This window comes from Homarus americanus, unplaced genomic scaffold, assembly GCF_018991925.1.
Source record: "Homarus americanus isolate GMGI-L3 unplaced genomic scaffold, GMGI_Hamer_2.0 scaffold55395, whole genome shotgun sequence".
Lineage (NCBI taxonomy): Eukaryota > Metazoa > Arthropoda > Malacostraca > Decapoda > Nephropidae > Homarus > Homarus americanus.
In genome coordinates, this window is record NW_024725047.1 from 1 (window position 1) to 123,666 (window position 123,666).

The following is a 123,666-nucleotide window of genomic DNA, read 5'->3' on the forward strand; positions in this document are numbered from 1 at the left end:
CCAACCATTTTACATTTTATGATAAGTACATTAATCAGGTAGATAACACCTTTGGCATTGATATTGTTAAACTTGATAGCACTCAGATACCTCTAGTTAAGACCTGATAAAGGTATATCCCAGGTTACTGCCGAAACTTATCCTGGACAACCACCCATTTCATTCCTTTAGAAGTATACAGAAACTCCATCAAAGATCCATATGTGATTTTTGTCAAATAGTCGAGGCTACAGGCAGTGTAAATGAGCCAACACAACAGATAAGTGACTCCAGACAGGCTTGTTAGAAGCCTGCAAATGGCAGGAGGAGGTTCACGTACTATCAGATGCCACAGATTCACCCCAAATGCAGTTGTCAAAATACCAATTTTCATGGCTTTTGATACTTTTGGTTTAATGTCGAAAACAACACTTTTATTAGTGTGCCTCTCCAAAAAAGTTTACGAAGCCTGCGTGGCACATAACAGGTTTGGTAGTAACGGATCAAACCTAGTATATGGGTAAAATGAAACATCCAATACACTGTGCAAGTGACGCTTAGTACTACCATTAATGCCATATGATTTGTGGCCAGTATTAACATTTCTAGGAAGTGTCTAAGTTCCACCTCTTGTTCAATGCAGTACCAACCGTCACAGTGAGGGCATGTCTGGTGGTCTGTGGTGTTGGAGAATGTTTCACACTGTCCCGTACAGGCGCCACAATTCACGGTTTGCAAATCTGTGTGCTATCTTGCTTTTTAGTGTGATCTCATCAGGTAGAAATCTGTGGGGATTTATGTCAGGTAACTGTAGGTTTTATCAATAGTACAGTACTGTACAGTAATCATAATGTAAACCTTATTTTTACGATGTCCGAGGAATTTCAGAACGAATAATGAGACTTGTTGTCTTGATAGGGTGTCAAATTCGTCCATTGTTACAAAATCGAAGATAATTTTTTGGATGAGTGACCTGGAAACAGTAATGATTGTGGTGTTAATATTGTATGTGGTTGTCTGGAGCAGCCCTGATATAGCGAATAAGTTAGTTACATTGTTGATAGACTAAGTTAGGTTACATTGTTTAGGGTTGACTAAGTTAGTTACATTGGTAGTTAGACTTGGGTTAGGATACATTGGGTTGGTTAGACTTGTTGGTTACATTTGGGTTGGGGTTAGACTAAGGTTACATTGGGTTAGGTTGCTGTTACATTGGGTTAGGTTAGACTGTGTAAATTGAGGTTAATTGTGTTACATTGGTTTAGAGACTGTTGTGTCATTGGGTTAGGTTAATTGATGTTACATTGGGTTAGGTTAGACTGGGTTGTTACTAGTTGTGTTGTACTAGTTGGGTTGACATTGGTGTTAGACTAAGTTGTTACATTTTGTGTTAGACTGGTTAAGATTTGCTTTGGGTTGTAGAGACTAAGTAGTTGTACTTGTGTTGGGGTTGACTGTTGGTTCATTGTGTTAGTTAGACTGGTTGTTACATTGGGTTGTTGTAGGTTAGATTGAGGTTGGATTGCTTGGGTTGTTTGGTTAGACTAAGTTGTTACATTGGGAGGGTTAACTGTTGTTGGCATTGGGGTTGTGCTAAGGGAGTTACATTGGGTTGTGATTGTTGGCTAATGTGTAGTTTAGATTGGTGTTGGTTAGACTAAGGGTTTAGATGTTGTACATTGGGTTGGGTTGTACTAAGTTCGCATTTTGTTAGGTTAGGACTAAGTTGTTGCATTGGGTTAGGTTAGACTGTTAGGTTACTTGGTTGGGTTTGAACTGTTAGGTTACGTTGGTTTGGGTTAGACTTTAAGTTACATTGGGTAGTTGGATAGGGTTGGTTACATTGGTAGTTAGGCTGGTAGGGTTACATTGTGTTGGGTTTGAATAAGTTGGGTTACATTGGGTTGGGTTAGACTGGTGTTCATTGGTTAGGGGTTAGACTAAGTTGGGTTACGTTGTTAGGTTAGACTAAGTTAGGGATTTACTGGGTTGTTAGACTGAGGTTGGGTTAGTGAGTTAGGGTTGGTTGGTTGTGGGTTAGACTGTTAAGTTACATTGGGTTGTGTTAGACTAAGTTGTTACATTGTTAGGTTGTGACTGTTAGTCATTGTGTTAGGTTTAGACTGTTGTTGCTATTGTGTTAGGTTTAGACTAGTTAGGATCACATTGGGTTAGGTTAGACTAAGGTTTATGCATTGTCAGGGTTAGACTAGGGTGGTTACATTGTGTTAGGTTAGACTAAGTTGGTTTGTGGGTGAAGTTTTCATTTTGGGTTAGGTTGGAACTAGAGTTACATTGTGTTAGGTTGACTAAGTTCTGTTACTGTTGGGATAGATGTTGTTACATTGGATAGGTTAGACTGGTTTGGATTTGCTGTGTTAGATTTGACAGTTTTATTGTGTTAGGTTAGACTATGATAGTTGCATTGGGTTAGGTAGACTATGATGTTGCATTGTGTTAGGTTGTGACTAAGTTGGTTTGCATTGTGTTGTGTTTAGACTGGGTGCATTGGGTCAGGTTGTATTTGAGTTTTCATTGGGTTAGGGCTAGGTTATGTTACTGGGTTGGGTTACAAGTTGAGGTTACCTATGATTATGTGTGATTACATTTAAGTTGAAATGGGTTAGATGAGATTAAATTTGGTAAATCAAAGACGAATTAGTTAATATTGACCTTAGAATATGTCCAACACCCATTGTATAGTGGCTACAAAGTTCTTGACTATTTAGGTTAGACTACAATTACTGGAGACATTACTGCTAAATAATAACCTAACCTAACCAAACTAAAGTTAACCTTAACCTTACGTAACCCTCTCAGGTAACGAGAAACAAGCTAATCATCAGGGAATCAGAACCGCTCTGTTAATCAAGGGTTAAAACCATCGTACTCGGGTTGAGCATCGTACTAGGGGTTAAAGTCAACTCGTTAAAGTTCATCGGACTCAGAGTAGGTTACATCGTACTTTAAATGTTTAAAGCCACGTACTAAAGTGGTTTGTGTGTACTCAATGTTAAGGCTCAAAATTAGGCTAAAGTCATCGTGCTCAAGGACTCATATGAAGAATGAGGATTTTAATATTACACATCTCTGATTAAAGCCTTCAGCCAGTAAGGTTGGGAGGTTTGGTTGGTTAGGTTAGGTTAGGCTAGATTAGGTTTGAGGAGTTAGCTAGGCTAGAGATTAGGTTTGGTTGGGTTGGTTAGGTTAGGTTAGGTTAGGTTGTTTTGGTAGTTAGGTTAGGTTGGGTTGGGTTTGGTTAGAGTGTTGTGTTGTAAGGTTAGGGCTACAGGTTGGGTTAGTGACTACATAGGTTGGGTTGGATCTTGAACAGCCGAAGCTCCAAAGTTGTAAACCCACAGGTGTGAGAGATATTGCATCGTTATGTTGGGTCCTACAGTCCTGCCTTCCTCTCCTCTCCCCATCCTCCATATTCTGTCTCCACCTGGGTTCTTCGGCTCTGATAAATAAATAAATAAATAAATAAATAAATTAGCAGGTAGTTATCAGACTTTCACCACATTAAATTGTCTTGACCGAGATTAGTAAACATGCACCTTCTCTTAGTTGTGTTTATGACTTAATGGATCAACACACACACACACACACACACACACACTGCTAAATTAACAATGACCAAGGTTAGGTTTGGTTGGCTAATTAGCTAAGTTAGACTAGGGTTGGAGTGATCCTGTATGATGACCATGCAAACAGATATATTTACAGACCAGTTGTTTTCGTGTTTATGGGAGTGGAGGCTGGTCACAAAGATGTTCACAGATCCAGTGGTCAAGATACTGTGGCGTTGAGTGTTACTATATTTTCTGTACGTTGATTAGTTCAGTATATAGAAATGACTTAGTTACTAGATTAAAAAGTTCATATAATTTAGTATATCAGCTACCTTGCCGTCAGCGATGAAGTGCTGTAACATTACTCACACAGTGCTTGGATCTGTCCTTAAAGGGAGTTTTTTCCAGTCTAAGACGTAGTGTTCGTAGTGTGTATGCCACACATTACATTTAGTGTTGGAGTATGTGGCTGTATGTCTGGCCACATTTTACATTTAGTCTCGTTCCATTTGCTTGAGGAACATACTGCCAGAGGTACTTATATCTAACCTTGAGTCTAGTTACAACATCTTGTAATATAGTGATCTTGTTACTTGCTTCCATATACATGTTTCACTGATACAGCTCATCATGGTAAACAATCGACTGATAATTAGTGGCTGTTTGCACTTGTCTGCTTGCTCCAAATACACCAACAAGATATTTCCTGATTACAGTTCTTAAGGTTCTGGTTGAGTCCCAGATTGTATTCAACAATATAATTCTTGGACGCGAGTTTCTCTAGTATCAACTCTGCCGTGTTCCTGAGGCCTTAACACGTGAGAGGAGACCCGCAGGCTTTGATCCTGACACCCACGTCAACAAGACATATTCTTGTGTTTGGTTTCAGAGATAAGCATTTACGGTATATGTGTGTGTGTGTGTGTGTGTGTGTGTGTGTGTGTGTGTGTGTGTGTGTGCTCCACCACCATCTTCACCACTTGAGAATAATATTTTCTGTGATATTCTTAATTATCTTCTTCAATAATTATGATAATCTTCTCAAACAGTTTAAGTTATTATCTAATTTTGTGATCAATAATGCGTAATCCAGCCGTTAACACACACACAATGGTTGCCTCTATGTAACGAGGATGGCCGGCCTTACACCTAGGAGTGAATTTATCGAAGGTGTAGAAGCTGCCAACACAACGACCACACCCTGAGTTAACGAGCTGTATGACCCAGTGTTTAAGGTGTAGAAGTTGTCAACACAACAACCACACCCTGAGTTAATGAGCTGTATGACCCAGTGTTTAAGGTGTAGAAGTTGTCGCCAACACAACAACCACACCCTGAGTTAACGAGCTGTATGACCCAGTGTTTAAGGTGGAAGCTGTCGCCATCACAACAACCACACCCTGAGTACTTGAGCCGGGTGACCCAATTACTGCTGGGTAGACAGAGGCAAATGGCGTAAAGTCAATCTATGCTTCACCCTGCCCGATCGAACTCGGGTTCGCTTGTTTGCGAGGCGAGAATGCTGACCATAAACCACACAAACACACACTCTGTTACTACTACTACTACTATTAATAATTTGCTCTCACTCAGAGCATGACTATCATCCTGCCATGGTACTAATAATAGAGCTATTAGGGGATGTTACCTTCATCGGTGAGTTCTGGAGGATTAAAGGCCGATACAGGACCGACCTCCTCCTCCTCCCTCCACCACTATCCCCTCCCTCCCTCCCTCCTCTCCCTCCTCCCTCCTCCAACCACTCACTCCTCCTCCACCACTCACTCTCCCTCCTTCCACCACTACTCTCCCTCCCTCCACCCCTCCTCCTCCCTCCACCACTACTCCTCCTCCCTCCACCACTACTCCTCCTCCTCCCTCCACCACTTCACTCTCCCTCCCTCCACCCTCTACTCCCTCCTCCACCACTCACCCCCACCCCTCCTCCTCCTCCCTCCACCACTCTCTCCTCCTCCGCCACTACTTCCTTCACCACTCTCACTTTCTCTCCCTCCCTCCACCACTACTCTCCTCCCCACTCTACCCCCACTCCCTCCCTCCCTCCTCCACCACTACTTCCTCCTCCACCACTCACTCTCCTCCTCCACCACTACTCTCTCTCCCTCCTCCACCACTACTCTCCTCCCTTCACCACTACTTCCTCCTCCCTCCACCACTCCCCTCCCTCCTCCACCACTCTTCCTCCTCCACCACTCTCTCTCTCCTCCTCCACCACTTTCCTCCTTCACCACTCACTCTTCTCTCCTCTCCTCCACCACTACTTCTCTCCCTCCCTCCACCACTACTCCTCCTCCACCACTACTCTCTCCTCCCTCCACCACTTCCCCCTCCCCACCACTACTTCCTCCCTCCACCACTCACTTCTCCTCCCCCACTCCCTCCACCATATCACTTCCTCCCACCACCACTCCTCCTCCACCACCACTCTCCTCCACCACTCACTCTCCCTCTCCACCACTACTCTCCCTCCACCACTACTTCCCTTCCCTCCACCACCTCTCCCTCCTCCACCACCACTCTCCTCTTCCTCCACCACTACTTCCTCCTCCACCACTACTCTCCCTCTCCACCACTACTCTCTCTCCCCCACCACTACTTCCTCCACCACCACTTCTCCTCCACCCTCCTCTCCACCACTCTCCTCCTCTCCACCACTACTCTCCTCCCTCCACCACTACCTCCTTCCTCCACCATCACTCTCCCTCCTCCACCACTACCTCCCTTCCCTCCCACTCACTCTCCTCCTCCACCACTACTCTCCCTCCTCCACCACTCCTCTCCCTCCCTCCACCACTACTCTCCCTCTCCACCACTCTCCTCCCTCCACCACTACTCCTTCCTCTCCACCACTACTCTCCCTCACTCACTTCCTCTCCTCCACCACTACTTCCTTCCTCCACCACTCACTTCCTCCTCCTCTCCACCACTACTCCCTCCCTCCACCACTACTCTCCCTTCCTCCACCACTACTCTCCTCCTCCACCACTACTTCCTTCCTCCACCACTATCTCCCTCCTCCATCCTCCTTCCTCCACCACCACTCTTTCCTCCACCACTACCTCTCCCTCCACCACTCCATTTCTCCTCCCTCCACCACTACTCTCCCTCCCTCCACCACTCACTCTCCCCTCCACCACTACTCTCCCTTCCCTCACCACCTTCACTTCCCTCCCTCCACCACTCACTCCTCCTCCACCACTCCTCTCCTTCCTCCACCACTATCTCCTCCCTCCACCACTACTCTCCCTCCCACCACCACTTCCTCCCTCCACCACTACTCTCCTCTCCACCACTCTCACTTCCCTCCTCCACCACTACTCTCCCTTCCTCCACCACCACTTCCTCCCTCCACCACTACTCTCCCTCCCTCCACCACTACTTCCCTTTCCACCTACTCTCCCTTCCTCCACCACTACTCCCTCCTCCACCACTACCTCCCTCCACCATCACTCCTCCTCCTCCACCACTACTCCTCTCCACCACTACCTCCTCCACCACTTACCTCTCCTCCACCACCACCTCCTCCACCACTACTCTCCTCCCTCCACCACTACTCTCCTCTCTCCACCACTACTCTCTCCTCCACTCTACTCTCTCCCTCCACCACTACTCTTCCTTCCTCCACCACTACTCCCTCCTCTCCACACCACTACTTCCTTCCTCCACCACTACTCTCCCTCCTCCACCAGGGCCTGTTGGAATCAGCCGAGGTGTAAGCAAGAGGACCTCTGGTACCAGCCGTCTCCACTCTCTCCTGAGAATAGAAAGGAGGAAATCCCAAGCTCTTAAAGACGCCTCCTTCGTCAATATTTATGAGAACAAGGGAGACCGGTCAGACTGTAGCACTACCGTGGGATCTTGCCTGTCCGTAGCTGGCAAATTATCGCCTGAGTCCTCCACCAGACTACTTCCTGAGGCAGAAAACTTCCTCCCAGAATGTCACTGTGGCTTTAGACCATCACGTGGCACCACTCACATGATCTTTGCTGCCTTCTAGCGACCTCAGCTGGTTTGCCTGCCCACCAAAATTCATCGCCATTAGAGGCAACTCCATGATGGCATGACCGGCAGTGTCCTGCACAATGGCACCCAGTCTGAGTTTTTTCCCATCCAAACGAGGGTTAAATAAGGGTGTAAACTGTTCAACACTCTTTCCATTTTCTTCTTTAATACTGTGAAGCCAATTTAGCTGGCGGTGGACATGGGTACCGGATGTAGGGTCTCTTCAACACAAGAACGGCTCCAGGGGCAACAAAGGTGTCGGCAGCTTCCATCATTGAACGTACCTACAAGATATCCTGAATACCTACACAGATGCTTTTGCACACTTGGCCTTGAGGTGAATGTGTGTAAACCAGGTTATATTCCAGCCTATCCCTGGTTCAGCTACACCTCAACCATTCATTCAGCTTAACAGTACTACCTCTAATGTTTCCCACTTTCAGTGTCTCGGTACCCCTTGTCCACCACCGCCGACATCGATGAAGAGATTCAACATCGGATCAGATGTGCATCTCAAGCTTCTTGGCAGACTCTGTACCTGCACATTGTAGGAGTTGAAATTACCTGCAACGTTGATATGGGTCTGTGTTGAGCGCTTCTTGATATGTGGATTAGGAAGGGGAGAGAATAATCTTGCCCGCCCTCTTTTGCACTTTTCTAGGTGTTTACGTTGTGTGGCATTTAGGGAGGAAGACCAGGTAAGGGAGGCATAGGTGAGCTTGGGAAGTATGAATGTTGAATAAACACTGAGGAGCTCGGGCGCAGGAACTCCGAGGGACTTGAATCGGCGGAGGAGGTGGAGACGGAAACTGGAGGATTTGACAACTTCACTGACGTGTAGTTTCCAATTTAGTTTGTTGTCTATGGTGACCTCGAAGAGCTTATTGGAGTCCACAACCTGGAGTGTGTTGGGACCAAAGTAATGGAAGGGGTGGGACATCGTCGGAGGAGAGGTTGATGTGCATAACCATGGTCTTGGTATGGTTGATGGTGACATGGTTGTTGGTGGCCCAGTTTTGGAGACTGTTCAATAAATCCTGAAGGGCGGTATAGTCGGGAGCAGAATTGTTGACGCTGATCCCAATGGTGGAGTCGTCGACATATTTCCAGCGAGCAGAGGTTTCTCTTAGGGCATCATTGATAAGCATAAGGAAGTATAGTGGTCCCATCTTGGTGACTTGGGGGACGCCACAGGTGAGTGACTGAAAGGTGGAGACAGCCCCTCCGAAGTGTACAGCTTGGCGTCGGTCACTGAGGAAATCTGTAAGCCATGGTATAAGACTTGGAAACCCGAGGTCTATAGCTTTGTTGAGTGGTGTGTGTGTGTGTGTGTGTGGGTGTGTGTCCTTGAGCAGTTCAGTGTTGTGTGGTGAGGCGTTGATGAAGGTGTGAGGGAGGGAGTGAGGGAAGGTGTGAGGGGGGAGGAGGGAAGGTGAGGGAGGAGCAGGGAAGGTGGAGGGAGGGAGTGAGGGAAGGTGTGGAGGGGGGGAGGAGGGAAGGTGTGTGAGGGAGGGAGTGAGGAAGGTGAGGGAGGGGACGGCAGTGTTCTTGCCATTTCTGGAGTCATCAGCACTTCACTGTTATGTCTCACACCAGAACTTCTGAGTCACACACACACACACACACACACACACACACACACACACACACACACACACACACACACACACCCACACACACACACACACACTACTTGCTCTTGATACCCTAAACTCAGATTGTCACCCACTTGTCTCTGAAACCAAACACAAGAATATGTCTTGTTGACGTGGGTGTCAGGATCAAGCTGCTGCGGGTCTCCTCTCACGTGTTAAGGCCTCAGGGAACACGGCAGAGTTGATACCTTAGAGAAACTCGCGTCCAAGAATTATATTGTTGAATACAATCTAGGACTGTCAACCAGAACCTTAAGAACTGTAATCAGGAAATATCTTGTTGGTGTATTTGGAGCAAGCAGACAAGTGCAAACAGCCACTAATTATCAGTCGATTGTTTACCATGATGAGCTGTATCAAGTGAAACATGTATATGGAGCAAGTAACAAGATCACTATATTACAAGATGTTGTAACTGCTAGACTAAGGTTAGGATATAAGTACCTCTGGCAGTATGTTCCTCAAGCAGATGTGAACGACACTAAATGTAAAGTGTGTGGCCAGACATACGGCCACATACTCCAACACTAAATGTAATGTGTGTGGCCAGACATACGGCCACATACTCCAACACTAAATGTAATGTGTGTGGCCAGACACACGGCCACACACTCCAACACTACGTCTTAGACTGTGAAAAAATAGAACCTTCTAGAGATAGATCCTAGCCACACTGTGTGCGCAATGGTACAGCACTTTATCTGTAAGAGAAGGTAGCTGATATATAGTACTAAAGCTGTATCCACACTTCACGTTTGGTAGGCGAGTAAACTTCTCTGTACTGAACTAAACAAACAATGTACTGGGAGTAACTCTCAGGGCCACAATATCCTGATCACCTTCTGTGACCTCTACAGAAATACTTTTGCTTTCCCTCTCACAGAAAGAGTATGAGGCGCCCAATAAACTAGCTACTGTACGTGGCAAATTTCAAATCACACACACACACACACACACACACACACACAACACACACACACACACACACACACACACACACACACACTAATAATAATAATAATAATAATAATAATAATAATAATAATAATAATAATAATATATGTATATATGTATGTGGGGAACAGAAAAAGCAGTTACGGTAACATCAAGAAAATTCACAAGGGTTATTGTATTTTCTCGTGATGGGTGGCAGGGCAGCAGGATGGGGCGGGTGGCAGGGCAGCAGGATGGGGCGAGGTGGCAGGGCGGCAGGATGGGGCAGGTGGCAGGGCAGCAAGGTTGGGGCGAGTGGCAGGGCAGCAAGGATGGGGCGGGTGGCAGGGCAGCAAGGATGGGAGGGCAGGTGGCAGGGCAGCAGGATGGGGGCAGTGGCAGGGCAGCAAGGATGGGGCCGGGTGGCAGGGCAGCAGGATGGGAGCAGGTGTGTGGGGCCAGCAGCAAGGATGGGAGCAGGTGGCAGGGCAGCAGGATGGGGCAGGTGGCAGGGCAGCAAGGATGGGGCAGGTGGCAGGGCGGCAGGATGGGGTGGGTGGCAGGGCAGCAAGATGGGTGGGTAGCAGTGGTGGAGGACTAATTTCAAGGTTACCTCCACCACCTGCTAAGCTCACCCTCCCCTCACCACACACACCTCCCTCCCCTCACCACACACCTCCTCCCCACACACCTCCCTCCCTCACCTACACCTCCCTCACACACACCTCCCTCCCCTCACCCACACACCTCCCTCCGTCGCCACACCTCCCCTCCCTCACCACCACACACCTCCCTCCGTCGCCACACCTCCCTCCCCTCACCACCCTCCCTCCCTCACCACACACACCTCCTCCCTCACCACACACCACCCTCCCCTCACCCACCTCCCTCCCCTCACCACACCTCCTCCCCTCACCCACCCCCACCTCCCTCCCTCACACACACACCTCCCTCCCCCCCTCCCTCACCCACACACCTCCCTCACCCACACACCCTCCCTCACCCACACACCTCCCTCCCCGTCGCCACACACCTCCCTCCCCTCACCCACCCCACCTCCCTCCCCTCACCCACACACCTCCCTCCCCTCCCACTACACACCTCCCCTCCCTCCCCACCTCCCTCCCTCACCCACACACCTCCCTCCCTCCACCCCCACCTCCCTCCCCTCACCACACACCTCCCCTCCGTCGCCCACCTCCCCTCCCTCACCCACCTCCCTCCCCTCACCCCACCTCCCTCCCCTCTCCCACCCTCCCTCCCCTCTCCCCACCTCTCCCTCCCCTCACCCCACACCTCCCCTCCCCACACACCTCCCTCCTCACCCCTCCCTCCAAATACCACACACCTCCCTACCCACCTCCTCCCTCCACCACCTCCCTCCTTTAACCACACACCTCCCTCCCTCACCCACACACCTCCCTCCCCTCACCACCTCCTCCCCTCACCACACCTCCCTCCCTCACCCACACCTCCCTCCCCTCACCCACCCCCACCTCCCTCCCCTCACCCACACCCCTCCCTCCCCCACCACACCTCCCTCCCTCCCCACCCCCATCCCTCCCCTCACCCACACACACCTCCCCTCCCCTCCCTCCGTCACCCCACCTCCCTCCCGTCCTCCCCCCTCCCTCCCTCACCACCCCACCTCCCTCCCCTCACCCACCTCCCTCCCTCACCCCACACACCTCCCTCCCTCCCCACACCTCCATCCCCTCACCCACACACTCCCTCCCCTCACCCCACACCTCCCTCCGTCTACACCTCCCCTCCCCTCCCCCACCTCCCCTCACCCACACCTCCCCTCCCCTCCCCACCCCCTCCCTCCGTCCTCCCCTCCCTCCCCTCACCACACACCTCCCTCCGTCGCCACCTCCACTCGTCGCCACCACACCTCCCTCCTCACCATACCTCCCTCCCTCACCCACACACCTCCCTCCCTCCACCACACAGACATAAGTAGCAGCATTGTCTTATCTACGGAATATACTGTGTGTGTGTGTGTGTGTCAATGTGTGTGTGTGTGTGTGTGTGTGTGTGTGTGTGTGCTCAACGAAACCAATTCTTAAGTAGGTGGATCACGAGAGTTGGTTGACCTGCTGGTAGTAGTACTTGTGGAATGCCACTAAAACATTTTATGGGCCAACCACTCATGGCGCAGCTCCCTCCGCTGATCCGATGGTAACTCCCTAATTAAAGACGATGAAGGCCTCCTTCAGCACTGGACAGAGCACTATCATTCACTGCTCAACCGAAACCTGATGTGGATGTCCTAACTACAGAGCAGGTTCCTCAGCATGCAGAGCTGACCCACCTCAACTATCCTCCATCCCTGGATGAGGTAGCTACTGTCATCAGGGCCTGGTGGAATCTCAACCGAGGTGTATAAAGCAGGAGGACCTCTGTTTACCAGCCGTCTCTACTCCTGGAGAATATATGGGAAAAGGAAGACATCCCCCAATTTCTTAAAGACGCCTCCACCGTCAATATTTATAAGAACAAGGGAGACCGGTCAGACTGTGGCAACTACTGCAAGATCTCTCTGCTGTCCATATCTGGCAATATTATCGCCCTAGTCCTCCAAAACAGACTTCTTCCTGAGGCGGAAAACTTCCTCCCAGAATCTCACTGTGGCTTTATACCATCACGTGGCACCACTGACTTGATCTTTACTGCCCACCAGATACGGGAAAAGTGCAGAGAACAACGTCGTTACCTGTACATGACCTTCATCGACATAACCAAGGCCTTCGACTCGGTTAACAGGAAACCCTCTGGTGGACCCTCAGCCGTTTTCGCTGCCCACAAAAATTCATCGTCATTGTGAGGCAACTCCACGATGGCATGAACGGCAGTGTCCTGCACAACGGCATCCAGTCTAACTTCTTCCCCATCCAAGGGGGGGGAGGGTTAAACAAGGATGTGTACTGGCACCAACTCTTTTCCATTTTCTTGGCTACTTTCTTTACTCATGTCAGTGCCAATTTAGCCAGCGGGGTGGACATCCAGTACAGGGTAAAGGGTCTTTTCAACATAAGACGACTCCAGGCAGGAACAATGGTGTCCGCAGCTTCCATTAATGAACTTCAGTATGCAGACCACCTCACCCTTGTCGCTCACACTGAACGTGACCTACGGGAGATCTTGTACATATGCACACTTCGGCCTTGAGATGAGTTTATTTAAAACTCAGATTCTGTTTCAACCTGCCCCTGGCTCAGCCACACCTCTACCATCCATCGAGCTTATTGGTACTACCCTCTAGGTCTGGACTCTTATGTTACCCACCGCCGCGGTCATCTGTGGAGAGATTCAACCTCGGATCAGATGTGTATCGAACAATAGAACAAATGCCAGTATTCTCGCTGACACCAACTGTAGGGGCATCGAGGCTACCATTATCCATGAACAACTACGTTGGGCTGGCCATGTTACTCGCATAGACGACAGAAGACTGCCAAAGTAGCTACTTTCCAATCACCTAACGAATAGTAAACGTAACGCTGGCGGGTAACTGAACAGACAAACCTGAAAAAGTGCCAAATCGACCCCCATCACCTCTTGGAGGAGCACCACATGCGAAGGTATAAATACTTTTGAGATATCCCGACTGCAAACCAAGGCAGACAAGCGCCAACGCCGGAAAGACGCTGCCGCCGCCCCTCCCACACTAGATGTAGCCCTCCACATGTGCAACATCTGTGAACGACCATCCCGGTCCCGTATCGGCCTCTTTGGTCACCTCAGAACTCACCAACCTAGGTGACATCCTTAATAACTCATATCATTGTATCACAGCTGGATGATCGTCATACTCGATTCCGAGTGACAGAAAAGTAGTAGTAGTAGTAGTAGTAGTATGTGGTGTGTGTGTGTGTGTGTGTGTGTGTGTGTGTGTGTGTGTGTGTGGAGGTCCTCTACACTAATGGCACCTTTCGGCAGGTGACTCCCTAATCTTTCTCTTGTTCACCTTTCCGCCTATTGATTCCTTCGCTCAATGCTGACATTACCAAGATAGTGTGGCGGTGTGACTGTAGTGGTGGTGTATGTGGCGGTATGACTGTAGTGGAGATGCATGTGGTGTGTGTGTAGTGGTGGTATGTGTGTGTGTAGTGGTGGTATGTGTGTGTGTAGTGTTGTGTGTGTGTAGTGTTGTGTGTGTGTAGTGGTGGTGTGTGTGTGTGTGTGTGTGTGTGTGGCGGTTAGGTTAGCTTGGGTTAGGTTAGCTTGGGTTAGGTTAGCTTGGGTTAGGTTAATCTTAAGGTCAAATAAACTGGAAGGATTAATGGTCAGGTGTTCATGTGTATGTTGTCAGTCAATATTTATTAAATGTTTTGTTTCTTTCAGGTTCTGTGGTGGTTGACGGAGAGAGAGGGAGCTGAGGCAAGGTTGAAACAAGGGAGCTGAGGCAAGGTTGAAACAAGGGGAGCTGAGGCAAGGTTGAAACAAGGTGTGCTGAGGCAAGGTTGAAACAAGGGAGCTGAGGCAAGGTTGAAACAAGGGGAGCTGAGGCAAGGTTGAAACAAGGGGAGCTGAGGCAAGGTTGAAACAAGGGAGCTGAGGCAGAAGCCTGAGTGTTGAATAAGATGAGAAGGTAACCAAGGATGGGTCTCTTCAGCAACATCACCGCCTTCCATGGTCAGAGCTACTCCAAGCTGAAGAAGTCGTGTCTCAACAGAGGTGAGGGAGGAGGCTCTTGAACTAACATGCACACTGTTCAAAATATATTATCAGGAGACAAAATATTCTTGATGCTTTATGTGAAAAAATACTGTACGACCTTGATGTTGAAACAATTTATTTAGTCAGAAATATACAGTACAGAGTGGATAATAATGACAGTGTTGGCATGGCTGAACCTGAGCTCTCTTGTAGGCACCTGATATATACTGTACATTTATCTCAAGGAAGTATTATGTAACATTTAGTATCATATGGAATAGAACAATAGCATGGTGGTAATAAGAACATGTTACCACGGTTATCACTTTTTATTTATTTACTTTTTCTTATTTTTTACATTTGAGTTGATATACATTAATCTGATAGGCGAGGAACAATACAGCAGGATAAATGTCTTGACAACATATATATATATAATTATTACAATAGTAATTTCTATCTATCCTCGTGACAAACGGTTTTGGTGGTACAATAAAAGCAGGTATGTAAAGTAGTGTTACAAAATATTAATACTTAGACAATAGATATTTTTTAAGAGATGATTTAAAGGAAGGGAGCGTAGTCTTTGCTGGGGTGGGTGGGGGTAAGTTGTTCCACACCTTCACACTGTGATATTTTATGGAGGTCTGGGACTGAGAGGAGCGCACAGGTAGCATAAGTATGAAACCTAACCTAACCTAACCTAACATAACCTAACTCACCATAGCCTAACCTTAATCCGGCCCAACCTAACTTAGCCTGAATTTAACATAAACGCAACCAAACGTAACTTATGGTAACTCATCCTAACCTAACCTATCCTGACCCATCCTAACCTAACCTATCCTGACCCATCCTAACCTAACCTATCCTGACCCATCCTAACCTAACCTATCCTGACCCATCCTAACCTAACCTATCCTGACCCATCCCAACCCAACCTATCCTGACCCATCCTAACCCAACCCCATCCTAATCTATCCCAACCAACCCCACCCCGAATCCATCCCAACCCAACCCATCCCCAACCCATCCTAACCTAACCTATCCTGACCCATCCTAACCTAACCTATCCTGACCCATCCTAACCTAACCTATCCTGACCCATCCTAACCTAACCTATCCTGACCCATCCTAACCTAACCTATCCTGACCCATCCTAACCTAACCTCTCCTGACCCATCCTAACCTAACCTATCCTGACCCATCCTAACCTAACCTATCCTGACCCATCCTAACCTAGCCTAACATAACGAGCCTATCCCAACTTAACCTAACCTAAGCATTCTCCCCTTCCGTGCAGACATTTTTGGCCATGTGGTAGGGTAGGTCATGTGGTAGGGTAGGTCATGTGGTATGGTAGGTCATGTGGTAGTGTAGGACATGTGGTAGTGTAGGTCATGTGGTAGGGTAGGTCATGTGGTAGGGTAGGTCATGTGGTAGGGTAGGTCATGTGGTAGGGTAGGTCATGTGGTAGGGTAGGTCATGTGGTAGGGTAGGCCATGTGGTAGGGTAGGTTAGGTGTCAAATGTAAATGAATAAATGAATATTGTATTTTTGTCCACAAGGAAAGACGAAAGTTTTAGTCACTTGTTCCCTTATAAATATTGGCCCCTGATAGCTGAGTTCATAAAATAATATGGATGATTTATTTTTACCATAGTGGAAACAGTAAGATGTGGCAGGTGTGAATTGATCTCCGCTTTACCAATAACAATGTTGGTTATAATTTTACTTTTTTTACTTATTAGTGCATAAGAATACCGTTTATTTGAACTGCTATTCTGTTAATATGTTACTTTGGTGTTTATGAAAATATTGCTACATATTTATACATAAGTTTTATCTGTCAACACACACACACACACATACACGTATTATTATTATTATTATAAATTTTTACTTTACTTTTATCCTCTTCACCACTGATCGGCTCGTTAGCCACTTGGGCGATCGGTCACTTATCTGTCACGCTCTGTTGGCAAGTACTAGTCATGTACTGGCTCTCTGTCACGCACTGTTGGCAAGTACTGAGCATGCACCGGCTCCTGAATGTACCTGAATCTGCTCCAGTGTTGGTTAAGTTCTGGTCTTGAAAGAGCTCACACTCGGTGCCGTCACAACACTCTCTGGTAAATTGTTCCAAGAGTTCACAACTCTCCGAAAAAGTTTGCCCTCACAGTTTTCTGGACCTGCAGCTTCTTCAATCTTGAGCTGTGACCCTTGTGGAGCGAGCGTCCGCCAGCTCCAAATAAGGACACTCGACTGAGTAGTGCCCCTTGAGATGTTTATACACCTCAATTAGGTCACCCCTTGCCTGTCTGTAGTATAAGCTAGGCAAGTTCAGATGCTCCAATCTCTCAGGGTAGCTGAGGTGCCGTAGGGCAGGCACCAGTCTGGTGGCCCTCCTTTGAACATTTTCAACCAACTGACAGTCCCTAGCATATCTCGTGGACCAGACGGGGTGACAGTACTCCAGATGGGGAAGCACTTCACTCTTGATGATCGTTCCGAGGGACGGGCCGTCTAGATATCTGAACGACCTTCTTATAAGACCCAATAATTTATTTGTCTGATTTACCTTTTTCTCGCAATGGCCCGAGAACTTCAGCTCATTGTCAACATACACACCTAGGTCCTTCTCACATTCAGTCTCTAATATAGTGCAGTTTCTTCATATGATACGCCTCCTTACCATTGGTACGCCCCAGGTGCATCCTCTTGCACTTCGTGACATTGAATCTCAGCAGCCATTTCTTCGACCATTTTTGGAGCTCACAGAGATCCTTCTGCAGCTCTTTACACTCCGCTTGGTTCTTGATTTCCCGAAATAACTTGGCGTCATCCGCAAACATTTGTATGGAGGAGTGTACAGCGTCAGGCATGTCATTTAAGAAACAAACAAACAACAGCGGGCCCAATACACTGCCCTGTGGTACCCCACTTGTAACAGGTACAGATGACGATTTCGTGCCATTAATCACCACACTCCGCTTGCGGTCATGTAGAAAGTCTTCTATCCACGCTAGGACATTTCCCCGAATTCCGTACCCTTCCAGTTTGATTTTCAGCCTTTTGTGGGCTACACTGCCGAAAGCCTTTGCAAAATATAGGTATATGTTATCAATATTACCACCCCGTTCCAGAATATGGGTCCAGATATCCAATACCTCGAGCAATTGTGTTAAGCAGGAGCGCCCCGGCATAAAACCGTGTTGGCAATCTTTTACAAGGTTGTTTCGTAGTAGATGTTCCATCGCGGATTCTCTGATAATACTCACAAGTACTTTACATATTATGTTGGTCAGGCTCACCGGTCTATAATTGTTCATGGAGTGACGATCGCCCTTCTTGAAGATGGGACTCACATAAGCCACTTTCCATTCACTGGGGACCTTTTGTTCATCCAGACATTTACAACCAAGATCTTCAGGGGCTCGGCTAGCTCGTTGCACAACTCTTAATAGTAGTATTACAGTAGTAGTATTACCATATTATTATCATTATTATTACTGAATACCAACTATTAATTTGTTTTCTCTATTGTGATAAATTTATTTGCCACTCATAGATATAAATGTTAATTACAATACTTTACATTATCAATGTTATAGTTAGCCTTAGAGACTCAAGAATGAAATGAGTAAGAGAGAGAGAGAGAGGTTCAGTAAAATTGTCATACAACTTTACATTGATATAACACGTTTATAAAATATATAGTTATACATGTACAATACACAATAATATAAATGAATAACAGTACCATGAGGAGATATTGTTGATGTATAATTGTTTTCCAGTTTTGTTTATAATATTAATTTTCTTCACAGGAGAGAAGTTCAGTGACCCAAAGTTCCCACCGCATGACTCATCGCTCTTCTTCTCCAAGCAGCCACCTGGTGTTATCACCTGGAAACGACCCCATGTAAGTCTAGGTTTTGATGATGGTGGTACAGTACTGTGTCACAGGTGGTACAGTACTGTGTCACAGGTGGGACAGTACTGTGTCACAGGTGGTACAGTACTGTGTCACAGGTTCATGTTCTTGGCTCAGATGTCAGACCTTATCAAACATGGAAGGTTCTCTCCAAGTACTGTACAGTACTGTACTACAGTTTCCTACTGTTCAAGGGTAGGTGTACAAGGACTATTGTTCAAGGACTATTGTGCAAAGAGTAGTGTACAAGTACTGGTGTACATGGGCTAGTGTACGAAGACTAGTGTACAGTGAAAGAAAAGTCGTGTCGTGAAATTTGGTGAAAACATTTGCCGATGGGCTAAACTTCTGGTGAGCTCTGCCATGTGGTAGGGGGCTCTCATAATGTTTCACGAGTTATGTTTAATCTTCGGACAAAACCACGACACGACTTTTGTCTTTGATTGTACATGGGCTGGTGTACAAGGAAGGAACTGAAGCCTCCACATGAGTCAGGAATCAAACCTGTGATCATGACAACACTTATTGGACCATACTGTACTTTATACATTATCCTCTTCACCACTGATTGGATTGTTAGCCACTTGGGAGGTCAGTTACATCTCTGTTATGCACTATTAGTAAGTACAGGACATGTACAGTACTGACTCTGTTATGCACTGGTGGTAAGTACTGGGCATGTTCTGGTTGGTCAAGTCTGGTCTTAAATGAGCCCACACTCGGTGCCATCACAACACTCTCTGGCAGATAGTTCCAAGAGTTCATAACTCTCACTCCACAAAAGTTTGCCCTCACAATTTTCTGGACTTGTGGCTTCTTCAACCTTGAGCTGTGACCTCTTGTGGGGCGGGCGTCCGCCAGCTCCAAGAATGAACACATGACTGAGTAATGTTCTCTGAGGTGTTTATGGAATTCTATTAGATGCCCCCTTGTCCACCTATAGAATAAGCTGGGCAGTTGCAGGTGTTCTAATCTCTTTGGGTAGCTGAAGTGCCGCAGTGCAGGCACCAGTCTGGTGGCCCTCCTTTGAACATTTTCAACCAACCGACAGTCTCTAGCATATCTCAGGGACCAGACGGGGTGACAGTACTCCAGATGGGGAAGCACTTCACTCTTGAAGATCATTACAAGGGATGAACCATCTAGATATCTGAACGACCTTATAAGACCCAATAGTTTAGTTCATTGGTTCTTAACCTTTTCATCATCATGCCCTCTTTAGTAGTGGGTCCTCATCTCCACGCCCCTCCTTCCTCCAACCAAAAAATTTAAAAAATACTTCTGAAGGACCTTTATTAAAAAGGAGAATTGAGAAAGGTGCGAGCGTTTTTTTAATCATTCTATTATGCGAGGAAATCTGTAGAGTATACTGTAATGAATTCACAAATACACAACACATTTAGTGAGATACTTGGCACTGCTTCTTAGCTACCTCATCCTGAATGCATGTCCACATGCCAGAGAGAGCACATTGCAGGTCCCTTCAACATTCAGCTTGTTTCTGTATTTGGTCTTGACAGTGATGAGCGTGGAAAATGAAGCCTCACAAAGGTACGTGGATCCGACCATAGTCAGACTCTGAACAGCTGACGTGAGATCAGGGGGTAAACAGGAAGGTACTTGACACAGAAGGTCTCTTGATCCAGATTTTCGAAGTCGTCCTCAGCTGAAGAGTTAAAACTTCAGTTCAAGAAACTCTTCATGGACTTCATCCAAAACATCAGCTACGTCACAGTAGAATGGGTTCCTGATGAATTTCCAGGACCTTGCACTTTTCATCTGTATCCAGAAAGTAGCAGATGAATTCTGATTTCAACTCGGTCAGATGAGCGACTACTTTTTTTAATTCGGAATCGAGCTGACTCTGTAGGAGAGCGGAATATAAGTTTGCAAAACAGGTTGTGTTTCTATCCTCAATTTGATATTTCCAGAGGTCGAGTTTGGCCATGAAGGCTTGAATGGTGTTGTACTGCATTATGATGTTGATGTTCTTCCCTTGCTGTGTTAGGTTGATAGCATTCAGTGCTTCAAAGGTGTAGACTCGGTGTTATGAGAGTCTCTCCGATGTTGTGGCTCTTCTTGTCTTTTGCTATCAACAGAGCAATCTTGTAGTAAGCCTCAACAATCTTTGAAGTCTTTTGCCAAAAAGCTCCACTGCCATCCATCTTAGCTCGCTTCAAGGACTACTTTCTTGCCTCAAAGAATGGCTTAGGCTTGTCGGCCAGTTCAGGATGGGTTGTTGTCAGGTGGCGTTCCAAGCGTGTGGGCCACATGCCGTCATTGCTCAGAGTCTTGTGGCATACCACACACTGGGGGACCTCTGTGTCACCCTTTTGGAGGGGCACGAATCTAAACTAATTTATTCGTCAAGATACAGTAGACCCTTGCCATTCGCAAGGGATGAGTTCCAAGAAATGGCATGTATTGGCAAAACTGCGAATAGCCACTTATACTACCTTAGTGCACTAATATACAGGTATATCTATACTGTACTGTGTATGAGAAACTTAAATCACAATACTGTACATACATTCATATGTGGAAGTTTGGAGCTTGAAGTGTACTGTACATAGGGAGACATCTGGTTACTGAAGCACAGGGGGAACAACAGGCTCACTGTTGGAAGAGGGTGATGCAGTGGTGGGTGGCAGGGAGAGGCGGGTGGTTGAGTGGCGCGTGGCCGGGAGGCGGGTGGTAAGGTGGCGGGTAGCTGGGAGGAGGCGGGTGACTGGCGGAGGATGAGGGTGAAGCGGTAGCAGTAGTGGCCAGTTCTTTCTTGAAAAACCTCTTGATTGGTAGTTGTTTCCTCTTGGCTTTGAGGTCTTTAAACATTTCCTGGTAGGGAAACAATACTTGGTTGATTCCTTGGACCATCTTAAGGCTGAGTTCCATGAAAGGGTTTGTTGAGTGGTAAAGCAAGCCAGGCTTGATCATGTGGCCAGCTGTACTGCCACAGAAGATGAGCATCACCCTGTTCTTGGCTGCCTTGAGCCCAGAGGCATGCCTCTCCTGCTTGTTTATGTATGATCTACCAGGCATTTTCTTCCAATATAGACCAGATTCATCAGCATTAAACACTTACTCTGTGGGAAATGCACCTGCGGTTGTATGGTCAGCTGATGCGGCCTCCCCAGTCACTGGCACTAAAAGTTGGTTCAGTCACTACACCAGCCCCTTCACCACCTGACCATAAAGACTTTTAGTTTTCTCATGAATCAAGTTGCTGTTGATCAGAACAGTTTTGTGGTGCTGGTCCTCAACCCAAATGTTCAGTGCTTCTTCTGTTTTTACTATGTTCTTGTCATGAACAACCTGCACCACTTTAGCACTCGCTTGAACAGAATCAGAATTGCTGGTTCATTCTTCCTCATGTACCTCACTGTGGACTCGTTCACACCAAACAACTGACCAGCCGTGGCAGCACTCATCCCCTCCTTTAACTTGTCTAATAATTCAACTTTTTTGTCAGGGTCATCACTGACTTTTGCCTTTTATGTTTCACTCCACCAGCATCACTAGCACTGGCACTAGGCAGTTTTTTAGGGGCACTTACCTTTAATGTGGTCAGCTTAATGCACATGGGGCCTCAATAATTTTTTAATTAAACATGTAGACTACATTAATTGGATGAAGCAGAGGAGGAGACAGGGCTGGGTGGGTCATCACTGTCGCTTTCTTCAGACAGGTTAACATACAGGGGAAACTTGCTGGTTGAAGGTATTGGATCATTTTTAGGGTTTGATGTTCCAGCTTGGCCACCGTACCCTCTTCGTTAGTTATGATGAGGTCCAGCAGTTTGGGTGTTTGTCCGCCAGCAACCCTCACAACACTGTGGCAGACCTTAGCATGAACCAGAAGTTGTTACAAATATCAATGATTTTTAACTCTGTAGTGAATACCAGATGTACTGATGATTACTTGTTCAAATTCTTCATTTCTTTATTTATGTCACAATTATCATCATTCTCAATCAATTCCGCTAACATTACAGATTATAAGTATTATTAATGTAGAGTACAACTATAGTTTCTTATGTTTTTTATATGTAGTTATTTTATGTCTTGTATGTCATATTACAGGAGCTTGTTGATAAGCCTCGTTTGTTTGTTGAGGGAGTGAACGCAAATGATGTCACCCAGGGCCAGCTTGGCAACTGTTGGTTTGTTGCAGCCTGTGCCACCCTCACTGGTGTCAAGGAACTGTGGCATAGGGTAAGACTCCATATTTCTTCTTATTTAATTAATCTTTTTATTTTACTGTATTTTATGTGTTTCTTGTATATTTTAATCTTACATTATTATATATATAAAATACTTTACTCCTCCTGCCTCCCCTGTAACACTCTACACCACACCTGTAACACACTCTACACCACACCTGTAACACACTCTTGGGACCCAAATCCAGGTCGTAAGTCCGACATAGATAAAAAAAAAAAAAAAAATTTAAAAAAAAAATAAATCTACAATGAAATACAGTACAGTAAAAGTAATAAATAATGAAGAATGGATACAGTGTGACTGAACACTTACCTTTAATGTAGTCAGCTGAATGCACACGGGGCCCCCATAATTTTCTGTTAACAGGTATACAGTGTACATGGAGAATATATTAATTGGATGAAGCAGAGGAGGAGACAGGGCTGGGTGGGTCATCAATGTCGCTTTCTTCAGACAAGTTTATGTACTGTGGAAACTTGCTGGTTGAAGGTATTGGATCATCTTGAGGGAGTGAAGAGGCAGCACTGGTGGGGCGTGAGGAGACAGCACTGAGGGACTTCTTAAAATTGATGTCCAATTTAGACTGCACAGTTTGTTTTTTCTTTTCATTATAAATTTCTCTGTCCAACATCTTCATTATCAATTTCTAACTCCAGCTGTTTACCTAACTCCACTATCTTGTTACTAATATCCGAACTAACTTCATTTTCATTAAATCCTTTGAAACTGTTCACATATCTTTTCAGGATTTTCTTCCATATTCCATTCATGCAATGTTTTGTAACCTGATCCCATGCTGCACTAATGTTCTTTATACATGACAAAATGTTGTACTCCTTCCAAAACTTTCTGAGCGTTTTCTCACCTTCAGTAGCAGCAACAGCCTGAGCGATGGTCGTGCTTAAATAATACGCTTTAAAGGCAGCAATAGCACCTTGATCCATGGGTTGGGTGATAGAGGTAGTGTTAGGTGGAATGTAGACTACCTTAACATCAGGGTGCATGTCGTCCAGGTGTGGTGGGTGTCCCGGAGCATTATCCAAAATCAGCAAAATCTTGAATGGAATCCGTTGTTGCAGACAATACTCCTTGGCTCGTGGAATGAAACAAGTCATGAACCAATCCTCAAACAGTGCTAAGGCCATACAAGCTTTCTTATTACTGCGATAAAACACTGGCAGTGTGTGCTTGCTGACATGTTTAAAAGCCCTGGGGTTCTCTGAATGATAGATCATGAAGGGCTTTAGCTTGAAACCAGCAACATTCCCCCCCAACAGAAGTGTAATTCTGTCCTTGAATGCCTTGAATCCGGGCATTTTTTTTGCCTCTTTGTGGATGTATGTCCGGTCAGGCATGCGTTTCCACAATAATCCAGTCTCATCCACATTGAATATTTGCTCTGGCAAATAATTCCCTTTCACAATCACATCATCTAACTCCTCCTTAAAAGCTTCGGCAGCACCAACATCGGCACTAGCTGCCTCTCCACTCACCTTAACATTGTGTAGACTGTAGCGTTTTTAAATCTATCAAACCACCCATGACTTCCTGTAAAGGTTTGATCACATTCATCTCCTGCCTGCTCCTTCAGGCTTTGGAACAGACTTCTTGCTTTAGCCTGTATGGTTAGAAGGCTTAAGGGTACACGCTTCTGTATCTGGTCTTCTATCCATATCACCAATAATTTTTCCATATCGTGAATAGGACCTTGTCTTTTCTTTGAAATTATAGTTCCCTTTATTGGTGTTGTTCCTTTCACTACATCACGAATACGTTCCTTGTCCTTCAGAATAGTGGATATGGTCGAGTGTAAGAAACCTAAGTCACGTAAGATTGTTGCTACAGTCTTTCCATTCCCATGCTGAATTATTATCTTCATTTTCATCTCAAAAGTAATTGCCCATCTCCTTTTCTTTGAAGCATCACCAGCACTCTCACTTTTACGCTTTCCAGTCATTATAAAGTCAATTATATACAATAATAACGAAAGTTCACAGCGCGATCAGTATATAGGATACGATAGCCAAACACCAACTAAGCACTCTACTGAGTGAGTGCACCCACGAAGTGACCAAAGCCCGCCCGCCACGTTCTCGCCAGGGACGAAAAGTTCGATTATAAATGCGCGTCATTTGAAAAATATTTTTGTCACGACTGCGGGGTCGTATGTCGACGGTCGTGAAGTCAGAGCAGGTAGGTGAATACCGATGGACGTAAGTCAAGCAGTCAATGAAGAACTTATATAACATTAACATGGCTGAGCCAGTTGAGCTCTCTTTTAGGCTACAGAATATACTGTGCATTATCTCAAGGAAGTGTTATGTAACATTTTAGTATCATCTGGAATAGAACAATAGCATGGTGGTAATAAGAACATGTTATCACGATTTATCACTTCAATATTTAATATTAATTTTTATTTATTTATTATTGTTATTTTTTTTTTATAAAGTACCTATACTGTATACATAAATTAGAGTGGAATTTAAAAACATAAGTATAATGGGGGAGCAGTACAACCTGGGTTGTGCAGTAATAAGGTTGAACAAGAGGACAGAGCTTTGAGGATTATGTCTAGTTGGCAATTATGTGTATTGCAATGGTAATTCCTTATTTATTTACATGATATTTTCCGATAAAACGGATTTGGTGGTACAATAAAAGCAGGTACTGTAAATATAGTAAGTGTTACAAGAAATATTAATACTTCGACAATAGATATTTTTTTAGAGATGATTTAAAGGAAGGGAGCGTAGTCTTTGCTCAGATGGGTGGGGGTAAGTTGTTCCATACCTTCACACCTTCACACTATGATATTTTATGGACGTCTGGGACTGAGAGGAGCGCATGGGGGGTGGTCTTAGTAGCTCTGGGTGCCTTAAGTTGTATCTCTGATTATTCCGGAACTGGAAGTAATTATTGTCAAGCAAGTGATTGATAGATTTGTAAACAAAGAGGGTACAGCAGTAAGTGTTAATATCTTCGAATTTTAAAAATTTCAATATAGCAAATTTTTCGTTTGTGTGATCTGTTTTTTTCAGGTAGGTCATTGTCCTTACAACTCTCTTTTGTGTAGTAACCAGAGATTGTGTTTTTGGAGAGCCAGAGGCCCCCCATAGTGTGTGACAGTGTATCAGGTGTTGGTAAACAAGATCATGATAGATTTCTTTCATTGCTGTGAGAGTGAGTGACTGTCGAGTGTGATACATGATACCGCACTGTTTATTGACTTTACTGTGAATGGCTTGTATGTGGTTTCTCCAGTTAAGTTTCTCATCAACAATAACTCTGAGGAATTTAGTATTTTGTTCGCGTTTGAGGACTGTATTACCAAGGTACAGGGGGTCCAAGTCTGGGGGTAAGTTTTTCCTTCTGTGAAAGATCGTGTAGTGGGTTTTCTCAAGGTTTAAGGTCAGTTTATTACGTATTACCCAGGTCCCGATTTTAGTTAATTCAGTGTTCATAGTTCTCATCAAGGAATGGAGGTCTGAGTTGCTGGCATAGAGATTACTATCGTCTGCAAATAAGTTGTATTTTATGAGTGAGCTGGCGTGGACTATGTCGTTTATGTACAACAAAAACAGTACTGGACCGAGAATGGAACCTTGGGGGACTCCATACAAAATTGGCGAGGAGTCAGATTGGTGGTTATTATAGCAGACATACTGCATCCTGTTGGACAGATATGAGGTAAACCAATTGTGGGACAGGCCCCTAACGCCGTAATGTTCAAGCTTTGAAAGGAGGATGGTATGGTCGACAGTATCGAAGGCTTTAGAGAGGTCCAAGAATATACAGACTGTGAACTGACTGTCATCAAAGGAATTTAAGATGTCATTAGTAAAGGATAGCAGAGCACTCTCAGTCGACCTTCTAGCTCTAAATCCAAACTGGGAGTCTGTAAAGATGTTATTGGCATTGCAGAAGGAATTTAGTTTACTACATGCTAGCTTCTCCAGTATCTTACTCAAGGCTGGGAGGACTGATATGGGGCGGTAATTCTTGAAGAGACCTTTGTCCCCAGATTTTTTTTATATGCTGGGTGAACTTTAGCAATTTTCAGTTTATCCAGAAAGACACCACTAGTGAAGGAGGAGTTACAAATGTGTAGGAGAACAGGTAGTAATAAGTGGGCTACTTTCTTAATGATGCTCATTGGTATATTGTCTTCGCCTGCTGCTGCATCTTTGGACATTTTTATGATGGCCAGTAATTCATCTGCTGTGACAGGAGATAAGAACAGCTCATTTTGCTGTCTGTTTTGCAGGTAGGCTCTAAATTCCCCATGGTGATCTGGGATGCTCTCTGCAAGATTTTTGCCAACATTAATAAAATATTCATTGAAGTGGTTGGCAATGAGGGAGGGTTCCGTTATAACTGAATCGTTTATCATAAAAGCTGAGTGGGGGGCCGAAGGCTGAGTGTTCCTGTTCTGAATAGAATTTATGACATTCCAGGTTTTCTTACTGTCGCCTGATGCTGACTGGAGCTTATTTGTATAATAGTTACGTCTGGCATTTCTAACTGCTTGAGTTACTCTATTTCTGATACTTCGGTAAGCATCACCGAAAGTTATGGGTCTTTTTGCAAATTTCCTTTGGAGTTTGTGTTTTTCCTTTATCATTATCTTAATTTCGCTTGTGATATAGGGTTTGGAAATGGATACAGTTTTCACTGACTTAGTCTTGAGCGGGAAGCATTTATCAAAGCAAGCATTGAAGATGCTAGAGAAGTTACAGCTGTTCACGTTAGGGTTGTTGGAGGCATAGACAAGATCCCAGTTAGCATTCATTAGGTTGTTTTCAAAAAGGAGCATGTTGTCGGCGCAGTAGTCTCTGTATTGAATTGAGACTCTACTAGACCTTTCAGGTCTTGTGGCTGTTTTATACATGGCAAAAACTGGGAAGTGATCTGAGATATTGTTATAAATAATTCCACTTGCTAGGTTGTTAGGAGTGTTGCTAGTCCAGATATGATCTATCACAGTGGCAGAGGTGGCAGTTACTCTAGTGGGTTTGGTTATAGTGTTGAAGAAGAGTTTAGAATGACAGGTAGCAAGAAGGTCTAATACTGAGGTGTCGGTTTCTGATTTTAATAGATCAAGGTTGAAATCTCCTGTAATGTAGCAATGTTTCCTCTCTGAACTTATGATAGTGATAAACAACAAAAATTTATCAAGAAAGTTCCTTACATTAGTGTGGGGTCTTCTGTAGATTACTCCTACTAGGATATTTCGTGTGTCGTTACGTAATTCAATGAAAACACTCTCCATGTACTCCTCCTGAACCTTTAAATAATCTCTTACAGAAGTGTTATACTTGATATCAACATATAGGGCGACACCACCACTGTGTCGTGACGTGTTGACGCAGTGTCTATAATAATTAGGAATGTTATACAAATGTTCAATATCGTTAGTGAGTTTGGTCTCACAGAACCCAAGTACATCAAATTTGTGGGCAATAGAAGATAAACACTGATCTAAAACGGTATCTAGATGAAGGGGAATACTGCTGATGTTATGGCTAATGAGGAGAAGGAATGAGGTAGAAGAAGACTAGAACTAAACTGTGGAGAGTCAGGAAGGTAAGAGGTACAGTTGGGGTTGGTGTAACCCAGTGAGTTTTGTAGAAAGGCATCAGGATCAACATGAGGGAGTATTGTGTCGACACCATGGGTAAAGGGGGTGTAACACATACGGTCTAGCACATCTAAGGGAACAACACCAGCATCATCAGTGTAGGAATATTGGTACTGATTAAGGAACAGTAAAAACTCAGGGTCACTGAGGTGTAAAAATGGAAGATCAAAGAAAGTTATAATAGTGGGGGGTAACGTACTCACAAGTGCTGCAACCAACAGAATTAAGATGACTGTTGAGGGAGGTTTCCAGATTGTGTGGGAGGTGCGCCTGTCACTTGGTTTTGAGGGTTACTGGTTTCAATCACAGAGGGTGGGCGTGTAGTACCCGAGTAGGCTGACAGGGGGGAAAAACTCCTCAGGTGATAGTGGCAGTGGCTGGTTCCCCCTCCGTGGGGAGGGGGTTCTCGAAGGGCTAGGGGGGAGTTGGTACAGCGGGTGGGTGAGTGGGCGTGTGTCCACTTGCCCGATCCCTCACAACAAGGGTTTTATGATTGAACGTCACGTTTCCTGGCTCCTTTAAACTGGTCCATTTGCTGTTGGCGGGCTTTAGTGGTACCTGGGCAGAGGTCCTCGTTGACAAAGATAGTGGTGTCTTTTAGCTTACTGCGTTGATAAAACACTTTGTCAAATGAAGTTCTCTGTAGACTTCAGTAGTGTTCGAAGTTATTACGTTGTGTAATATCTGGAAACATAAAAGCAAAACACTATCTTGGTTGTGGTGTAGGACCTGTGCTCAGGGGGGTATGTGACCAGCTCTACCAGCGTCCCACACACCGCAGGCCTGTAAGTCTCGGCTAAAAGGTGTGGGAGCCAATCGTCATTCAACTACTTTGATAACTCGGTGTTATTTGTTATTATTAATTGTTATAATACAATGATAATCTATTACTGTATTAATTTATTTATGATAAGTAATTTACCACCATTAAAGTGCTTGACAAGAAATCAGTAGTTAGCGCATCACAACCTGGTGAAACGTCACCTACGACCATCAGACTACAGTAATTATTTACCAAAGTTATAATCCAACACCACTATTTATATTTTTATACACTTGAATTATGGCTTATATATGAGACATCCATGACAACATGTCTATTTTACACTGAATTTACACACAAACCCAAATATTTGACCCACATTACGTGCTTTAGGGTTCTGCCGGGCTGGTAGCTATGAGGTTTTATTTTATTTTACTTTTATTTTTTTTTAATATAATTTCACCACTTACTGTACCAGGTTACTAACTGATTGGGCAGTTGGTCTCTTAAGTGTTAGCACAGGAGGAAGGTGTAGTGTCTGGAGGAACACCTGTCATGTTTGGTAGTGATGATAACACTCACCCTTCTCACATGTGTCTGGGCCAAGCAGGACTCAAACTCTTGACATGTTAGTGAGAGTTATGTGTGTTAGTGTTTCCACATTGTAATTACAGATTTAATCCTTTTATTATTTCAGGTTATACCAGATTACAAAGAGCTTTAATCCTTTTATTATTTCAGGTTATACCAGATTACAAAGAGCTTTAATCCTTTTATTATTTCAGGTTATACCAGATTACAAGGAGCTTTAATCCTTTTTATTATTTCAGGTTATACCAGATTACAAAGAGTATTATTCAGGTTATACCCAGATTACAGAGCTTTAATCCTTTTATTATTTCAGGTTATACCAGATTACAGAGTTATACCAGATTTTAATCCTTTTATTATTTCAGGTTATACCAGATTACAAGGAGCTTTAATCCTTTTATTATTTCAGGTTATACCAGATTACAAAGAGCTTTAATCCTTTTATTATTTCAGGTTATACCAGATTACAAAGAGCTTTAATCCTTTTATTATTTCAGGTTATACCAGATTACAAAGATCAGGAGTATGGAGAGCTTCACCCGGGCATCTTCCACTTCCGCTTCTGGAGGTTCGGGGAGTGGCTGGATGTTGTTATTGACGACCTGCTGCCCACCATCGAGGGCCAGTTGATATTTACACACTCTAGAGAGAAGGGGGAGTTCTGGTGTGCCTTGCTGGAGAAAGCGTACGCCAAGCTTCACGGCTCGTACGAAGCCTTAGAGGTAGGGGTGTCTTGTTATACCCTTCCCACACTGACCTGGCCCATGTTGACAATTGGCCAGCATCTCTCTCTCTCTCTCTCTCTCTCTCTCTCTCATTGTGCTCAAACTATGGGAAATTTTGTTACAGTATTAATAATTCTGGGAAGGATTTTAAATTTTCTGAATAATACGTACTATTAGTGTGGCTATACACATGAACCAACAAAGCAGCCTAACCTAACCTAATGGTAATGTTATCGCTGTACACAGGGCGGTAATGTTATCTCTGTACACAGGGCGGTAATGTTATCTCTGTACACAGGGCGGTAATGTTATCTCTGTACACAGGGCGGTAATGTTATCTCTGTACACAGGGCGGTAATGTTATCTCTGTACACAGGGCGGTAATGTTATCTCTGTACACAGGGCGGTAATCTCAGCGATGCTCTGGTGGACTTAACCTCAGGAGTGTCTGCTCACCTGGACCTCAGTGTGGGCGGCTACACCGACGACTTTGAGAAACGTAAACAACTGTTCAAGAGGATGAGCAAAGAGATGGACGAGCACGCTTTAATGTGCTGCGCTATTACGGTGAGTCAGATGGAGAATTTCTTTGAGAATGTTTGTCATATCCACACCTAACCTAACCTCACCTAACCTAACCTAACAAGCTTGACTAATCTTATCTAACCTAATCTAACCTAACCTAATCTAATAGTTGGTATGGTGTTTTCTGGCCTAATAAACTGTTTCAATATCAAGTCCTGCTAATGGGACATGAGCAGGAGTAGGGAACACACGTCACACGCCACTGGACGTCTTAACTCATTCATCAGCAACATTGATGATAAAGGACATATGCCCAGGTGGACGGCGGCCAGCATGCTGCATAAGGCCATGGAGAGGAATCAACATCTATTACACTGGATCCTAACAACAAGGCAGGAAGGATGACAGAGGCCTTTATTGTAGCGATGTTGACGATGTCTTATGGGTCGAATAGGAGGATGGGAACAGACCAATGGGGTAATGAGCTTGATCATGGGCTCCTCCTTATAAGCAAGTGGTGTACTCTTTATGATGGGGTGACAAGCTTGGTCATGGGCTCCTCCTTATAAGCAAGTGGTGTACTCTTTATGATGGGGTGACGAGCTTAGTCATGGGCTCCTCCTTATAAGCAAGTGGTGTACTCTTTATGATGGGGTGACGAGCTTGGTCATGGGCTCCTCCTTATAAGCAAGTGGTGTACTCTTTATGATGGGGTGACAAGCTTGGTCATGGGCTCCTCCGTGAAATGATGGGGTATCATAAGCAAGTGGTGTACTCTTTATGATGGGGTGACGAGCTTGGTCATGGGCTCCTCCTTATAAGCAAGTGGTGTACTCTTTATGATGGGGTGACAAGCTTGGTCATGGGCTCCTCCTTATAAGCAAGTGGTGTACTCTTTATGATGGGGTGACAAGCTTGGTCATGGGCTCCTCCTTATAAGCAAGTGGTGTACTCTTTATGATGGGGTGACAAGCTTGGTCATGGGCTCCTCCTTATAAGCAAGTGGTGTACTCCTTTATGATTATTCCTTTGTGGCTAAAACGTCAGGAGTAAAGTTGTCTCTCTGACCCTGTTTCCTTTGCTGCCATACAACTAACTCTTATTGGTAACTCTTATTGTTGTTGCTCGTAAGTTTGATTTTATCTTCTGTAATTGTTATATTTGTGTCTGCCTTTTTCCACCTTTTCACCCTTATAATCTATTGAACACCAACACCTGACCAAACACAGTCTTATCAATGCATCACAACACAGAATCCTGCTTGACACACTTACTCATGTTCCTTGAGGAGGTAAAAGACCAAGGCTCACCAGTGGATGTGTTGTACGTGGACTTTTCTAAGGTGTTTGACCATGTCCCATAACCAGGCACATGGCATCACAGGCAAGATTTTGACGTGGATTAACAACGAGCTCGAGGACAGGCAACAAAGAGTGGTAATAAATGGAGTACATTCTGAATGGAAAAAGGTTCTCAGTGGAGTACCACAAGACTCTATCCTGGGGCCCACCCTGTTTGTGATCTACATAAATAACATAGATGAAACCATATTGAGCCACATTGTCAAGTTTGCGGACGACACAAAGATATTTGGGAAGATAACAAGTCAAGACGATGTGGCAAAGATGCAGAAAGACCTGCATGAACTGTTCAAATGGTCTTAAGACTGGCAAATGTTCTTTAACATTATGAAATGTAAGACTCTGCATTTAGGATACAACGCTAATAACAACAATTGTGTTGATAACACTTTCGTGGATACTGTCGAGAAGGAGAAAAATCTTGGCATTGTGATAGATCATTTACTGAAGGCTGCGTAACAAGTGGAGCAGCAGTGAAGTGAGGTTATTGAGATTTAAGAATTACAGTTTAAAAAGTACCTCTGAATACAAAGATAAGAAAATGGTCCTTCAACTGTACAACTCTCAAGCACTGTTCATCCCAGTCTGGATTACTGTAGACAAGCATGGAAACTCTACCTCCAGCAAGACCTAACATCCCTAGAAAGGTACAACACAGACCAAGTAGACTGAGGGCCTTAGACTAACAACCCTTCAGACAAGACACAATAGGGCAGATCACGTTGAAACATTCAATATCTTGAGTGACGGAAAGCTTAAACCCGGACATTTCTCTGTGATGTCACGCACCACCAACACGAGGGGACACAACTACAAGCTGGCCAAGTTATCCTGCAGAAAAACATAAGGAAATACTTCTCCACACAGAGGCTGGTGGACCCATGGAACAGTCTACCAGCCCAAGGTGTGGAGTCAAGAACAGTACTGGGCTTCAAAATAACCCAAGACAAAGTTATCAAGAACAATGGAGGGATCCTACACAGGCCACTGGCCTCAGCCTGGCCACCTCTAGTGGCCATTAGGTAAATAAGGTAAGGTAAGTGAGTTGTGCTGAGACTGGAGTGTTGTTGTAATAGCAGCTTGTCCTTAACACTGAACCTGTGTGGTTCTTAAGGTTCTTTATACTGTACAGTATATTACTTGTGAATTTTTAATATATGTATCTATGTTATTAATAATTACAACCTGTACTGTGTATCACGCTGTACTTGTGGACCATCATCAGGTTGGTATCTGAGGTTTTTAGATTACTCTACATCAGTCTTGGATGATTCTGATCTTGACGCTCATCTGTTTTATGTGATTTGACCTTGAGTAATCTAACCTAAATTAGCATAACCTAACCTTACCTAACCTAACCTAACCTAACCTAACCTAACCTAACCATATAAGTGAGGTGGCAGAAAAATGCATAACAAAGACAGCTGTCCAGGTGGGATGACACTGGTTTTTATCATGTTGATTTTAGTGAAGAAATGACAAGTGTGATGGCTGTATGTTGGCAGTACAGTACATCAGTAGGTTACGTGCCTCTCACAACTGTGTCCCAGGTTCAGGTACCATCAGGTCCAGTGTGAGAAGTTTGGCTCTGTCACTTCACCACATATCACAGTTCATCTCTGCAGGGGAGGATCCAGGGGGGGTCCTTGGTGTCTGGAACCCCTCTTTTTCATCAGAATATTCCAAGACCTTTTCTTTAATGCAGAACAGTATTGTACTCAGGCATTTTTATATTGTAAAAAATAATTATTATTTACCACGGAATATTTACTAATATCAAGTGCACACGGCTTCACAATTGTATGAAAATGCCCCATGATATTGGTTAGATTAAACAAAAATCGGGGGGGGAGGTTATAGCGCCCCCTCCCCAAAGCCCCCCAGCTGAGTGGGTTGACTGTGCCCGCCACGTTCCTCCACCCACACCTTGGACCCACCCTGCTCTGTGTACTGTGTTCCAGTTTCCTTCTGTAGTGACAGCAGAGACCTTAACACAACGAATGCAATTTGGATAATGTATGGACAAAAACTTACTGTTTAGGTTAGGTTAGATTATTGTTATATTGGGTAAGGTAAGGTAAGGTTAGGTTAGGTTAGGTTAGGTTAGGTTAGGTTAGGTTAGGTTAGGTTAGGTTAGGTTAGGTTAGGTTAGGTTAGGTTAGGTTAGGTTAGGTTCTTCCATAATATTCTTGTTTTATTCCTTCTCTCCCATGTTACTGTCAGATACGTTTGTTTGTTTGTCTGTTTATCTATACACTCTTCTAGACAGCTGGACCGGTTTATGCACGTTTACCATTTCTGTGCACGTTTGTATGTTTGTTTAGAGGACAGTCGTATTGTTTTCATTTGCGGACATTGCCAGGCCTGTTATGTATAAGATCATTTGTTTGCGTATCTTGGCAAGGTTTCTGTAAGGCGCAGTTCATATGTAATGTAGTTTCAGGTAATATTATTGGTAGTTTTCCAAATATGATATACGTACGGTGTAACTTCTATTTAACGGAATATATGAAGATGGAAATCCATTATATCGAGGGCCTGTTAGAGGTGAGACCCTCATCTAACTGATTATATGGGGAGAGGAGTCCGTTATAGGGAAGTTTCACGATGTCATTTTTGGTGTTTTTTTGAGTAGAGAGATCTGGACGATACTTTATTGTTTTGCTCCTAATGGGATAGTTATAGAGACCTAGTTGTGCTTATTTTTCTTGTTCTGAAATTATCTACCTTATGTCTTGCTTGTGTCAGTATTAACTAATATTTTGATCTATGGCTTCTTGCTTTCCTAGACTGGAGAAAACTTCCCTGAGGTAAGCTGCATGTTGTGTGATGTGTGGAGTAGACAGTCACATATAATGATGAGCTTTTACTGAACAAACCTAATGTTAGTTAATACACATATTATCTTGGTCATTGGTGTGTGATGTGTGGAGTAGATGCACACAAACATTTAATAGTTTCTGCTGTGTGGAGTTGATACATCAATAATAATGACCTTTAAATGAACAAAGTTAACGTTCTTCCTGTTAATTATCCTCACTAACACAACACATTATTAATGCACCACATTAACTATGCGAAGATTAATGTAAAACATCTTGTGTGGCCAATGTCTTCATAAGTCAGTTTAATAAAGTTACTATGAAACATATTAGTAAAAATATAAGATATTGAGACGGAACAAGAGGGTTACGTAAAGTGGGGACTGTATAGTGTTGTGAACAGTGTGCTGCTACAGTATTGTTCGGAGACATAATACACTGTGGTAAGTATAGTGTTGTGAACAGTGTGCTGCTACAGTATTGTTTGGAGACATAATACACTGTGGTAAGTATAGTGTTGTCAACAGTGTGCTGCTACAGTATTGTTTGGAGACATAATACACTGTGGTAAGTATAGTGTTGTGAACAGTGTGCTGCTACAGTATTGTTTGGAGACATAATACAGTGTGGTAAGTATAGTGTTCTCTGTAGCTCCTGTGTGTGTGTTAAGTTACAGGTGTAAGGGAGAATCTTGCTATTTATTCTCTTGCCTTCTCAGTGAATTTTTCTTTTTATCCTCTTCACCACTGATTGGCTCGTTAGCCGCTTGGGTGGTCGGGCACATCTCTGTTATACACTGTTGGCAGCTGAAGACACGGGTACAGGGTCTGCCAAAGACCTGAGATGTACACACTATCAAAAAAGTGTTGGTGTACGTTGGGTCCAATGATTTCCTAAATGATCAATACACCAGCGCTCCAATGTAACCACCATCGTAAACCACACTACACATTGTTTGCAACATAACCTAACCTTACTGAACCTAACCTAACCTAACCTACCTTAGCATAACCTAATCTTGCTTAACTTAAGCCAATCTAGTCTAGCTTAACCTTACATCTCTGAACCAGACTTAAACTTATCATGTGTGTTATCGCCGCCCTTGTACGTCTCGACCTCTGACTCCCATGTGGCCGTGCGACCTGTGACCTCGCCAGATGTTTGTAAGCGTCACAGCCACAGAACAAGCATTTCGTTGTTATGACCACAGCTAGGGGCTCGGGACACCTCTGGCACACAGTATCGTCCAACCTCACCAGAGTGTACACACAGTAGCTATAACCAGGAGTTACTTGGAGCGATACTAGGAGTTAAGTGGAGCTATGAGCCCCCACACGTGAGGGCAAGAACACTGTGATTGTTTGGTGTTATGTTGTGAAGCGATACTAGGAGTTAAGTGGAGCTATGAGCCCCCACACGTGAGGGCAAGAACACTGTGATTGTTTGGTGAAATGTTGTGAACTACATACAGTACATGTATAGTGTAAGGCTATTTGGATAATAACCATACAGAACAGTGTATTTACTAACTAACATATAATTAATACATATACTGGAATGTAATCAGTAGTTAACGAGTGTCGTTTTTACAGGTTTTAACCATATCAATCAATAAACGTTGAGTGAATCCAATTGTGGGTTTCTCTCGCCCTTAAGACGTGACGCGACATCATCTAACTGTTGAACCATTCGCCAGCTAAGATGTGGCCGATCCCTCAATACTGTACATTTAACAGAGGAGAGGAGAGAGGAAAGATATAGGTTGCTTTTTGTGCTCAACTTTCAATATTTAGTTTAGTTTAATTTGATTTATCATTTCACCCAGTATCAACTTACAAGACATTTGTGTAGTGAGTCACCATGGTCCAGTGTATGTAGTGAGGGCCATGGTCCAGTGTATGGTAGTGAGGGCCATGGTCCAGTGTTTGGTAGTGAGGGCCATGGTCCAGTGTATGGTAGTGAGGGCCATGGTCCAGTGTATGGTAGTGAGGGCCATGGTCCAGTGTATGGTAGTGAGGGCCACACTGGATAACACCCTTCTCACGCCTGTCTCTGATCTGTTGAGAAGTGTAAGTCTTTCAGTAAGGTGTCTACTGCAGGTGATGACTATTATTATTCTTTACATATAAATGAAAATTAAACTAAACATATTTTTTTTTATGTATTGATTATAAAACTACAGTATATCAATTAACAACTGCTGAGGTAGGTCATGTATATGTTTGTAATATGCATATAACTCGAGGTTAAGATATAACCTAACCTATTATAAATAAACTAAACCTTACCTAACCTAACTTAACCAAACTAAACGTAACCTAACCTAACTTAACCTAACTTAACCAAACTAAACGTAACCTAACCTAACCCAAAGTCCACACTGTAACTTACCCTTCCATCCAACAGAGTATGTCCACACACCACACATCTCCCTCTCGCAAGGTCAGATGTTCGTTATATATTTGTTGACCTTTACAGCCTCACAGTCACGAGGAGGCAGAGATGAGAACTAACGTGGGACTGATCAAGGGACACGCTTATGGCATCACTGCTTGTAAGAAGATCAACATTGGCGACACTGGTCTCTTCTCCATATTCAAGTGAGTACAGTATTATCCCTGAGTCAGTGTTCATATATCCCTGAGTCAGTGTTAATATATCCCTGAGTCTGTTAATATATCCCTGAGTCAGTGTTAATATATCCCTGAGTCAGTGTTAATATCCTGAGTCAGTGTTAATATATCCCTGAGTCAGTGTTAATATCTTGAGTCAGTGTTAATATCCTGAGTCAGTGTTAATATCCTGAGTCAGTGTTAATATCCTGAGTCAGTGTTAATATATCCCTGAGTCAGTGTTAATATATCCCTGAGTCAGTGTTAATATATCCCTGAGTCAGTGTTAATATCCTGATTCAGTGTTAATATCCTGAGTCAGTGTTAATAACTATCTTGAGTCAGTGTTAATATCTTTGAGTCAGTATTAATATCTGATTCGGTGTTAATATCTGAGTCAGTGTTAATATCTTGGAGTCAGTGTTAATACCTGAGTCAGTGTTCATATATCCCTGTAGTCAGTGTTAATATCTTGAGTCAGTGTTAATATCTTGAGTCAGTATTAATATCCTGAGTCAGTGTTAATATCTTGAGTCAGTGTTAATATCTTGAGTCAGTGTTAATATCCTGAGTCAGTGTTAATATCCTGAGTCAGTGTTAATATCCTGAGTCAGTGTTCATATATCCCTGAGTCAGTGTTAATATCTTGAGTCAGTGTTAATATCTTGAGTCAGTGTTAATATCTTGAGTCAGTGTTAATATCTTGAGTCAGTATTAATATCCTGATTCAGTGTTAATATCCTGAGTCAGTGTTAATATCTTGAGTCAGTGTTAATACCCTGAGTCAGTGTTCATATATCCCTGAGTCAGTGTTAATATATCCCTGAGTCAGTGTTAATATATCCCTGAGTCAGTGTTAATATCCTGATTCAGTGTTAATATCCTGAGTCAGTGTTAATATCCTGAGTCAGTGTTAATATCCTGAGTCAGTGTTAATATCTTGAGTCAGTGTTAATATCCTGAGTGTGTTAATATCTTGAGTCAGTGTTAATATCCTGAGTCAGTGTTAATATCCTGAGTCAGTGTTAATATCTTGAGTCAGTGTTAATACCCTGAGTCAGTGTTCATATATCCCTGAGTCAGTGTTAATATCTTGAGTCAGTGTTAATATCTTGAGTCAGTATTAATATCCTGAGTCAGTGTTAATATCTTGAGTCAGTGTTAATATCTTGAGTCAGTGTTAATATCCTGAGTCAGTGTTAATATCTTGAGTCAGTGTTAATACCCTGAGTCAGTGTTAATATCCTGAGTCAGTGTTAATATCTTGAGTCAGTGTTAATACCCTGAGTCGAAGTGTTCATATATCCTACTGATTCAGTGTTAATATCCTGAGTCGGTGTTAATATCTTGAGTCGGTGTTATTACCTGAGTCGGTGTTCATATATCCTGAGTCAGTGTTAATATCTTGAGTCAGTGTTAGCCTCTTGAGTCAGTGGTAATATCTTGAGTCAGTGTTAATATCACAGGTCAGTGTTAATATCTTGAGTCAGTGTTAATATCTTGAGTCAGTATTAATATCCTGGAGTCAGTGTTAATATCCTGAGTCAGTGTTAATATCTTGAGTCAGTGTTAACACTGAGTCAGTGTTAATATCCTGGTCAGTGTTAATATCTTGAGTCGGTGTTAATACCCTGGTCAGTGTTCATATATCCTGATTCGGTGTTAATATCCTGAGTCAGTGTGTTAATATCTTGAGTCTGATGTTAATACCTGAGTCAGTGTTCATATATCCCTGAGTCAGTGTTAATATCTTGAGTCAGTGTTAATATCTTGAGTCGGTATTATTATCACAGGTCAGAGTCAGTGTTAATACCCTGAGTCAGTGTTAATATCCTGAGTCAGTGTTAATATCCTGAGTCAGTGTTCATATATCCCTGAGTCAGTGTTAATACCCTGAGTCAGTGTTAATATCCTGAGTCAGTGTTAATATCCTGAGTCAGTGTTCATATATCCCTGAGTCAGTGTTAATACCCTGAGTCAGTGTTAATATCCTGAGTCAGTGTTCATATATCCCTGAGTCAGTGTTAATATCCTGAGTCAGTGTTAATATACACTGATCACATTAAGATTAACCAACGCATAATAGTATCTGGTGGTGTTAGGTTAGGTCAGATCAGGTCACGTTAGGTTAGGTCACGTTAGGTCAGGTTAGGTCATATCAAGTCATGTTAGGTTAGGTTAGGTCAGGGTAGGTCAAGTCAGGTCAGGTTAGGTTAGACTAAATGTAACTTTGTAGACTGCACCCTAAAGTAGAACCTAACCTTTATCATTATTCCTTTCCTCCCAGTTATTAGGAAGCAGTCGTGGATGATTGATTGACTGTGTGGTATTGTGAGTGTTGCTTGTTGTGTTGTTGTGACAGTCTACCAGTTGAGGCAGGTGTTACTTGGATGACTGACTGGTACGTTATTGGGATGTCTGGGGCTTTAAAGAAAATGTTATCTCTAAAACAGTTCATATATTTTATGTTTCATAATTCTCTAATCAAGATACAGTATTATTATTATTATTATTATTATTATTATTATTATTATTATGATTATATTTATTATTATTGTTATTATTATTATTATCATTATTTTTATTATTACTTTTATTGCTAGTACTTTATTATTCTTATCATCTTTGTTATTATCATTATTATATTCGTCTTTGCCTCATTTTCATGCAGTCACGTGCCCATTGATATAAACCTTGTATACGTCCCTGATGGCTGGCCATACATCAAGAGGTAACAGTTATAAACGTTTAGCCTTGTAAAGCCTTGTCCCATGTACGAACATCCTGCGGCATTGAGCGACCACACGAGTAAACACGCTGCCTTGGTGGAGCGGACAAACATATGTGTTTTCTTTGATGTTTCCCTGTAGACGCTTGAAGCATTTGCCAGCGACCAGGAAGTTGGAACTAGACGCATGACCCTGAAGCACCGATCAAATATTTTGATGGTCACTTCCTCAGTCATGCAAATCCTCACATTCTGCATCAAAACTCAACAAGGCTTTACATTCATTTTCCACTGTTAACAGCTTGATCTGCCAAGATATAAGCCTTGTGGACTATTAAAGTAGCTGCTAACGTTTTTGTCACATTCTGTGCAGAAGAATGTGGAGCATTGTTTATTGTAGAGGGCGCTGTGTTATTCTCAACTGTACATTCTTGTGACTTTGTGTCCAGACCCTCTGTGTCAGTGATGATGTGAGGGAAAAGTATAGCACACTTTACACTGTCAACAGCAGTATCTACCTTTGTTTCAATAAGTTCATTTAAAATTCTCCATTTACTTGTACAAATTCCAAATGCACACTCTACAACACGCCTGGCACGTGACAATCTGTAATTATTTTTTCTTTGTTCAGAGCGTTCCTAGGATAGTGTTTAAACAAATATACACAGGGTTGGTAGGCCTCCTCCAGAGTCAGAATACATTCTGGTGTACTCGTGAACCTACTTTGGATCTTGTCAAAGTTCCTTGGAGAGATGGTAAAATTTGCCTACTTCCATACTCCTCTGATATATGAGATGTTTTTTCCTGGGTGCCTCTGTAGGTAACACACGTTGAAAAGCATTATTTTCTAAAAGTACCAACAGACTTCTGTGATGAGTAGACGGCATGTTTACACTGGCAAGACGCTGGCAGGTGGGACACAGGTCACTTTGGAAAGTAGGTCGCGCGTCTATGCCCTGGTCGCTTGACGCTGCAGGACGCTCACACATGGGACATAGCCTCAGTGTAATATATGTGTGTGTACTGTATATAGTTGGTATAATTGTAGTATATTTTATGCACATTTGTATATACATAACTGAGGTTTATATAGGTGTTTGATATTGTACAGTATTTGTAAAGAAGTGTTAGTGTATTGTAGATGTGTGTAACTATGGAACTTGTATACTGTTGAATACATACATACATACATGCATACATACATACATACATACATACTGTACACACACACACACACACACACACAGTAGAGGTACACATTACATTAGTACTGTACAGTATTGGTAGTTCTTTCCACACTATATTGTATACTGTCATGTGCTAATGTTTTAATCGTATAGAAATATATTTACGCACCCGCGGAGTAGCGCTCTGAGAAATGTTTGGGTGAAAACACTAGATTTTAAGGTATAGTAATAAATAATACCTCGGACTAAAGTTAGGATAATATAATTGACATTTCTGGATTCCTTGCAGTTCAGGGAATATTTTGAATGTAAACTTCATATATTTTGCACAAAAGGTAAAATATTTGCTAATTTTCATGATCTTCTTAAATTACATCTAAAATTTGTATGTCTAATGCAAATGTTAAGTTGTTTATATTTAAAATGATCACCATCTCGTAAGGATTCCAGCAATGTAAATTATATATTTTATGAGCTAAAAACATATATATATCTTCAGTAAATAAACAAATTATACTTCACCCGCGTAAATGAGTAAATTCACCGCGTAAATCTGGCATCCCGGTTCTGGCAAGGTACCGTGTAAATGACCAAATGCGTAAACGAGAACCGCGTAAATCGAGGTTCAACTGTACACTGCAGTAACTCATAACACCCCATTATGTTACAGAGTGGTTCATAACACTATTTTATGTTACAGAGTGGTTCATAACACAATATTATGTTACAGAGTGGTTCATAACACTATATTATGTTACAGAGTGGTTCATAACACTATATTATGTTACAGAGTGGTTCATAACACTATTTTATGTTACAGAGTGGTTCATAACACTATATTATGTTACAAGAGTGGTTCATAACACTATATTATGTTACAGAGTGGTTTATAACACTATATTATGTTACAGAGTGGATCATAACACTATATATTTATTACAGAGGTGCTCAGAAGGTGCGTATGGTCCGGCTGAAGAACCCTTGGGGCGAACGTGAGTGGAACGGAGCCTTCAGTGATGGGTAAGACCAACTTCCTCTCATACTTTTGTAAACACAGATGGAGCATTTATTTTGGTTATGATCCAACACTAAAGGTATAGCGATAGATGGAGCATTTATTTTACTCTATGATCCAACACTAAAGGTGTAGCGATAGATGGAGCATTTATTTTACTCTATGATCCAACACTAAAGGTGTAGCGATAGATGGAGCATTTATTTTGCTCTATGATCCAACACTAAAGGTGTAGCGATAGATGGAGCATTTATTTTACTCTATGATCCAACACTGAAGGTATAGTGATAGATGGAGCATTTATTTTACTCTATGATCCAACACTGAAGGTATAGTGATAGATGGAGCATTTATTTTGGCTTAGAACTCACACAATTTACTCATTATCAATTTATTTACTTAGAACATTATTTATATTAAGTTCAGTAAATGCAGAATATTTTTATTAGGGTAATTCATCTTGAAGTTGATAGCTGATTGATGAATACTTATCATACCTCTTATAGATTAATTATACATGGAATTATACCTTCACTGTTTATTCAATTATATGAGATGTTAGGTGGTGATGTGCAGGATTGATACGTAACCTGTGTGGGTCTTAAAGCAAGGACGGTCATGTTAACTGTGCACCATAAGTGGGGGGTTATCTCTCAGTCAGGGGAGAAGTTTATTGAACAGACTGTTAAAACCAAACAATAGTATTGTTTAGTTGGATGCCCAGTCACACACACACATACACTACTACGACTACTACTTTGCTGTCACTCGGAATTGAGTATGACGATCATCCAGCTATGATACAATGATATGAGTTATTAAGGATGTCACCTAGGTTGGTGAGTTCTGATGTGACTAAAGTGGACGATATGGGACTGGCAGGGTCGATCACAGATGTTGCACATGTGGAGGGCTACATCTAGTGCGGGAGGGGCGGTGGCAGCGTCTTTTTGGCGTTGGCGCTTTTCTGCCTCGTTATGCAGTCGGGCTAACTCGAAAGTATTGACACTTCTTGTGTGGTGCTCCTCCAAGCGGTACGGTGTGGAGTAATCATCTCCCAGGTGAAGGGGTCGATTTGGCACTTTTTCAGGTTTGTCTTCAGACTATCCTTATACCTCTTCAGTTGTCCGCCAGCATTACGTTTACTATTCGTTAGGTGACTGTAAAGTAGCTGCTTTGGCAGTCTACTGTCGTCCATGTGGGTAATGGTCGCCTCGATGCTCCTACAGTTGGTGTCAGCAAGAATACTGGCATTTGTTCTCTTGTCTTCCCAGCGAACTCGGAGGATGGAACGTAGACTACGTTGGTGAAAGTTTTCAAGTGCCTTGAGGTGCCTCCTGTATGTGACCCATATCTCACTGACATACAGCAGGGTGGGGAGGACCACTGCTCGATATACGTGCAACTTTGCAGATAATTTCAGCTCCCTACAGCTGAAGACATGGTCTTGGAGTCTGCCAAAGGCTTGAGATGTACAACTGATCCAACGCTGAATCTCTTCATCAATGTCCGCAGTGGTGGACAGGTGGGAACCGAGATACTGAAAGTGGGTAACATTAAAGAGGGTAGTACCGTTAAGCTGGATGGATGGTGGAGGTGTGGCTGAACCAGGGCCAGGTTGAAAGAGAATCTGAGTCTTACATACATTCACCTCAAGGCCGAAGTGTGCATACACATCTGCGTAGGTGTTCAACATCTCCTGTAGGTCGCATTCAGTGTGAGCAACAAGAGTGAGGTCGTCTGCATACTGAAGTTCAGTAATGGAAGCTGCTGACACTTTATTCTTGCCTGGAGTCGTCTTATGTTGAAAAGACCGTTCATCCAGTACTGGATGTCCATGCCGCCGGCTAAATTTGCGTTGGTACGAGTAAGGAAGGCAGCCAAGAAAATGGAAAAGAGAGTTGGTTCCAGTAAATATCCTTGTTTAACCTCTGTTTGGATGGGGAAGAACTCAGACTGGGTGCCATTGTGCAGGACACTGCCGTTCATGCCGTCGTGGAGTTGCCTCACAATGGGGATGCATTTTGGTGGGGAGCAAAAACGGCTGAGTGTCCACCAGAGGGCTTCCCTGTTGACCTAATCGAACGCCTTGGTTAGGTCGATGAAAGTCATGTACAGGTCATGACGCTGTTCTCTGCACTTTCCCTGTATCTGGCGGGCAGCAAAGATCATGTCAGTGGTGCCTCATGATGGTCGTGATGGTCTAAAGCCACATCAAGATTCTGGGAGGAAGTTTTCCATCTCAGGAAGAAGTCTGTTTAGGAGGACTCGGGCGATAATCTTGCCAGCTACAGAGAGCAGCAAGATCCCACGGTAGTTGCCACAGTTTGACAGGTCTCCCTTGTTCTTATAAAAATTGATGATGGAGGCGTCTTTAAGAGCTTGGGGGATTTCCTCCTCTTCCCATATATGCTCCAGCAGAGGTCCTCCTGCTTTATACACCTCGGCTGGGATACCATCAGGCCCTGAGGCTTTGTTATTTTTCATCTGTTTGATGGCAGTAGCTACCTCATCCAGGGATGAAGGATTGCTGAGGTGGGTCAGTTCTGGATGATGAGGGACTTGCTGGATAGTCAGGACATCCACATTGGTGTTTCGGTTGAGCAGTGAATAGTAGTGCTCATTCCAGCGCTGAAGGAGGCCTTCTTTTTCTTTAATTATGGAGTTACCGTCAGCTGAGTGGAGGGGGGCTGCGCCATGAGAGATTAACCCATAAAATGTTTTAGTGGAATTAAAAATTCGCACATCTTGTGTTGATCTGCAAATTTTATTGTTTCACATGCTTTATTTTTAAACCAGTCGTTCTTTAGATTGTGAAGTTCCCGCTTTCTTCTTGCTGAAGGTATCAGCTTTGGTCCAAGACTGAGGGGTGTTCTGCCAGTCAGTTAAAACAGCAGGTTTATCATCGATGAGTACAGTTGCTCCTCTACTTATGATGAGTTACATTCCTGAGGCTTGTTTGTAGATACCAAACATATTGTAAAAAATTAAAAATTATGGATATTTAGTATAGCTATACCCTTTAATACAGCCTTAAAACCTGGCTCACTCTTCTCCTCTTAGGTAATGTTTGTTCTATCTGGAATTTTCTTCAAAATAATCCTGTCTCATCCTCATTAAACACCTGTTCTGGCAGGTAACCTCCCTCAGTGATGATGTTTGTATCTCTGAAAGTTTGTAAGTGAGGAGGAGTAGGCTGTTGGGAGTACACTTGGCTAGTCCTTTCTCCCTATGGTTCTCTGCCAAATGTCAATATCTTTGTCAACTCTAGCATTGAAGTCAACAAGGAGCACAACCTTGTCTTATCTGGGGATAGAGGTTAACACTTTGTCAAGGTCGGTGTAAAAGGCCTCTATAACCGCCAATCAGGCGGTTAGAGGATTTAGTGAAACTTGTGACGTTGGACTCAAACATTATAATTTGGTCAAACCTGTTGGATACAATTCCTTTTAGTATTTCACATAAAACATACATAGGCAATCACATAAATGTCTAATCCAATATATATTTACAAAACAATCATAGCGATGTAATCAGTCTAATCTTAACACTTATAATGAGTACTTAAGTTTCCATATTTTTATGTCGTCACAATGATAAATGATGCAATGGACACAGTCTACCTGTGTACACAATAAGTACCAGTTAAACTTATGTGTTGAAAGTCTCAAAGGAAACCAGGTTAGGTGTTGCCTCTGTTGTCTGAACAGCTACAGTGATACACCATGCCGCCTCCCCAACCCTCTGTCGATGGGTGAGGGCTGCTGAGTCAGGTGATTATACACAAACAAGTTCCCTTACTACCACCCTAGCACCTCACCTCCTCTAGGTCTCTCATCTCCACCATCTCAACACTCTACACACTGTATACGGGCAGGCACACCCAATAAACCTGACATGACTTACAGCCTAACATAGTGTTTGTTTATGTGTCATCCTACTCATTACTGCTTGCGGTAACAGCCTCCTTGATGTCATCCTCTGCATCCAGTGTCGGGGCATGTGCACTGATAAAGAAGGCATGACGTGAGTGATTCAGTGGGACTCAAAGCGTCATGAGGTGCTCCTTGATCCCAACAGGCATTTCAGTTAGCCTTTGTTGGATGCGTTGGCGGATGGCAAAGCCAGCTCCATAAATGCTGTTTCTCTCCGCAGCAGGCTTACCCTTCCAGAAGAAGGTATAGCCAGACCCCCATTCTGTGAGTCGACCCTTGTTTGGGAGCCAGAACTCACTAATGGCCGCTATGTTGATTACCTAGCTAGCTCTTTTGCCACAAGGGCAGTTCTTCTTCCAGGATGCTCATTTGTGCTAGTGTCCAGAAGGGTCCTGACATTCCATGCAGTGACCATAAGCAGAGATGGATTAAGGGTTTCGTAGGCCCTGGGCACTTTTTTTTCGTAGGCCCCTAAATTTCCTGATGCACCATTATGTGCCTTATTTTACCCTCACGACCTTCAAACACTGTGCGTGCTGCTACCTATGGTCATTTTCCAAGCTTAAAAGAATTAAAAACTGTCGAAGATCTACGATGGGCCAGAGTCGCCTATTGTCACTCAACATACAGAGAGATTATGTTAAAAAGTTGGACTTTCAGGACATTATTGAAGACTTTGCCACAGCCAAGAGCCAAAAAGTGTTTTGTATGAAATTATAATCACTGATAAATTGATAATAGTAGGTTGAGTTGAGTTGCTTATTATGTATTTTGAGGATTGATAAAACTCTACATTTGTTTTGCAGTATGTCTAAGAATAAAGTTGTTCATTTATTCATTTGTGATTATTTAGTCCCTTGTGACTTGTACTCAACCATAGTTAGTTTCTGGCAGGTCAGGGGTAAAGGATGTCTAAGCCCTAACCAAACAGACACTAAATTAACATTTATAATCACTTAGCACTACAATCTATTTCTCTCTTGTCAAATTTATTTATTATTTTCCTTTACCTTGTTGGAACATGAAGGTTAATAGGCCAGACCACAGTGAATATACATACATTATATCTCAAATTTCGTAGGCTTCTTAAACCTTCATAGGCCCTGGGCACTTTGCCCACTGTGCCCCCTTGATAATCCGGCCCTGACCATAAGAGGTTGTATATAAATTGTTTTTGTTTGGATCTGTGATTTTGGTTGTGTTCCCCAGTCAGGTTGGTTCTTTATGCAGGGAATGTTTAGGGCACCTTTTCTAGCCCCCTCCCCATGTGAGGTGAGCAGAGTGGCTCATTGAAAGGGCTGCTCAGTTGCACAGACAGGACCGAACTGCACTGCTGCCTAGACCCCAGTGCATAAACTATCATCTTATCTATGGTGCCCATGTGCAGAGTTGTGACTAGAGACTCCCAGCAGTCATCTCTGCCTGTCCCCGTCGCCACTCGTCCGTCGCCATAGGACTTTTGGGGGTAAAGGGGTTTTGATGATGATGAGAAGTATGATGAGCTAGATGATGGCTGTGCTTGAGTTGATTTATGTGGCGAGACAAGAAGGCAGGCTACAACCACACATCTTGGCTCTCCCTTTTCCTGATCCAGTGGTGCAAGTGTTGCAATGACTGGGGAGAGGAAGAGTTGCAATGGTCTGCCGATACCCCAGTTTGTTGGGTTTTGCCTTATTAGCCTGCCCATCAGGCATTGCCTTTGTCCGCCAGTGTAGTCGTTGGGTTCCCATGTTGGTCACTTCTTCCGCCTATACCACCGTTGGGGTCTTGTTGGAGCTCTGTAAGCATGTCTGCCTGATGCGGAGCTCCACCACAGATTTATCGTTTGGGGTTTACTCCTGCAGCCTTGTATCTGCCAAGGTTAATCCTCAAGGCAGCGGGGCGGTGGTTGGTAGGCCCCAGGACGTGTGCACATGCCAGTGGGCCTATGAGCCGTCCCTCTGGAGCCCACTGCTACTCCGAGATCCCCTGCTGGTTTAGCCTGGGTCCACGAGGCACCCAGTTACTGTGTCGCCACGAGGAGGCACAGCAGGAGTCTTGTTGGTGAGGAGGCTGTGTACTGGCGGGGAAGACTTATGCGAGTTGCTTCCCAGTTCACCACGAGAGCTAGCCAGCGGCGGTAGCTGGAAGTGAAAGGAAGCAAGTAGTGCTTACACCTCAACACTGACACAATGCTGCCACACTAGATACATTACACCATCCTGCACACACACACACACACACACACACACACACACACACACACACACACACACACACACACACACACACACACACACACACACACACATTATCCATCCCTCTTCTGTTCCCCCAAGGGCCAGAGAAGACAGAATACAGTATTGAAAGTGTGTAGTAATAGTTTAAGTTAGGTTAGGATAGGTTGGATTAGGTTAGGTTTATGTTAGGATAGGTTAGGGGCTCCCGGTAGAGGAATGAGGTTTCATACGTTATTTTCTCATTATGTTTTATACTATTAACATTCTTTTGGGTGATGCTGATGTGATATTTATGTCTATTGTGGATTTTATTTAATATAACAGAAGAAAAACAGTATTTTAGGTCACTGTGTCAAGTTAAACAAAATAGTTCATAGAATTTATGAATTATTTTTATATTTTATTTTGAGTTTATTTCTGCATATTAAAGTTTGTTAAAGTTAACCCCTTGAGTACAATGACTTAATCTCCTGAGACACAGTAACTTGAGTACGATAATCCCCTGAGTACGAAGATTTAACCTCCGGAGTGAAATGTCATCTTCCTGAAAAGAATTGGTCATCCCAGTCAATTGAGTAACTCATTGTACTCACAACATTAAGTCAGCATACTCAAAGATAGCTCATCATAATCAGGGACTGTTATCATAATCAGAGACTGTGTTATCATAATCAAAGACTGTGTTATCATAATCAAAGACTGTGTTATCATAATCAGAGACTGTGTTATCATAATCAGAGACTGTGTTATCATAATCAGAGATTGTTATCATAATCAAAGACTGTGTTATCATAATCAAAGACTGTGTTATCATAATCAAAGACTGTGTTATCATAATCAAGACTGTGTTATCATAATCAGTGTGTTATCATAATCAGAGAGTTATCATAATGTGTTATCATAATCAAAGACTGTGTTATCATAATCAAAGACTGTGTTATCATAATCAAAGACTGTGTTATCATAATCAAAGACTATGTTATCATAATCAGAGACTATGTTATCATAATCAGAGACTATGTTATCATAATCAGAGACTGTGTTATCATAATCAAAGACTATGTTATCATAATCAAAGACTATGTTATCATAATCAAAGACTGTGTTATCATAATCAAAGACTATGTTATCATAATCAGAGACTGTGTTATCATAATCAAAGACTGTGTTATCATAATCAAAGACTGTGTTATCATAATCAAAGACTGTGTTATCATAATCAAAGACTGTGTTATCATAATCAAGGCTGTGTTATCATAATCAAAGACTGTGTTATCATATTGCTGTGTTATCATAATCAAAGACTGTGTTATCATCATCAGAGACTGTGTTATCATAATCAAAGACTGTGTTATCATAATCAGAAGACTGTGTTATCATAATCAAAGACTATGTTATCATAATCAGAGACTGTGTTATCATAATCAAAGACTGTGTTATCATAATCAGAGACTGTGTTATCATAATCAAAGACTATGTTATCATAATCAGAGACTGTGTTATCATAATCAAAGACTATGTTATCATAATCAGAGACTGTGTTATCATAATCAAAGACTATGTTATCATAATCAGAGACTGTGTTATCATAATCAAAGACTATGTTATCATAATCAAAGATTGTTATCATAATCAAAGACTGTGTTATCATAATCAAGGACTGTGTTATCATAATCAAAGACTGTGTTATCATAATCAAAGACTGTGTTATCATAATCAGGGACTGTGTTATCATAATCAAAGACTGTGTTATCATAATCAAGGACTGTGTTATCATAATCAGAGACTGTGTTATCATAATCAAAGACTGTGTTATCATAATCAGGGACTGTGTTATCATAATCAAAGACTGTGTTATCATAATCAAAGACTGTGTTATCATAATTAGGGACTGTGTTATCATAATCAAAGACTGTGTTATCATAATCAAGGACTGTGTTATCATAATCAAAGACTGTGTTATCATAATCAAAGACTGTGTTATCATAATCCAAAGACTTGTGTTATCATAATCAAAGTGTGTTATCATAATCAAGGATGTGTTATCATAATCAAAGACTGTGTTATCATAATCAAAGACTGTGTTATCTAATCAGTGTGTTATCATAATCAAAGACTGTGTTATCATAATCCTGTTATCATAATCAAACTGTGTTATCATAATCAAGACTGTGTTATCATAATCAAAGACTGTGTTATCATAATCAAGGACTGTGTTATCATAATCAGAGACTGTGTTATCATAATCAAAGACTGTGTTATCATAATCAGGGACTGTGTTATCATAATCAAAGACTGTGTTATCATAATCAAAGGGATAAAGTTCTATAGACTGTTTCTTCTTTCTTTTCTTATAATATCTTAACAATTATTTGAACATATGTTTTTCTTATCTCTGTTCATCTTGACGTAGTACAGTACAGCATCAGCTGAAGGGGATCATGTTAAATATTGGTCATTTATGGTGATTAACTGTGAGCTTGAGTTAGATACAAGAAATAATCTGTGATAAGAATTATATTTGTCAGCAGTATTCAACAGCTGCCATTTTATTTTGAACTCTTGACCAAATGATGTGTGAAGCAGTTCACCTAAGTGCAGAATATTGATAATGTAACTAAAGTCTTCACTGAATCTGATAACAGGAAAGTTTTTTTATTTTTACATGACTCAGTTTAATCTGTTAAGTATAATCAGTGTGTAGGTTCACCCATCTCTTATATAATGCGGAGTAAATGAGTGATTACCCCAGGGGGAGCCTCTTCACACACCATACTCTCCCATACCTTGATAAACACTCTCTCATCATCACAGTTTGTTACTCCAATGTTTAACTCATCCAAAAATTGGTTCTTTACCCTCATTTAATTCATAATATTTTACAATTGTATCAAACTAATTCTTCTTACATGAGTTTTCAGCCTTGGATCAGCAAGACGTTTATATATATATATATATATACGTATATATATATATATATATATATATATATATATATATATATATATATATATATATATATATATATATATATATATATATATATATATATATATATATATATATATATATATATATATATATATATATATATATATATATATATATATATATATATATATATATATATATATATATATATATATATATATATATATATATATATATATATATATATATATATATATACATACAGGTTGTACCTCTCTAGTCTGGCATTCTGTGGTCCAGAAACTCCCGTAGTCCAGAACATTTTTAGTTTGTCCAATAGGTATATAGGCAGTGTTTTTTTTTTCACTTATCTGAATTATTATTAATATTACAGGAGTATTAAATTTTGGCCCCTCAGACCCCAATGTGGGTCAGTGACCTATGCCCGGGTGGGCTAATCCCCATAAAAAAACAACAACAAAGCCGCGGGAAATTAAGGTTTGTTTACATCCGGCAGTTCGGCTGCTCGCTCTCTCTGCTTGTCTATACAGAGTACAACATTTAACCCTTCAATATATATGAGCAGTAAATAAGTGTTGCTTTCATATTCTTATGTAGAGTAATGGCGATATGTTTTCACATGTGCGCACTTACATACGAGCAGTCTCACTTTTGTTTTTACCATTAATGGTTAGCTACTTATATTGTTCCATTTATTAACATTAAATAACATTACTTCAAACAACCATATTAATTTTTTTACATTAATTTTACTACAGCTACAATCAGGGTCTTATTTTCTTCAGTTTTATATGTAGAACCAATCAGTCACTGGTTTTGTAAGCATTAACAAAAACAATGCCGGCAGCCGTCTCGTCTCCTCGTGTGTTTTAATATTCCACGTATTATTAATAAATTGTATTGTTCATTTTGCACACACAAACATTAATTCAATAAAAACAAATTCAGAAACATTAATTAAAATATATATGAACAGTAAATAAGTGTTGCTTTCATATTCTTATGTAAAATAATGACGATATGTTTTCACGTGTGCACACTTACATACGCGATTTCTCTTTTTTTCTTTACCATTATCGTTAGCTACTTCTATTGTTCCATTTATTAACATTAAATAACATTACTTAGAACAACCATATTAATTTTACTACAGCTACAATCAGGGTCTTATTTTCTTCAGTTTTATATGTAGAACCAGTCAGTCACTGGTTTTGTAATCAACGAAAACAATGCGGTCTCATTTCCTCGTGTTTTAATATTCTACGTATTATTAATGAATTGAATTGCTCATTTTGCACACATATACATTAATTCAATAAAAAAGACATTCAGTAATAAACAATAATGAATCCTTTGTAACATAAGAGAAATGACGCTGTTTACACGATTGTGCACGTCCTCTGAACGTTGGCGGGCCGTTCAAACCCGTCGAAATTCGAGTTTCCGCCGTCAAAATTTTAAATTATGTAGTGTTTTTTTTGTTTGTCCAAATAAAAAATGGTGAATTAAAAACCCGCGAAATTTGAGAAGCTACTGTACGACATTTAACCCTTCAATATGTCTTGAAAGAGACCACGAAGCAGTGAAAGTGGTGCAAACGTAAGCGCAAGTCACTATCTGTCCAGGAAAAGGGTGAATTTCCATGGTCCGGAAATTTCCATTGTCCAGCACCGGTCAGGTCCCGAGGTTGCCGGACTAGAGAGGAACAACCTGTGTATATATATGTACTGGATATACTGTATATTTATTTGCTTCCTTTTCATGCTTGATCTCAGGTTTTTCAGGATGGAAAGGTAAAGTGAGGTTCAGTAACTATGTTTGGCTGAACACTTAAGTAGTGAGGCTCACATCTTAAAGGTCACAAGATGTCTCAGTAGAGTTGTCACTCAGCACGTACTGTGTCTCTCACTTAATCTACTTCACTCTGTATGTAATGCTCATGACTTGTCTGTGCACCTGTGTACCTCTGGGGTGTACCATAAGAGCACCTGTGTACCTCTGGGGTGTACCATTAGAGCACCTGTGTACCTCTGGGGTGTACCATTAGAGCACCTGTGTACCTCTGGGGTGTACCATTAGAGCACCTGTGTACCTCTGGGGTGTACCATTAGAGCACCTGTGTACCTCTGGGGTGTACCATAAGAGCACCTGTGTACCTCTGGGGTGTACCATTAGAGCACCTGTGTACCTCTGGGGTGTACCATAAGAGCACCTGTGTACCTCTGGGGTGTACGATTAGAGCACCTGTGTACCTCTGGGGTGTACCATTAGAGCACCTGTGTACCTCTGGGGTGTACCATTAGAGCACCTGTGTACCTCTGGGGTGTACCATAAAAGCACCTGTGTACCTCTGGGGTGTACCATTAGAGCACCTGTGTGTGTGTGCCTCTGGGGTGTGCATTAGAGAGCACCTGTGTACCTCTGGGGTGTACCATTAGAGCACCTGTGTACCTCTGGGGTATACCATAAAAGCACTTGTGTACCTCTGGGGTGTACCATTAGAGCACCTGTGTACCTCTGGGGTGTACCATTAGAGCACTTGTGTACCTCTGGGGTGTACCATTAGAGCACCTGTGTACCTCTGGGGTGTACCATTAGAGCACCTGTGTACCTCTGGTGGACACATGTAATATTGGTTGCTGCACATTGTAATATACTGGTAGTGGTTTTCTGTATTCCATCATTAATCTCTGGAGAAAAGGTCCATTACTGAATGATGTATATTAGTTATGAGGCAGAATTACTGTACTTATGGGTAGTATTGGGTGTGTTAGTCCCACCCAAAATACTTGTCTAATAAGTATGACTTTGTGAACACCGGCTCACACTCACTATAGAATGTGGTGTTTATATAGAGTTTGTTATTTGTTGATCTTGACATGGTATTCAAATGCAAGATCCTTGTCTGACCACAAGTGTAATGCTCCCTCACTCACTGCTGCTCTGCTGTTTTCTTCAGCCTGTAGGATAATGATCAGTTATGGAACCAGAGTGTGTGTTCATATAAGACTTAATTACTTTACAGTAAAGAGAGGAGTGGATTTGTGTACACAACTTCGCAACTGACCAAAATGTACTCCAGGTGAATACTTGCATTTGAGTGATTGTTTTTATGAATGTTTGCACAGTAAACACATAGCTGGGCAAGATAAGTGTAGTGGGGAGGTAATTGTTGGTGGTCTTGGTGTCAAGAGTTGTAAGTACTTCATAAACGATAACTTATTGTTTTCTTTGGCCTCAGTTAAGGTTTGTCTTATATATACTGTATAAGTTAATTGTCTTGAGGGTAGAGAAACATGAATCAGATCCTTTCACCATACACTGATTTTTTTGTTTATTTTTATCATTACTGAATGTTTAGTTTTCTGTTGTATTATTATATATGATCAGTCTATGAATGCTCTTAATCCAAGCAACCAGGCAGTTAACTGCTCCTTATGTACTGTACTGACTCTTAACCCCAGAGTGCACCTCCCTCCCTTAATACTGTACTGCCTCACCCACAACTGTATGTCTGATGTTATAGCATTTTTCACCCCAGAAGTTGGCAATCTTTTACCACTGAATTACGTTATCCATGAAATGTATCCATTGGCTAGTTAAATGGACCCAAGTACTGTACTGTATTAGTTGTCCATAACATAATCATTAGTACAGTCGGGTCGGGATATATCGTGACTTTATATTACGATTTTTTTCCTATCGCGGCTACCAAAATTATCGACATTTTCCTATGTACCTGTAGAGTGATAATTTTTTTTATTTCGCGAGGGAAATCGAGCAGGAAATATTTCAAATGTACCGCCATGGCAAACAAATGCGTTATTTGTTCACCAGAGGCGCCACCGTAGCTGCTCACTCACGCATTCACGCTCGCCCGCTCAGTCTTTCTGGGTGAGTGACGAGCAAGCGGCCGACTGCTGCAGATTACGACTTCTAAGGTGAGTGTAAATGGGTTGCTGGTGACGTGGAAAATGAAGTGAAGAAGATGGAAAATTTTAATGGAGAAGATTTAATACTGTAACTAATATTTTTGGTGTTGGTTTATGTAGGTGTGGGATTGTCAAGTGAGGGTGGCAGTGTGGCGTCTGCTGCCGAGTTTGGTGTTCCTTAATGTTGAAATTGAAATAGCCCATTGTTCCAGAGTCTAGTGTTCATTGGTTCTTTAGTTAGTAAGAAAATGAATTTGTTAAGTCAAGTTTAGTCACTTTTATTGGCCTCCAGGACCTAATCCTATTTTCCTCATTGATTACATATAATTATATATCGCTATTTAGTATATAGCAAACATCCTTGGGCCCCATCTGGTGATATATCCCGACACTACTGTACTGTGTCTCTCCCCTGTTATTACTGCACTAAGGCCTTTTAAGTTATACAAGGTCAGTAATTAAGTGATTACATCAACAGTAAGAGATAGACTTGTTCTGGTAACAATGATAACTTCAGTTGGTCCTCCTATTGAGGTATGAGCGTGGATGAGGCTTTTTAGTACATATCGTCAGTAGACTGGCAGCAACACGCTTGGCCAAACCTGCCTGCCTGTTGTCAAACTCGCCCCTTCGCTAGCTTGAGCTTTAGGTAGTATCCTTGCTTACCCGGTACTACTTCAAGCACTACAGTCAGATGAAATGTTATGGTGCCAGATAATAGCTTTCACAAGACGTATACTGTATTAACCATCTCACAGATAGTAGTTATAATAGGCAGCTACCAAACAGGGAGGTACTACCACCTGGGAAGACTTTGGAAGCATAATGTGTTGTCTAATGGTAGACCCTGCTGCCATATGTGACCAGGTCCCAGGTTGATGATCTGACTTTCTGCCTCATTTACACACAATTGTAGGGTCTCAATTGTTTCTCTTACTATTGACGACACAACATACATATATTGTTTCTCACTTTTGATCTTGTTTTTTGTGTGTAACTTTTATGATCCTTTATTACAGGTTGAACCTCCCTAATCCGGCACCCTTTGGGCCTGACCGGTGCTGTACTATAGAATTTTCCGAACCACAGGTGGTCTTTGTAAAATACATAGTATTATTGTTGTCACACAGTTTTAATGTAAATGATATAAGTAAATATGCATACAAAAGGATAAAGAAAGAAATATGAAAATGAAACACCTGTACAGGTAATGTATTTCGACTACAGTAACATAATACAGTACAGTGTAATTGTAATAAACGAAAATAGACAAATAATTATTCTCATTCTGCACTTAAAATGACAAAATAGTTATGGTACCTGTACATAAATTGGTGATGTTCACCTGTAAAGAAGAAAAAAATATCTGTACAGTAAATGAAATAATAAAATAAAGAACAAATAAGGAAAAATTAAAAACTATAGAAATAAAATAATTACAGAAAAAACACCACTGTATAAGAACACTGTCTAAATCACTGTTCTTCCCCTCCTTCAATGTTTTACGCATATCTATATACTTCTTGGTGTCAGATTCACTATAAAACTTAAGGATTTGAAGTTTTTGCTTCTTGACATCATACACTGTAGATGATCCAACATTGTACATAACACACGGACCGATACGCCACTGTCCAGTTTCTTCAACGGTTCCACTGTCTGTTGTATCGATATAGATACTACGTGTTTTTGGCGTTTGGAGGCATTTCCTGCACCAGTATCACCTCCTGGTCATTTAGGAGGCATATTAAGGGTAAATAATAAGTGAAATATTACAGAAACACTTGAAATGCCGAGGAATGCACCAAACTCCATGAGGACCAAATGTAAACCAAGGGTGTGCCGAACCGTGGATACTAGCGCCGGTGGGTGCTAGCGGCCATCCGGCAAACTAAAATTTTACCGGACGACGGGACGTGCCGGACAATAGAGCACCGGATTAGAGAGGTTCAACTTGTATTATTATTATTATTATTATTTTTTTTTTTTTGTGAGTTCAGTATTGACAGATATGACATACAAGGTATTTACAATCCTTTTTCAAGAAACTTTCAAGAGGGGTTTGGTTATCTATGCTAGGAAAAACCTTTGAGCCAGCCATGCGAGGGTACAGGGAGAAGATGTTTTTGAAGAGTCCAAGTGGTGTAAAATTAAATTAAAGGGAGGCGACTTACTTATTGTTGGGTGTATCTATAAATCCCCAAACTGTGGCCCACTAAATCAAAGGAACTTAAAAGCCTTAATAAACAATGTAACGATGCTCAACCCTAGCCACCTCCTTATCATGGGGGACTTTAACTATGGCGACATCGACTGGAGAAATGAGTTCATGCCAAATGACTGAAATAACTCGGCTACTCTTTTTGTAGAAACTCTGAGAGATAATTTTCTGTTCCAACAAGTCAAAAACCTGACACATTACAGAGGGGAGCAAACACCCAAGCCACTAGACCTCATCATAACTAACGAGGAGGGTATGGTGGCCAAACTGGAACATCTAGTCCCAGTTGGCACCAGGCACCACATAACGTTGTCCTTCAGATTTAACTGTTACTTGGTTCATGACAAAACCAGGCCAAGGTGCAAATATTACAAGGGAAAATACGACAGGATGAGAGAGAAGATGAGGGGTATCCACTGGCCTGACTCACTAAGGAATAGGAACGCAGACAATACGCTGAATATCATATCCAGTAAAGTGAACCAGATCGATAAATATATACCCAAGACCGAACCCAGTGCCTCTAAGAATACAAGGAGACCCCTACACATGAATCATGTGGCGGTCGACAAAGTTAAGAAGAAAACCCAGAAATTCAAGACGTGGGTTAGCTCAAACGATGAGCAGGACAGGAGGATGTATTCAAGAGCCAGGAACCAAGCAAAGTCAGAGTTTAGAAGGGCCAAAAAGGAGTTCCAGAGGCTGGTTGCAAGTGAGGTCAAGTCAAACCCAAAGGCATATTACCACTATGCAAAGTCAAAATTAAAAATGCGAGTTGGAGTATCAGACCTGAGGATTGAAGATGGTAGTTACGCAGATTCTGACCAGGATAAAGCTGAGGCATTGAACAGCTTCTTTTTCTCGGTGTTCACGAGAGGATGCGATTACTCTACCCGCGTTTGAGGGCAGACAGTTCGACACAGCACTGACCCACATTGTGTTCACAGAAGAGGGTATAAGAAATAAACTGTCCAGGCTTAAGGTCCATAAGAGTCCCTGCCCTGACATGTTGTATCCCAGAGTGCTGAGGGAGTTGTGCAACGAGCTTGCTGAGCCCCTGAAGATCCTGTTCTGTAAATGTCTGGATGAACAAAAGGTCCCCAGTGAATGGAAAGTGGCTTATGTGAGTCCTATCTTCAAGAAGGGCGATCGTCACTCCACGAACAACTATAGACCGGTGAGCCTGACCAGCATAATATGTAAAGTACTTGAGAGGATTATAAGAGATGCCATGATGGAACATCTACTACGAAACAACCTTGTAAAGGATTGCCAACACGGTTTTATGCCGGGGCGCTCCTGCTTAACACAATTGCTCGAGGTATTGGATATTGTGGACCCAAATTCCAGAACGGGGTGGTAATATTGATAACATATACAGTAGTACCCCGATTTACGAGGTCAATTGAACCCACAGGGTACCGCTTAAAGTGAAAACCGTGTAAAGTGAACAACAGAACATATGGGATTAATTCCAATAGAGACTGGCCCGACCCCCAACCTCCACTTTTTGACGACACACAACTATGTTGTAGTAAAAATATTATCTTAACTTTATGATGGTATGCACACACAATTAATAATTAAGAGAAATATCAATAATACAGGTATTAGTTTTTTTAACACTTACATTAGTAGAAAAGATGGCTGGGCACACAGGGATGGGGGGTTGGTTCCGAGGCAGAGGGCAGATTATTGGCCCTCACCTGTATCACTATCCACCACATAGGCTTGCAGGGCCTCTTTGTCAAACCCCTCAAAGTCCATATCCTTAATGGGGCGGGCATCCACTAGTTCCACGTCTGAACACTCACTTCAGTAATGCCCTCTGCAAATGGGGAAGCGCCTCATTATTGAAGAGCATTATGAGTGGTGGACCATTTAGTATCTAAATGAACTTATAAAACTCACTTGCATATCGAATTGATGGATGTCAGTATTAGTGTACATGATTCTCCTGGGTTGGGGTGGGGATGTAGTTGCCATGATTAATAATGACCTTGTCGTTCACTAGAGTTTGTGATGTTCTTAAGAATATACAGTAGATAATATAATCAGCTGGCAGTCCAGTGTCATATTCTGTTCTATGGAGTCCAGTTGTGAGGATATTTTGTTTTGAAGAACATGAGTTATTAAGATGTTATATTTAATTATCCTGTTAACAATATCATTGGCGACAGCTCGGGTCAGGTACAAAGTTAAAGGATAACAATTATGAAGGGTTTGGGTCATCTCATACCTAAGATACATCGTACCCAAAAAAGACAACTAGCACCCAAGACAACTAGCACCCAAGACAACTAGCACCCAAGACAACTAGCACCCAAGACAACTAGCACCCAAGACAACTAGCACCCAAGACAACTAGCACCCAAGACAACTAGCACCCAAGACAACTAGCACCCAAGACAACTAGCACCCAACTCACGAGATAAGTTGTACCCATGAAACATCACACTACAGGTACATGTTTCGCACTGTGGTTTAGAATAACTTTATTGTAATTTACAGATAGGTTAATATAGTTGGCAGTTTCAATTTATAAACTGGGCGATGTAAACGTTTAAAATGGTCATAAGTCAACAAAATATAGACATGCATAAAAACAGATTAATTTTCCAGTTTGTACACAGTATATAATTCAGGGCTCCTCACTGGTATTTCTTTCGGTATAACGAACTTGTTGTACGGAGTGGCTGACATCGTGACCTCGTCCTGACATATCAACGTCAAGAATGAAATACAGTAGTAATAAGGATATAAAAGAACGAAGAGTGAGAACATTGGCCAACACATATACAATTACTGTAGTTATGTTATTGTATGTTAATGATTCTCTGGATATATTTGTTTAATAAGTCACGACCACACAAACACAAGACCAGTATGAGTAACGTAACGACTTGATAATGTGTCACCCAATATTGCCGCTATCCCTATACGGTATATAGGTACGAACGGTCTCGTAATTGGCTGAACACACCCTACCTTAATCATCCCACTCATCTTATTGGCTGATCACACCCTACCTTAATCATCCCACTCATCTTATTGGCTGAACACACCCTACCTTAATCATCCCATTCATCTTATTGGCTGAACACACCCTACCTTAATCATCCCACTCATCTTATTGGCTGAACACACCCTACCTTAATCATACCACTCATCTTATTGGCTGAACACACCCTACCTTAATCATCCCACTCATCTTATTGGCTGAACACACCTTACCTTAATCATCCCACTCATCTTATTGGCTGAACACACCCTACCTTAATCATCCCACTCATCTTATTGGCTGAACACGACCTACCTCGGCTGAACCCTTCATCCACTCATCTTATTGGCTGAACACACCCTACCTTAATCATCCCACTCATCTTATTGGCTGAACACACCCTACCTTAATCATACCACTCATCTTATTGGCTGAACACACCTACCTTAATCATCCCACTCATCTTATTGGCTGAACACACCCTACCTTAATCATCCCACTCATCTTATTGGCTGAACACACCCTACCTTAATCATCCCACTCATCTATTGGCTGAACACACCCTACCTTAATCATCCCACTCACCTTATTGGCTGAACACACCCTACCTTAATCATCCCACTCATCTTATTGGCTGAACACACCCTACCTTAATCATCCCACTCATCTTATTGGCTGAACACACCCTACCTTAATCATCCCACTCATCTTATTGGCTGAACACAACCTACCTTAATCATCCCACTCATCTTATTGGCTGAACACAACCTACCTTAATCATCCCACTCATCTTATTGGCTGAACACAACCCACCTTAATCATCCCACTCATCTTATTGGCTGAACATTTCATTTTGGTTTTGACTTCGGACAACTCGCCTTACGCCTTCGCCTCATTATTCACGGCTTCTGCATTATTTTCTATTTGCTTCTAATATTGTGTAGATAAATGATACTCTCTGTAGTCATTGATTTTGTTCTTCTTATTGTGGTGTTTGATATTTGTTACTGACGTAGTGACTGTATGTATGTAGTGAGCACTTGTACGACACATTGATCTGAGTGGGACTGTTAAATGAGTTCCAGTCTTATTGGACCCTAACCAGACCTAACCAAACCTAATCTAACCTAACCAAACCTATCTTAACCAAACCTAATCTAACATAACCAAATCTAACCTAACCAAACCTAACTTAACCAAACCTAATCTAACATAACCAAATCTAACCTAACCAAACCTAACTTAACCAAACCTAATCTAACCCAACCTAACCTAACCAAACCTAATCTAACTTAACCTAACCAAACCTAACCTAACCAAACCTAACCAAACCAAACCTTTAGTACCGAGGCCCCGTGTTAATGGACCCATGTTGTGATGGTTATGATTGGTTAGAGGTTTTAGGGGCCCATGTGATCTGTAACCATCTGAATTGTCTTTTGTAGTTTTGTAATTCCTGTAGTACTGTATTATTAAGTGTGTTGACTCACCTCTCTCACTGTAGACACCAGCAGTTTGTTTTGTTAAGGCATGTTGGTCTAGTAACATATTTTAATAATATTTTGGTCAACACAATATTTTTTTTCTCATATTTTTATTTTATTTTTTTCAGGACAGTAGAATAAGTTAATGTATTATATATTATTTAGTAATTGTATATTTTCAGTATATTTTCATTTCTAACTCGAATGATGATTTGATCTTGGTGAATATGTTGTAATGTAAGCTCTCCCGCACAGGTCCCCAGAATGGTCTAAGGTGTCGGCCTCGGAACGGGAGAAGTTAGGACTGACATTTGAAGATGATGGTGAATTCTGGTGAGTGATGTGACAAGCTGCCTCAGTCTGTATATTGTGTGTGATAAAACCCTCTTTAGGAGAACAGTACAGGTGTCCCACAGTACAGTACAGTACAGTACAGTACGGGTGTCCCACAGTAGAGTACAGTAAAGTACGGGTGTCCCACAGCACAGTACAGTACAGTACGGGTGTCCCACAGTAGAGTACAGTACAGTACGGGTGTCCCACAGGCACCTGGTGTCCCAGTACAGTACAGTAGCACGGGTGTCCCACAGTACAGCACAGTACAGCACAGGTAACCACAGTACAGCACAGTAGCAGGTGTCCCACAGTACAGTACAGTACAGCATGGGTGTCCCACAGCACAGCACAGTATGTGGTGTCCCACAGCACAGCACAGTAAAGCACGGGTGTCCCACAGTACAGCACAGTACAGCACGGGTGTCCCACAGCACAGTACAGCAGTCCCACAGCACAGTACAGGTGTCCCAAGCACAGCACAGTGTCCCACACGCAGGAGGGTGTCCCACAGCACCACGGAGGGTGTCCCAGCAGCACGGAGGTCCCACACAGCACGTGAGGGTGACCCACAGCACAGCATATGGGTGTCCACAGCACAGCACGTGAGGGTGACCCACAGCACAGCACGTGAGGGTGACCCACAGTACACACGTGAGGGTGACCCACGCACAGCACGTGAGGTGTCCCACAGCACAGCACGTGAGGGTGACCCATAGCACAGCACGGAGGGTGTCCCACAGCACAGCACGTGAGGGTGTCCCACAGTACAGCACGTGAGGGTGACCCATAGTACAGCACACGTGAGGGTGTCCCACAGCACAGCACGTGAGGGTGGTGACCACACAGTACAGCACGTGAGGGTGTCCCACGGCACAGCACGTGAGGGGGTGTGAGGGTGTCCCCACAGCACAGCAGCGTGGTGGGGGGTGTGAGGGCATGAGGGGACCCACAGCACGTGAGAGGGTCCCACAGCACAGCACGTATGGGTGTCCCACAGGTACGTGAGGGTGCACGTGAGGGTGACCCACAGCACAGCATGTATGGGTGTACGACAGCACGTGAGGGTGACCCCACGGTACAGCACGTGAGGGTGACACTGCGTGAGGGTGACCACAGACATTACGTGAGGTGTCACAGAGGGGTGACCCATGGCACGATGTACGTGAGGGTGTCCCATGCACAGCACGTGTACAGCATGCACGTGGTGACCACAGCAGCACGGAGTGAGGGTGTCCCACAGTACAGTACGTGAGGGTGTCCCACAGTACATTACGTGAGGGTGACCCACAGTACATTACGTGAGGGTGACCCACAGTACAGTACGTGAGGGGTGTCCCACAGTACAGTACATGAGGGTGACCCACAATACTCTTATGTAAGTTAATGGATGCCGTTCTGGCATCCCTAGCAAGGGTTGTCACACATGTTATCCCTGTGGGTGGGGATGCCTTACTCACTACCTGCATGGGGCCTCCATCCTGTGTTGCTCACGTGTAAATTTCATTCAGACATTTAATAATTCTGTAATAATAATAATAATAATAATAATAATAATAATAATAATAATAATAATAATAATAATAATAATAATATCAAAAAATAATAATGATATTAATCATAAACAATAAATAAATAAATAAATAATGATAATAACAATAATAATACAGTAATAACAATAATAGTGATTCAGTAAAGTCATTATATAAGTTTACAGTTGACGTGAAACGGACTGTACGTAGACCATGCAGGTATACCGTGCATAGACAATGCATGTATTGTATACAGTGTACAGTACATGGACCATTGAGTATACATTGCAGGTATCGGGGAATATTAAACTGAAGAAGTTTGATTAAGGATAGCGAACAAAGCCATGTACTGTATATGATGTGAATATGTAAATGGGATGTGTTGATTGTTTCGTCATTTCACAGGATGACGTTTGAAGACTTCGTAGAGCACTTCACGGATCTTTCCATCTGCTTCCTCATCAACACCAAAGTCCTGAGCTTCAATAAGACCTGGCACGAGACGGTGTTCTATGACGCTTGGACCATTGGCGTCAGCGGACATAACTCAGACAGAGCCGGTGGATGTCTCAACCATAAAAACACCTTTCTCCGCAACCCACAATATAGGTAGGGCATGGTGTAAGGGGTAAAGTGGTGGGTGTTGTAAGTGGTGGTGGTGACTGTTGTTTTAAGTGGTGGTGGAGACTGTTGTTGTAAGTGGTGGTGGTGACTGTTGTTGTGAGTGGTGGTGGTGACTGTTGTTGTGAGTGGTGGTGGAGACTGTTGTTGTAAGTGGCAGTAAAGTGGTAAACAACACTATGTCTCCACTTAGTGTTGATGGTCAGAGCCGTGGTGGTGTTCTCACGGCCAGATATATTTTTCATCATTGTTTTCTGTTGTGTGACGTACAGTAATAGTGTAATTACTCTCCTCGTTACGCTCTCGGTCGTTGACTCGCTTTAATAATATGAAAACATCGGTGAACCAAGACACCAGCGCCTTTGTAATTGTCTTGTAATCCCTCACGAAGATTATCACAATAGACATTTCTACTTCTCTCAGGTTCGACATCAAGGATGAAACAGAAGACGTCATATTCCAGTTGATGCAGAAAGATACACGTGACCGCAAACAAGATGGTATACAGAACCTCGTCATAGGCTTCCACGTCATGAAGGTTCGACGTCCATTACTGTTTGTTGCCATGACGATCCTCCTTTATTATACTGGAATATTTTTTTTAAAGGAATTTTATATTATGTTTCAGATGTTTAATAGGCAGTAAAATATTTGATCCGATGTGTTGTGACTGCGTGTTACAGGTGGAAGAGAACCGTAGGTATCGTGTTCACCGCATCCATGAGAGTATAGCCACGTCGGACTATATCCGCACGCGGGCTATATTCCTGCGAGAACAGCTGAAACAGGGACGCTATGTCATCATTCCTACAACCTTCAAACCAGACGAAACGGGAGACTTTATTTTTAGAATGTTTACCTCCAAGGATCCTGATGCTAAGTGAGTCCCTCAGTGTTCTCTGTATATACTGTATAGCATCTGTCAAGTAACCTAACCTAACCAAGCTTAATCTAACCTAACCTAAGCGAACCTTAATTTATCCTAACCTAACCTAATCCCTCTGGTAGTGTTAGGGTGTTTAATCTTCATGTGATCTAAGTCTTCATCTGTATATATATACTTTGAAAGCTTTTGCTGTGAGTTATATACCCTGTGTCACTCTGCTCTTCACCACTGATGGTCCCTTCAGCCGCTCGGTGTAACTATGTCCTTACTAAAGGGGGCGGCAACAGCTACTCAAATATCTAACCTGGAAAATATGAGCTGATTACTTTCTCGACTTGTAAAATATAGCTGCAACATTTTATTAAATTTTTTGTGTATTTTATGAACAGAGAACTAATGAAGGACCAGCCTAAGATACCGTGGTACTCGTGCGTCAAGAAGCCTTCCATCGTGACCACAATCACCGTGAAGTGCGCCACTAACCTGGAGAAACAGTCTACGTTTGGAGGTGAGCCGTTCATGATTCATACTTTTTTATATATATTTATGTTGCTTCATAGTTTTATTGACTCTTATGTGTACAACTTCTATAATAGGGTGTTGGTGAAACTTTTTAATACGCTACTTTACATTGGCGTCAAAACCAGGATTGAGTGTGCTTTGTTTTCATTTTTTGTGTATTTTTTTGACAAATCAATAATGTAGTACTGTAATGAAGTCATCTTAACCATTAAAGCTCCGACCAGCTCATGTGAGTTATTCGATCTGGTGCCAAAGTCTTAGATTTGATTCACTTAGTCATTTGACATGTACCATCTGGAGGCCCTTGGCATCTTTTTCTTGGCCACTTAGAAATTCTTAATAAGTCTCAGTCAAATTTTGGACATCATGGAGAGCACTATATCTCATGAGCCTCAGCCAAGGAACACCTTGTCCAATATAACTTTAGTAAATAATATAAGAACAATATATCAGGCTTTTGAAAACAGAGAAGCACTTCCTACAACACAAACTCACTCCCCAAATTCCTCAGACTGATTTACATCACCTCACATGAGGTGACCTCTCACACTGTACCCACAGAGGGCGAGCCTCATTTTACCCGGTGACCTGACAATGATAACCTCACAAAATATGACGGTTGAGGATGACCTGATCACGAGATCGGAGGTTGACGAGTTCCACAACAATTTAAATAATGAGTTACTTAATGCACAAAGGCAGAACATACCATACAGAAAACTCAGATCAAACAACAATGACCCTAAATGGATAAATAATTATTTAAAGAATATTATTGGCCAAAGGAAGGCTATAGGTAGGAGATTAAATCGTGGTAAAGTTTACCTCCGAGATTATTCGGTATTGGCCGGTGGGGTTAACACCGAGATAAGAAAAGCAAAGAGGAATAATGAACTGAAGGTAGCAAGGGAGGTGAAGTCAAACCCCAAGGGATTCTATCAAACGTATCAAACTAAAACACGAGAAAATACTGGACCAATGCAGCGAGATACTGGCGAGCTAACTGATGACGACGGAGAAATGAGCAATAATCCGAACAGCTATTTTTCAACAGTTTTCACCACCGAAAATTTAAACATGATACTGGAGGCACCGACTCTATACAGAGATAGTGAAGAAAATAAATTTAGCGAGATAGTAGTGACTAGTAACAACGTTAGTAAGCAAATAGACAAACTAAAGCCGAATACATCACCAGGTCCCGATGAGATATTTGCCAGAGTATTAACCCTTAGCCAGGAGAGGAGCAGTTCACTGATGGGAGCAACGTCACAACTCGTTCTTTGTACCTTGACTTATCTTATTTAAACAGTCCTTTATACACGGTGGTATAGATGCAAAAAACATATCTCTCTCCACTATGTCGTGGGTTCGAATCCTGCTTGGCCTGGATACACGTGGGAAGGGTGTTATCCAGTGTTGCCCTCACTGCCAAACATCACAGGTCTCCCATATTACACCTTCCTCCTGTACAAACACCGGAGAGACCAACCGCCCATATGACTAGTAAGTGATAAATGGTGGAAAAAAAAATCTTGTCTTTCAGTGATAAAGCTCATTTGTTTCCATCTCCTAAATAAGTCGTCCTGTAAGACTGATACATTGATCTATGCACTCTACATTGTTTCCCCTATCGTCATCATCATCATCACCACCATTACAGTACTTCAATGGTTTATGCTCTTGCCTTCATCACCTTGTGTGTTATTCTGTGTGTGTGAGCTGGAGCAATGTTGGAGTGTCATAGTGTATGTTCCACTCCCTCATCGCTCAGTACTTGGCTTCAGCACACGACTTCATCACCCAGTACTTGGCTTCATCACACGCCCTCATCGCTCAGTACTTGGCTTCAGCACACGACCTCATCACCCAGTACTTGGCTTCATCACACGACCTCATCACCCAGTACTTGGCTTCATCACATGACGGCAGGAAGTGTGTCCCTCCACCCCTGACATAAAAGAGGGAGAGTTAATCAGGAGGAAGGATTTTCTTTTGTTAACCTCAAAATCATAGTTTTAAGTTGAGAGAGACCAACAGTTTTAAGGCATTGAAGGTCTCGGGGTGAATAGTATTGTACAAGATCTATATGAATATTATTCTGTATGTTAACAGTTTCTAATAGTTGTTAAGTCAAGGCAGAACCTATAGCTAAATACTTGTCTGCCACACTGTTAGGTTAAGTAAATTTATCCTCCTTATCCTATATCAAATTGCTGGCCACTTGGTAAGGTTATATTAACGTCTGCTTTAGAGTTATACAGTAGACCCTTGCCATTTGAGAGTTTGAGATTCACGATTTCGACGATTCACGATAAGCAGCTGGTGGCTATGGTGGCTAGCTTTCAAGCCTTTCCCGCAGCACAACGAGTCATCCCACGCAGTATCTCGTGTTGTACTCTCAAAACTTTAGTGTTTCTGTGTGAAATGGCCCCTAAAAGACTGCCTAGTGTCAGTGTTAGTGATGCTGGTGGAGTGAAATGTAAAAGGCAGAAGTCAGTGGTGACCCCGACAAAGAAAGTTTTATTATTTATTAAGTTAAAGGAGGGGATGAGTGCTGCCGCGGCTGGTCATTTGTTTGGTACAGGTATACAGTAGTGCACTAAGGTAGTACAAGTTGCTATTCACAGTTTTGCCAATTTGCGCCATTTCTTGGAATCCATCCCTCGTAAATGGCAAGGGTTTATTATTATTACAGTATGGTATAGTACAGTATGGTACAGTACAGTATGGTACAGTACATCTATTACAGGTAGAAGCCTTGTATCCTCCTGGTATAGTAATAACTGTTCAGGGCTTGATAATGTAGCCTCAAGCACTTCATTATAGGTAGGGGACCACTGAAGTTGGATTTGACATCAGTAAGTTAAATGATCTTATAGTACGATACTTTACGAAGGTGAGATTACAGCCATAATGGAATATAGTTACAGTAAGTCCTGGTATAACGTCGGCCCGCTTAGCATTGTGTGGTATTACGTCGCTAATCCTTAAATATAAAAAATTCGTTTAACGGCCCGACGACTCCATATAACGTCGTTTTTGCGTCGTCACGGACTACTTTTTATGGCGCATCACCCATAAATACTGTACTCAACCATTCGAAATGACTTCCAAGTGCCCATCAAGTGCTACTGATGCTAGTGTTGTGAAGAAGCAACCTAAGACCATTAGCCTGGCTATGAAAATGGAGGAGGACCCCCAGTCAGAGCAGGAGGAGGAGGCACCCGCTGAATCTCAGTGACTCACCACCCTCCTCCTCTCCTGCCCTCCTCCTCCGCCCCACTACCCACCACACACTAGCTCCACCACCTCCCCCCATCATTGAGTACAATACAAAATGATTTAATTATATATATATATATATATATATATATATATATATATATATATATATATATATATATATATATATATATATATATATATATATATATATATATATATATATATATATATATATATATATATATATATATATATATATATATATATATATATATATATATATATATATATATATATATATATATATATATATACTATTTTCTGTAAAATTGCCATTGAATTTCTGTGTATGTAATGTATTTCATGGGGCAAAGCGAGGCTGGGGAACGTAACTCCCGTATTTTATCTATTTCTATGAGGAAAATTGATCCGCTTGACATTGTTTCATATAACGTTGCATTTTCAGGAACGTAACTCCGACATTAAGTGAGGACTTACTGTACGTCCTTTTCTGAAGCTAACTACAGTACAGTGATACCCTGCTGAGGAACCCTTACACGGGGGTTCCTCTTCTACTGTACTGTACTTTGTTTTACTAGCTTGCATGTGATAGTAGCATCCCTATAATAATAATAATAATTTATCGATTAATATAAATTTGTTCTTATAATTGGACACACAGTCTAAAAAGTATCAATGCTCAGGTGGTCCAAAGAATTATAAAGTGAACGCTACAGTTCCTTTTGTCTCGGAATGGTCGTCAAAATCCTTTGTCCACCGCATCATATTGTCTAACACAAAGTTGTATAGATACATTTTTGATTGTGTGTAGAGTGTCTTGTGGTAATAATATCTCAGAAATAGTAATAATTCTTTACTGATCGATATAAATCTGTGTTCCTTTACCCCATCTGCTGTCTAGAGTTGGTGAATCAGGCCGAGATGCTTTATAAGAGCAAGGGGCATAAGAGACGCATCAAACGACTCCGGCGGATTTTTGACGTTAATGATGATGACAATAATAAGTCAGGTTTGGTTTCTGTCGCCAAAACACACATAGGTGTAAATGTTTCCACAGCTGACGTTCATGAAATGTTGAGAACCGAGATTTTATGATTTTCTGAGCTATATCGGTATAAATGGTACATTACAGCCACCCACAACACTCCTGTCACCTCTCCCCCTGAACCACGAACCCCGAGATTCAGACTCATGAACCCGAATCATTTATGGACAGAATAATGCATCAGCGTTCACTGCTTTGGGTTCGTGAGTCTGAATCTCCGGGTTCGTGGTTCAGGAGGAGAGGCGACTGGAGTTTTGTGGGTGACTGTACATTAAAAGCCAATGTATTTCATGAAGATCAGTGTTAGATGCATGGGTAAGACCTCGTTGTCATGTAAAGGTAATATTATGCACAGACAAAGTTTAGTGTTCAATATTTTTATTTGGTATTTCCAGATTTTCATAATTTGTTTGCTTCTATATATTAAAATTGGTTTTCTATTTTAATGGTGATGTTATAAATGTGAAGTGTTTCATGGTAGCTGTGTTGACGATTGAAAATATTTTGTCTATCTGGATGTTCAGGGCCGGATTAAGCTTAATAGGGGCCTGAGGCTCAGATCAACTTGGGGCCCCCTACCCTCAAGGTATACCGGGTATATAAATAACAAGAACAAAATATACGCAAATTTATCAATGATTTCATCAATATTAAGCTTCTGCAAAATAACACATTTAATGTTCATAAGAGACAGAAAATTGAGACGTTGCTAGGACATCGTTGAACGAAGTTCATGTTTTATACGCTGCAACTTCGAGAATGTTTGGATTTGGGGGCCCCTTAGAGTCGGGGGGCCTGAGGCCAGTGCCTCAAGTGCCTCATGGTTAATCCGTCACTGTAGGTGTTGGTAGATTAAGAGGTGTGTGTGTGTGTGTGCGTGTGTGTGTGCGCGCGCGATAATAATAATAAACGGTTTATTGAAAAAGTTCAGCAGCCCAAAGGCTGAAAATATACTGCTATGACCCTTCACCTTTCACAACTTACCCAGCTTCCATCACTGGTTACCAGCGGCCAGAGTCATAATTATGTACAGAAGCAGTAGATATATCACAAGTGTTGTCGAATTACCACAGGCTGTCCCGCCAGTCTCCGGTAACTTCCCGGCGATTGGTATCAGTGTACAGACAAACAACAGGCAGGTAGATGTCCACCAGGTCACAGAAACACACTTGTCAACTGTAGTCTTCTTTAATAAACAATGATTCTTCACAACACTGTTAACAGGGTAATGTCTTCGCAGCTTAACTCCACAGTTCCAATATGTAGTCAGCACACTACCAATACATATTTACAGTAATTCCTTAGTCTTCTCACTTTATATTAATCACAACAATTCCACAATACTTGCACATTTGTCTTCAGTTGTACTGCTAGGCTTAGTCTTTACACTATGAACAGGGGCGAGCAACTAACTGCCCCTAGGCAGCCTTCTGGTAATTACAGTATATACGTCTCGTCAGATGCCTAGAGCATTCTAGCGATGTCCAGACGCGGGAGCCGGACCGAGACATGCTTGGAGAATTTTAGAATGATCTAGGCTTACAATAAGAAGTAAATCAGAACAAAAATGATGTAATACATTCCAGAAAATTCTTACATAATTAATACATCAATGCCGTATATACTGTACACGAAAATTTCATTAAATTTGCCAAAATAACTGTTGCTTGGGACAAAAAACAATCAAAACACCTAGTTTACAAAATTATAATACAAAATTTTGCCTCGGCATAACAATACATTAGACAAAAGCTTTCATCACTAAAAGCTGAAGGAACATGAATTGAACAAACAAATTATTATAGTTTACTGTTGATGACCCGGACTGGTCTCTTGCCATACTGCGTGAGGTCACATGGCCACATGGTGTAGTAACTCATCAATAGGGGTTGACATGAAGGACCTCATGTAGTCATGGAGGTACTGTGTGTGTGTGTGTGTGTGTGTGTGTGTGTGTGTGTGTGTGTGTGTGTGAGACAGAAACTCACTAACTGAAACTAGGCAAATACTAACCTACCCTAACTGAACTGCACTCTTGGTAGACCACACACTATAGTATCACCCATTTCTCTTGTAAGTTTTTTGTCTTCCTCCATTCTACAATCTTTGCACTCCGGCATTCTGACTTCTTGAAAAAAAAGGACTCAGTCACGTAAGTAAGTTTCCAGTATCTACTGTACAGTGTATGTGCTTTAATGGGGGGAAACTGTAGTAGTTTTTGTAGTGGTGAAACTGTAGTAGTTTTTGTAGTGGTGAAACAATAGTACAGTACTGTACTGTAGTTTCTGTAGTGTACACAAAAAGTGTAAATCTTATACAGTATATACTATGACTGTAATTATTTCTTGAGTGTTATACAGTACAGTACAGTACAGTACTGTACCGTACCGTACAGTACAGTACAGTACTGTACCGTACCGTACAGTACAGTACAGTACTGTACTGTGCTGTACCGTACCGTACCATACAGTACAGTACAGTACAGTACTATACAGTACTGTACTGTACAGTACAGTACTGTACAGTACAGTACTGTACAGTACTATTCAGTACAATACTCCTATAAGATAGGGAAGATGGTCAGAACACTTGGATATATTTAAGATAATCTGCAGTGTGTGGCAGCCAGGGTGTACTGTACTGTGTTAGCATTTGTCTACACTTGTGGCTTCCTCTGTACAGCACTCAGGAAGTGTCACATATAGGCATATAGAAGTGTTCCAGTCCAGAAAAACCTTTCATAAATTGATTACATTTTCCTATACACTTCCATTATAAAATCTCAGATACGTTACTGTGAAAAGAACTCACAAAACTTCTTAAAATCATACAAATATATTTTTTTAATTACAAAGTTTGGTGTACACAATGAGTTCAAGCTAATAATATACGGTACTTGAAAGTGAATTTCTGCAGTGGGGAACACATAAATTACTGCCACTGGTTGTGATGCAGTGTGAGTCCCAGCCAAGACATATGGCTTTAATTAGGTAGTGATGCATGAACAGTAAGTCTACTACACTGTACATTTATATACATACAGTATTTAAAACATCAATTATGCTGTGGCTATAACTTTTAAATCCCCCTAATATATATTGTCTCAAGTATATACACTAACTTTATACTATTTAAGTATGTTAGTTTCCTCTTTCCAGAAATAAATGGCATAGTTGCCCCTAAAACACCTCAGCAGATAAGGTTATGACATAGATATTGTTCAGATTTCATACAAAGTTGCACCTTTACATGCTGATGAAGGCTCTAGCTTCATAATTTAAACATTTTGAGCAATTACTGTTAATTAATTAATTACACTTGGTAGTGTTAATTAAATACCCATACAATTAAAGACCTTTAGAACATAGTATAATGGACTTCTCTCTCCCTATAGTCCAATACATGGGGGATTTTACCAATAATGAACCCTCGATATAATTTACTTTCATCTATATTTATAGTTCATTAGATGGAGGTGAATCTTCCTCGCACATTTATTCCGTTAAATAAAGGCTTCAATGTATTTTGAGATGTTTCACTGCACTAGATTTGGTTGTGATGAGGTTTTGTTTGAAGAATAAATGATTAATGTGTCCATATAACATTTTATTCTTACCACCAACATCATCACAAACTGTGGGACAATAGACACAGCCGGAAGACCATGAGTCAACATCTTGCCTCAGTTTGCTTCACCAGTGGTCCTGTGAGCCTTGATAATTATGTACACTAAAGTATATTATTAGTATTAGTATCTCACATAACTTCTCTTACTCTTGTGTTTAGTTTAATTGTCTTTATAAACTGACCAGATCCCCTACAGCAACACCTCTGGGTCACCACCTCAGGTCCCCTACAGCAACACCTCTGGGTCACCACCTCTGGGTCACCACCTCAGGTCCCCTACAGCAACACCTCTGAGTCACCACCTCAGGTCCCCTACAACAACACCTCTGGGTCACCACCTCAGGTCCCCTACAGCAACACCTCTGAGTCACCACCTCAGGTCCCCTACAACAACACCTCTGGGTCACCACCTCAGGTCCCCTACAGCAACACCTCTGGGTCACCTCAGATCCCCTACAGCAACACCTCTGGGTCACCACCTCCAGGTCCCCTACAGCAACACCTCTGGGTCACCACCTCAGTCCCCTACAGCAACACCTCTGGGTCCACCACCTCAGGTCCCCTACAGCAACACCTCTGGGTCACCACCTCAGGTCCCCTACAGCAACACCTCTGGGTCACCACCTCAGGTCCCCTACAGCAACACCTCTGGGTCACCACCTCAGGTCCCCTACAGCAACACCTCTGGGTCACCACCTCAGGTCCCCTACAGCAACACCTCTGGGTCACCACCTCAGGTCCCCTACAGCAACACCTCTGGGTCACCACGTCAACCATTCTCCGCCCTGGACTTTTAGAACATACAGCTCACTATACTAAAACACGGGAGTTTTTCTCTCTCATAAACTGGATCTTCATAAATTGGGAACTGCCTGTACAGTATTACCAGAATGTCTACTGTATCAGATAATGACTGCTGGTACTATCAAGTGATTCCTTAACTAAGCCTAACCTAACCTGAACCTTATGTTGTATAATTTTAGGGGAAGCAGACGCCTACTGTATCATAAAGTGTGAGGGAGAGTCGGTCCGTACGCCCATCGACAAGAAGACCGCTAACCCTAACTGGGACACTACGGCCATATTCTACCGTAACAAACCTGAGCAGCCAATAGTAGTTGAGGTGAGATTATTGTCGTTAAGGTTTATTCCTCTCTTGGTCATACTGTAGAACCAACTTTACATTTGTTTACTGGAAATATTACTCATAGAGTCTATTGGTGCCTCCTGTCTTGCTTGATATCTTGTGTACAAAGTTGCCCAATTCTGACATAAAGCTATACTGTATGTGATCAATTCATCGTCATCGTTATGTGGCCATATTCTATACGTATGTGTGTTAGCTGCTGTTAGCTGATAGCATTTGTCCAGGCTGCACGGTCTCTTGCAGTCTGTCTTGTCAGGTTCCTAACTCTAATGTCATCTTTCACAACATCTCCCCCATGTCATTCTTGGTCCACCTCTGGTTTTCCTTCCCCTCCTCATTTAGGCTCGTGTACCTCTCGACTCAATTGATTTCGTCCATTCTATCTGCTACCATCTCAGGCATACTGTAAGGTCGTGCAGGTTGGGTCATGTTGCATCTCTGTAACAAACCGTGTTGGCATTATGGCCTTTGTTATTGAGTGACAGAAATTGGACAGTGATTACATAATGTCTACTCCCATAATGTCTACTCATGGGAATATATGACATTTTCAGTGTAGACAGAAAGGGTGTCAACTCAATGGTAATTTGGCAGTAGATCAAATGGTAGTAGGCACAGGGCATAAACTGGCATCCCTGTACAGTATATGGTTGTTAGGTGGTATTGACTCGGTGGAAGTGAAGCAACCATGAGGATTCACCCCAGTCAACCCAAGTTCAATGCATGAAAGAACTGGTAATGATAATAATAATGTCACTGACTTGTAAGGAATATCATAAGCCATCATTAGACTATGAAACATCTGCTAGTTGATGGAATTTTACAAGTCCTGTGTCTCTCTTCATCTGTCAAATATGAATTCATATTGTGATCTAAGTTTATTGTATACAGTACTATACCACTTGTTCCACCTTACATATGGAACATTACTATATCACTGTTCCACCTTACATATGGAACATTAACATGAATTCTTATTGTATATATTTGTTCCTCCTCAGATATGGAACAGCAACATGTTGATGGACGGGTTTATTGGCCGAGCAGAAGTCACCGCCCCGATCAACCCCAACACTACCCAGATAGATCTTCCACTGTTTGGCCGCCGCAAGGAGAAAACAGTGGAGAAACCAGGCAATATTATAGTGCAAGTCTACAGTGATGATGATCTAACTAGCATCTGATAATTGTTGATAGAAATATGAGAGTTTACTGGGTGTGGGAGTTATGTTTAACATATTGTGCAGTAATGGACAGCAGGAAGCATCTCCATTAACATTATATGTCATTGAATAATAGGAAGGATGTTATTTTGTATGAATATTCTTGAATAAATGTTTGTACCTGTAATAGTAAGGGGAGAAATATGTATAATAATCTGCCTCTTTTTTTTTAGTTAGGTTCAATTACAGTAATTTATAAGTGCATGTAAACCACAAATGGGAAATAAAATCACATTGGAGATAAATTTATTGATTTTATTGTGTCATTTATTAAAAGAAAGTCTAAGATAGATTTAATTGAGGAATTAATTATAATAATAACCTATTGTTTTATGTAAGAAAACAACTATTTTCCTTTTAACTTGACCAGAAACAATGTAGAGAAATTTTAAACATACTGTAGTAATATTTTGTCTGGGTTGAACTTTGAAAAATTGGATAATGTTGAAGTTATAATAAGACTTTATGGCACTGATTATAGGTCAAGTTAGGTTGTTGGGTCAAGTCAAGTTAAGCTAGGTTAGGGTAGGTTAGGTTAGGTTAGGTCTGGTCTGGTCAGGTAATATTTGGTACGGTTAAATTAGGGTGGGTCAAGTTAGGTTAGGTGTGGTCAAGTTAGGTCTGGTCAGGTCAGGTTAGGTAACATTAGGCTAGATCAGGTTAGATTAGGTTAAGTTAGGTAGTGGAGAGTTAAGGCTCCTTCCTCTGCACGGTAGCCAGAAGAGACTCACACCTCTGAACCGTCCCTCACACAATATTTTGAAGTACTCCGGACCAGAAGTAAACAAACAACAACAACAACAAAAAATATTTAAAAGTTTATAATGACACAAGATACATCTCTGTCTATTATGTCACCAGTTTTCTCCCCTCCCAGAGTGCCTCATGTACAGTCGCCCACACAAGTCCTGTCGCCTCTCCTCCTGAACCTGAAGCAGTAGACACTGATACATTATTCTGTCCATAAATGCTTCAGGTTCATGAGTCTGAATATCTGGGTTCATGGTTCAGGAGGAGAGACAACAGGGTGGGTGTGTGGGTGACTGTACTTCAGATATTAAGATTATGTTGAAATTGAAATTGAGAAACACAGATACTACTTGATAAAACTGCTCATAAGGCAGGTTGTAAGTTTGATGATGTGGGATGAAATTCCAGTAAAAAATGATTTATTGATTTTAAATTTGTTCTACTTTTTGTATTTTTGTAAGTGTACTTATTATGTACAGTACAGTACTGTAGTATTAGTTTTAAATATTTTCTTTTACAAAAAATCACTGGGAAAGAAACTGAATGAACAATATATATATATATATATATATATATATATATATATATATATATATATATATATATATACTATCGTCCTTATACACTAACATGTTCTCTTGTTCTGTGGTTAAGGGGAGGTTTGTGCTGGGTGTGTACGTAAGATGACTATTTAGGTGGGAGTAAGCTAAATAAAGAGTGTGTGTGTGTGAGCCACCACCCTCCTCATCAACTGGCTCTGCTGGACAGTAACTTCTATCTGATCTGCTGCCTCCTCCCCTTCCTACCATACCAACTCTTCCACTTCACAGGAGTCAATAACACACTTGAGACTCCAGCATTTCCACTGCATCACCTTCTTCCAAAACCTCAACCCCTTCATGTTATTTTACTTCTGTACACATGTGTCTAGGATGAACAAAATGGCTGGGTTACTTAATACATACTCTATAGATGTACATTTGAATATCTTAATCTCTGATGGTTTATATTCAAAATAGTAATTTATACAATATATTAAGAATATTTTTATATAAGCGTCCTGGAGGCATTATGACTGTGTTTATATTACATAGGTTCGTTATATGCCGTGTTTCTAAGGTGATCAACATACTAAGGCAGCCAATTGCTATACAGTACAGTATATATATTTATACTTAAGTATTTTCATGCTATCTCTGTTTGGTTAATAGTGAACTGTACTGTATCAGTGTAAACCCCATAATGATACTGTATTTTTGTCGATATGATTAAGCTGAAGAGAAAACTATACAGTATTGGTATATTTTCTTAATGGTATTGAAGGATTTTCTTATATGTTTATGTAGAACAAATGTATTGATATATTGTATAAATTAATAAGTGTGTTTAATATAGGTGCACTGGAGAAAAAACTGTACTGTACTGTACTGTATTTACACTGGTCATCACAGGCCTTCAGGATACAGAACTGTTCTGTATGTCAACACTATATGATAAAAGATCAAACTTCACTATACACAGCAACTCAGCCATAAGTATTGTGCCTTAGAAAGAAAATTAGTCTTTAGGTATTGGTGACAGAGTTATGGTATTTTTAGCGAAAAGGGTAAATGGTTGGTTCTCTCTCATGATTTACAGCTAATTTTCTTCATATATACAAGATGCCGTTAATGTTTCTTGTTGCACTGTATGTTGCTACAGCTATACTTTTGTGCATTGTATGTTGCTACAGCTATACTTTTGTGCATTGTATGTTGCTACAGCTATACTTTTGTGCATTGTATGTTGCTACAGCTATACTTTTGTGCATTGTATGTTGCTACAGCTATACTTTTGTGCATTGTATGTTGCTACAGCTATACTTTTGTGCATTGTATGTTGCTACAGCTATTTTTGTGCATTGTATGTTTATAAGCTATACTTTTGTGCACTGTTATGTTGCTACATTATACTTTTGTGCATTATGTTACTACACCTATACTTTTGTGCACTGTATGTTGCTACAGCTATACTTTTGTGTATTGTATGTTGCTACAGCTATACTTTTGTGCATTGTATGTTGCTACAGCTATACTTTTGTGCATTGTATGTTGCTACACCTATACTTTTGTGCATTGTATGTTGCTACAGCTATACTTTTGTGTATTGTATGTTGCTACAGCTATACTTTTGTGCATTGTTTGTTGCTACACCTATACTTTTGTGCACTGTATGTTGCTACAGCTATACTTTTGTGCACTGTATGTTGCTACAGCTATACTTTTGTGCATTGTATGTTGCTACAGCTATACTTTTGTGCATTGTATTTATACAACTATACTTTTGTGCACTTATTTGCTACAGCTATACTTTTGTGCATTGTATGTTGCTACAGCTATACTTTTGTGCACTGTATGTTGCTACAGCTATACTTTTGTGCATTGTATGTTGCTACAGCTATACTTTTGTGCATTGTATGTTGCTACAGCTATACTTTTGTGCATTGTATGTTGCTACACCTATATTTTTGTGCATTGTATGTTGCTACAGCTATACTTTTGTGCATTGTATTGATAGGAAATAATTTAGTATATATAATTGATTTTATATTAGACATACTGTATACTGGATGAAGGTTTTGAGTCTATGTATACAGATTATGGTCTTTGTGGGTCCAATGTTAGTACAGGAGGAAACCACAGTACGTAGAGCAGTGGTCCCCAACCTGTAGTTCGCGGGCGCCCGCCACAACCATATTATGGAGCCTGCAAGAGTTTATTAGGAAATTGTGAATTATTTGGGGTTCTTTGTAAGAGTAAAATTAATGAAAATATGTAATAACTTGATACAACTTTATAGTTTGAGAGAGAGAGCGAGAGAGAGAGAGAGAGAGAGAGAGAGAGAGAGAGAGAGAGACCACATTTTTCCTGAGTCTATCGTGTACAAGACGTATATACTGTATTTACCCCAGACTGGGCTCAGATAGAGAGCCAGCCTTCTCACTGGGGTAAATACACACATCCTGTCCAAGAGTAAATGTATAAAGTATGTAACTGGTAACAGTTAGATGTGTACAACTGCAAATAACTCTACAATATACAGTGGTCCCTCGATTAATGAACGGTCCAATTAACGAAATTTTGGTTAACGAATTAGCTCCCATAAGGATTTTCAATTCCATTAACGAACAAAACTTCGATTAACGAAAACATTACGAGAAACACGCTTTGTTGTGCTCATCAGCTGATCGGCTAGTCCGCCAATACAGTAATTGGTTCTATGTTTACATTCGTTTCCAGTGGCGTAAATATCAAGAAAGTTGTGCTCCTGAATATTTTTGCATTTTTTATATTAAAATTATTGGTCATTCTGAAATTTAGTTAACATATTGATAATATACAGTGCAGGAAATTATTAAGAAACATGAAGAAGGCATTAGAACCAATGCACTCTGTAAAGAATATGGCATGACATCATCTACTGCCTCTACAATCAGCCATTTGATATGTAAACAAACCTGCCGGGAATACGACATACACACCTCAAAGTAAGTTAAAATATAGTATTCTGCTTTTTCATTCATTATTATACAGTACAGTACAGTACTGTATTTAGTTAATATTTAATATTTTGTTAATTCTATTACCGGTATACTGTACAGTACTTTGTATGTACTTTTTCTGTGAGTTGGAACCAATTACCCAATATCCCATTGAAATAATAGATTCAGTTAATGAAATTTTCGGTTAACGAACGACTCTGTGGAACCAATTGTGTTCGTTAATCGAGGGACCACTGTATATGAGATTTTTGTTTCTTGAATACAAATCCAAAGTTTTGGCTCCCTCCACTATATTTACAATAATAAATGTGGCCCAGAGCCCACAAAAGGTTGGGGACCACTGACTTAGAGGAATGCTATAATATACATCAGAGTCACATAGACCTGTAGCCTACTCTCCTACACCCAAGAGAGCATTTAAGTGGCTAACATATCAATCAGCGGTGACAAGGCTAAAGTAAAGTGTAGTACAGTAAAGTGACAGTGATTAAAAAACAACAGCATTTTTGCCCCAACACTAACATTAAGGTGTGTGTGAATGCATAGAAAATATTTAAGAAGACTTTCCACTCAGCTCGACCATACAGTTAGTTTATTTGGTCATGGAAATTATAGGAAGGCTGAAAAATTGCTTGAAAGTTAAAAAAGAAATGAATATTGTCTATATTATATTAAGGTGATGGACAGCAGATGATTACCTTTATAGCCCCCAAAGGTAAATAGACTTAATGTACTGTATACTAATGTCACACAGCCCCCTGCCCTCTACAGTCACACAGCCCCCTGCCCTCTACAGTCACACAGCCCCCTGCCCTCTACAGTCACACAGCCCCTGCCCCCACAGTCACACAGCCCCTGCCTCACAGTCACACAGCCACCTGCCCTCCAGTCACACAGCCCTGCCTCTACAGTCACACAGCCCTGCCCACAGCCCTGCCCCCTGCAGTCACACAGCCCCTGCCCTCACAGACACACAGCCCCTGCCCTCTACAGTCACACAGCCCCTGCCCCTACAGTCACACAGCCCCTGCCCTATAGTCACAGGCCCCCACAGTCACCAGCCCCTGCCTCTATAGTCACACAGCCCCTGCCCCTACAGTCACACAGCCCCTGCCCTCACAGCCACAGCCACCTGCCTCTACAGTCACACAGCCCCTGCCCTCTACAGTCACACAGCCCCCTGTCTCTACAGTCACACAGCCCCCTGCCCTCTACAGTCACACAGCCCCTGCCCCCTACAGTCCACAGCCCCCTGCCCTCTACAGCACACAGCCCTGCCCTCTACAGACACACAGCCCCCTGCCCCCACAGACACACACAGCCCCTGCCCCTCTACAGACACACAGCCCCCTGCCCTCTACAGACACACAGCCCCCTGCCCCCATAGCACACAGCCCCTGCCCTCTACAGACACAGCCCTGCCCTCTACAGTCACACAGCCCCTGCCCTCTACAGTCACACAGCCCCTGCCCCCACAGTCACACAGCCCCTGCCCCCACAGTCACACAGCCCTGCCCCTACAGACACACAGCCCTGCCCTCTACAGACACACAGCCCCCGCCCTCTACAGACACACAGCCCCTCCCTCTACAGTCCACACAGCCCCCTGCCCTATAGTCACACAGCCCCTGCCCCTACAGTCACACAGCCCCCTGCCTCTACAGTCACACAGCCCCCCTCCCTACAGTCAACACACTGCCCACAGACACACAGCCCCTGCCCTCTACAGTCCACAGCCCCCTGCCCCACAGTCACACAGCCCCTGCCTCACAGACACACACAGCCCCTGCCTCTACAGTCACACAGCCTCCTGCCCTCTACAGTCAGTCACCTGTTTCAAAATTAGACAATGTATTGCACTGTATTGCTCTTTTTTTTCTTACAAGGATTATAAATATTTTTCATAATCTGTGTAGATCCTGCCCTGTACCCCAACTCTTGTTATGTAGATGAGATCTTACAAGCCTTACACGTTTGGTCTACAAGTATATTATGTGTTGTATAGAAATATTGCTGTCACAAGTTATAAATCAAGGCATATGCTCTTTTTTTTTGCAGTTAATTATGTGGGATTATTTTTATATTTCACCGTCAGATATTGTTATCATCAACCCTCCTCTACACCTTAGTGATAATTGAAGCTGTCATCTTGTGCAAAGTGTTTATATAGTGTATGGTATATAATGTACAGTGCGTAGTACATATTTGGGTTTTTTAATGAACAAGATTTTTCTGAAAGGTTTTAATGGTTATTGTCATTCTGTTCAACCACCTGTTTTAATTGATACACTATTAGTTAAGTGGAATACAGAAGTGAAGTACTGTACTGTGTCATGTTTCAGATGATTTTACTTTATATCAATTTATGTCTATTTAATTACAGTATTAACTTTACATGGTAGTTCTGTTGTTCTGCTCAAAGATTCTTGCATTTAATTTGTTGCCCCAGATTCATGGTAAGAGAATTAATCTGGCCTTAGGTTTAGTTGTAGTAATATTTTGTATTACTTTGTTCCTGTGCAGTATTCCATTAAAGGTCGCTGGGGTGAGGTAAAATGGGTCCCTTGACAAAGCAAAATCCATGAGTCTTTCCTGCCAGTACCAGGAGTGTGCAAAATGCATATATAAATAACTATATGCACATGTATAACAACATTATGTATGTACAAGGTAATATAATAAATATGAAATAACATAAATAAATAAAAATAAACATAAAATACACTGTATGGACATCAGGTGATCTGGTGCACAGGCTGTAATCAATCCTAGTGAACATGCCTGGTACTTTGAATATTTGTCTGTGTATACCATAGGTACCTATACGTATAATTATATCCTCTTGTATTATATTAGGTCAATTTTATTAATAACACCAACAAATGTTTGATAATAGATCCATAACGTGATAGTGAGCTGTGGTAGTGAGAAACATGACACCATATAGCCAGTGACTTGGCTTTACCAGTACAGTTGGCTATTAAATCTGCACAAATTCTTTTTCCAAAATATACTATACCTTGTTAATTATAGGGTACATCTTATGACCTGGGAAAGATGGTGCTCTGTAGTGTTGACTCCTCTTGATTCCTGGCACACAGCCTCAGATTTGTTTTATTTATTTTCCATGGCAATCCGTGAGTTTCTGAGGGACACAAGCTTTAAAACCACGAGCTTTAAGGGAATACTGTATCTTGGGGAGAAAAGATGATACTATATACTTTTGAGAATCTAGATCTGTCCTCTGTTCAAATATTGGGTGAACACTGGTGCATCACTTGTCCATAATGCTCCTAATACTAATGGTTAGGTTAGGTTGAAGGCCAGCAGGACGAGGGTTATTTACAACTTGGGTCAATGTGAGCTGCAACCTGACCAAAACAATGTTCACACAACACAATGCTCTCTTTTACCCTTTTTGGATGTAATACTTAAAAACTGTACTGCCACGCATTCTGTTTCCTGTTAATTTAGTAATAGAGATACACACACACACACACACACACACACACACACCAGTTAACACGTTGGTAAACCTAATGACTAATTCCGCCTTGTCTTCACATTGACAATATTTTCCTAAGATATTAAGAAATTCTGACCCAAACTACTAAATCCAAGTGTCACACCCTTAAAGCCTCCAGCATGGCTTAACACACTCTCCAGGTTGACTCTAGTGTAGGTAGTTTAACAGTTAACCTCGACAGGTATATTGTGAGGCTGTAAATTTGACCTTATTAAGATCTCTGAACTGCTCTGTGGTCCTGTGTAATTGGGTTACACTGGAGTCTATTAGGACTGAAACCTCTATATCCTGCCATGCCATGAACCATGTCATGATATATCTTACCACATTATGAACCTTACCATGATATATCCTGCCACACCATGAACCATACCATGATATATCCTACCACAACATGATATATCCTGCCACACCATGAACCATACCATGATATATATCCAGGTTAGTTAGAGAACAAAAACAACACTCTTCACCAACACTCCACACCAACACAACACTCTTCACCAACACTTCACCAACACTCCACACCAACACAACACTCTTCACCAACACTTCACCAACACTCCACACCAACACAACACTCTTCACCAACACCTCCACACTTAACACAACACTCTTCACCAACACTCCACACCAACAACACTCTTCACCAACACTCCACACCAACACAACACTCTTTCACCAACACTCCACACCAACACAACACTCTTCACCAACACTTCACCAACACTCCACACCAACACAACACTCTTCACCAACACTTCACCAACACTCCACACCAACACAACACTCTTCACCAACATCACCAACACTCCACACCAACACAACACTCTTCACCAACACTTCACACACCTCACCAACACAACACTCTTCACCAACACTCACAACACTCTTCACCAACACTCCACACCAACACAACACTCTTCACCAACACTCCACACCAACACAACACTTCACCAACACTCACAACACTCTTCACCAACACTTCACCAACACTCCACACCAACACAACACTCTTCACCAACACTCCACACCAACACAACACTTCTTCACCAACACTTCTACCAACACTCCACACCAACACAACACTCACCAACACTTCAACACCCACACCAACACAACACTCTTCACCAACACTTCACCAACACAACACTCTTCACCAACACTCCTCACCAACACAACACTCTTCACCAACACTTCACCAACACTCACACCAACACAACACTCACACCAACACAACACTCTTCACCAACACTTCACCAACACTCCACACCAACACAACACTCTTCACCAACACTCACAACACTCTTTCACCAACACTCACAACACTCTTCTTCACCAACACTCCACACCAACACAACACTTTCACCAACACTCCACACCAACACAACACTCTTCACCAACACCACACCAACACAACACTCTTTCACCAACACTTCACCAACACTCCACACCAACACAACACTCTTCACCAACACTCACACACTTCACCAACACTCCACACCAACACAACACTCTCACCAACACTCCACACCAACACAACACTCTTTCACCAACACTTCACCAACACTCCACACCAACACAACACTCCTACCAACACAACACACTTCACCAAACTCTTCACCAACACTCACCACCCACACCAACACAACACCCTTCACCAACACTCCTCACCAACATTCACAACACTTCACCAACACTTCACACCAACACAACACTTCAACACTCACAACACTTTCACCACACCGCCACCAACACAAAATCTTCACCAACACCCACACCAACACAACACTCTTCACCAACACCACAACACTCTTCACCAACACTCCACACCAACACAACACTTCACCAACACTCCACACCAACACAACACTCTTCACCAACACTCCACACCAACACTTCACACCAACACAACACTCTTCACCAACACATCACCCCCAACACTCATCACCAACACTACAATACTCTTCACCAACACTCCACACCAACACAACACACTTCACCAACACTCCTCACCAACACTCACAACACTCACCAACACTTCACACCAACACAACACTTCACCAACACTCAAAACACTCTTCACCAACACTCCACACCAACACATCTTCACCAACACTCCACACCAACACAACACTCTTCACCAACACTCACAACACTCTTCACCAACACTCCACACCAACACAACACACTTCACCAACACTCCACACCAACACAACACTCTTCACCAACACTCACAACACTCTTCACCAACACTCCACACCAACACAACACTCTTCACCAACACTCACAACACTCTTCACCAACACTTCACCAACACTTCACACCAACACAACACTCATCACTATCAAAGGCCAGATATATATATATGCAACACAGTGTATGATTTTTAAGGAACCATTTGATGTAAATACTCGAGTATACAGAACAGGTGTTTGATGGTTATACAACTATACAAATTCAGTGCTATACAGTATATTTCTATGTATATTATCGGTGTTATAAAATACATACAGTTATCAGTTCTTATAACTACCCAAGTTATAAGAAGTTTGTTATGATGTTATACAGTACTTTTTACTGTACTCAAGGTCACGTAACTAACACAATGGTACTTTATTTACAGCACTGATGTAACTTCTTTTGAAATGAATCTTTAGTTTATACCTGAATGACTGGTGTTTTTTTTTTTTCATTTTATATACAGTACTTGTTTTATGTCCTATACTTTTCATTTATATTCGTAATTGTTTTTGTCTAGCTGTGATATGTCTTCAATAAAATTATTATAAAATCATGTGTTATTATATACAGTGGTCCCTCGGTTAACGAGCGCCTCGGTTAACGAGATTTCGGTTAACGAGTTACCTTCCATAAGATTCTTGATTTCGGTTAACGAGCAATTCCTCAATTAACGAGTTTCTTACCAGCTGACCTCCACATGTTTAAGCTTGCATTTGGCGGTCCACCAGCTGTAGTATTAGTCCGCCAATACAGTAATCGGTTCTAGGGCTTAAATTCCTTACCCTTTTACTAAATATCAAGAAGTTTATACTGTTCAATAATTTTAAAAGTTTAATATTAAATTTTTTAGTCATTTTAACAATTATTGAACATAATTGAAGGTAAAGAAACTTGTTTGTGGCGCACCATCCAGCCTCTCAACACACCATACAGGCGTTAGTCTTTGTGTCTTTTCAGTGGAGGTAACATCTTGCTTGAGACTCTCTTCAACTAAACGCTTTTTTTCTGTGTTTCCAAGCAAATTACTGGTCATTTTGAAATTTATTTTACATATTGACAATATATAATGCAGTGCAGTGTTGATTTAAAGAAAATAATCTTGAATTACACCAAGAGAACTAAAATTATATGGGTGAAATGGTGCCATGGGGTGACTTCTCTTCCACCCCAATGCCTTCTCTTCTCCCTTCTCCTCCACCCCCATTCTAATTCCCATCATCATCAACCAGGAGCCTTCTACATGTACACCTCAAAGTAAGTGTACTTTACAGCATTTATTTTTAGTTTGAATGTAATTTTCGGTGAGCTGGAACCAATTACCCAAAAACCCATTGAAACAATGGTTTCGGTTAAGGAGCAACCTTCTAGAATGGATTGTGCTCGTTAACCGAGGGACCACTGTACCATGAATGAGACCCCTTTATTTCTGCCGCAGGTATCTTAATAAACAGTTGTAAGCCTAACCTATACGTTTCACTCACACAAACACACTCCTCTTTTCCTTTCTTTCATCAAACTCCAAATATTGTATTCAATCGGTTACTTATAATTCAATGTATGTAATGTGTTCCTATCTCTTAATATAGTTTCTTGCAGTGGCGTCTCGTCCATGAAGGCAGGCTACAGCCCAACTACAAAACTGCCAAACGTATGAGACATCTACTTCTATTCCAGAATTAAACAGTTTCATCAAATTATTATTAACAAATTCAGTTAGAATGTTGTCTTCATTATTTACCGACACCATTTCCAGAAAAATAATACACATAAACTTAGTTGCAATCATAGCAAGTTGGCAACTGTACGTTCTTTTTACGCATTTAGCATCATTTTTTTTTCAATTTCAATTGTTTATTCCTTGATAGAGGAAGTGGGATCCTAGTGCTGTCACTAGGTACTCCTGTACAATGACACCAGAAGCATCTGGCAAGTGTGACAAGTATATACAGTATAAATATTATAAAGGGGCTTCCTAAAGCCTAAGGAAGGAAGGATATTCCTTTAACACATAATCAATGTTATTTACATAATATCTGGCCAGTATGGGGAGGATCATCGTGTCTCCGTCAGAGGGTCGTGGAGTGGTGGTCCAGCAGGCGTCACGGAAGCGTTGTGTGTGGGGACATCTTAGGAGGTAGTGTATAAGGGTGCGGCTGTCGGGTCTTCTGCATAATGCACAAGAGCGTTGCTCAGGGGATGCGGGGATACCAATCTCCCAAGCAAAGTCATACCCAATGATGATACGGGCAGCAATCACGTCCCCTTTCCGCCACCCTTTCCCATAGACGTACGAGAGGTCAGGAAGTTTACGGAGGACATCATACCAGGTGGGCGGGGAGTCTAGGGGGATGGCTGCTTCCCGAGCTTCTCTCTGTTTGCGGCGAATTTGGGTCCTAAGCTGTAAAAGTGTTCGAGGAACAACGTATTCAGGTGTAGCCTTGTTGCAGCCAGTCTTGGCAAGGCCATCTGCTGCCTCATTCCCCAAGATACCTACATGACTGGGTATCCATAGGAATGTCACAGGACGGCCTGCATCCTGAAGTGTGGATGTTAACCCTCGTATTCGGAGGATGAGGCCCTTGTTTTACCCTGATCCAAATGCGATCCTGTCGAGAGCAGACATGGAATCGCAGCAGACAAGCAAGGGGCAGACACCATCTGCTTCTTCCTCAGCGATAAGGGCAGCAAGGAGGGCTATTAGTTCAGCCTGAGTGGAGGATGCCCCATCAGAAACTCTGAGAGACAGTTTGATAGGCTCGGGCATCAGGACGGGAGATGTAGACACCAGACCCGGCCCGACCTGTAGCGGGGTCAACAGAACCTTCAGTGTAGAGGACGACCCTACCTGGGGACCAGTGGACGTTCCTGGAGAGGTGGTATTTGGGATTTTGGGAGCGGTCTACCGAGGGCAATCACTTCAGGTTGAAAATCCAGTCAGGGAGAAGGAGACGAACCAACAACAGGGGTGACAACACTATCAGGCAGGAGGTCGTGTTCCTGAAGTGCTCGGATGAGTGACCCTCGCCACTGTCTTCTAGATGGAGGTCGGCCTCGGATAGCAGGAGTCAAGTTGGCTTGGACATAGTTGCCCTGAGGATCCCATAGAATGGAAACGGCAGATTTTAGGTAAAACTCCTGGACACAATCCTGTAGGGGGGATAGACCAAGTTCGGTATATAGAGAAGTAGAGTGTCCACTGAGAGGCCTCAAGGATGATACGAGCAGCTTTCCTCTGGATAACTTCGAGACGGTTGACAGCAGTCCGAGTAATGTTGACGAGGGCAGGGGCAGCGTAGTCAACACAGGAACGAAGAAAGGACTTGTACATGGTGAGAAGTACAGGGATGGTGGCACCAAGGGAACCCCTGCACATGGTAGAGAGGGGAGCGAGACGCCGAAAGCATATGTCTTGAAGATAGCGGACTTCAGGGATCTGACAACGTGTGCTAGTTACATGCACACCCAGTTATTTTGTCTCATTAACCCAGTCCAAGGGCGTTCCTGATAAGAGAAGGGGTGGAGGTACAACACGACCATGCCACATGGCTTTTGTTTTCGCAGTTGAAAGAAGGAAACACACACACACACAGTTTATGTTCGCCATCAATCAATCTTTCTAATCTCGACACCAACCCCTTAAACCACCACACACAAACTGTAACACCAAGTGATATGAGAAACTGGTACATCTTCTCAGTGATTACTATATTAAAGATTATACTAGAATATTAATACAGTATATGCCCATATCCCCTCTACTCCGTCAGCAGCCGCGCGACAAAATCGTTCTATTGATAATGCTCCATTGCCACAGGAAGCATTCTAGAACACTGTAGGTGACTTATAACTCGCGTTTTATAAGTGCTGTACTATACAGTTATTTCAGGGGTCACGTAAATGTGTGAAAGATCCCACTAACTCATTTTATTTCCAAGTCACGCGACAAAAATACGTTTATGCGAGTACTTTGAGGCTAGTTTGGTGGTGATGATAAATGTTGTGGATAGTCAAACATAATGTATGTATCGTAGCTCAGTGGGAAGAGCGCCAGTTGGATTGTTTACTTGCTGGAAGTCGCAGGTTTGAATCCTCCCGGGGCTACATGTAATTTTGTTTTTTGGCATTACAGGTTACAGTATACACTGCTTAGTGATTCAATAAGTATGTTTTCTTCCTTAGGTTTATTTTCCCTTAAGCTTAATACTACTTGTAAATATTAGATGTTTTTCTTTGTGGATGTGGTTTACATCACACTTTAGTTCTGTAACAACTACTCCTACAATAAATAAAATTACTACACTTTTTGGTAGTATGCACAGATTACACCCTTATGAAGCCTTTAACACAAAGAATTTACAGTGAAATATTTGTATAATAAATTAACTACTGTGAGAACTCTCTGGCCATTGCAAGGTGAATCGGGCAACTAAATTATTAGGTCTTATAAGAAGGTCGTTCAGATTTCTAGGCGGACCATCCCTCGAAACGATCTCCAAGAGTGAGAATGTCCGAAGGAGGGCCACCAGACTGGTGCTTGCACTACGGTACCTCAGCTACCCAGAGAGATTAGAGCGCCTGAACTTGCCTAGCTTATACTACAGACGGGCAAAGGGCGACCTAATTGATGTGAATAAACATATCAAAGGGTACTACCCCATCGAGTGCCCTTACTTGGAGCTGGTGAATGCTCGTCCCACAAGGGGTCACAGCTCAAGGTTGAAGAAGCAATAAGCCCAGAAAACCATGAGAAATAACGTTTTTGGAGTGAGATTTGTAAACTCTTGGAAAAATCTGCCAGTGTGTTGTGACGGCACCGAGTGTGAGGCTTTCAAGACCAGACTTGACCAACACTGGAGCGGGTTCAGGTACATTCAGGAGCCAGTGCATGCCCAGTACTTGCCAACAGTGCGTAACAGAGACATGACCAATCACCCAAGTGGCTAACGAGCCGATCATTGGTGAAGAGAGTAAATGTAAGTAAGAGACATCCTTTACTGTTCTAATACACTGTAACTCAACTTTACTTAAATTACTTATGTTAGTAAGTTATAAACTCGCTTCTACAGTAGTTTGTGTAATAGGTTTACCTACCGAGCTGCTAAGAACAAATCAGGGGAATGCTGTGACTTGGGTTCTAAACTTGCAGATTGAAATAAAAGAATCAATTAGTCTAGAAAATTTATTAATCTATATTTACTAAACCATTCAGTGTTCACATGAACCAAACTAAGTTATCTTTCTTCTCCAGTACAATATGATATGATCAGGTTACACGGTATAAAATATATAAGCTAATTGCTAATCAGATAAGAACCATGAAACAAAAGACTGCTTAAAACTACAGTACTATACCAGTTATTGTACACTATAGCTTACTTCACTAAATTAACCATGAGCAATGTACTTCATATAATAACTCTCAAACACTACTTATCAATGCTTTTTTGATTGGCTCTGCTGTACTGTACTACCATCAGTTACACAATACAGTACAGTACAATACTTAGTATAATAACTTCATACTCAAAATATTCTCCAACCGATCTATACATTAAACAAGATCCACTAACAGTGAATAAGCAAATACATATTCATTAAATGGCAAGTAAAGAACAATTTGGAGAAATGGAAGACCATGAATACTTTGTTTCCCATATGACCATTTACTAAGTGAATTCATGACAATCAATGGCACACATTTCTTTCAAGTATAATACTTGTAATGCCGAGGCATTTTCTAACTCAGGACATAATAATGCCTCTTCCATACTATATCTTATGTTTATAGACTTCATCACAGTATTCAAGGTTCACATGACTACACAATTCATACAGTAGTTAATTAGCTCCAAACTTGGCCATCTTATTGTATAATGGAGCCTTCATGAACCTGGGTGAAGACATGTACTTCTTGATCGGCTCCAGCTCCTCCACTCGCTTTTGGAATTCCTTAAGGTTCTTGGCATCCTTGAGGCAGATATCACTCAGCTGCAAGTGTTGATCCAGCAGCTCATACATTATGAAGTCCACAAATGTGATCTGTGGGAACAGAAGTCACTAACATGAGTACTGGGCAGAATACCCTGTACGATGATGAATCACAAGAGCCCTGATAATATGCAGTGGTGACAATAGCCAGCCTGATTTAGTAGTAATTAATGTTCCATAATTCGATAAACATCGAGACATATTGGCCTTACTTCTATCCAAAATAGATTTTACTGTCTTCAGTAAAGCAATTTTTTATTTGTTTGGTTTTAAACAATTTACAATATTTTCTTATAAAATTTGTCACCTGCACTTATTTTATGAAATAAGAGACAAGAGACATTAACATGGTTAAAAAGTTACAACTGGAGCTGTGGTGGTGACACTGTATCTGTTGGCTGTCAGGAATGGAGCTGTGGTGGTGACACTATCTGTTGGCACCCTTAGCATCTGTGGCGCCCTTAGCATTTGCTAACCTCGCCTAATGGAAGCGGCGGCCCTGTTCACAACACTAAGACAATCTTATGTAATCACTGTCCAATTTCTGCCGCGCAACAACGAAGGCCCGATTGCCAAACACGCTTTGTTACAGAGACGCAATACGACCCGACCCGCACACTAACATGGTTAATTCGTCGTACTTAAGGGATATCATAAAACAATGCGTTATCAGAAGACTCAAGGTGTTCTTCGAGAGAATCTGCTGGTCACCCTACATGGGCAGGAAGCTCCTCACATCCAGGGTCGTATCTTGAGTTGTATGTATGCAAGGGGTGTATACTCATGATCTTCTAGCCAACAGCAGGTGGATGGCCCATCAAAGGAGTCACCTAACTCGGAGAAGGGCCTTGTCGGGTAGATATAGCTGCAGCTTTTCCACCACCACCCACCTCCTCCCCCAATCTCATTAGAACAGCTTCCTGGTGGGGCAGAGAACAACACTTTGTGAGTTATTGTTTGCAGATTATGAATGTTATTTATCATTTCACTATATATCAGCTTACTGGCCTTTTTGGGGCAGTTGGTGCATTCTTTGTTACTTTGTTAGAAACCTCATTTGTCCAGTGTTAGTACAGGAGGAAACCCGTGATGTTTGGTGGGGTTAAACCTGTACTTTACAATGTACTATCGTGCACAAAAGTCGTGTCCACTACCCAGCCACAGTGAGGTTTCGAATAGCCTTGAGTCTGAAGTTTCGAAACAACTGGGGGAAATGTTATGGTCGACCAACAGATGTTGCCCACTGTAGTGTGTGGGGAGAATAGAGGAGGTGGGGGTTAGTCTAGTAACAGGCTGTGTGTAGGTGGAGCATAACATAGTGAATTCTGAAATCACTGATAGCAATAAGAATGTCATGAAGATAGTTAATATTATTAAGCATGTGTAACGGGTAAATAAAAGCACTACAACGACCATATCTCTGCCGTTCATGGCTATGACGGTGAGACTGATGGGCACACCAGTAATTAATTCTCTGTGACTACCAGTAAGTCTGAATACTATTTTACAATACTGATAACTTTTCACTCCGCTCTTTTTAACATAAGTATATAATTGTATAATATTGCATATTATCACAAATATTTATTAAGCAAAGGATGGGTGGAATATAAATAAATATTACCATAATCTCTTTGTCGGAATAACAACAAAATTGTGACGTGGTCGCTGAGTAAAACTAGCTGACCAAGGCCCTTCACCCTGATCCTTGCATATTTCACTTTTATCATTAATATATTCCATTCTTTAAAGGATCATTGTGACCTGAGCGACAATAAGCACCCAGGGCACTGCATCTGTTCCATGAATTCTTAACCATAAAGAAACAACTGTAAGACAAAACGTAGTTAAAAAGGCAGCTTGAAATTATGGTGGTAGGCTATAAATAATAAATAAACCTGCCTCTCATCCAGCCCCCACCTCCTCTATCCCACACACACACAGTGGGCGACATCTGTTGGCCGACCATAGCATTTCCCCCAGCTGTTTCGAAACTTCAGACTCAAGGCTATTCGAAACCTCACTGTGGCTGGGTAGTGGACACGACTTTTGTGCACGATAGTACAACTCAAGCAACACCAACGCACATCTGTAATGTTTACAGGTGATAAAGTTTGAAATATTTTTATATAGTGCATGAGACACTGCCACACTGTATAATAATAGTAGTTTGGCTGCACTTTTTTAGTTTAAGTTAAGTTATGGTTGGGTTAGAATATGGTTAGGTTAGGTTAAGTTACACCTTAGGTTAGGTCAGTTATGGTTAGGTTAGGTTAAATTACACCAAAGGTTAGGTCAGTTATGGTTAGGTTAGGAATAACCTATGGTTAGATGAGGTCAATTTAGATTAGGTAAGGTTAGGTTATGTTATATTAGATTAGGTTAGGTCATTATATAGTTAGGTTAGGTTATATTGGGTAAAGTCATGATATGGTTATGTTATGTTATGATATGGTTAGGTCAGGTTAGGTAAAGTCATGATATGGTTAGGTTAGGTAAGGTCATGATATGGTTTGGTTAGGTCATGATATGTGATATGGTTAGGTTAGTATGATAGAAACAGAGAGAAGTTGGTTACCTTGCGGTTTAGGATCGTTGTCTTGGTCGTGTGTTGAGAAAAACATGAAGTTGGAGTAAGCGAAGACATCGTCCAGGGTGCTGTTGGGGTTGTACATGCGAACATTGAGTCTGTACCTGAGGGAGACACAGACACACATAAATGGCTTAGTTGGTTAGCTCTGTTCGAATTACCTTAATGTTTACCATTATTATATACCAGCACTGTCAAGGTACATTGTATGTGTATCTTCGCTGTCAAGGCAGGCCCCGGGAGATATATCTGGGGCCTCTGGTGTTATGTACAATATGTTTTACGGGCCCTTCCTTCGTCTGAGGCCCCCCAACTCACCCCTCTTTCCGTAATAGGGCGGACCAGCATTTTAGCTTAACGTCCGTGTAGGTAACTTTTTTACTTTTATCCTCTTCACCAAATGATCGACTCGTTAGCAGCTTGGGCGATCGGTTACGTCTCTGCTACACATTGTTGGCAAGTACTGGGCATGCACTGGCTCCTGAATGTATCTGAACCTGCTGCAGTGCTTATCCAGTCTGGTTTTGAAAGAGCTCACACTCGGTGCCGTCACAACACTCTCTGGCAGATTGTTCCAAGAGTTCACAACTTTCACTCCGAAAAAGTTACCCTTCACAGTTTTCCGGACTTGCGGCTTCTTTAACCTTGAGCTGTGTCCCCTTGTGTGGCTAGCATCCGCCAGCTCCAGGAAACGACACTCGACTGAGTAGTGCCCTCTCAGATGCTTTTACACCTTAATTAGGTCGCCCCTTGCCCGTCTGTAGTATAAGCTAGCCAAGTTCAGGCTATCCAATCTCTCAGGGTAGCTGAGGTGCCGCAGTGCAGGCACCAGTCTGGTGGCCCTCCTTTGGGCATTTTCAATCAGCTGACAGACCCTAGTATATCTCGGGGACCAGACGGGATGGTAGTACTCCAAGCGGGGAAGCACTTCACTCTTGAAGGTCGTTACGACCTTCTTAAAAGACCTAATAACTTAGTTGCCAACACACACACCTAGGTCTCATTTAATGCAGTCTCTTCGCCTCCTTACTGTTGGTACATCCCAGGTGCATCCTCTTACACTTCGTGGCACTGAATCTCAGCAGCCATTTCTTCGACCATTCTTGAAGCTCACAGAGATCCTTCTGCACCTCTTCATAGTCAGCTTGGTTCTTAATTTCCCGAAATAACTTGGCATCATCTGCAAACATTTGTATGGAGGAATGTATAGCTTCAGGCATGTCATTTATGAAGCAAACAAACAGCAGCGGGCCCAATACACTGCCCTGTGATACCCTGCTTCTTAGAGGTACAGATGATGATTTCGTACCATTAACCACCACACACTGCTTGCGGTCGCGTGGTAAGTCCTCTACCCACACTAGGACATTTCCCCGAATCCTGTACCCTTCCAGTTTAATTTTCAGCCTTTCGTGGGGTACATTGTCAAAAGTCTTGACAAAATCTAAGTAAATATTGTCGATATTACCACCCTGATCTAGAATTTGGGTTCAAATATCCATTAACCTGAGTAATTGTGGCAAGCAGGAGTGTCCCGGCAAAAAACCGTGTTGGCAATTATTTACGAGGTTGTTTCGCAGTAGATGTTCCATCATGGCATCTCTTATAATGCTCTCAAGTACTTTACATACTATGCTTGTTAAGCTCACTGGTCTATAGTTATTCGTTGAGTGACGATCGCCCTTCTTGAAGATAGGACTCACATAAGCCATTTCCCAATCACTGTGGACCTTCTGTTCATCCAGGCTTTTACAGAACGGGATCTTCAGGGGCTCAGCAAGCTCGGTGCACAGCTCCCTCAGCACTCTGGGATGCACCATGTCCGGTCCGGGACTCTTATGAACCTTTAGTTTTGACAGTTTATTTCTTATAATTTCTTCTCTGAACACAATGTGGGTCAGTGCTGTGTCGTACCGCCTGTCCTCAAACACAGGAAAATTGTTTGCACATCTTCTTGTGAACACCGAGGAAAAGAAGCTGTTCAATGCCTCGACTTTGTCCTGGCCAGATTCTGCATACCTACCATCATCAAGCCTCAGATCCGATACTCCTATTCGTGTTTTTAATTTCGACTTTGCATGGCGGTAAAACGCCTTTTGGTTTGTCCTGGCCTCGCTTGCAAACAGCCTCTGGAAGTCCTTTTCAGCCTTTCTACACTTTGCTTGGATCCTGGATCTTGCATACATCCTTCTGTTCAGCTCATCGTTCGACCTGGGTTTTCTTCTTAACTTTATCGACCGTCACATGGTTCATTGTGAAGCGGTCTCCTTGTATTTCTGGGTTTGATCTTGGGGTATGTATTTCTCGATCAAGTGATTTACTTTACTAGCTATGATATTTAGTATAGTGTAGGGGTATCGAGATATTCATGTTGTCTAGCACTCAGGATGGAAGGAAACTCTAATGTGGTTTTCTTGTATATTATAAGTTATATGATAGACAGTCTGGTGCTGGAGGTGCCGTGTGGTGAGGAGCTGCTCAGGAGAGACGTTCGGTGAGTAGCGTGTTGAAGGAGGTAGATGTGCAGGAGCTTCGTTAGAGAAGATGTTGCCTGTTGCTGGCCTCCTGGTTGAATGAATGCTGACAGCGTGGAGCTTGCTGGAGGAGGTTTTGCTTGTTCAGGAAGATGGGCAGAATGAGACTCAATGGAGAGACAGAGCTTATATACCCAGCAGCCGCTATGAGTCATGTTGGGAAAACCCAGAAAGTCGCCGGTTCCTGGTTCCGTTGCTAAGATACGGTAACATCTGGTTGGTTGCTAGGGAAGGCGGTAGCAGGTGGTGGCTGTGGCTACTCAGTTGTAGGCAGTTGTAGGGGAGACGTCCACTACAATAGCGTCTGCATTCTTATGTCTTATGCCTTAGCATTCCTACTAATCTTTTAAAAAACACATATCCACAATATGTTTTCTCCACGAAATATAGTATAATTTAACTACATTTTACAAGTTCTACCACATGACGAACTTATACTTTTCTCATTGTATGTAGTTATATTTCAATACAAATTGTTTACATATTTTTACAACTATATAAATTTTGGTGGAAGCTGGGTAAGCGGCGAAAGGGGGTTCGTAACAATATTTTAACAATGAACTAAGATTCTCGGACCATTGTGAGAAGGTGAATCAAGCTTCTAAGCAAGCAGGTCTTATAAGAAGGTCGTTCAGATAACCCTCATAATGTCCAGAGGAGGGCCACCAGACTGACTGGTGCCTCGTTACCCCAGTTACCTTAAGTTGAATAAGCCGCTAGGTTAGAAAACTGTCAGGGCAAACTTTTTAATTGGAGTGAGACTGTGAGAGTTGTGAACTCATGGAATAATCTACCAGTATTTCTAACCGAGGCGTGACCGACTGCCCAAGCGACTAACGCGAGGCTGATCAGTGGTGAAGAGGATAAAGTAATGTAAGTAAAGATGAAGTTAATGAGGAACAGCACCATGTTAAGAATAGAGAGGGAAGCATGAACTAACACCTCACACTACTCACTTCTCCTCCTCGCTGCTGACAGAGAAAGAGCCCCACTCAGCGAACGCCTCCTCACCGTCAGTATTCTTCACATCGATCCGCATGATGTAGTCACTGCCTCCCGTGATGAAGTGTAGTGCCTTGTTGCCTGTACGTTATAATGTATTACTGTACTTTAACAACTAAGGTCTTTAAGTGGGTATTCAAGATCAGTAGTGTACATACAAATCATCTTCTATGTCCAAAGAAAACCACTTTTTGTTATTTATAAATTTTTGCATAATTTTAGGCTAATGATGTTGTTAATTAAGGTCAATAAGATTACAAAAAACATACTTAATGACTTAGCGTGGGGTTGTTATTGCTTAAAACCTCTCTCTCTCTCTCTCTCTCTCTCTCTCTCTCTCTCTCTCTCTCTCTCTCTCTCTCTCCATAAACTGTATTTTCTTGCACACCACCACTACAAGTATCCCCAAAACACCACCACCACTACAAGTATCACCAACAGGAGTTGTACCCAGCCAGTGGTCGCCCGTCAGGTCCCCGAAGCCCTGCGCATACTCTTGCCAGCTCCTATTGAAGGCGAGGTGAGGAGTGAGGCTGCTGTCTCGGGTGAGGAACACTGTCCACCCACCTCTATCTGTCTCTTGGTCACAGTACACCGTCACGTTCGTCCCTGGCCTGACCACCCAAGCAAGCCAGTGAGGAAGGAACTAGCATTAATAATAATAATAATAATAATGATGTCTTGTATCTTTTTATTGGAAATTTATGTAAATAAGGTTGATTCACCACAGTGTTTCCTTCTTCTCTAGTTCAGGATTGTATACTTTGGTCATGACTAAGTAACTTGGAACACTTAATTTAACTGGCGTCTACCCGACTTAAAAAACTACGTATAGCAATGTTATTGTTATCCATCACCGCATCTTTTGGGGCAAGTTTGGAATGCGACGGATGGCGTGATATAAGTTGGGTTAGGATTGAACGAGTTGGGTTAAGTTTAGTTGAGTTATATTAGCACAGGCTAGGTAGGTTAGTTAAGGTTTGGTCAGGATAGTTATAGTTAGGTTATGGTGGGTTAAGTTAGGTTAGGTTAGGTTAGGTTAGGTTTAACTTACGGTCTTGGGTAGATAGTATACACGTCACTCTTGGTAAAGCCCATGGTCAGCACGTCCTGGCAATCTGCGGCACCACTCGTCCTCGTCCTGTGAGGTAACAGCACGTCACTACCCTCGTCACACACACACACACACGTCACTACCCTCGTCACACACACACACGTCACTACCCTCGTCACACACACACACGTCACTGCCTCGTCACACACACACACACGTCACTACCCTCGTCACACACACACACACACACACACGTCACTACCCTCGTCACACACACACACGTCACTACCCTCGTCACACACACACACACACGTCACTACCCTCGTCACACACACACACGTCACTACCCTCGTCACACACACACGTCACTACCCTCGTCACACACACACACGTCCCCCACACCACTCCACCCTCGTCACACACGTCACTACCCTCGTCACACACACACACACACGTGCTACCCTCGTCACACACACACACGTCACTACCCTCGTCACACACGTCACTACCCTCGTCACACACACACACACACGTCACTACCATCGTCACACACACACACACGTCACTACCCTCGTCACACACACACACGTCACTACCCTCGTCACACACACACACACGTCACTACCCTCGTCACACACACACGTCCCCGTCACACGTGCTACCCTCACACACACACACGTCACTACCCTCGTCACACACACACACGTCACTACCCTCGTCACACACACACACACTCTACCCTCGTCACACACACACACACACACACACACGTCACTATACCCTCGTCACACACACACACACACGTCCCACCCTCGTCACACACACACACACGTCACTACCCTCGTCACTACACACACCTCACCACCCTCGTCACACACACACGTCACTACCCTCGTCACACACACACACACGTCACTACCCTCGTCACACACACACACACACGTCACTACCCTCGTCCACACACACACACACACGTCACTACCCTCGTCACACACACACACGTCACCCTCGTCACACACCACACACGTCACTACGCCCTCGTCACACGCACACGTCACCTACCCTCGTCACACACCGCACGTCACTACCCTCGTCACACACACACGTCACTACCCTCACACACACACACCCTCGTCACACACGCACACGTCACACACACACACGTCACTACCCTCGTCACCCCTCACACACGCACGTCACTACCCTCATTACACACGTCACTACCCTCGTCACACACACACGTCACTACCCTCGTCACACACACACACACGTCACTACCCTCGTCACACACACACATCCACGTCACACACACACACGTCACTACCCTCATCACACACACACACACACGTCACTACCCTCGTCACACACACACACACGTCACTACCCTCGTCACACACACACACGTCACCACCCTCGTCACACACACACACACGTCACTACCCTCGTCACACACACGTCACTACCCTCGTCACACACACACACACGTCACTCGTCACACTCACTACCCTCATTACACACACACACACGTCACTACCCTCGTCACACACACACACACTACCCTCATTACACACACACGTCACTCATCGTCACACACACACACGTCACTACCCTCGTCACACACACACACACACGTCACTACCCTCGTCACACACACACACGTCACTACCCTCGTCACACACACACACGTCACTACCCTCATTACACTAGTACTACTCCTCCGTTGTCACTCAGACTCGAGTATGACGATCATCCAGTTAAGGTAAAATAATATGAGTTATTAAGGATGTCACCTTCATTGGTGAGTTCTGAGGTGACTAAAAAGGCCGATACGGGACCGGCAGTGCCGTCACAGATGTTGCACGTGTGGAGGGCTGCATCTAGTGCGGGAGGGGTGATGGTAGCGTTTTTCCGGCCTTGGCGCGTGTCTGCCTCGGTATGCAGTCGGACTAACACGAAAGTATTGAAATGTGGTGCTGCTCGAAGCATTAAGTTGTGAAATAATCGTCTCCCAGGTGAGGGAGTCGATTTGGCACTTTTTCAGGTTTGTCATAAGACTGTACTTATACCTTTTCAGTTGCCTGCCAGCGTTACATTTACTATTCGTTAGATGGCTGTAAAATAGCTGCTTTGGCAGTCTACTGTCGTCACTGCAGGCAACATGGCCAGTCCAGTGTAGCTGTTCATGGATAATTTTAGCCTCGATGCTCCTACAGTTGGTGTCAGCGAGAATACTGGCATTCGTTCTCTTCTCTTCCTAGCGACTCAGAGGATGGAACGTAGACTACGTTGGTGAAGTTTTCAAGTGCCTTGAGATGCCTCTTGTATGTGACCCATGTCTTGCTGCCATATAGCAGGGTGGGGAGGACCACTGCTCGATATACGTGCAACTTGTAGATAATTTCATCTCCCTACAACTGAAGACACGGGTATGAAGTTTGCCAAAGGCTTGAGATGCACATCTGATCCGATGTTGAATCTCTTCATCGATGTCCGCGGTGGTGGGCAGGTGGGAGCCGAAATACCGAAAGTGTGTATCATTAGAGAGGGTAGTACCGTTAAGCTGGATGGATGGTGGAGGTGTGTCTGAACCAGGGGCAGGCTAAAAGAGAATCTGAGTCTTACGTACATTTACCTCAAGGCAGAAGTGTGCATACGCACCTGCGTAGGTGTTCAGGATCTCCTGTAGGTCCCGCTCAATGAGAACAACAGGGGTGAGGTCGTCTGCATACTGAAGGTTAGTGATGGAAGCTGCTGACACCTTTGTTCTTGTCTGAAATCGTCTTATGTTGAAAACACCCTTCACCCAGTACTTGTTGTCCAACCCGCTGGCTGAATTGGCACTGGCATGAGTAAGGAAGGCAGCCAAGAAAATGGAGAAGAGAGTTGGTGTCACTGCACATCCTTGTTTAACCCCGTTTGGATGGGGAATAACTCAGACTGGATGTCATTGTGCAGAACACTGCCGTTCATGCCATCGTGGAGTTGCCTCACAATAGCGATGAATTTTAGTGGGCAGCCAAAGCAGCTAAGGGTCCGCCAGAGGGCTTCTCTGTTGCCCGAGTCGAAGGCTTTGGTTAGGTCAATGAAGGCTATGTACAGGTCACCCAATGCTGTTATCTGCACTTTTCCTGTATATAGCGGGCAGCAAAGATCATTTCAGTGGTGCCACATGATGGTCTAAAGCCACATTGAGATTCTGGGAAAAAGTTTTCCACCTCAGGAAGAAGTCTGTTGAGGAGGACTCGGGTGATAATCTTGCCAGCTACGGACAGCAGTGAGATCCTGTGGTAGTAGTCACAGTCTGACCGGTCTCCATTGTTCTAATAAATATTGATGATGGAGGCATCTTTAGGAGCTTGGGGGATTTTCTCCTTTTCCCATATATTCTCCAGGAGAGAGTGGAGACGGCTGGTAAGCAGAGGTCCTCCTGCTTTATACACCTCGGCCGGGATATCCATGAGGCTCTGAGGCTTTGTTATTTTTCATGTGTTTGATGGCAGCAGCTACCCCATCCAGGGATGGAGGATAGCGGAGGTGGTCAGCTCTGGATGCTGAGGGACCTGCTGTGTAGTCAGGACAGCCACATCGGTGTTTGTTTGAGTGATGAATGGTAGTGATCTTTCCAGCACTGAAGGATGCCTTCTTCATCTTTAATTAGGGAGTTACCGTCGGATGAGCGTCATGGGGTGCTGGTTGATCCCAACAGCCTGTGTAGGATGCATTGGAGGATGGCAAAGCCAACTCCATAAATGTGGTTTCTCTCTGCAGCAGGCTTACCCTTTCAGAATATGGTGTAGCCAGACCCCCGTTCAGTGATTCGACCCTCTTCTGGGGGCCGAGACTCACTAATGGCTGCTAGGTCAATGTTATACCTAGCCAGCTCTTTTGCCACAAGGGTAGTTCTTCTTTCAGGATGCTCATTTGTTCCAGTATCCACTAGAGTCCTTATTGGGTATGGTTGCCCAGTCAGGTTGGTCCTTTAGGCAGGCTATGTTTAGGGCATCTTTTCTAGCCCCCTCCCCATGTGGGGGTGAGAAGAGTGGCTCCTCGAAAGGGCTGCTCAGTCGCACAGACAGGACCGAACTGCACTGCTGCCTAGATCCCAGTTCATAAACTATCATCTTATCTATGGCGCCCATGTGCAGAGTTGTGACTAGAGACTCCCAGCAGTCATCTCTGCCTGTCCCAGTCGTCACTCGTCTGTCGTCTTAAGACTTTTGGGGTATAGGGGTTTTGATGATAATGAGAGGTATGATGAGCTGGATGATGTCTGTGAGTGAGTTGATTTATGTGGTGAGGCAGGAACGCAGGCTGCAACCACACATCTTGGCTCTCCCTTTTCCTGCTCCTGTGATGCAAGTGTTGCAATGACTGGGGAGAGGGAGCGATGCAATGGACTACCGATAACCCATTTGTTGGGTTTCGCCTTAGTAGCCTGTCCATCATGCAATGCCTTCCACCGTCGGTGTAGTCATTGGGTTCTTACTGGTGCTCTGTGAGCATGTCTGCCTGATGCGGGGCTCCACAGCAGATTTTTCATTCAGGGTTTACTCACGAAGCCTTATACCTGCCAAAGTTAATCCGAAAGGCAGCGGGGCAATGCTTGGTAGGCGCCAGGACGTGTCCACATGCAAGTGGGTCTATGTGCCGTCCCTCTGGGGCCCACTGCTACTCCGAGATCTCCTGCTGGTCTAGCCTGGGCCCACCCAGTTACCGTGTGTTGTCACGAGGAGGCACAGCAGGAGTCTTGATGGTGAGGAGGCTGTGCTCCGGCAGAGAAGACTTATGCAAGTTGCTTCCCTGTTCGCCACGAAGGCTAGCCAGCGGCGGTAACTGAAAGCGAGAGGGAGCAAACAGTGCTTGCACCTTAACACTAACATAATGCTGCCCACTGGACTCATTATACCACCCTGTGTGCGCACTCACATACACACACATCACTACCCTCGTCAGACACACATACAAGTCAATTCCCTCGTCATACACTCACGCAGTATATAAAGGAAAGCTTATGACAACAGACATACCTCTTGATAGTGTCATTCAGTGCTGCTTCTATTTGGCGGTTCTTCTCCTTCAGCCTGGAGTTGTGCTCTGCCAACCGCTCACGTTCCTCACTAGTAGTATTGTACTCCTCCTGAAGGACCCGCAGTAGCGTCTCACCCTCCTGGAGCTGAGTGTACAACGTTTTTACATCACCCAAGCACTGTCCTATAGTCTGCTTATCACGGCTATCTGTAAGAATGGATGTTGTGGTCACTGTCATGTACTGGTGGAGTGTGTTGTGGTCACTGTCATGTACTGGTGGAGTGTGTTGTGGTCACTGTCATGTACTGGTGTAGTGTGTTGTGGTCACTGTCATGTACTGGGGGAGTGTGTTGTGGTCACTGTCATGTACTGGTGGAGTGTGTTGTGGTCACTGTCATGTACTGGGGCAGTGTGTTGTGGTCACTGTCATGTACTGGTGGAGTGTGTTGTGGTCACTGTCATGTACTGGTGGAGTGTGTTGTGGTCACTGTCATGTACTGGGGCAGTGTGTTGTGGTCACTGTCATGTACTGGTGGAGTGTGTTGTGGTCACTGTCATTCTCTCTCTTCCTCTCCCACTGCCTCCTTCCCTCCCTTCAATTCTCTTCTCTCTCTCACTCATCCACCTTTTCCTTTCTTCCTCCATTCTCTCCATCCCTCACTCTCTACCTACATTCTCTCTCTATCCTTCTCTCCTCCCGTCTCTACTTTCTTCCTTCCTACCTCCATTTTCTCTCTCCCTCCCTCCCTTCTCTCCCTCCTTTCTTCCACCTCCCCCCCCCCACCTTTCCCCCTTCCTTCTTCCCTCCCTATTTCTCCTCACCTCGGTCAGCAGAAGCGTCCACAAGGTTCTCTATCAGTCTTGTCTGGTTCACCATCATTGTTTGTGTCTCTGCAAAAGCGAAATTAAATTCACTAGGGACCGTAACAGACCTGAGATTTAAAGATGGTAGTAACGCAGCATCAGATCAGGACAAGGTAAGAGACGTTAAACAAATTCGTTTCTTCGGTGTTCACAAGAGAGTACATGAACAAATCTCCCTGCGTTTGGGGAAATGCTGGTTGACACACTGACTCACACTACAAGCTGGTGGTGATATGTTATACTACTGGTACTGACTCACACTACAAGCTGTTGGTGATATGATTATACTACTGGTACTGACTCACACTACAAGCTGGTGGTGATATGATTATAATACTGGTACTGACTCACACTACAAGCTGGTGGTGATATGGTTATACTACTGGTACTGACTCACACTACAAGCTGGTGGTGATATGATTATACTACTGGTACTGACTCACACTACAAGCTGTTGGTGATATGGTTATACTACTGGTACTGACTCACACTACAAGCTGGTACTGACTCACACTACAAGCCGGTGGTGATATGATTATACTACTGGTACTGACTCACACTACAAGCTGTGGTGATATGGTTATACTACTGGTACTGACTCACACTACAAGCCGGTGGTGATATGGTTATACTACTGGTACTGACTCACACTACAAGCTGGTGGTGATATGGTTATACTACTGGTACTGACTCACACTACAAGCTGGTGGTGATATGGTTATACTACTGGTACTGACTCACACTACAAGCCTAACCTAACCTTTACCTGTCAGTGTGCATTACAATCTTATTTCTCTGATACATTATGCTTACCTTCCACCGCCTCCAGTAGTGTTTTGTATCTACGGTCCTCAAGCAACTGTGGTGTAGAATAGGTGTTTCGAGGTGGCCCTGTTGTTTCCGGGTTGTCCTGGGAGGTTGTGTTGATGCTAGGATGTGGAGGTGGCACTGTTGTTTCTGGGTTGTCCTGGGAGGTTGTGTTGATGCTAGGATTGGAGGTGGCTCTGTTGTTTCTGGGTTGTCCTGGGAGGTTGTGTTGATGCTTGGATATGGAGGTGGCACTGTTGTTTCCGGGTTGTCCTGGGAGGTTGTGTTGATGCTAGGATATGGAGGTGGCACTGTTGTTTCCGGGTTGTCCTGGGAGGTTGTGTTGATGCTTGGATATGGCACTGTTGTTTCCGGGCTGGGAGGTTGTGTGATGTAGGATTCCGGGTTGTCCTGGGAGGTTGTGTTGATGCTAGGATGTGGAGGTGGCACTGTTGTTTGTGTCCTGGGAGGTTGTGTTGATGCTAGGATGGAGGTGGCACTGTTGTTTCCGGGTTGTCCTGGAGGGTTGATGCTGGATATGGAGGTGGCACTGTTGTTTCCGGGTTGTCCTGGGAGGTTGTGTTGATGCTAGGATATGGAGGTGGCACAGTTGTTTCAGAGTTGTCCTGGGAGGTTGTGTTGATGCTAGGATATGGAGGTAGCACTGTTGTTTCTGAGTTGTCCTGGGAGGTTGTGTTGATGCTAGGATGTGGAGGTGGCACTGTTGTTTCTGGGTTGTCCTGGGAGGTTGTGTTGATGCTAGGATATGGAGGTGGCACTGTTGTTTCAGAGTTGTCCTGGGAGGTTGTACTGATGCCCGGAACTTCAAATGGCACCATAGTTGAGTTAGCATGACTGACCGTTACCCGTAAGCAAAATATAGTCAACAGAAGCGCGGTTAGTGTCGAGTGGCAACCCATTCTGAGTCCCGGTAACCGTGAAGTGGTACTGAACTTCACAACACTATAGCTTCAACAGTAGACAAGCCCCGTCCTGTCACGGGAGGGGGTGGGTGGCGAATGTGAGGAGAGCCACATGACCAATACCACACAACAGGAAATGAGGTTAGGTTGCCAAGTGTTCATAAACGTATACCAAGTTAACAAGGATTACACTGATGCCACCTCCTCTCGGGGATCACGAGATCTTAAGCCTGTAGAGCGTGTTGACGACCTGTAGAGTGTGTTGACGACCTGTAGAGTGTGTTGACCTGTAAAGTGTGTTGACGACCTGTAAAGTGTGTTGACGACCTGTAAAGTGTGTTGACGACCTGTAAAATGTGTTGACGACCTGTAGTGTGTTGACGACCTGTAGAGTGTGTTGCCGAACTGTAAAGTGTGTTGATGACCTGTAGAGTATGTTGATGACCTGTAGAGTGTGGTGACAAGCATATGTTGTAGCATTTCTAACCCTGAGTATATGTAGTAAGAAGTAAGAAAAGGATTGAGTATTTTAGGTTAGGATTAAGGTAGGCTGGCGTTAGGTTAGATTAGGTTAGGTTGGGTTAGGTTAAGGTAGACTGCGGTTAGGGAGGTTATTCTTCAGATGAGTGGAAGTCTTATAACATATCAGAGGTTGGTATGTGAACAGGGGTACCAAGTGACAGCACTAGGATCCCACTTCCTCTATCAAGGAATAAACAATTGAATTGAATTGGTATGTGACAAAGTTTTCCTGGGTGGGTCAAGAGAGCGCGTTAATACTGTTGCCAGAGTGGCCGCTATCATTGCCACAGTTGGTTAAGTCGTTCAGTAACATGGTTTTCCTAGAGTGATAGATAGTGTGAAAAAACATTACACAAGTTGTTACGACCGTGTCCTATTTTTCTATTTTTTATATAACATGCTTCCATGTTCCATATTATTCCTGTAATGATGTGTTGTATTTACTATTATATAATCTAGTCACCTTAACCCTGTGCTGTTAAGGTTTTAACTGTTATTATTTGTTCAAGCCCATTTTGTATTGTAACCAGCATTCTTTGTTCTCTAACGACCATCTGCATCGTTAAACGACCCACCGGCGGGTCGCGTGGCGGGAGCCGACCTTATATATAGGACCCACCAACTGACGGAGTTAGTTCAGTCCTCTTGTCATACAGTTCACATCCTTTGAGTGACACTTGTTACTTATACTTAATTTATTTGTGTTGTTCCTGTCGCCACCAATGTGGTATATCTATGTGAGTACCTATTTATGTCTCTGTATGTGTCCATCAGTATTTGCTTAGTTACATTTAAGTAATTCAGGGTTTCACGTTAGTTAATTTCAGTGTTAGTTTTTATATGTTTATGCAGTGTTAACGTAATCCAATGCTTTATTTTTATTCTTTTGATGTTTCGATGTTTAGTATCATTTGTGTCTTAAAAGTTTCGATGGTGAATCAATTTGTTGTGACAGCCTACGAGGCTCTTTATTGTGTTAATATTTAATTTAATTAAATTCTTAAAGGTTTACTTTATTTATTTTTATTCCCTTTTAATTTACTTCACATTTTTGTTTGGTTACGCCTAGAACCTGGATATTTAAGTAAATTAAGAGACGGCGTAACAAAGTTTACATTCACTCTATGTGTTATGCCATGACTTAACGACTTGAATTACGTTAAAGATTAATATAATAATGAGAGCACATATGGCACAACAAAAACAAATTGGCAACTCGGCACAGCTTAGTTCTTAATATTTATCATTTAACATTTAATGTTACTTCAATACACGACAACAATGTTAAATGTGAGTTACAAACACAAATAAGGAGGAAATTGTGCGTCATGGGTTCAGTCACAGCCTCTTTACCACAACAGTTCAGGAGTAAAGGTTGGGAATTATACACGGCACACAAAGTTAAATAAAATTTAATAATAAAAGTTTATAATAAGTGTGCAGGTTACATCATGAACAGATACATTAATTCAAGAGAATAAAGAATAAACATAATCCTTAATAATAATAATAATAATAATTAACTGTTTATTGAGAGCTTGGCAGCCAGAAGGCTGAAAATATACAGTTACATATTTGGGGAATGGGTTTCGAATTACAAATAATATACAAGTCACATAAGTAACACAAATAAGACATATAATAACTAGATGGGGAAAAGCTCAAACTACAGTGCATTTCAACATAGTCACAGTGCAAGAAGTAGTATTTACTGGGAGTGAATACACTGGTTGATTACAAGTTATTGATAATTTTTACAATGGTTGGGACTGGGCTGTTCTTATAGCGATCAGTTCGTGCACGTATGGGCTGGATGCGGTTGTGGTGTCGAACAGCAATTCTCGGGCTAGGGATCTCAGGTGGTAGTAGGAGCCGGTGTCGAGGATGGTGTAGAAGCTTCTTACCAAATTTGCAGATGAAGTCGTGGTGATGGTCAGTGAGAGTCGAAAGGGTCAGTGTGTTGAGCGCTTCTTGATATGTGGAGTAGGAAGGGGAGAGAATAATCTTGCATGCCTTCTTTTGCACTTTTTCTAGGTGTTTACGTTGTGTGGCATTTAGGGAGGAAGACCAGGTGGGGGAGGCATAGGTGAGCTTGGGAAGTATGAATGTTGTGTAAACACTGAGGAGCTCGTGTGCAGGAACTCCGAGGGACTTGAGTCGGCGGAGGAGGTGGAGACGGAAACTGGAGGATTTGACAACTTCACTGACGTGTGGTTTCCAATTTAGTTTGTTGTCTATGGTGACGCCGAGGAGCTTCGTGGAATCTACCACCTGGAGTGTGTTCGGACCTAGAGTAATGGAAGGAGGTGGGACAATGTCGGAGGAAAGGTTGATGTGCATAACCATGGTCTTGGTATGGTTGATGGTGACATGGTTGTTAGTGGCCCAGTTTTGGAGACTGTTCAATAAATCCTGAAGGGCGGTATAGTTGGGAGCAGAATTGTTGACGCTGATCCCAATGGTGGAGTCGTCGACATATTTCCAGCGAGCAGGGGTTTCTCTTAGGGCATCATTGATGAGCATAAGGAAGCAGAGTGGTCCCATCTTGGTGCCTTGGGGGACGCCACAGGCGAGTGACTGAAAGGTGGAGACAGCCCCTCGGAAGCGTACAGCTTGGCGTCGGTCACTGAGGAAGTCTGTAAGCCATGGTATAAGACTTCTCCGAAGCCCGAGGTCGACAGCTAGCTTTGTTGATGATTAGAATTGTATTACGACTAGGTCAATGCAATTTAGTTCGTAGCTGATTTAAGGATTGTGGGCTGGTTGACTTGGGCACTGGTGATACATAAGAGGTCTTCCAGTCAGCTGGGCATCTGGCTTGACTGAGAGAAGCATTGATGATGGAGTACAGTATATAAACAATAAACTACCTTAAAACACAATAATTGATTGCACTTTACACACAATAAATAATAACAGAACAACACTGAATATATAATACTCCACTAAACCCCATTTGAAAAGGTTGTAGTGGATTCCTCCCCTACAAGCACCGAACCTCCGCCTCCAGCGCCACCCACGGAGCGGGGGTCAGCTATCTACCCCCGCCTTATAAGTTCTGACACCACTGACAAACTCAGGTATCCTCTCATCAGTAACTGTGTAAGACAAAACCCCATATCCCGGGGGACACCAAGCCTAAAAGCACTAATGTTAAACAACTCCTACATTAAGCTGCAAAAATAGTTAAACACACATTCAGAATTTTTTTTTTACGTATCAGTACCAGTCCTGGTCACACATAATTATACAAAATATTTTACATAAGTTGAGGGTAAAAACATTAAAATATTTCACTATCCACAACGCAATGTGCAATACGCCATGCATAACCACTGTATAAAGAATGTACAGGTATGCAATTTAAATAGTGCAAGTATGAAATGTACATAGACAGTGCAGGAGGTGTTGCTTGCTGGTGGCTGGAGGTAGAAAGAGAGTTGTCATATTACTACGATTTAACAACGATGGTCTTCAAGCGTGTAATAAGGTTAATAAATACACTATTCTAACAACATGAGAGATATGGGAGGAAATTATGAATAAATATTTTCAGTATTTCATTAGACATCCAAATTTTCCACAACGATATTTAATAAGTGTTTTATCCATAATGATAGAGATCGGTAACACGCTGCGGTTAAACCAAATATGAACATTATGACTGAAACAGGAAGAAGAGTCGAGTCGTCTCATTATCCACAGTCAGGCACACTACAGACCTGTTGTAATATTTCTCGGAAAACCCTTCACTAATGAGGCTGCAAAACGTTTCTTGACACTCTTATTTATGTACGGAGAAGGGCTCGTGTGTTCAGAGAGTTGTTTGTGTGAACATTCCTGTGGCTATGATGGTGGTAGTGATGTCGCCACGATTATATTTTTTTATTTATTTCATTTACACCGTAGAGTTTATATACAGTAATCTGATAAGTGGGTGTGAGCGATACAACACGGGTAGTGCTGGGGTGAAACAAAAAGACAGATGGACACTCATGAACATGTATTGACGGCAGAATATTTAATTATTGCATTGGAAATTTCATTTAAACAATGTCATCTCTGATCACAACCCACAAAGGATACAGTAAACGAGACAGCAACAGAGAATGGAGGGGGGCCGGAATCAATACCAAGACCAGAGTCATTACCGAGGACAATTTCCGGCTTGAAAGTCGTGTACACTAATACTGACACATTCCTCGACAAGAGAGCGGAGTTTGTAACACTACTGAAGGTACTGTAGGGGTATCGAGATATTAATGTTGTCTAGCACTCAGGATGGAAGGAAACTCTTATGTGGTTTTCTTGTATAATATATAAGTTATATGATAGACAGTCTGGTGCTGGAGGTGACGTGTGGTGAGGGGCTGCTTGGTAGAGACGTTCGGTGAGTAGCTTGTTGAAGGAGGTAGATGTGCAGGAGCTTCGTTAGAGAAGATGTTGCCTGTTGCTGGCCTCCTGGTTGAAATAAATGTTAACAGCGTGGAGCTTGCTGGAGGAGGTGTTGCTTGTTCAGGAAGATGGGCAGAATGAGAGTTGGTTGGTGAGGAAGCTCAGAGAAGGACAGCTGGTGGGTCGCCATGCTCGCTGGCGGGAGCGAGGACCGCCAGGCAGGCGAGGAGATGCGAGGGCTGCCAGGCAGCGGCGGAGGAGGAGGTGTTGCTTGTTGTAGAAGAATGGTCAGAATGAGTCTCAATGGAGAGACAGAGCTTATATACCCAGCAGCAGCCGCTATGAGTCATGTTGGGAAAACCCCAGAAGCCGCCGGTGACTAGTTCCGTTGCTAAGATACGGTAACATCTGGGGACAGCTCTCGCTTGGTTGCTAGGCGACGGCACGTCGGAATGCGTGGAGGTGCCGTGTGGTGGCTGTGGCTACGCAGTTGTAAGCAGTTGTAGGGGAGACGTCCACTACAATACTCCCCCTTCCCTCCAGGCGGTGTAGGAGACTTGTTGTCTGTAGAGTTGCTTAGCACATGTGAGGCAGACCGGGCGGTGCATGCCTCATGTGAGACAACGGCGATGGCGTGATGAGCCGATCGCTGAAATACAACTGTCTAGATACACACTATCTGTGGGAGAAGGGAGAAAAAGGGTGTGTGGAGGCGATGGATGTTGTGCTTCCCTCACGACAGGTACAGGGTCGTCAGATGCGCCTGCTGGGGTGTGTGTGGGCCTGGGTCAGGAGCAGGGGCTGCGTCAGCAGAAGCGGATTAGGGCTCGTGACAGCAGCTGGGTCCACGACAGCAGCAGGGTGCAGGACATTAGCAGGGAGTACCTGAGGGAGAAAAGAGTGGGTGTGGAGGCGATGGATGTTGTGTGCTTCCGTCACGGCAGGTACTGAGTCGTCAGATGCGCCTGCTGGGGTGTGTGGGCCTGGGTCAGCGTCTGAGGCAGGACGGGTGTGCTTGGGTCGTAGGATGTGGTGCTTGGGGCAGGAAGAGGAGCCGGTGTCTGCTTGAAGACTGGGAGCGTGATCAGTGTCTCCTCCATCCTGTGTGAGTGCTAATCTCCGGGAGTCACCATTGTAGGGGTATCGAGATATTAATGTTGTCTAGCACTCAGGATGGAAGGAAACTCTAATGGTGGTTTTCTTGTATAATATAAGTTATATGATAGACAGTCTGGTGCTGGAGATGCTTGTTCAGGAAGATGGGCAGAATGAGAGTTGGTTGGTGAGGAAGCTCAGAGAAGGACAGCTGGTGGGTCGCCATGCTCGCTGGCGGGAGCGAGGACCGCCAGGCAGGCGAGGAGGAGCTAAGGCAGCCAGGCAGCGGTGGAGGAGGAGGTGTTGCTTGTTCAAGAAGAATGGGCAGAATGAGAGTTGGTTGGTGAGGAAGCTCAGAGAAGGACAGCTGGTGGGTCGCCATGCTCGCTGGCGGGAGCGAGGACCGCCAGGCAGGCGAGGAGATGCGAGGGCTGCCAGGCAGCGGCGGAGGAGGAGGTGTTGCTTGTTGTAGAAGAATGGTCAGAATGAGTCTCAATGGAGAGACAGAGCTTATATACCCAGCAGCAGCCGCTATGAGTCATGTTGGGAAAACCCGAGAAGTCGCCGGTGACTAGTTCCGTTGCTAAGATATGGTAACATCTGGGGACAGCTCTCGCTTGGTTGCTAGGCGACGGCACGTCGGAATGCGTGGAGGTGCCGTGTGGTGGCTGTGGCTACGCAGTTGTAAGCAGTTGTAGGGGAGACGTCCACTACAGTACTACAACCTGATATACTGTAGTTGGTGTTGTAGAAATGGAAAAAAAAACAGGAGAATCGAACCGGAGGAATGTGAGCTCAATGTAGATGGATATGACTCATTTACAAACCTTTCTCAAGAAACTTGCGAGAGGGGTGTGGTTATTATCTATGCTAGGCAAGACTTAGAGCCAGCCAGGTGAGGGTACAGAGAGAGGATGTTTTTGAAGAATCCTAGTGGTGTAAAACTAAACTGAAGGGGAGAAACTTATTTATTGTTGGGTGTATTTACAGATTCCCAAACTGTAGCTTATTAAACCAAAGGAATTTAAGAGCCTTAAATGACAACGTAACGGCGGTAAACCCTAGCCACCCACTTGTCATGGGGGGGGACTTTAATTATGGCGATATCGACTGGAAAAATGAGTCCACGCCAAATTATCTAAATAATCCAGCCACTCTTTTCGTAGAAGCTTTGAGACAATTTTCTATTCCAACTTGTTAAAGATCCGACTCGCCCAAACCGCTGTGTACTGCGCACATCATTGTCATTCCTAAAAACCCCATTTAATTCATATTACGCTATATAACATTCAAATCCACCGCGCTTGTAGAACCTCAGAAAACGGGAAACGTTGATAAAGGATAACTCACCTACTCAATGTTACTAGACCATGTGTTGTATTGTACCCAGTTACAGTTATATCATATTAATTGTATGTATTCATAGCATTAAAGAGAACTCAGGGTATCCATAAGATGAATGTTAAAGTCCAGTTGAGCCGGACTAGTGTACTGTAGGACTAAGCGTGGATCAGGGTTTGAAGGTCATACTATTTACGTCTGTGAGCGTGTAGCGAACATAACTTCCACAGATATCATATGAAAATACATGAGAACAATGATCTGGAAAAAGGATAAATGTATCAGAACTATGTGAGGTGTTGGAAGTGATCCAGAAACTATACTTGAAAGGAAATATATTGTAAGCGTCGGTATGAACTCAATACACCTCGTATCCTCACGTGACATATACCCACGACAGGTACAGTGATCAGAGAATCTTATGTCTGTGTTCAAATAGTGCAATGTGTGAGAGGAGGATCCCTCATTACAGTTTTAAGTGAAGTTGATACGCCCCCGCCATGAACATTCAGCCTTTGTTTTAAGGCGCGTCATGTACCCGCCTCGGGTGTGCCGCGTTGATATTATAACCCAATGAATTTACCCACGAACTAGCAAACCAAGACCTTACCTTAGTGTGTAATTTAGGATTAAAATATGTGTTTATACGGCATGAGTGACAATATACCGAAAAGTGTTCAGGTGAGAACCGTAAGAAATAAAAGTAAAAATTAAAGATTGGAAACTGTAGGCCTATGCCGTGACGAGCGGCGGGGCACTGCCCTCAGTACCCTCCGTTCTACCGTCACCTCAGGTCAGTGTCCTATCGGGCTATATCCCGCCCTATAATTAAGGCTTATATAGAAGTTATTACAGTTTAAAGCTTTGCCTGATATATAAGTGTAATAGTAATGTGTTAGGGGGTGTGATAACCACCCATCAGGCATTATTTCTCAGTACCCTCCGTTCTACCGTCACCTCAGGTTCCATGCGGTCGGATTGCCTTGCTGCCCGGCAGCCATTATCCCTATGAGCGTCCCAACAGGTGGTGACTACTCCCAGCTATGCCAATCCACTGTGAACCTGTGGATTTCCAGCACACCACTCCAAATGAGTAGTAACAAATAAGGAGACCGTGAGAAACTCTGCGGTCGTCACTTGGAGCGACCTATAATACCAGGCGTAGAAATAGTACTGGTATGTCTCTGGGTGAAGCCCTCGTCTTTACCCACCGAGGGCGGTGTGCGAACGAGGTGCCTGTTGTGTATAGCTAAAAGTTCCAAGGAGTCCCATACCTGCAGGGGTGGAGTGTAACAAGTGTGTTGAGATGGTGCTACTATGTATGATAACCGACGGTGCTATATTCCATACAGGTGGAGCAGTCTGATGTGTTAAGGGATAGTGTAAGAAGGAATGACCGAGGTAAGGTGGTCACAGATTGTTATGCAATAAGTATGTGGATGACACGCCATTAATGTAAGACGTTGGTGCCCATCTGGGTAACCAACATTTTCGTTATTCTTCCGAGAAAGACCAATTCATGTGTATGTTTTTTACCAGTATGCTTTATGAGGAATAAATTAATTAAGACATGTTATGGTTTCACCCTTCTTTCCCCTTATCGATCTGGTCAATGGAAAACCTAACCCAATGCGCAGTCCACTCTGCACGCTACCTAACGAGCTACATGCTGTCCAGAGGGGGTCTGGTAGCAGCGACCCTTAGAAATTAAGATTAGAGTTGAGTATTTACCCTTAGTATTAGTGACCCCCAATCTGGCAGTATAGCTGGACCTCATCGTAACTAACGAGGAAGGTATGGTGGCCAAGCTGGAACATTTAGTCCCCGTTGACACCAGCCACCATGTAATGTTGTCCTTCAGATTTAACTGGCAATTAGTTCACGACAAAACCAGGCCAAGGTGCAAGGGTAATGACGATGGGATGAGGGAAGAGATAAGGGGTATCTACTGGCCTGACTTACTAAGACATAAGAATGCAGACACTACGCTTAATATCATAACTAGTTAAGTGAACCATTTGATCGATAAATATATACCCAAGACCAAACCCAGTGCCTCCAGGATATTCAGGAATACAATGAGACCTCTACACATGAACCATGCGACGGTCGACAGTTAAGAAGGAAACTCTTGATTTCGAGACGAGGGTTGACAAATTAGCATTTTACTTTTATCATCTTCACCAATGATCGGCTGGTTAGCCGCTTGGGCGATCGGTCACATCTCTGTTACAGACTGTTGGCAAGTACTGGGCATGCACCGGCTCCTGAATGAACATAAGAAAATAAGGAGTCTGCAATAGGCCGGTTGGCCTGTGCATGGCAGCTCCTGTCAAGAGTTACTACCACTCTCTATCATCCATGAATCTATCCAGCCTCCTTTTGAAACTTTCCAGCATTCCAGCACTTACTACAAAGTTGCTAAGCTTGTTCCACTCGTCCACCACCCTGTTCGTTAACCAGTTCCTTTCTATCTCCCTCTTAAACCTAAACTTATCCAACTTAAATCCGTTGCTCCGAGTCCTATCCTGTTCGGATATTATAAGAACTTTATCTATATCCCCTTTATTGATTCCTTTCACCCACTTAAATACTTCTATCATATCTCCCCGCACTCTTCGCCTTTCTAGGGAATGCAAGTTTAGTTTCTTTAACCTATCTTGAAATGGAAGGTTTCTAAATCCCGGAATCATTTTCGTCATTCTTCGCTGCACCGACTCTTGTGAATTTATATCCATTCTATAATAAGGGCACCAGAACTGAACCGCATAATCGAGGTGCGGCCTGACTATTACAAGATATAGTTGCAATAAGACCTCTGCACTCTTATTACTTACACTTCTAGATATAAAACCCAATACTCTGTTTGCCTTATTTCGAACATTAACGCACTGTTTTCTAGACCGTAGGTCCGGGCTTACAAGTACCCATAAGTCTCTTTCGCAAGTCGACTTCTCTAGGTTGATGTTGTTAAGGCTGTATACATTGACAGTATTTGTTCTTTCAATATTAAGTACGCTGCACTTGCCGGTGTTGAATTTCATTTGCCATTTTTCAGACCACCCCTGCAGTTTATTTAGATCCTCCTGTAGTGCATTTGCATTCTGCCTTGAATTAATCTGCCGCCCTATTTTGGTGTCATCCGCAAACTTGCTAATGTCATTGCTGATCCCAGTATCTAGATCGTTTATGCAGATTATGAACAAGAGTGGGCCTAGTACTGACCTCTGTGGAACCCAACTGGTTACACAGCCCCACTCAGATTTAACACCATCTACGCTGACCCTCTGCGTTCTATCGGTGAGCCATGATTTTATCCAATTTAAAACTTTCCCCTCAATACCATGAGCCTTAACTTTTCTCAGAAGCCTTTGATGCGGTACTCTGTCAAATGCTTTGCTAAAGTCTAAGTAAATAACATCGTAATTTTCGTCATTATCTACTACCTCGAAGACTTTCCTAAAAAACGTCAGCAGATTTGTTTGACAAGATTTTCCCTTTGTAAACCCATGTTGAGAGTCGTAGATTAATTTCCTTTTCTCTAAATGCGATCAGATGCTATCTGCTATAATTGATCCAAGAAATTTCCCCACTACTGACGTTAAACTGATCGGCCGGTAATTTGACGCTGATGCTCTGTCTCCCTTTTTGAATATTGATACTACATTTGCCTGTTTCCACAAGTCTGGCACAACTCCCGTGTCTAATGATTTTGTAAATAAATTTATGAGGGGTCCGCTAATCTGTTCCCTACACTCTTTCAAGACTCGAGGGAAAATTTCATCCGGCCCTGGGGATTTTGTTTTCTTTAGTATATTTATCCTCTTAAGAACATCCTATTTTCTGATAGTGATATTCTTTAATTTCTCTTCTTCCTTCCCCCTAAACATCAGTTCCACCTCATGTCATGGTCACGTTGACTGCTGATCTATTTAACTAATGATTCTTATTAAACTCCACGACCGCAAAACATGAGTGAGTTAGCGACCCCTGAGAAGACGTGTTTTTTCCCCATCGACGCTACACTTGTTCCCTCCCAGAGTCCCGCCTTTGTGAAGACAGTTATCAATGCGTTGTTTATTCCACTTTCTCCTGGGAAGCTTTATCTTGAATTAGTCTGTGTATATCAACTCAAGTAATTCGCCAGACCTTTGTTAACTGAGGGTCATCTTTGAATGAGTAACAGTTAGTTTGTTTGTTTGATTATTGTCATTGCGTGAGTAGAGATCACTGGCAACTCAGGGATATATATACCCGTGCAAGGACGACCGGAGGGGCGCTTGTGGTAGAAGCGGTACCGCTCTTGCCTCGCAAGCAAGATGTCACTGGTTCGATTCCCGGGCCGGTGGAAGTTGTTTGGACACTCTTCCTAGCCCCCTTGGTCCCTGTTCACCTAGCAGTAAAGTAGGTACCTGTTGAGAATCGAAAGGTTGCAAATTCGTATTCAGGGAAAGTTGTTGGAGCTTCTAAACTTGAACTGACACAATCCGGAGGAGTGGTGACCCAAGGATCACACAGACAAAACCAAATACATGCGCTATGCGCTAACCAAATAAACGCAGTCGTGTAAAGCCATGGCACTATGTCTCCCACTACAATTCTCTTCCTAACCTCCTGCTCCTTCCTCTGTCATCTTACCTGCTCTGCCTTTCGCTACCAACAACTTTGGAGCTTCTAAACTTGAACTGGACGGCCGTCCCCTGACGCCGCCCCAACGTTTGTTCCACATCCCATTGTGATTCTTGCATCGCTCAACAACTGCCCCGGATGTAGTAGATACCCAGTAGAGACCATATATGAAACGATGGCACCGATGCGGCCTGATTAATATGCTCCACTGCCTCGTTGGGCCAGACCCCAGACTCGCCATGTGTCTGGCTACCACACAATAACAACGGTCGTGAGCCCCAGTGTTCTACCCTGGGACGCACCCTGGAAGTATATGTCCACAGAGAGTGTTGTAACATGTATGTTAGGGATAATTAGTTGGAAATAATTATCCCATGTTGGGTAGTGGACCCAGGTATCTGCTGATTTCATTATTAACGTGTATGTTGAGTAAGGTCTTGTAACTGTACTGAGAAGTACCACTTGGATGTTGAGTAAAGTAATCTACAATGAGTGCCATGTACTATGTATTGTGAATAGGGCCAAGGAACTGGTCCTGCTATGCCATGTAATGTAACACCAGTAAGGTTGTGTGCAGTAAGAGTGTAAGATCTGAGTTATCACTGTTGAGTAAAGAAATAAGTAAATAAGAAAATAAGTAAAGAAGAAAGTACTGAGTCTGCAATAAGCCCAGGAGTTGAGCCTGGTAGTTATATGATTAATAATATATCTTTTTCCCTTTGATTTCATATTAATAAATTTGTTTTTAAGAGTACTTTAGGTGTATTCATTTCTCCCACAGTATTTTACCTTTATTTCCGTCCAAGTGACTTGATACCAGAATTACCTTACCCATGTACCTAGACCCTCGACCATGCTACCAAAAGAATGACCATGCTACCAAAAGAATGTCCATGCTACCAAAAGAATGTCCATGCTACCAAAAGAATGACCATGCTACCAAAAGAATATGTGACAGAACTGAGTAAGAGTAAGAACTAAGATAAGAGAAGTAAGAGGAGGGTGGTGTAGAGGTGTTGGAAAAAACACGCGCCCTCACACTCTCGAATTTCCTTGCGCATTTCTTCTGTGAAAACTGATTAAAAGTAGCTGTTCAATGCTTTGCTTATTTCTTCACTGCTATTTATCACTTCTCCCCTCCCTGACTTTAAAGGCCCAACTTTGTCCTTGACCTTTGTCCTATATACCTGGAAAAATCCCTTGGGATTCGCCTTGGATTCTCTTGCTATTCTGATTTCATAGTCTCTCTTTGCTTTCCTTACATTTTTCTTAACATTCCTAGATAGTTCATTATACCTATTTCTGAGCTGCTCCTCCCCTCCTTTTAATTTCTTATAAATTCCTTTCTTTATTCCTATGTCATGTTTAAGTTTTCTGGTCATCCACCTTGGCTCGTTCTTTTTTGACCTAATTTTTCTGTACGGTATATTTTGTTCTTGCGCTTTATGTAGTATACTAGTGACTATATGATCAATTGTTGTCATCTATGACCTCACCCCTTCCTACTGGGGACTGATGTAACTGTTCCCAGGTGACCTCACCCAGGTACCTTCTTAACCCCTGATAATCCGCCAACCGAAAGTTTGGGACTCTGACCATATTCTCATTGTTTTTCGTTTCCCAATTTAGGGTGAACCTGATTTCTCTGTGATCACTGTTACCTAGTTCTTCCCCTACTGTGATATCCCTGATAATATTTTCTTTATTTGTTAATACTAGTTCTAATATATTGTCACCTCTAGTAGGTTCTGTAATTAGTTGTTTCAAAAAATTGTCCTGTACTGCATCTAGGAAGTCTTCAGATTCATAGTAACCTACAATGTTGTCCCAGTCAATATTTCTGAAGTTGAAATCCCCCATAATGCACAGGTTGTTATATTTTGCTGCCCTACTCATTTCCTGCCATATGGGCTGAGCTGCTTCTTTCCCAAGACTTGGGGGCCTGTAAATCACTCCCATAATTAGTTTTTCTCTTCCTTCCGTGATTTCTACCCATACAGACTCGGTTCCTATTTCACCCTTTATTGAATTATTAATACAACATTTTAATGTATCCTTGACGAAGAGTGCGACCCCTCCACCCTTCCTACCTTCCCTGTCCTTGTGAAAAAGGTTGTACCCTTCTATGTGGTACTCTGATAAAAAAAATTTGCTCGCCAGATTCATCCAAGTTTCGGTGATTGCTATGACGTCTACATTCTCGGTACATACAACCGCTCTCAGCAAGTCTATTTTATTTCTAACGCTCCTACTGTTTGTATAGTATACATTTAAACCTACCCTTCCAAAACCCCCCCCTGAACCTGTTCCAGTGTTGGTCAAGTCTGGTCTTGAAAGAGCTCACACTCGGTGCCGTCACAACACTTTCTGGTAGATTGTTCCAAGAGTTCACAACTCTCACTCAGAAAAAGTTTGCCCTCACAGCTTTCTAGACTTGCGGCTTCTTCAATCTTGAGCTGTGACCCCTTGTGGGGCGAGCGTCCGCCAGCTCCAAGTAATGCCACTCGACTGAGTAGTGCCCCTCGAGATGCTTATACACCTCAATTAGGTTGCCCCTTGCCCGTCTGTAGTATAAGCTAGGCAAGTTCAGGCTCTCCAATCTCAGGGTAGTTGAGGTGCCGAAGTGCAGGCACCAGACATGGTATCAGCACTGTGTTGGGCTCTGGTCACCAACTCAGCTGGTGGAGACCTGGGCAAAATTTAAAAGCAGACGTGTCTGGTTGGTGTGAGTATACTGCCAGTTTCTGGGGTCACTAAGTCTAAGGGGATAACTTAACTATAGTCTTAATTTTGAAAGTTGCTGCCACCAGACCCCCTCTGGGCAGTATGTAGCTCGTTAGGTAGCGTGCAGATTGGACTAGGCATTGGGTTAGGTTTTTCATTGACCAGATCGATAAGGGGAAAGAAGGGTGAAACCATAACATGTCTTAACTAATTTATTCCTTATAAAACATATTGTCACAAAAAAATACAAATGAGTTGGCCTTCCTCAGAACAACGATGATTTTGGTTACCCTTCTTACAATAACACTTCACATGTCAGACTGCTCCACCTGTATGGAATATAGCACCTTAGGTCATCATACATAGTAACACCATCTCACCTCCCTGTAGCACCAGCTCACCACACCTGTTATACTCTACACCTGCAAGTATGGGACTCCTTGTAATTTCTAGGTACACATACCAGGCACCTCGTTCGCACACCGGGTGGAGACGAGGGCTATACCAAGAGACATACCAGTACTGTTTCTACGCCTGGTATTATAGGTCACTCCAAGTGACGACCGTAGAGTTTCTCAAGCATTCCATTATGTATTGCTACTCATTTGTGGTGGTATGCTGGGAATCCACAGGTTCACAGTGGATTAGCCTAGTTGGGAGTAGTCACCTCACATGGTGTGACGCTCACAGGGGTAATGGCCGCCGTCCAACAAGGCACCCCGACCCCGTGGTAGATACTGAGGGAAAATGATACCTCTAACATACTCTAAGAAATGGTTTATTAATATGAAATTCAATTTGGTTAAAGATGTCATTAACATACAACTACTGTACAAGGATCAACTCCACGGCCTTACTCATCTGCAATTCCAATTAGATACTCTTGTTTCTTACATCATTACTGGTTGTACATTTAAAAGAACACACCACATGGCAGCTTACATATGGCACACTTGAGTACCAGCTGATATGATCATCTCCCCTTTCCCTCAATATTTGTTTCAGTTACCCATTGTATTTAGTTTCTATTGTGTCCCATTTTTCTTTAGAATCGAAATTCCAAGCTTATGGTAAAGAATTTTAAAAATGTCTTGATTATTTTTATATTAGTATGTGTAATAGTATTTGTTTCATTATGTAAACTTTGTGGAATGTATTTTTATTTTTTATACTGTGACTATTTTTCTTTGTTTCCTATACTGTTCTCCCAACTCTACCAACTATTTATA

The 123,666-nt window shown here is 42.7% G+C and overlaps 2 protein-coding genes and 1 long non-coding RNA gene across 10 annotated transcripts; 2 read left to right on the forward strand and 1 right to left on the reverse strand.

Annotated features, from left to right (window-relative positions):
• Positions 1-14,489: 14,489 nt before the first annotated feature.
• On the forward strand, positions 14,490-77,125 carry LOC121864723 (calpain-5-like). Of its 7 annotated transcripts, XM_042363877.1 has the most exons (17): positions 14,493-14,842; positions 18,655-18,749; positions 22,841-22,972; positions 30,474-30,698; positions 31,104-31,268; positions 35,377-35,397; positions 37,888-38,009; positions 42,879-42,956; positions 53,833-53,850; positions 55,083-55,139; positions 62,951-63,028; positions 64,966-65,169; positions 65,605-65,719; positions 65,865-66,061; positions 66,457-66,575; positions 75,494-75,633; positions 76,659-77,125. In XM_042363877.1, exons 1-17 carry the CDS (start codon positions 14,767-14,769, stop codon positions 76,839-76,841), a joined length of 2,025 nt encoding a protein of 674 aa, XP_042219811.1. In that variant the 5' UTR covers positions 14,493-14,766; the 3' UTR covers positions 76,842-77,125. The 7 variants fall into 7 exon arrangements, with proteins under 7 accessions (XP_042219817.1, XP_042219811.1, XP_042219812.1 ...); XM_042363883.1 differs by lacking the exons at positions 75,494-75,633; positions 76,659-77,125 and adding an exon at positions 70,740-70,996 and having other exon boundaries at positions 14,490-14,842; XM_042363878.1 differs by lacking the exon at positions 53,833-53,850.
• A 14,981-nt stretch (positions 77,126-92,106) lies between these two features.
• On the reverse strand, positions 92,107-107,012 carry LOC121864725 (ficolin-1-like). Of its 2 annotated transcripts, none has more exons than XM_042363884.1 (8): positions 106,815-107,012; positions 105,960-106,028; positions 105,137-105,344; positions 100,110-100,196; positions 99,506-99,669; positions 99,010-99,136; positions 95,508-95,623; positions 92,107-93,849 (listed from the first exon to the last, which is right to left on the reverse strand). In XM_042363884.1, exons 2-8 carry the CDS (start codon positions 106,015-106,017, stop codon positions 93,662-93,664), a joined length of 948 nt encoding a protein of 315 aa, XP_042219818.1. In that variant the 5' UTR covers positions 106,018-106,028; positions 106,815-107,012; the 3' UTR covers positions 92,107-93,661. The 2 variants fall into 2 exon arrangements, with proteins under 2 accessions (XP_042219818.1, XP_042219819.1); XM_042363885.1 differs by having other exon boundaries at positions 92,809-92,980.
• A 34-nt stretch (positions 107,013-107,046) lies between these two features.
• On the forward strand, positions 107,047-107,844 carry LOC121864726. The gene is made up of 3 exons (XR_006088646.1): positions 107,047-107,145; positions 107,227-107,251; positions 107,353-107,844. It is a non-coding gene; the product is annotated as an uncharacterized LOC121864726 (long non-coding RNA).
• The last annotated feature ends 15,822 nt before the right edge of the window (positions 107,845-123,666 follow it).

Coding starts and splice junctions, on each gene's coding strand:
- LOC121864723 (XM_042363877.1), top strand. CDS start 14,767: ATGGGTCTCTTCAGCAACATCACCGCCTTCCATGGTCAGAGCTACTCC. Junction 65,170..65,604: donor CTCCGCAACCCACAATATAG/GTAGGGCATGGT, acceptor TACTTCTCTCAG/GTTCGACATCAAGGATGAAA. Junction 75,634..76,658: donor AGCAGCCAATAGTAGTTGAG/GTGAGATTATTG, acceptor GTTCCTCCTCAG/ATATGGAACAGCAACATGTT.
- LOC121864725 (XM_042363884.1), bottom strand. CDS start 106,017: ATGATGGTGAACCAGACAAGACTGATAGAGAACCTTGTGGACGCTTCT. Junction 105,345..105,959: donor GGACGCTTCTGCTGACCGAG/GTGAGGAGAAAT, acceptor CCATTCTTACAG/ATAGCCGTGATAAGCAGACT. Junction 99,670..100,109: donor TATACTATCTACCCAAGACC/GTAAGTTAAACC, acceptor TTGGGTGGTCAG/GCCAGGGACGAACGTGACGG.